This window comes from Hyla sarda, chromosome 8 (genome assembly GCF_029499605.1).
Source record: "Hyla sarda isolate aHylSar1 chromosome 8, aHylSar1.hap1, whole genome shotgun sequence".
NCBI lineage: Eukaryota > Metazoa > Chordata > Amphibia > Anura > Hylidae > Hyla > Hyla sarda.
Window position 1 is genome coordinate 171,275,193 of NC_079196.1, and position 144,179 is coordinate 171,419,371.

Consider the following 144,179-nt stretch of genomic DNA (forward strand, 5'->3'; position numbering starts at 1 on the left):
CAGGAGTGGGAAGAGGTGGCGAATCGCTATAACAAAAGAGAAGTCAGATAGGAAGCCAGAAGTCAAGTTGCCGGGTATACAAGGGAATAAGGAAATGCTAGCTACTCAGGTAATGACCAGTTTCACAGGCATCTTCCCAGTGTCTGATGCCTGGTAATATAGGGAGATGCACATGTGGTCAATCAGTAGCTAGCCACTCAGACAGCAGGGCGTAACCTGGCAACCTTGCAACAACACCTAGCCAGCACCTGTTAACCCTGCTGGCGCTGACAGCCAGATCTCCTATTGGTCACTATCCTGCTCAAAGCCACCAATCAAATGAATGAAGGTTCCCTCCACTTCACGATTGGTCGCCTTTAATCATGTGACCCATTTAAAATCTGACAGCTCCTTCACTCCATATGCCACTACGGAACTATGCGCCTGATGGCTGATTGGTCGCCCTAATACTACTCGGCTGAAGCAACCAATAGAATGATTGAAGCTCCCTCCTTCAGCGCCATTGGTCGCTCCACGTCACGTGACTTTTTTTAAAAACACTCTACAATGCCTCCTATCCACATTTGAAATCACTGGAACCCTACAAGCCTATTGGCCACAAACCTGCTCTGCTGATTGGCTGAAAATTACCATCTCTACGGTACTCCATTTGAATAATTATTTACATGAACTATGTATGTATTTCTCCTCTCCTTTATTGTATCCCACCCCAGCTGTTGAAGTTGACCTGTTAGTATACCTACCTATACTTACCTGCCCTTATGACATATTTTATGCTAATCATTATGTCAAGGCTCCATGCCTTTAACCACTGTTTTTGGCACCCTTTTCCTGTACTTATAGCTGGATTGCCAGCCTGCTAACATAGGACTCCTTCACCTTGCAATTGATAAAAGGAGATTACCCTCCCTAAACTCATCTTGTCTGACCTGTCATTATGTACTTTATTTTATTTTATTGTTTTTACCAAGTTTTCAATAAAGGGGCTATTGAAACCTACATACTCCTTGCATCCTGATATTTTTGGGCTGGAAGCTCAGCTGCAGTAATTTTCTACACTGTTTATTGCTTCTTTATGGAATGATACAGAGGTCTGCACTATTAAATCCAGCAGAAAAATGCATAGCCTCCTTTAAATCACCTGAATTAAAGCTAAAATGAGCCTTTTTGGCTTCTGTTTGGTGATTGGGATGTATGTGTACATTTGCTGTATTTGCTTGAAGAGTTCCTGATACATAAAGCAAATGGATACCAATGATGTAGTGTTAAAAGAGCCTCAGGCTATGTTCACATAGGGGAATGTCCGCAAAAAAAAATCTCTATGCGGACATTCCCTTGACAGCGAAGTGCCGGCAAAACATGCCAGCACCAGGACTGCTCTGAAATGTGCCGTCTCATAGACGGCAATGCATTTCCATGCTGTCCGCAGAAAGAATAGACATGTCTATTCTTTCTGCGGACACCGGAATTTGAATTTCCGTGTCAGATGTTTCCAATGCAGAAATTCTGCTATGTGAACAGCGCAGCAGAATCCCATTGAAATCAATGGGACTTTGCTGCTGCAGAATCTTTGTGCAGAATTCCAATGCAGATTTCTGCATGGAAATTCCCTTGTGTGAACATATCCTCAGACTACCACCTCCCTCTTGTAACAATATGGGGAAAGTAAAAACCTAAGACTGCATGGACACCTTCAATTACTTCAATTACTGTAGATTTAGCAATTGGTTCCTACCTGGGCTCAAAACTAATTTGGGTGTAGCAGTTTTGTAGTTATTGTGGCAAAATTGCTGCTTTTTTGCCACAATAACTCTAAAAACTGCTACAATAAAGTATCTTCTATCTACACCAAGAACAGTGAATATAAAGAGCTACTACTTGTTGGATAATAACCATAAATGTTTATATTTTAGGTATACTGTTATGTAAATTTATTTGTACTTTACTGGTGAGTGAATAGATCGCAAGGGCCATGCAATCTTTTGTTTACCAAGATTTTTATAATATTTTTAACAAATTTTAATATAAATATAAACATTTATTTCTTATAACTTAGAGGAATGCTGCCTGTTTATTTGGATGGTAATGTATTTATTTATTATTTTTACTTATTTTAAAGAAGACAATGATAAAGTTAAGGTTTAATGGTAATTCAGATTTTTATTGTAACATCAGTAGAATTCTGCCGATTTGTAATCAAGGTTTCTTGACTGATATTCATCTTCTTGTTCATCTGTACTTGGAGCACAGAGTGACAGAGACGGAACAAAGGAACTTATCCCATGCGGAATGGGCAGATGGAGTGAAATCCTTTGGGAAATGAACGGCCAGGACAACCAGGATGTTGTGACAGAGAAGCTAAAAGAGAAAAAGCAATATTATAATTTAATATAAGACGAAATGAGGAAACCCCTATTTATGTGCCAGATCCTACAAGATGATGCAATATAACATATATGCTAATAAGAGATAGACCTCTGAATGCTGCATCTGTGAAAGAAACATATATTAGAGGGGGCATACAAACCAGATGGCTGCTATGGCCCTTAAAGAGAAGAGGTCTATCCCTTGTTGGTCCTGTTCAATTTTCTACTATTTTGGGCTACTGCTTTTAGAAACTGTATTGTCAGCAGATAATCAGATGTGGGTTTTGACCCATGGGTTATAGGAAGCAAAACATGCCATTTTAACTTTGTATGGCATTGATACTTTACATATACCGTATATACTCGAGTATAAGCCGACTTGAATATAAGCAGAGGCTCCTAATTTCACCCCAAAAACCCAGGAAAAGTTATTGACTCGACTATAAGCCTAGGGTGGGAAATACACAATCCCCCCCCCATGTAATCATCCAGACCCCCGTCATCATCACCCCCCCTCCCCCCTTCATCATCACCGCCTGTCAATCCCTTCATCAGTGGTCTTCAACCTGCGGACCTCCAGATGTTGCAAAACTACAACTCCCAGCATGGTGGTGATTAGTTGATATATAGCTCTATGCATAGCTAAGTTCTGTACAATAAAAACCTCTATAGCAGTGGTCTTCAACCTGCGGACCTCCAGATGTTGCAAAACTACAACTCCCAGCATGCCCGGACAGCCGTTGGCTGTCTGGGCATGCTGGGAGTTGTAGTTTTGAAACCTCTGGAGGTCCGCAAGTTGAAAACCACTGCGCCCTTCGTCATCATCCAGACCCCCCTCTTGTTTTGTACTCATCTCCCCTCGGCTGGAAGTTAGGGGGAGCTGGTCCGGGCCATCTATGCTGCAGGGACCGTCCGGTGGGGAGGGTTAGTCATTGAGGGCTTTCCATTTTCACCGGGGGGCCCTCTTTTCCGGGCCTGCCCAGGACTAGTGACGTTGCCTTGACGACGACGCACAGGGATGTTGCGCATGAACGTCCCTGTGCGTCATCGTCAAGACAATGTCACTAGTCCGGGGCAGGCTCTCGAAGCGCGGAGAAGAGACCCCCCGGTGGAAATGGACAGCCTGCAACGACTAACCCTCCCCACCGGATGGTCCCTGCAGCATAGATGGCCCGGACCAGCTCACCCTTCCTTCCCGCCGAGGGGAGGTGAGTACAAAACAAAGGGGGGGGGGGCTGGATGATGGCTAAGGCTGCAGTGGTCTTCAACCTGCGGACCTCCAGAGGTTTCAAAACTACAACACCCGGCATGCTGGGAGTTGTAGTTTTGCAACATCTGGAGGTCCGCAGGTTGAAGACCACTGAGAAGGGATTGACAGGCGGATAGTTCCCTCGAGTATAAGCCGAGGGGGGGCGTTTTCAGCACGAAAAATCGGCTTATACTCGAGTATATACTGTATGTATATTTCGATAGTTTATCAATATTAAATGAATGGGGCTCTGATTCTTCACACCCCCTGTGATCTTTTAGTGTACTCGCTGGAGCACTGTGCCCTCTTTGTTTACCATTCACAGCTCAGCTATACTTTTAGTAGTGGTTGTGTCTGGTCCAGCAGTTCATTCTATCTCCTGGGATGCAATACAGACATGGCCACTACCAAAAATACACAGATGTTCCTGATATACGATGTAGCAGATGCAGCACATCCACCTTAACTGTCTAAGGCCAATGGACACACAATCCCAGTAGTAACACCACCTGAATGCTGTTCAACCAGAAGGTGGAGTGATATCTGCTATTGTGCAGGCCAACCAATGAGACTTGCAGTGGTTTCTTCTCCCCAGCACGGAACACATTGGGTGGATGGGACCTGAGCTTTGACAAAAATTACATTTCACACTGATATTAGTAAAGTAACATCTTACAGGAAAGTTTCCTGGATCCACTCTCAGTATGAATGCATGCAGGTCACTAAGCTGGCTGAGAGCTGAGGCCAAGTTATCCAGATGCTGGCTGGCTGCACCAATAGCATTAAGGATCTTGCCTCCCTGACGCTTCATATCAGCAGAACCAGGGTCCAGGTTAAACTTGCTGAAGTATGTCTTGGTGGCAGGGGAACTCTTGAAAAGTCTGTAAGACAGAATACAGTTTTTTTTCAACATATGTGCACATAATGGGGGAGATTTATCAAAACCTAGTCTAAGTCTACGTTTAAGCTCAAGAGAGAGCGAAACGCGTCAGATTATTCTATTCCATCCTGTAATGTGTGCTTGCTTGCTATGGCATGAATAAAGAAGCAATCTTAAACATACCTGGTGCCGGACAACTTCTGTACTTCCATTTATCAAAACCAGTGCAAAGGAAAACTTTCCCATAGCAACCAATCAGATCACTCCTTTCATTTTGCAGAGGCCTTGTTAAAAATTAAAGAAGTGATCTGATTGGTTGCTATGGGCAACTGGGCAACTTTTCCTCTGCACCCGTTTCGATAAATCTCCCCCAATATATCTAAGACTGATAATGAAAACGACAGATTATAGAAAATTACTTTATATGGTATCACATGTGGAAAGTATTATGGTCTCCATGTATGAGTTAGAGGATTTGACACCTGCCCTCCGTCTAGTAAAGACAAATGCAATACAATAGCAGGTGGCCCTGCATCGGATTCATCAGCTCAGTGCAAACACAATGGAAATTTTCGGATACAGATCTGGCTACAATGGAACAGCAGGAGAATCTGCAAATGTGTTGTCTGGATTTTAAAACCAATTTTTCTGCAGATTCACTGTGAATTTTATCAGATTTAGACACATAAATGGCCCAAAAGAAGTCCCTGGCACTAAAAATTCTGTCACTAGTGGCTAGAGATGCAGAAAAGAACAAAAAAGAACAAGGTATTAATTACATCTTTCTATTTACCGATCCCCTTTAATGTTGAAATAGTAACAACAATTATGGCTGTAAAATGAAAGCAAGCGGTAACTAAGAGCTGTTTCCCCATTGAATTCAATTAAATTAAATTGGGAAATAATAGCAGCATTTTGGGGCATTTAATAAGCTATATGCTATATTACAGTTTAATAGCTCTGTGAGAACATAGCCTGAGGGCACTAGAGATGAGCGAACTTACAGTAAATTCGATTCACGAACTTCTCGGCTCGGCAGTTGATGACTTATCCTGCATAAATTAGTTCAGCTTTCCGGTGCTCCGGTGGGCTGGAAAAGGTGGATACAGTCCTAGGAAAGAGTCTCCTAGGAATGTATCCACCTTTTCCAGCCCACGGGATCACCTGAAAACTGAACTAGTTTATGCAGGATAAGTCATCAACTGCCGAGCCGAGAAGTTCGTGACAAATCGAATTTACTGTAAGTTCGCTCATCTATAGAGGGCACATTCACACATGCAGATTTTTCTGTGGATTTTCTGTGCAGATTTCGCTACCCATTAATTTCAATGTGTCCAAAGCAAATCTACAAGTCCTCCACTACTGCAGATTTGCTGCGAACCCATTGAACGCAAAAGGTAGAAAAAATATGCATGTGATATGGGCATTATTTTACACATGACCAGTAAGTAATATTTGCAACCTGATGCCAATAAGGAAATAGCAACAGTGTGGATAAGGGTGATTTCACAGGCAGCTGATTTGGTGCAGAAATGTCCCATCTTTTAGTTGTTAAAAAAAATTTTTATAAAATAAAAAAGTGTCCTTTTTTGCAGCTGTCTTTTGCTAAAAAAAAAAAAAAAAAAAAAAGAACTGCAATATTCTTCTTAAAAAAATTAATAAAAAATTGCCCCTAAATACTACAATGTCTGCAAAAGAAATAATGAAAAATAATGGCTGCTTTATAGTACAAAAACGGCTGAACATGATGCGTGAGCTAACATATTGGCATAGATTGCATAGTACATCTGAAAGAGACCTATGTGCTTCATGTTCATCCAGGCAATGGAAGACAGTTAGTTATCTTTAGTGACAAAATCCAATGGGGTAAGTCTTTACACCATTGGCTGCAAATGTTATCATAGCTGCAGTATCCTGTTAGGGTAGGGTCACATTAAAGTCAAATGGCAACTAAATAAGCTACATATTTTGCTACTCATTGGGGGATATTTATCAAAGGATTTAGACTGTTTTTTCCTGTCTAAATTTGTCGCACAGAAAGTCGCAGTCTAAATATGTGCGACTTTTCTGCGACTTTTGCTGTAGAGGATTTTTAGAACATGATGCATGCAAGTCTATTTTAGACGGAAATGCATTGGAAAATGCATTGGTGCTGAATTTATCAAGTGCGACTTTTGTGCGACAAGTCGCATCTGCCCAAAATACGCTGAAATGTCAGACCATGTTGGAGCAGGTCTAAATGCAGTTTAAGCTGTAGGCCCTGAAGTCTGAGCACAGAATTTATCAAGGGCTGCGAGACCTTTGATAAATTAGGAGCACAATAGACCGGAGACTACCACATACGCTGGTCTATAAGCATACCCAGAATAGACTAGATTAGGAAATGTCCCCCATTGACTTCAATAGGTAAGATAATACAAATCAGCAAATACGCAGCAAAATACAGCACTTGTGACCCCACCCTTACAGAGGATTTCTACCCATAAAACTAAAATGCCCAAATACTGGTAGATAAGACCTTAGAACAGTAGCCAAGGAACGGCCACTATGGTTTACAATCTGAAGGAGCCCAAGCCTTATCCCCAACTATAGTTTTACTTTATGTATATTTATTAATTTTATATATTACTACTATAGATATAAAGTTTTCCAGAATATGCATATATGTTATAACATATAGCTCTAATGTAATATTAAGGGCTTGTTGTGTGTATTTTATGGCACTTGCAAAATTAAAAAAATTAAAAGCCCACCTGTCCAAGACCTCAGCTCCAAGTTCATCAGTATGGCCAGCAACTTTTGCCCAGATAGTGGCAATGTCTCCCCTCTCTTTAGCGGTTAAAGGCATCTTTCCTGGGTCCCTTGGGTGCAGTCACTATAAAACACTGAATGTTACTGATATTCAAGTTGCTTGGGGTTTAAATACGTAAAGGCAGGGCCCCCTCTCTGCCATCATGGGTCATTTAAGGTCTCCACCCAATTTATTAACATCTGCTTATCAAATGTCCTTAAAATAATCATTAGGGATCCAGACCTGTCATCATGAGGACATGTCAGCTACCGTTTCTAATGTGAAGTGAATCATTACATATATACATAGATATTCTATTAACCAGCAAAACATCTTCAGGTATATTAACAGACTTTAAACCCATATATTTGCTGCTACTTTTTTTTACTAATTTACACAAAAATGTTGTTAAAGGGGTACTTCGGTGAAAACCTTTTTTCTTTTAAATCAACTGGTGGCTGAAAGTTAAATTTGTACATTACTTCTATTAAAAAATCTTAATCCTTCCTGTACTTATTAGCTGCTGAATACTACAGAGGAAGTTCTTTTCTTTTTGGAATGCTCTCTGATGACATCAAGAGCACAGTGCTCTCTGCTGACATTATTATTATAATAATAACGCTTTATTTATTGTTGTCCTTAGTGGGATTTGAACTCAAGTCCCCAGCACTGCAAGGCAGCAGTGCTAACTGAGCCACCATGCTGCTCTTAGCATACATCTGATATGCATGGTTGCTAAAATGGGCAGAGATGTCAGCAGAGAGCACTGTGCTCGTGATGTCATCAGAGAGCATTCCAAAAAGAAAGGAATTTCCTCTGTAGCATTCAGCAGCTAATAAGTACTGGAAGGATTAAGATTTTTTAATAGTAGTAATTTACAAATATGTTTAACTTTCTGCCACCAGTTGATTTAAAAGAAAAAAGGTTTTCACCGGAGTACCCCTTTAAGCATTCTTTTTGGCAGTTATAGGCAGCCGCAAAAACAGCTGTGCAAAATCTGCAGTTTTTTGCAAAAATCTTCCAATTTTACTGTGCGGGCACACATACTAATAAGTTAATTGGTATACTGTGAAAGCAATGTGATTTTTTTTTAGAATCTATATGGTGAGCTGAATATGTTAGTGCTATATATAAAAATACAAAATAAAGGCCTATTGAAGGATTAAGTGATTTTAAGCTGGTTTTACACAACAATAATACAGCTATATTTTACTGCTTCTGAAGTGAATTTAGATCACCATAATATTCTATGGAAATATTACATCTGCTCACGAGTGATTCAGAAATAATATAAATGCCATATAAAACTGGCCTTCAGGGGGGTTTCAGATATGGTGTTTTCCATTAAAACACTGGAAAAAACACCAGGGGTGACGCATGTCTTTTTTTTTTATAGGTGGGAGTCAGTGGCAAAATATAAATTTTTTTGTTTATGCCACTCCTTAAGTGCTTTGAGTAGTGTTCACAAAGAAGGGTAACACGGCACTGCATGAAGCAATGGATATACGGGAATGTGTGCTGGATCTAGATGTAGCAAGATACGCTGATAGTGGTGTTCTGATGTATAAAGCAACAGTTCGTATATGTTCAGAAAGGAAAAGAAGACATCGGCGACTCACCGGTTCAGCTGACTGTATTCTTTATTGAAGTATACTCACATACACATATTGAAAGGAAGAGGGTAGTGGGGGGACAGTGATGAGCGACTGAGCTCCGTTTCGCACGACTGGTGTGCTTCCTCCGGCCATCATGGCCGGAGGAAGCACGCCAGTCGTGCGAAACGGAGCTCGATCGCTCATCACTGTCCCCCCACTACCCTCTTCCTTTCAATATGTGTATGTGAGTATACTTCAATAAAGAAGAATACAGACTGAACCGGTGAGTCGCCGATGTCTTCTTTTCCTTTCTGAACATATACGCCTTGAGTAGTGTGTTTTGATTTTTTTTTTACACGAAGTATGCTCTTGCATTTTTCAACCCAGTTTGTAGCAATTTTTCTCCGACAGACCTCTATTGGATGAAAAAAAATTGGCTGGTAAATACACATGTGTAAATGTGTGTGGTGTTTTTTTTTCCGGTGTTTTTTTTCCCCCCTTCCATTCTTCAATAGAAGTTCTTGAATCACATGGTCAACATCACGTGACTTGTAAAGAGAAAAACATAGGTGAAAGGTGACATGAAAATCGTATATACTAGTACACTAGTAGAAAACCGCATTATGGAGCAAAAAAAACATCATGCAAAATGTATGTGCCTTAGCATTGCATATTTTTGCAGGAAAGTTTTAATAACACTTCATAAAGATGGGAATGGGCGGAATGCAGCGGAATTTTTGAGCAGAATATTTCCGCAGAATTACGCTCAGAATCATGGCCTTAGGCTTCTTTTTATAAATTCTGCAGGAAACCAAGCTAAATGGAATTGGCATTAACAGAAAACTAAGCCCTAACTAAGCCCTAGCTTTTGGGGACAGTAGACTGAGGACTTTGTGAAGACTTTGGATGAATGATAACTTAGGGTCTTTTTTTGAGCATAGATCAACAACTTTTGTTTTTGCATGCATGGTAAGGTTAGATGGTGGAATTAACCAGTAGGGGGCGCATATAGCTATTTGCATAGAAGCATACAGTTAGGATGTCCAAAACAGTCATGAAAGGCTGGGTACATGTTGTGCCTGAGCCAAATATTTCTTGTGGACTGGGTGTACTTTTAAGTACTGACACAACTTCCAGTCGGAGATTAGTACACGTCACACCTGGTGTGTGCTGATTGCAGATGGGACGTATGGCTAATGGCAGACATTGCTGATCGTGCCAATGTCCTACATTAACGCTTTAGATGCCACAGTCAAAGTTGAACCCAGTGTCTAAATGCAATAAAAATCAATGCCAGCTAGCTCTGGTAGCTGATCAGGACCATCACAATGAAATTGTGGGGTCCCGATTAGCTAACACCACAAACGGAGGTCTTTTTCCCTTCCTTCTGTTTCGCCGATCGGCGCTCCTTTACTGTAGGCAGCCTCAACAGCCTGTACTAATAAAGCACTGATAATACTGATCAATTCTGCATTATCAGTGTATGAAATCGAAAGATTGTATGTGATAATCCCCTAAAAATAGTTAATAAAATGTAAAAAAAATATGTGTTAATAAATGTGAATTAGCCCATTCCCTAATAAAAGTTTGAATTACCCCCTTTTTCCCATATTAAAATTAAATAATGTAAACAAAAATGAACATTACATATATGGTATCACCGCATGTGGAAATGTCTGAACTATTGAAATATAACATTAATAAAACCACATGGTCAATGGCGTAAACTTAAAAAGTCCAGACTTGCAGATTTTTCATCACTTTATATACTAAAAAGAAATAAAAAGTAATCAAAAAGTCCCATAAAAAAAAAAATAGTACCGATAAAGACTACAGATCATGGGGTAAAAAAACATAGGCCATTATACAGCCCCATATATGGAAAAATAAAAGAGTTATAAAGGTCAGAAGAGGTTAATTTTAAGCAAACTAATTTTCAAAACAAAAAGTTTTTTTTTTTTTTAAAGCAGTAAAATAAAACAAAACCATGTATAAATTTGGCATTGTTGTAAATGTATTTACATACAAAATAAAGATAATCATTGTGTTATTTTTACCGAAAAGTGCACTGCGTAGAAACGGAAGCCCCCAATGTTTGCAAAATAGTGAGTGTTTTTCACATACCGTATTTATTGGGGTATACCACGCACCGGCCTATAACACGCACCCTCATTTTACCAAGGATATTTGGGTAAAAAAAGTTTTTTACCCAAATATCCATGGTAAAATGAGTGTGCGTGTGTGCGCGTGTATACCCCGAAACACCCCCAAGAAAGGCAGGGGGAGAGAGGCCGTCGCTGCCCGCTTCTCTCCCCCTGCCTTTCCTGGGGTCTAGAGCCCTGCTGCCGGCCCTTCTCTCCCGCTGGCTATCGGCGCCGCTGCCCGTTCTGTCCCCCTGACTATCGGTGCCGGGGGAGAGAAGGGGCAGCGGCACCCATTGCCGGCGCCGCTGCCCCGTTGCCTCCCCCCATCCCCGGTGGCATAATTACCTGTTGCCGGGGTCGGGTCCGCGCTGCTGCAGGCCTCCGGCGTGCGTCCCCTGCGTCGTTGCTATGCACGGTGCGGCGCACTGACGTCATGCGCCGCGCCGTGCAGCGCATAGCAACGACGCAGGGGAAGCACGCCGGAGGCCTGCAGCAGCGCGGACCCGACCCCGGCCAGGGAGAGAGAAGCGGCGCCGACAGCCAGGGGGAGAGAAGGGGCAGCGGCACCCATTGCCGGCGCCGCTGCCCCGTTGCCTCCCCCCATCCCTGGTGGCATAATTACCCTAGTCGGTTCCGCGCTGCTCCAGGCCTCCGTCGTGCGTCCCTGGCGTCATTGCTATGCGCTGAACGGCGCGGCGCTCTGACGTCATAGCAACGACGCTGGGGACGCACGACGGAGGCCTGGAGCAGCGCGGACCCGACTCAGGTAATTATGCCACCGGGGATGGGGGGAGGCAACGGGGCAGTGGCGCCGGCAATGGGTGCCGCTGCCCCTTCTCTCCCCCTGGCTGTCGGCGCCGCTTCTCTCCCCCTGGCTATCGGCGCCGGCAATGGGGCGCCGGCACCGATAGTCAGGGGGACAGAACGGGCAGCGGTGCCGATAGCCAGGGGGAGAGAAGGGCCAGCAGCAGGGCTCTAGACCCCAGGAAAGTGCGTGTTATACGACGATAAATACGGTAATTTATAAATTTTTTGTTTCACCATAGATTTTGTAATAAAATGAATGATTTCATTACAAAGTACACCAATATCTGTAGAAGTGATAAACACTGCACCACTCATGCCTCGGAGCAATCAGAGCCTATCCCAGGCTACACAGGTAAACTAGAGGCCTACTATTCAGACCTGCGGTGCTGCTCAAAACAAAAGTTCCATAATACCAAAATTGTTTTTTGGAAAATTCCACTGCAGTTTTTGAGCACAGTCAGAAGTAGATCTAGTCAGAAGTAGATCTAGTAGGAAGGAGAAGTATAAATCCTTCCCTTTATATTTCCCATTCCTTTTGAATCCACTTCAGGCTTTTTGCTCAAAAACCGCAGTGGCGGCAAAAAAAAAAAAAAACGGCAGAAAAAACCCTGTGTGGAAACTGAGCCTAAGGGTCTATTCACATGCCAAAATTTCGTAATTTTCATAAATTTACGTAGTTGACAGAAAGCCCATGGATAGTTTAAAAAAAAAAAAAAAGGAGAGAAAATACAATGCTACATCAGCTGGTCACTGGGCACAAATTTGCGCAAGGGATAAATTCACCGTACCAATCCATTTGCTAACCACTCACTTTGGAAGCATGATGAAAACTGATGAAGCCAGCAACATAAAAGTAAACACAAAATTAGATCATTTTGGTGCACTGCATCAATGCACAAAATCAAAACACATTGAACACACATTGAAATGTATTAAAGGAGAACTCCAGAATATAAAAATTGTCCCCCATACTGCCGGCAGTAAAAAAAATAAAGATGTACATACCTTCCTTCGCTCCTTTGGGGCCTGAGCTCCAGCTTCGGTCTCCGCCGCGATCCTCTTCCTGGTTTCTGGTGGTCGGCGAGTCATACTGCGCTCAGCCAATCACCAGCCGCAGTGAAGTCCCGGCTCGGCCGGCGCTAGGCTGAGCGGCAGTGTTACGTTTTCGGCCCTGGCAGCAGGTGCCGGTGTAGTGAAGAATTTTGTGTCCTGAAGCGTTCTCACACTGCCGCTCAGCCTATCGCCGGCCGAGTCAGGACTTTACTGCGGTCGGTGATTGGCTGCGGTCGGTGATTGGAGTGCAGTATGACTTGCCGACCACCAGCAACCAGCAAGAGGATCGTGGTGGAGACTGGAGCCGATTACCAGAGGCCCCGGGGGAGCGGAGGAAAGTATGTACATCTTTATTTTTTACTGCCGGCACTGTGGGGGACAATTTTTATATCCTGGAGTTTTCCTTTAACCCCTTAAGGACTCAGGGTTTTTCCGTTTTTGCACTTTCGTTTTTTCCTCCTTACCTTTTAAAAATCATAACCCTTTAAATTTTCCACCTAAAAATCCATATTATGGCTTATTTTTTGCGTCGCCAATTCTACTTTGCAGTGACATTAGTCATTTTACCCAAAAATGCACGGTGAAACAGAAAAAAAAATCATTGTGCGACAAAATCGGAAAAAAAAACGCCATTTTGTAACTTTTGGGGGCTTCCATTTCTACGCAGTGCATATTTCGGTAAAAATTACACCTTATCATTATTCTGTAGGTCCATACGGTTAAAATGATACCCTACTTATATAGGTTTGATTTTGTTGCACTTCTGGAAAAAATCATAACTACATGCAGGAAAATTTATAAGTTTAAAAATGTCATTTTCTGACCCCTATAACTTTTTTATTTTTCCACGTACAGGGCGGTATGAGGACTCATTTTTTGCGCCGTGATCTGAAGTTTTTATCAGTATGATTTTTGTTTTGATCAGACTTTTTGATCACTTTTTATTCATTTTTTAATGGTATAAAAAGTGACCAAAATACGCTTTTTTGGATTTGGAATTTTTTTGCGCATACGCCATTGACAGTGCGGTTTAATTAATGATATATTTTTATAGTTCGGACATTTACGCACGCGGCGATACCACATGTTTTTTTTTTTTTACACAGTTTTATTTTTTTTATGGGAAAAGGGGGGTGATTCAAACTTTTATTAGGGAAGGGGTTAAATGACCTTTATTAACCCTTTTTTTTTTACTTTTTTTTTGCAGTGTTATAGGTCCCATAGGGACCTATAACACTGCACACACTGATCTTTTACACAGATCATAGGCGTGTATTAACACGCCTGTGATCAGTGTTATCGGCGCTTGACTGCTCCTGCCTGGATCTCAGGCACAGAGCAGTCATTCGCTGATCGGACACCGAGGAGGCAGGTAGGGGCCCTCCCGGTGTCCGGTCAGCTGTTCGGGACGCTGCGATTTCACCGCGGCGGTCCCGAACAGCCCGACTGAGCAGCCGGGTCACTTTCACTTTCACTTTAGAAGCGGCGGTCAGCTTTGACCGCCGCTTCTAAAGGGTTAATACCGCACATCGCCGCGATCGGCGATGTGTGGTATTAGCCGTGGGTCCCGGCCGTTGATGAGCGCCGGGACCGAAGCGATATGATGCGGGATCGCAGCGCGATCCCGCTTCATATCGCGGGAGCCGGCGCAGGACGTAAATATATGTCCTGCGTCGTTAAGGGGTTAATTTTACCCTACGTATTAATACAATCTAAAATTGTGACATTTAGGGTCTATTCACATGTACAGTATTCTGCGCACAGATCTGATGCGCAGGATTTCAAGCTGTGTTCAGTCATTCCGTTTACATTGAAATCTGCAGCAGAAAATCCTGCGCATCAAATCTACAGCAGAATACTGTACATGTGAATAGACCATTAACCCCTTCCCGCTATAGGACGTATGCATATGTCCAATCATCCGACATGTTTGTGCATTTGGACGTATGCATACGTTCTAGCGATCTCCTGCACTGCCGTGGGCAGTGCAGGAGATTGGCGACGGGACCCGGCTGTTAATCACAGCCGGAGTCCCGCCGCAGCTGCCTGAGCCGCGATCGCGCCGGTCTCGGCAGCATTAACCCCCTAGATGCCGTGATCAATCCTGTTAACGGCATCTATGGTGTTGACAGGGGGAACGCTCTCCCCCTGTTCTCCAACGGCGGCGCCGCGATACAATCGCGGGTCGCTGTTAGTTGCTATGGTAGCAGGAGGTCAGATCATGACCTCCTGTATGCCTGCTACAGAAACCTTTGAGATCCAGTCAGAGTCTGGATCGCACAGGCTGTAGTGTCTGCAGCTCATCAGGTCATACTGTGATGCAGTACAAATGTATTGCAGCATAGTATAACTTGTAAAAAGTGTAAAAAATAAAATAAAAATTTCTTCAATAAAAGTATGAAGTGTAAAAAAATTTATCAAAAAAATGCCCCTTTCCCAATAAAAGCCCTGTATTATCACCAAAAAAGATCAAAAACACAAATCATATACATCATGGCCCTCATTTACTATTGCAAACCCAACATGTTTTGTGTGGTTGTGCACCACATTCTGTCGCATTGTGCCAGAAATTCTGTCTGCGCCAAATTTTGGCCAGAATTTGCGCCAGAATTGAAAAAACCCCAACTAACTCTCCATTTTGCGAAGAAAACTCGGAAAATGGGCGTGGCCGCCAGGGAAAGTGAGCGTGGTCTCTGAAAAGGGGCGTGTTTCCGACATTTTCACCAAAAGCCAACATATTTACTAAGGTTTCCACATAAAATGTGGTGGATTTCACCTGAGGAAAACCAGACAGATCAGATCATGTGTAAAAAAAAGCAAAGTGTAGGGAAAGTGGAAAATGTAGGGAAATCTTAGTAAATACCGTGGAAAATAAATTGTAGGGAATTAACACCCACAAAGAAACCTACACTCCACTCTTAGTAAATAAGGGCCAATAGGTATTGCCACGTGCTTAATGATGTATACTATAAAACTATAATGTAAATTATCCCGTACGGTGAACGCCATAAAAAAAACATAAAAAAGCGCAATATTCGCCAATTTTGGTACAAATAGCGGAATAAAAAAGAACAAAAGGTAGCACATAGCACAAAAATGATACCAATAAAAAGTAGAGCTCAAAAAATAAGCCCTTACTCAATGGCGTCGGACGAAAAATAAAAAAAAGTTACGACTGTTGGAAACTGTATGGCAGAAAAAGAATTTAGCTTAGAAAAGGAAAAAGAACATAGAAAGCTATATAAAATGGGTATCGCCATAATCGTACTGACCCACAGAATAAATATAACATCACTTTTACCGCACAGTGTAACCATAAAAAAATTAATTAAAAAAACGCCAGAAATTTTCCAGTTTTTTACAATATTTTGAAGTTTTTCACAAAAAATGCTTCATGCGTCAACAAAAATGCACAAGTTATATAAAGTACAATATGTCACAAAAAAACTTTCTCAGAATCGCTCTGCTCAGAAAAAGTGTTCTAAATTTATTACTATTTAAAGAGATACATGTTAAATTTTAAAAAAAGAGCCTGGTCATGGAGGTAAAAAAAAAAATTGGTCGGTCCTTAAGGGGTTAAGGAGCAAAAAGGTATTGAGAGAGACTTGGGTCAACAATAGGGACCGTCACCTCAAAAAAGGGGACACTTGAGTGGCATGTATGTATAATTTAGTTTTTGTGCTTTCTTTTTTTTTTTTCCAGGAATCCATTTTCCCGGAGTCCGACGTGTAGGACAAAACAGGTCTGTCACAATAGTCTCTTATGTTACCTCTAGTGCTGACCATAGTGGTGAAGCGCACGAGGTTTCTCTGGCTGCATCGGGAGCCAATCACGTGCCTCCTTTCAGTTTTGGCCTCATCTATGTGGGGAGTTGTGATTGGCTGGGAAGTGGAAGGTGGGCGTGGCTTTGTTCTGGCGAGTCTTCCGTGTGGCTCCGCTGCCCCTTATCTCACCGTACTCAGCCGGTACGGAGTTGGTGTAGGCGGGGCTGTATGGGCTGAAGGCCGGAAGGTATGAAGAGGCTCCGGTGCTGTCAGGGTGACGCACTTCTACAATAAAGTCGCCATAACTGACAGTCATTTCCTACCAGCCTGTGTTTCTGTTGTTTACATGTGTGGTCTGTTCTGCTGAGCTGTAAAATAAAGCTGGACAGTGTTCACACAATGCGACCGCATCTTACAGATTTGCATCTATTGTGAAAAAGCATGTTTTATCATTTTCCAGTAGTATTAAGTATATAAGTATATTATTATGGATAAAAAAAATATTGAGATTTACATATGATTCCCATTTAGGTTAGTGTTTCCTAACCAGTGTGCCTCCAGCTGTTGGAAAACTACAACTCCCAGCATGCCCGGACAGCCGTTGGCTGTCCGGGCATGCTGGGAGTTGTAGTTTTGCTACAGCTGGAGACACTGAGAAACCCTGATCCAGGGATAAACCACATAAATGGACAGCTTATATACAGAGATACAGTCCAGATCTGCAGTTATGTGTATTGTCGTTGCCATTGGAAACAGTCAGCAAGCTGGTCGACAGCCATATCCATAATAGCTTAGTGATAGTGTTGTCCATGGCAACCATTCGGGCTGTGATCAATTAAGTCAACAGTAAAGATATCACGTATTTCTAGACGCTCTTTTGAAAATCCGAAAAATGATGTCATTGGTTGCTATGGGTTACCCCTATTTTTTTTTTACCAATTTTAATAAGGGGGCTAAATAAGATGAGTAAATCTGCAGTAAGAATAACTGCACTCCAATCTAGTGACTTGGCCATCGATTACCGTAGTTTAGTCTTGTTGCATCCATTCCGCTCCGTGAGTGTTGTAAAGTCTGGTATGGCGCAGTCTCATGCCTAAACTGATCTGTGGCCCATTCATTCGATTTGGGATCGGAGGATCCTACTGTAGATTCGCTCAGCTCTGTCTGCCATCTTTTTTCACCAGTGTAAAAGGTCCAGGGCTGCTGCAGGTAAAATCTGTTTAAAAAAATAAATAAAACAGGCTGTGGCAAAATCTGCATCTTTACAGTGTGTGAACTTAGCCTAAGGGTACATTCCCACATGGCGTATTTGCTGCGTATTTGCTGCTGTGTATTTTATTTTCTCTGTTGAAGTCAATGGGTAGGAAAATACGCAGCACCAAATACGCAGCAAAATACGCCGTGTGGGAACGTACCCTAAGGGTGCGTTCACACGGAGTAATTCAAGAGGAATTTACTCGAGTAATTCCTCTTGAATTCTCCGCTCCAAATGAATGCACATCTCCTCAGCCCATTGACTTCATTGTTATTTCCACCGTCCTGTTCACACTGCGGAAATTCTGCTAGTGGAATTCCGACGCTGAATTCCGTTCCGCTTGAAGAAAGAACATGTTCATTCTTCAAGCGGAATCCGCTAGCAGAAATCAATTGAAGTCAATGGTAAAAAAAAAAAATGGCTGAAAAACCCTTCACTTTCTCCCCCATTTCCACGCGCAATTCCGTTTGCAAATTGCGCACTAAAATAACATTTATTTTTTCCCGTCCGTAAATTTTTCGTCGTGAATTACTCTTTATTTACTACGTGTGAATGCACCCTTATCCTCCTCCTCCTCTCTTAGTATTTCCTGTTGAGTTCATTGACCCTAAGAAGAGCCCAGAATGCTTGGCCATTACCCTACTGGCATTGCGACCCCTTCCCCGTCTTCTTTTGACACACACAGTGGTGCATGTTGGAGACATAGCCTTGCTGTGGGGTCTTGGTGGGTGTCAGCTGATGATCTAGGAAAGCTGTGTGTGTGTATTGAACCAGGTGACATTGTTGTCTTGTCTTAATGATTTTCCTCATTTTGCAGGCCCTGCAGAGGATGGGGGAAAACACCAGCCCGATCAGTGTTATCCTGGTGAGTTCTGGAAGCAGGGGAAATAAGCTGCTCTTTCGATACCCTTTCCAGAGAACTCCAGAGACACAATCCTTACAGACAAGTAAGTGAAGACCATCTCATACACACAGAGCCTGCTTACAACAACATACTACAAAGCTTAAAGGGGTACTCTGGTGAAAAACCTTTGTTTTGTTTTTTTTAAATCCACTGGTGTCAGAAAGTTAAACAGATTTGTAAATGACTTTGATTAAAAAATCTTAATCCTTCCAGTACTTATTAGCTGCTGAATATTACAGAAGAAATTATTTTCTTTTTGGAACACAGAGCTCTCTGCTGACATCACGAGCACAGTGCTCTCTGCTGACACCTCTGTCCATTTTAAGAACTGTCCAGAGTAGGAGAAAATCCCTATAGCAAACATATGCTGCTCTGGTCAGTTCCTAAAAAGGACAGAGATGTCAGCAGAGAGCACTGTGCTCGTGATTCAGCAGAGAGCTCTGTGTTCCAAAAAGAAAATAATTTCCTCTGTAGTATTCAGCAGCTAATAAGTACTGGAAGGATTAAGATTTTTTTAATAGAAGTAAGTTACAAATCTGTTAAACTTTCTGGCACCAGTTGAAAAAAAGTTTTCCACCAGAGTACCCCTTTAAAGGAGTAGTCTTCTGAAAAGTATTTCCAGTCTGTTGTGCCCGGGCTGCCAAAAAAAAGAAAACAAACTTTAACTCACCTTCCTGTGTTCCCACGTAACGCCACTACTGCTGTTCAGTCCTTTGGTCCGGTCTTCTTCCGTGTTCACGGATCGTCACACTGTGCTCAGCTTATTACCGGCTGAGGCGGGACATCACTGGTAGACTGAGCACAGTGTGACGATCCGTGCACACGGAAGAAGGAAGAAGACCGGACCGGAGGAAGCTGAGTTAAAGTTTGTTTTCTTTTTTCTTCTTTTTTGCAGCCCGGGCACAACGGGCTGGAAATGCTTTTCAGAAGACTACTCCTTTAAAGGGGTTTTAACATGAAGATAAATTAGTCTAAACTGATGCATTATGTGAAATAAAACATATTTGTAAATGCAAGTAATTATCAGAAATCAGTGGTTTTTAAAAGGCAGCCATGTTTTTTGCCATGGGATACGTTATGTAGGCAGTTTCCTCTTCTGGTCAGTTGCTCAGTTCTTCTCACACACAGTAAAGATACATCCAAATATACTGCGGCATAAAGGTGCTAGAATTCATAAAGTTCACTTAGGCTCCTTTCACACTCCCGTTATGACACGGCAGTGGGACGCCCATCGGTGGAGCTGGGGAGAATAGCTGGAGAGAAAAAATACCGCTTGCACCGTCTTTTTCTCCTGCTATTCCCGTCAAAAAGCAACGGACCCCATAACAGTAAATGGGAGCCGTTGGGACCCGTTGTGCCCCGTCATGAGAACGGCCGTTAAAGGCACCCAAAAAAAAGGCTTTAACGGCCATTCTTGATGGGGTGCAATGGCAGTGTGAAAGGGGCCTTACATGTATGATACGGTCTGTCTAAGTATTCACAGGCCATTATGAGGTAAATATACATGATGTACTGCTATAGCTTCTATATTACATTCTGTAATACTAAGGAGAGAGGGGATCTTATTCACTATACAAACACTCTATGCTGTGTGAGAATCTGTTAGGAAGAGAAAGACTGATACTGGCGCCTAGTGCATTACCCTTGGTAACAGGAGCAGTGGGGTCCAGAGATTGGCCCAAAACCATATAGATGGCCGCTCACCTTGGAGAAGAGTAATATGAGCCTATCAACCCAGTGATAATGGGGTACTTTAGATCCCGATTCGCTGCTGTGCCTTCTGGGTTACAGGAACCAGCTGCACTGCTGTCCTGGGTGCGGATGAGGAGAAGCTAGAATAGAAAACCCTTGTAGAATGGTGCTGCGGCTCCCTCAGAATGATGATAATGGACCAGAATATTGTTAAAAGGTTCGCAGTGGAACCGTTTTATTAAGTGTAAAATTGTAAGTGTTTTTTTATGTTTTAAACTTAATAAACCGGTTCCACTGCGAACCTTTTAACAATATCCTAGTCCATTCTCATCATTCTGAGGGAGCCGCAGCGCCATTCTACAAGGGTTTTCTTTTCAAGCTTCTATGCTGTGTGAGGAGTTGTAGAGAAGACATATCTTTACCATTATATAGATTAGATTCTCTTGATGGATGACTCTCACTATTTAGCACAGGAAAGAGCATCTGTACTAATGACTGCTGGGAAATAAAGTTCATAGCAAACCATGTGACAGTCAGAAGCTCTGCCCCCCACACTGATTTTTGTATGAAATGGTGAAAGGATAAAAAGAAGGAGGAGACAAGGAAATAAGGTCAGGTCTGCATCATTTATCAGAGGCAGAAATTTAATTTAATTTAACCTAACAAAATATAATTTTTGGGTGGAAAGTGGATCATGTTAAAGCCCCTTTAAGGCTCCATATGTGTTGTGTGAAGCCCCCGTACAGTGCTGTGTGTATTCTATTGTAAAGAGCCAAAACACACCCATGTAGCAAATTACCTAATACTAGTATATGTAGACACCTATCTTCCTTTATCACATAATGCAGGGTTTTCCAACCAGGGTGCCTCCAGCTGTTTCAAAGCTAAAACTCCTAGCATGCCCAGGCATGCTGGGGGTTGTATTTTTTTTTTGTAAAAGCTGGAGGCTCCTTGGTTGGGAAACACTGACGTAATGTATAGACTTACATCCTAGAGGAATCCACTGAAAGAATGTGCATGTGTTTTATTTCAGCAGAATCCTCTAGATCGATTGCCATCTATAGAGACAATGCATTTCCAAGGGGTCCTAGCATCAACTGATTTGCTGGCCCCTGCCGCATGCAGAATGTCCATCAAGAAGAATTCCATCTGTCCTAAAACGTTTGTTCAGGAAATTGCTAAACTTGTTTTTTAAATCAGATATTTTTATTACATTTTTGAAACATTTTTTAAAATACAAACAAATAAACAACCCGTAACCCACCCCTCACCCCGACAGTCCCCCCCCCCCCCCACACACACACACACAAAAAAAAAAAACAATTTGTCTCAGCACCACATCATCAGCAACCAGCATAACAAAGCAGGTAAGGAACTAAGCAATACAGAAAACTGAGTGTGTAAGCCAGAACCCCCCCCCCCACAGTGAAATAGAACCAATCAGGAAGACACATTAAGCCAAACCAGCCATTCCACAGGGATAAATCCATCACAGGCACAACACAGGGTACACAGAAACAAACAGCACACATTACTCGCCAACACAGCTCACAAGCCATATGGAAGGAAACAAGCATCTAAGATACATCCCCAGGAGGGTGAAACTTTCGCACCCAAGGACCCCAGACGCCATCAAACTTACATTCGACTTCACGCTTAAAGGGTAACTCTCATTGTAACTAATTTTTGCTATTTCACTTCTTATGGTAAATAATAAATATTTCTAATGTACGTTGTTGAAAAAAAACCAAGAGCACATTTCCCCCATCTTATACACAGACTTTGGACCGAAGCCCAAACACAAGAACTACAGCCTGGAGTGCTGAGGGGGGGGGGGGGGGGGGGGGGGGTGTCCAGCCTCATTTAATCATAGCTCCTCTCACACTTAACTGCCATATGCTGTTGATTGGACCCCCCCCCCCCCAGCACTCCAGGCTGCACTTTCTGTGTTTGGGCTTCGGTCCAAAGTCTGAGTATGAGATGGGGGGGAAATGTGCTCTTGAGCTTTTTTAAGCACAAATAAAACATAGAAGACTTCATTTTTTTTTTAAATAAAGTATATTAGAAATATTTTTTATTTACCATAAGGAGTGCAATAGCAAAAATTACTTTTAATGAGAGTGACCATTTAATGTAAATTCCTTTCTCCAACGGAACTATAAACTTCATCCGAGTGATTAGATCAGCCACTGCCGGAGGGGTGGGCCTAATCCAGTACTGCGCAATCATTTTCCAAGCCTAAGACAGAACTAGTAAAATACCTATTTCCACCATAGAGGGTTCCTGACCACAGCCTATAAGACCTAGCAGACACACTTTAGGGAGCCGAGACAACGTCACACCATAGACTGTCTGTATAAGATGTATCACATCTTGTCAATAGGTATCTAAAAGGGGGCAATCCCACATCATATGTACCAGATAGGCCTACCACACCAAGAACAGGCAGAATCAAACATAACCCCAATATTATGTAAGAACACCAGAGTTGTATACACCATGTGGAGGAGAAATAGCTGAGACAACCTGACAGAGAGTTAATGACAATTAGACTCTGACAGAGATAAAAACAGGGTAAGAGCTAACACAGTAGACCATTCCTCATCAATTAGATCTCTGAAGTCCCTCTCCCACTTACCACGGACAGTCAAAGGAAATTTATCATGATGGAAACTCAACAACTCCCCATGCAGCCACGAAGTAAACCCGGCCAACTCCCATTTTGTAACCACAGAGTCCAAGACCATATTGGAGTGAATGGCCAGTGATTGCGACCTACATTTTGTCTAGTACACATGGCGTAACTGCAAGTACCTATAAAACGAGGAGTGTGGCAAGCCAAACTCCTCCTGTAAATCCCCAAAAGAACGGACCATCCCCTGAGCAACCAGTTGTTCCAAGCTGCAGAGTCCTCTCCTCTCCCAAAAGCCAGTATCTACAAAAGAGTAAAAATCAGGCAAGCCAGGGTTATGCCACAACAGTGGGAATTTAGTGCAACCTGTAATACCCAAAAGTTTACATGTGTGACGCCAAAGCTTGCACAAGAGCAGAGTATTGGGAGAGGAGTCAGGAGGTATAGTAAGGGCACCAATCTCCAGCATGTGCAGCGGCACACGACCCCCATGTTTAGCCATAAAACCGATCCGTGAAACTGCTAAACTTGTAACCAATCCAGTTATCCTATAGGTGGAGAGTGTGCTTGTATATTGGGTACTCCAGAGGAATAGCATTTTACCATAAGCTATTAAAGATTAGCATCTTTATTTGAGAATATAAATAAGTGATTCTGGTATAGCCCTGTATACACTGACAGCTTCCATGTGTATGCTTTGCTTATCCACAGTCCTATGAATTGCAGCATGAAGGTACTTTTACACACATTGAACTACAGGTGATTCGCACAATACAGATGGGTTTGGTTTATGCTGGGTTTACACCTGTCTTTTCTGGGATTCTGCTTGGTCATTTTAGTAGAATAACAGACAAATCAACACCAGCAGATCAATTATAGACCAGACACTGACAGCACCCAATGGAACCCATGTACTTTAACAGGGTCTGTCAGTTTTCCAGTATGCTGTCCAGAAATAACAAATGCTCTGTTATTTTATCCAGTATTTTTTTTACATTTGACAGAACTTATGATGTAGGCTTCCAATGGAGCCATGAACCCAATTGTGAACACAACACAACAGAAGGTTTCAACAGGGTGCACCTAGCCCAGCACTATCTGTTGTACAGCAGTTCGATAGTTTAGTGGTCTGGACACCACATCTTGTCATAAAATATTGCCAGCTCCCCTGTAGTTTAGCAGACAGCTCATAGTGATTCTCATAAAGCTATGTTATGCTATTCTCTATTACCGTATATACTCGAGTATAAGCCGACCCGAATATAAGCTGAGGCCCCTAATTTTATTGACTCGACTATAAGCCTAGGGTGGGAAATACATCATCCCCCCATGTCATCATCCCCCCCCCTCTCATCATCCAGACCCCCGTCATTAACACCCCCGTCATCACCCCCCCCCTGCCATCATCCAGACCCCCGTCATCATCCCCCCTCCCCCCTTCATCATCACCGCCTGTCAATCCCTTCATCAGTGGTCTTCAACCTGCGGACCTCCAGATGTTGCAAAACTACAACTCCCAGCATGCCCGGACAGCCATCGGCTATCCGGGCATGCTGGGAGTTGTAGTTTTGAAACATCTGGAGGTCCGCAGGTTGAAGACCACTGCGGCTTTCATCATCATCCAGACCCCCCCTTTAGTTTTCTACTCCCCTCGGTAGGAAGGAAGGGTGAGCTGGTCCGGGCCATCTATGCTGCAGGGACCGTTCGGTGGGGAGGGTTAGTCGTTCCGGGCTGTCCATCTTCACCGGGAGGCCCTCTTCTCTGCTCCAGGCCGGCCCCGGACTAGTGACGTTGCCTTGACGATGACGCACAGGGACGTTCATGCGCAGGGACGTCCCTGTGCGTCGTCGTCAAGGCAACGTCATTATGCTGGGGCCGGAGCGGAGAAGAGGGCCTCCCGGTGAAAATGGACAGCCCGGAACGACTAACCCTCCTCACCGAACGGTCCCTGCAGCATAGATGGCCCGGACCAGCTCACCCTTCCTTCCCACCGAGGGGAGGTGAGTAGAAAACTGAAGGGGGGTCTGGATGATGACGAAGGCCACAGTGGTCTTCAACCTGCGGACCTACAGATGTTTCAAAACTACAACTCCCAGCATTCCCGGACAGCCGATGGCTGTCCGGGCATGCTGGGAGTTGTAGTTTTGCAACATCTAGAGGTCCGCAGGTTGAAAACCACTGAGAAGGGATTGTTTGACTGGCGGAGAGTTCACTCGAGTATAAGCAGAGGGGGGCGTTTTCAGCACGAAAAATCATGCTGAAAAACTCGGCTTATACTCGAGTATATACAGTATGTTAGTTTAGGTTGACTAGAGGTTACCACATACTGTATCTAAAGTTCCAGGTTATTGCACTTTCCAAAGTCTAATGAAAGGCTCTCATTGTTGTTTTAGATAATCCAAGAAGCTGCTATGCCTTAAATAACACAGGAGACAATGCAGAAGATCCTGATGGAGATTCTAAGTATGATGTTAATGTTACTTTTAGTATCTCTATATGTAGTGCTTATATGCTACCTGACATTTTACAGGTTTTGTAACATAGGCAACGTACAAAACATCCACAATATATTTGGTCAATCTACGATATCACAATTAGAATATTGTAACAGTGGCCTAAAGGGGCTTTCTATGACTTTAATATCGATGGCCTATATTTAGGAGGGGCTATCAATACCAGATCAGAGGGGGTCTGCAGCCTTTTCATTACCAGGCTCGGCGCCATAACCACAGCTCACAAATCACCCTAACACCAATAAATGGAGGGCTTCATTTTGTATACAATTCTATAAACCACCTGGGTTGGTCACTAAATCCCTATATTTTCCATTCACTTTTTTTTTTTAGAAAACCAAAACAAATATATATTGTCTAATAAACGAACTACACTACATTACAAACACCAGTGGCATGCCTCCTATGTAGATTAATTAATAGCCTTATTGCTGTATGATGTGCTAAGCTGGCTACAAAATGTCTGTAATACAAATTTATCAGGACGTGTCTGCAGTACATGCCTGACTCTAAGAGGAGGCAAACACCTTTAGAGGCGTACTCTGCCCTAGACATCTTATCCCCTATCCCCTGCACCCAGCATTCGTTTAGAGCATTGGGTGCAGCGCTGGAGGCTCGTGATGTCACAGCCGCCGCCAACTCGTGACTTCACGGTCACGCCCCCTCAATGCAAGTCTATGGAAGGGGGCGTGACGTCCGTCACGCCCCCTTCCATAGACTTGCATTGAGGGGGTGTGGCTGTGACATCACGAGCCTCCACCCTGCATCGCCAGTCATCCGTCAAGGCGCGAAGTTCGCTCCGTGCACCAGATGTCTGGGGTGCCGCAGCCGAGATCGAGGGGTTCCCCAACAGCGGGACCCCTGTGATCATACATTTTATCCCCTATCCTTTGGATAGGGGATAAGATGTCTAGGGGCAGAGTACCCTTTTGAAAAGTTCCTTGCGACATGTTTAACCACATGCAGTGGCTTTGTCAATAGGCAGCGGACATGTTACATAGTAACATAGGGGGAGATGCATCAAAACTTGTGCAGAGGAAAAGTCGACAAGTTGCCCATAGCAACCAATCAGATGGCTTTTTTAATTTTTGAATAGGCCTCTGAGAAATACAAGAAGGAATTGGTTGATATGGGCAACTGGTCAGCTTTTTCTCAGCACAGATCTTGATGAATCTCCCCCATAGTTTGTAAGGTTGAAAAAAGACAAGAGTCCATCAAGTGTTGACCAGACGTGCGGATATGCTTTCTCAACATACTGAATGCCTGAACAGTCTCTTGGTGATGCTGACCGCTGAGGGTATCTGTTCTACTCAGATGAGATGTTACTAGACTGCAGGATTGTTGTCCATCTCCCAGGTAGCAATATGATGGGACATTGGCTGATTATCAGCATCTTGCGGATGCTCTTCTTTATCAGCTTTGAGAGGTTAAAGGGGTACTCCGGTGAAAAACATTTTTTTCCCATATCAACTGGCTCCAGAAAGTTAAACAGATTTGTAAATTGCTTCAATTAAAAAATCTTAATCCTTCCAGTACTTATCAGCTGCTCCACATGAAGTTCTTTTCTTTTTGAATTTCCTTTCTGTCTGACCACAGTGCTCTCTGCTGACACCTCTGTCCATGTCAAGAACTATCCAGAGCAGGATAGGTTTTCTATGGGGATTTGCTTGTGTTCTGGACAGTTCCTGACATGGACAGAGGTGTCAGCAGAGAGCACTGTGGTCAGACAGAAAGGAAATTCAAAAAGAAAAGAACTTCCTTTGGATTTAAACAGCCGCTGATAAGTACTGGAAGGATTAATATTTTTTTTAATAGAAGTAATTTACATATCTGTTTAACTTTCTGGCACCAGTTGATTTAAAACATTTTTTTTCCAGTGCAGTAACCCTTTAAGGGTAGGGTCACACATGCTGTATTTTGCTACGTATTTTCTGCAGCTGATTCTGCTACCCATTGACTTCAGTGGCTAGGAAAATACTCAGAAGCAAATACACAGCAAAATATTGCACATGTGACTATACCTAAAAGCGTAAATGCCCACTCCACCTTTTAGCACGTCACACTGGTTAGTCAGAAGATGTTATCTGGGAGCTTGCATTCCCTTTCCTCTACCCCACCACCCAACATTTCATAAAATTTAGCTTTTTTTCTTCTATCTTTAATCTCTGTATATATAGTACAACACAAATGTTGTTTGGCCAGAAAAGAATAGAGAATTCAATGTAAAAAAAAACAGGATTCAGAGGCAAAAATGTATTTCTCTCACTGTGCTAAACAGCTAGTGAACTTACCAAAAAATTTCTGTCCATTGACTTCGGCACTGATCTCTGGAATCAGCAACAGATCATTTTGCCAGAAACAGACACCTGATGTATGACAACACATATAGACACTGGGTTGCCTCCAGCTGTTGCGAAACTACAACTCACAACATGCTGGGAGTTGTAGTTTTGTAACAGCTGGAGGCGCCCTGGTTGGGAAACCCTGGCCTAATGTGTGTGGGTGGCTTTATAATGCCAGTATGTATTTCATCTATGTAGGCGCATCCAAATGAATTGTCAGAGCATTACAAACTGTTGTGTATGAATAATAACTTGTTTTTCTGCTCATGGATCCTGTCTACATGGTCTACAAGGTGAGCCTGTGTGTGATAATCCATTACGTGTAATGCTGTGTAGGTTAGGCAAGTTCTACACACAGACTTTTGAGATCACATCCTCACTACATGGAAATTCAGCGCTGATTCTGACTTGCGCCGCACACCCATTGAGGTTAGTGGGTTTTGCAGTGCTGAGTACCGCAACACAATATCCAACAAGGATTTGGATTCTGACGGAATCCATCAGCACTCTTCGCGGATTCCTCGCTGAATTTCCCCAGTGTGAATGTACCCTTAGTTGTATGACTTCATGTCTTCTTGTTTGCATTTAAATTTGTATTTTACCTCATGACAGTAGCAGTTCACAACTCCATCAGCAAAAATGGTATGGAGATCAACTTATCAAGCTATTAATGTCAGTGCTAAATGTGTCAGTCACGTGATAAGGGTCTGTGTGTAGTCTTATCATACTAGTTATGTAATGTGCGTCAGTGATGTGTCATGTAGTGTGTAGTATTGCAGCGTGTACTGTTACGTTGTGTTCCTGTTTTTCTCTGTTGATGGCTCCCGTTCCTATTCCAGAGAGCCTTGTCCTCTAACAGATGAGCAGTTGGTTGCAGGGTAAGACTGGATATTCTAAACAATAGTGACTTGTTTAGAATGTGCCTCTTTCTTAAGAGTCTTCAGCTCTCTTCCTATCTGTGCTGTGTCTGTATCACACTGCAAATAACTGAACCTGGAATATCCACATATATTAATGGACTTGTAATTGTTTACTAACTCTTCTTGGCACAGATCTCTGCTTTACTGAATTCTGAGAAATGTTTAATTTTGTATTGCTCCTGTCATAAACTGTTCAAATGTTACATGAAACTGCACAGTGAATGTATAAACCAAGCATTGTGAGGACTGACGAAGATGATGATGGTAGCGCTGCAAGTAAACATTCTTAAACCAGTGTTTGCCAACCAATGGCTTGGGAGGCACATGTGGCTATTAGGACACCCGCATGTGTCTACTGACCTGCTGGCAACTTAGTTTGTATTCGTACCTGTAAATAAAAAGAAAAAAGAGACCGATGGAGGCGCCTCGTGTATTACCACTTAGACCTTTTAGGGAATAAGGGGAGAGAGAGAGGGCTTGGATGGCCGCTCACCTGAAGTGAATAGGAAATTTGCATATAACCCACCACAGAGGGTAACCAATAAGAGGAGGGACAGCTGCTATGCCCAAGGTCCCAGGAGAAGAAGTGAATAAATCCTGATGCAAGCGGATGAAGGTGGACAAAAAACGACCCTTGAAGTGGCGCCGCTGTGTTCAGTAAGAGATGGAGGCCAGACCAGAGATATTTAAAAATACTGGAGTGGTTTATTAAAAACATAAAATATATTAAAATATATTATTTTATTGTTTTATGTTTTAAATAAACCACTGCAGTGTTTTGAAATATCTCTGGTCTGGCCTCCATCTCTTACTGGACACAGCGGCGCCACTTCAAGGGTCGTTTTTTCTCTACCTTCATCCGTTTTGTATTAGTGGGAGAAGGTAGGTCAGACCATTGCTACAACTTAGCCCCCCAGCCAAGACCATTTCCCTGGTATTTGTTGGTAGGATAATGACCCAAAGATCTTGGTTATAGCTTTAAAGGGTTATTCCCATAGTCATGTCGAATCACTAGTTTATGCTATCACTTTAAGATCATTGGGAGTCCAATCTCTTAAACCTTCTTCAAACCTGAGAAAGATGGGGCCTCAGTGTTAATTCATTATTTTCCTGCACAGGGAAAATGTGCAGTGCAGTACTGAATCAGCTCTACATCCCCTCTCTTTCTCCCATGTGCTGGATGTGCTGGTCCCATGTGTTGGATTTTTACTAGTCATAAAGTGATGGCATATTTTAGTGATTCATGAGATAATACCCCTTTTTTAGACTTATTTTAATATCCAGTGTAGTTCCACACCGCCAGCCATATTTCAAAGTCTCTTGCTGTGTCCAAAGGATTGGGGACCTCTGTTCTAAGCCAATGTTGGGCTGCATTTTTTTATTTTATTTTTTTGCTTGGCATAAAGGATAACTATTTTAAAGGGGTATTGCCATTTTGGACTCACACATTTGTCAAGAAGGGTTTTCTATTTCTTGTCTTGTCTTATAAAGTGGCTGCATCCAGATGGAGACAAAATGGAGAAGTGCCAGTGCATGCCTTCTCTCTATTCTGTTCTGTGGGATTTAAAAAGGTACTCCACTGGGAAACATTTTCTTTTTAATCAACTGGTGCCAGAAAGTTAAACAGATTTGTAAATTTCTTCTATTTAAAAATATTAATCCTTCCAGTACTTATCACCTGCTGTATACTACAGAGGAAGTTCTTTTATTTTTGAATTTCCTTTCTGTCTGACCACAGTGCTCTCTGCCGACACCTTTGTCGGTGTCAGGAACTGTCCAGAGCAGGATAGGGGGGATTTGCTTCTACTCTGGACAGTTCCTGACATGGACAGAGGTGTCGGCAGAGAGCACTGTGGTCAGACAGAAAGGAAATTCAAAAAGAAAAGAACTTCCTCTGAAGTATACAGCAGCTGATAAGTACTGATAAACGCAGCTTTCCTGGATCTCCGGACGCGGTGATCGGAACGGCATGACTGCTGATAACTATCAGCAGCCAGCCCAGGACATCGCCTAGAGGGGTCCTGAGACCAGTCAATTCTGACCGGCGAATCACGGCTATTCCGGGCAGGGCGGGGGGGGGGGGGGGGGGGGTGGGGGAGTAAAGTTCTCTTCTGAGCATTGTAGTTTGCCAGCAGAGCACTTTACATCCACATATAGGGTATTTCCATACTCAGAAGAGATGGGGTTACAAATTTTGGGGGGCTTTTTCTCCTATTACCCCTTGTGAAAATGAAAAATTTGGGGTAACATCAGCATGTTAGTGAAAAAAATAAAAATTTTCATTTTCACGTTTCACTTTAGCGGTAATTTGGCATACACCTGTGGGGTGTAGAGGCTCACTGTACCCTTGTTATGTTCCTTGAGAGGTGTTGTTTCCCAAATGGTGTATTTTTTTTTGCTGTTCTGGCACCAAAGGGGCTTCCTTAATGTGACATGCCCCCCAAAAATCATTTCAGCAAAATTCACTATCCAAAATCCCATTGTTGCTCCTTCCCTTCTGAGCCCTCTAGTGCACCCACAGAACACTTCACATCCACATATGAGATATTTCCTTTCTCAAGAGAAAATAGGTTACGAATTTTGGGGGGATTTTTCTCCTTTTACCCCTTGTAAAAATTCAAAAACTGGGTCTACAAGAACATGCGAGTGTAAAAAAAATGAAGATTTTGAATTTGACATTGCCCTTTTTGATAAATGTGGGACCATGGCCTATTTAGGCAGAATACAGGCAGCCCTAAATAGAAGCCAGTTGCTTAGCAGGGCATTGACAGTGAATGAGCTTTCATTTATACAATGCAATACCAATCTCATTTAGCAAGTGCCTTGTATATGTAGCAGGGACCCATTGTCAGATGAAAACCTAATGTGTTTCTCTTGGGCCTTTGTCTGGCCTGTATAAGTACATCATAAAAAGTGAAGCATGGAATAGCATAGTTGACAAAAAAAACAACGAAAAACTGTATTCATAAAACAGATACTATATTAGACTACAGGGGATGGAGGCTGAAGTATGGCATCCATCACAGGAATCAATTTAAGGGGACACTCACACCGGCGGAGTACCCGCAAATTTCTCATTGAGGTCAATGTAATCTGCTGTAGATTTTCCACTGCAAAACACCTGACACCCACACAATCCACCTGTGCAAAAGGGGTTATTTAGGAAAACATAGCTCTTCCTTCCAGCTCTTCCAATCCAGTGGATTGACAAGGGAATATGTTCGCCCTATAGGATGCACCGGCATATAAGACGCACCCAATTTTAAAGGTGCAAAAAAAAGATTCTGCACCCGTTGGCTGTCCGGGCATGCTGGGAGTTGTAGTTTTACAACATCTGGAGGTCCGCAGGTTGAAGACCACTGGTATAGGAGGTAATACTCACCTGTCCCCGCCGCTCCGGACCCGTCACCGCTGCCCTGGATGTCGCTCCATCGCTGTCGCCGCGTCCCCGGGGTGTCCCCGACGCTCCGGACATCTTCTTCCTCGGGATCCACGCTCTCCGTCGCCGTCATCACGACGCTACGCACGCCGCTCCTATTGGATGACGGGACGGCGTGTGCGACAACGTGATGACGACGGAGAGCACCGGCCATGCAGGGGATCCCGGCAAGGAGCAGACACCGAGGAGGCAGGTAAGGTCCCTCCCCATGTCCTGTAAGCTGTTCAGGATGCCGCGATTTCACCGTGGCGGTCCCGAACAGCCCGACTGAGCAGCCGGGTTAGTGTCACTTTGCCTTCAGACGTGGCGGTCAGCTTTGATCGCCATGTCTGAAGGGTTAATACAGGGCATCACCGCGATCGGGGATGTCCTGTATTAGCCGCGGGTCCCGGCCGTTGATGGCCGCAGGGACTGGTGTATTCGCCATATAAGACGCACCAGCTTTTCCCCCCCAGAAAAAGTGCGTCTTATACGGCGAAAAATACGCTAAGTTGCTGGCAGACACCTCTGCAAAATGAATTGGATTGATCACTATTGCCGTGTGTGCCATCATGTATGATCATTTGTTGTATAACACAATAAATATACTAGGTGGGGATTTTATCTTAAAGAAAACCTTTCTCAGGGATATATATATATATATATATATATATATATATATATATATATACTCATCAGACATATTTTTATTGAACAAATGCAGACAGTAAGATATGTGACTTTGTCTCCGGAGATAAGTGGGCAGTGCAGGCTACACCCTCTGAGGAGTCCCTAGATATGCACCTTAAAGCGTTATCTCCCTGACAGCAGAGTGACTGTACTACTCTCTGACATCAGGCTATATGCCCTTGTACACATGCACACTGTATATTTATATCACATTGATGATATCAAACTTCTTTTTAGCATGTATCTAATGCAGCATTATAAAAAATAATAATAATAATAAAATTGGCCTGGACAAAAATTATGAACTTGAAGTTAATATTTTGTTACACAACCTTTTGAGGCAGTCACTGCTATCCAGCAATTTCTTTAACTCTGAATGAGACTTCTGCAGTTGTCTATAGGTATCTTGACCCACTCCAAGATACTGCTCCAGCTTTTTTGTTTCTTCTATCTGGATGTCACCAGCGCTGGAATGGAATAAGTGGAGTATATGTCTTTATCTGCTGCAATACCAAACCAGCACACGTCCCCGTATATTGTGCAGTGGGTGAAGATACAAAATGATTAATAGCATACCTGCTCTTGTAGGACAGAACAGTGTTTTAGTGCTGGCACTTTTCTATGATACAGGTGTGTAGCGTAGTACTGGAGATTAGACTGACGGCTTGATTAAGCTGAATCAAACACATAAAAATAGATCTAATTATATGTGCTCTTAGATATACTGCTGGCGTATTGCTCCTGTACCTTACACAGCTCTGCGGCAGCTGTGCGCGTTAGCACCGGTCATGTAGCTGGTTGCTATGGGTGATGTCCGTTCAAATAAATGGATTATTCCATACTGCACATAGTTCTAAAAAGCAACAACAAAGTTAAAGAAACATAAGTATTGTCTACAAATGCGCTCAGAGATCCAGCATCGGTCTTGCACTAATAGCTAGCGGAGCTTGCGAGTCTCAAGTAGAGAAGTGATACCTGAGTTCAAGCTTGACGTGAATGGTAAATAGTTATAGCACTGGTTACCGGTCACTGGCGGTGTGGAGGGTCCTCCAATTTTGGCGTGGTGATTCCGTCTCTGTGTCCGTGGAGTTTCCTCCTGAGATTGGTGGTTGATGTGGGAAACCCCAAATTTGGGAGGTATAAAGGGGAGGTTTTTATACTTTTTCAATAATATGTGAAGATATTGGTACTAATACCGTTTGTAAATATATGATGAAGTAATAACTATTGTAATACAGATAAAAAGGAATAATAAAATAAATAATAATAATAATTTTAAAAAAAGATACTGCTCCAGCTGTCTCAGGTGTGAAGGTGTCTTCTCCAGACTTTCTTTTGAATGTATATGACCAGCTATAGGCAGGTGTCTGATAGGGAAGGTGTGTGTGGCTCTCTCCATTGAAGTCTATAAGAGTTATAGAAACACCTTTTCACAGCTGCTTTAAATAACCCCTGTTCTCCTGATACATTAGGACCTCAGAGGTGGGACCCGCTCTTATTGATGGTTTCTACCATGGTTATCACCATTACACATCTTATCCCCTTTTGAAACGATAGGGGATAAGATGTATGATCGCGGGGCTCCTCCCGCTGGAGACCCCCGCAATCTGTCATTCCGCACCCACCTTTGTGAGCTCTCCGCAGTGCTGGAGGCTCCGAGTGTGAAACGTAACGACCACGGGGCCAGAGTATCGTGACTTCACAATACTCTGGCCCCGTGGTCGTCACGGTTCACAGTAGGAGCCTCCAGCACTGCGGAGAGCTCACAAAGGTGGGTGCGGAATGACAGATTGCAGAGGTCCCCAGTGGCGGGACCCACGCTATCATACATCTTATCCCCTATCCTTTGGATAGGAGATAAGATGTATTAGGGCCGTAGTACCCCTTTAAGTGAGAGTATAGGCTAGAAGCAGAAGTAGATGTTTTAGATATAATAAACTTTACCTTTATCCCCTGGTCCGTTGTACAGTATAAGAATTATCTGGTAAAACAGTTGCGTCCCAGGGATTTCATGTGGATAGTCACATGACTTTACTTTCCTCCTTTAATTCATGGATCTTTCCCATAGATCAGTATCTCTTGTGTATTGTGGTCCAGTATTGGCGTTGTGATTAACAGTCTCTCCTTTTATCTTCAGTCTATGTGACTCCCGCAGAGCATGGAATTAATTCGCATGAAGTCACTGTCTGTCATTTCTTCCTCTGTTTGATCACATGTAATTGCTTCTCATTTAATTAAATGGTATTTCTTGTAATGATGTTTATCACATGTTTCTGACCACTCAGCAGAAAAGAGCTGCTTCTGATACTTTGTATTGATTTTTTTATTGTACTTTTAAAGATTTTCAGACGTCATACTTGCCACAATTTTGGCTACAAAATCCGATATGTGCGGGAAGAAATTTGAGCTGAAGATTGACAATGTGCGTTTTGTTGGACATCCGACTCTGCTGCAACATGCACTGTACCAGGTAAACTTCCCATTCCTCATATGCTGGTATGTGTCCCACACTTGTGTACCATGCATGGAAAAGCCTCAGGCATACATTAGCAGGATGGATCTCTGTAGATACTTAGATACCATTGATCACAGAAGACATAGGACATTTTCCACCTCTTTCCATCATTTACTGTCTTATCTTTTGCTTTGTATTTGGTCATTCTACTTAGATTAGTGAAAAATACAGAATGACCAAAAGTGAGTTCCTGCACTTTTTCCACAGCAGGAACACAGTTCCCATAAGCAGGAGTCCTGCAGGACCAGCCCTCAAAGGGGTACTCCGCCCCTAGACATCTTATCCCCTAACCAAAGTATAGGGGATAAGATGTCAGATTGTGGGGATCCCGCTGCTGGGGACCCCTGCGATCTCTGCTGTGGTACCCCAGACATCCGGTGCACAGAGCGAGCGAGCTCCATGCCGGATGACTGGTGATGCGGGGCAGAGGCTCGTGACGTCACAGTAATGCCCCCTCAATGCAAGCCTAAGTCTCCCATAGACTTGCATTGAGGGGCCATGACCGTGACATCATGAGCCTCCAGCACTGCACCCAATGCTCTAATCGAATGCCGGGTGCAGCAGGTAGAACGTGGGGGTCCCTAGCGTCGGGACCCCCGGGATCAGACATCTTATCCTCTATCCTTTGGATAGGTTATAAGATGTCTAGTACCCCTTTAAGTGGAGATTTTGGGTGAGTTCCCACTCTTTTTTTTCCCAGGACTTGACCCCTGCAGACAAACATTTTAGGCTCCGCCCTTTTTCAACACCTATAGTGCTATATACAGTTATAATAGCCCCCTGGTGTCTCTTACAGTAAAGTGGCAAAATAAGTGGGTTGGGGAAGGAGTAAGTAGGTCCCCCCCATTAAGTAGATAGTTCACTCCAGAAGGTACCTTCACGTTGTTTCCCCATTATCGAGGTGCTCCGAGTAGGTAGATACCACCTGTAGATAAGTCCCCATGTAGATAGCTGCCCCCAGTAGGTAGTTACCCCCTGTAGGTAGTTGAAGCCGCCTATAAGTAGGGGTTACCCCCTGGAGGTTGTTCAAATTGTAGACAGAAGCCCCCCTTATATAGTTACAGCCCCTGTATATAGTTGCAGCCTCCTTTATTAGTAGTAGTAGCAACCCCCCCCCCAGGTAGTAGTAGAAGCCCCTTTTAAGTAGTAGTATCAGCAGCCCCCATTAGGCAGTCGTATAGGCAGCCCACTTTTGGCAGTAGTATCAGAACCTCCCCTTTAGGCAGTAGTTCCCTATAGGTAGTAATAGCGGCACCCGCCTTTAGGTAGTAATAGCAGCAGCATTTCCCTATAGGTAGTAATAGCGGCAGTCCCCTTTAGGTAATAATAGCAGCAGCCCTCTTTAGGTTATAATAGTGGCAGCCCCCTTTAAGTAGTAATAGCAGCAGCCCTCTTAAGGTAGCAGTAGTGGCAGCCTTCTTTAGGTAGTAGTAGCAGCGGCAGCCCCCTTTAGGTAATAGCTGTGGCACCCTCCTTTAGCTAATAGTAGTGGCATCCCCCTTTAGGCAGTAGTAGCAGCAGTAGTATCATAAACACATGATACAAACACACATATCATACATATATACACACACCATACATACATCATAAATACACACACATAATATATATATACACATCATACATACTTTACATACATCACACATGCAAATACACTTCTCTCATAGATACACACGTCTGTCGTACATACATCATACATACACACACATCTTTCATACATATATGTTATCTATAGAAACAAAGAATGTGTTTGCAGATAAGAACCATTTGGCCCATCTAGTCTGCCCAATATATCTGAATCCTATCAATAGTCCCTGGCCATTTCTTATTTGAAGGATAGCCTTATGCCTATCCCATGCATGCTTAAACTCCTTCACTGTATTTGCAGCTACCACTTCTGCAGGAAGGCTATTCCATGCATCCACTACTCTCTCATTAAAGTAATACTTCCTGATATTACTGGATAAACCTTTGCCCCTCTAATTTAAAACTATGTCCTCCTGTGGTAATTTTTCTTCTTTTAAATATGCTCTCCTCCTTTACCGTGTTGATTCCCTTTATGTATTTAAAAGTTTCTATCATATCCATTCCTATCATACATACGCACACATCTATTATAGATACATACACTCATACATCGAAAAATAGAACAGAACCGGACAATATTACCTGGGAGAAAAAAATTATAATAACAATGTGTAGGATCATGCCAACATAATGGCGAATTAGATCTCATATACCCTAGGCACAAGTGTAAGCTATAGATGTGTGAACTCCATGCATATTCCAAAAATTCCAAAGAGAGAAAACGGAGTCACTTATAAAACAAATTAAGTGCTAAGTTTATTAATTCCGTAAAATATACAATACAATAATAGTAAAAACTATGTGATACAAAAGAGGAATACAGCAACAAAACGGAGGTATCACCGGCTCTGCACATAAAACATAAGCTGTGGTATATATAGTAAATTGTTGACTGTATCAACTACAATGCAACTAGAAAAAGATAAAATGTAAGACAGCACACAAATTGCACATATATAAATGATTGCACATTGACATAGAAATATTGCATATATCTCAAGTGAGATCCAAGTGCTACATATAATAAAAAGTGCAAGGGGCATGTAAACACGAGAAGAGGTAGTATGTTGCAGGGATACAGACCAATATAAAGATGTACAGCAGTAATGGCAGAGACTGGGATAGCACCACTCCAACGTACGTTTTGGTACGCAACTTCGTCTGGGAGTGTTTTATGTGCAGAGCTGGTGATACCACCATTTTGTTGCTGTATTCCTCTTTTGTATCACATAGTTTTTACATCTCATACATACACACACATCTATCATACATATATTATACATACATACGCTATCATATATACACACATCTATCATACACTCATCTATCATACATACACACACATCTATCACTTATACAAATCCTATATACTTCCATCTATAATAAATACAATCCCATCCCCTAGCCACCAGATGCGCCACAGTCAGAGAAGAGACAAAGCGTCCGAAGCCGCAAACTTAAACAAAAGAAATGAAAAATAAAACGTGGTAGGCACAGTCCCCGACCCTGGGGGAATTAAATTGGGACCATGCATTGGGGCACAGCATGATGTAGGGCCATGGCCCCTCTGGGCCCCCCCCCCCCCCCCCTTGGTGACGCCACTGCTGAAGTAAAACATGACATTCCATATCACATTAAACCTAAGCTGCAGGGACCTTCATGTTATTTCTGGGCTTCATAGCGCACATAAGTGTTTGGATATAAGGACATTAGATATGGGATGACCCTTTTTTCTATAAGGCAGATCGGCCACCAAGTAAGATCAACTTTCACTCTGAAAGACAGCCAACCATGCATGTATATGGTCATGGACTGCAGGTAATACTAAATTCTCTGTGCAGGGGACATATATAAATGGACAAAACTTTAAGCTTTTCCTTTTAGTACATATGAAACATTGCAATGAGGGGAATCTGTGTTATAAACTGATCTAACTAATAGATGGAGAATCATCTTTAGGTGGTGATTATGGCTTGTCAAAGAAAGTTATCCAGCAATAGAAAAACAGAGCTAATGTCTTCCAAAAACAGCACCACACCACACACTTGGCTTCATTCAATGAAATAGATGGAGCTGTGAAACCACACCCAACCTGCTGACAAACGTGGTGCAGTTTTATGAAGAAATCAGTTTTTCTGGTGCTGGATAACCCCATTTACAATGGTTCTTTGGTAATAACTACACTTTCTACCATGTTTTCTATAGGGGTTTAGTCCTAAAAGCAGATCTTGAGGGTGTAGCGCCAGGAACTTATGCACTCAGGCTGTCCGTCAAGCCTGACGGGCAGAGGATGGTGTGGTGGACATGACTGGAAGATGCTGCACCCCCTTCCCCTATCTAGATAGCAGTCATGGCGGCCGGCTTTCAAAGTTATTTTCTAGCTCTATGCAGCGTCACAGAGAGCAGAGGAAAACTGCATCAGAACACTGGCCTTGGGGACCTGACAGTTATCTTTAAGGGTATGTTCACACAGCAACATTTCTGGGCGGACTTCCGCTGGAATTTGCTGCCCATTTACTTCAGTAGGATTCTGCTCTCCCATTTACACAGTGGAATTAAACTTTTTAATTTTGTGGAATTGCAGGCGGAATTCCATTGAACTCAAAGGGGCTTGAAATTCAGCAGAATTCTGTGTTTAGAGGACACAGAAATTTGATCGCAATTCCGTTCAGCAAGCTTTGCCGAAAGGAATTTGTGCAGAATTGTGAAAATTCCGCCATGTGAACATACCCTAATACATCAAAGGAGAAAAGCTCTATATTTTTGTTTGGCAGTCAGAAGTTTTTTTTTTATTCCCATCAAAAAAGAATGTATATGTATATCTATCTATCTATCTATCTATACAAATATATAATATAATATATGTGTGTATATATATATATATATATATATATATATACCAAAAAACAAAGAGAGCGGCACTCCAAGTACGTGTAACCCCGTGCGGGTGTATTTATTCACACATCTGTAGAAAAGCGCAACGTTTCGGCTCCTCAATAGAGCCTTTCTCAAGGCTCTATTGAGGAGCCAAAACGTTGCGCTTTTCTACAGATGTGTGAATAAATACACCCGCACGGGGTTACACGTACTTGGAGTGCCACTCTCTTTGTTTTTTCGTGAATTACTTGGGGCCTGAGTCGGACCCTGGAGCTGAGCACCCAACAGGATCTGGAATCCTTGGCAACAGCCACGCATGGTGCTTCTTCATTTGGATTGTTTCTTCTATATATATATATATATATATATGCATGTTTGGTGTTTTCCCTCTTTCCTTGGACTGTGATTGCTCCCCCTGGTGGTGATTAGTTGGTATATAGCTCTATGCATAGCTAAGTTCTGTACAATACAGCCGTTGGCTGTCCGGGCATGCTGGGAGTTGTAGTTTTGCAACATCTGGAGGTCCGCAGGTTGAAGACCACTGCTCTATAGGTATGCTAGTATGAAGTAAAACCGCACATTGTACAATATATTTATAATGTTTCTATTTGTGTTGTAGGTGTCAAAAACAGATCCTTCACCAAAAAGAGAAACACCCACAATGATTCTCTTTAATGTCGTCTTTGCCCTGAGGGTAAGACACTGCATTTTGTGGTTTTGTTAAATTCTTTTAAAAGGAATAAAACATTTTTTTATGTTCATTTCTAATTTAATTTGATACTTATTTGCCAAGTAATGCAGATTTGCTGCCTTCTGCACACAAAATATATTGGGGTACAGTCAGTAGAAAAAATAGGGTTTAAAATTTTCTGCATCCCCTTCAGGTGGATTTTATTATCTGGTTGAACACACAGAATAATAGGACTTTCTAAGACCTCCTTTACAAATGTATTCTTCATAGGATTTTTTGCGGGTGATTCACGATGCAGTTTTTGGGCCTTTTTTTCCAAGATTGTGTGATTTGGACCACATGTTTTTCGTTGTTATTACTTTTTTTTTCTGTTACAAGTCATGTGATTAATTAATTACTTCTATTGAAGAATGTGAAAAAAATGCACCAAATAAACAAAACACACATTTACACGTGTTTTTAACCCCTTCCCGACCCATGACCTACATGTACGTCATGGGTCGGGTGGGCGGCCATGACGGGGGCCCGCGGGTCGGGTCCGTATCATGACCGGGAGATGCCGCTGCTATCAGCAGCTGACTAATGACGGACTTCGGCGATTGCACCGAGGTCCGTCATTTAACTGGTTAAATACCGTGATCTATACAGATCACGGCATTTAAACACTAAATGCTGCTATTCCCTGGTGTCTAGTTGTCCCATAGCCCTCCGTGATGTAATCGTACTGACCCATAGAATACATTTGGAATGTCAGATTTACCGTATTTTGAACTCCGAAAAAATTATTGCCCTACAAAATTGTGCAATTCTATATTTTTTTTCAATTTTGCCGTGCCTATAATTTTATTCTGGCTTTGTAATACATTGTATGATAAAAAAAAAAAAGTGAATAATTGGAAAGTCCAACTCGTCACGCAGAAAATAAGCCCTAATACAACTTTGTCAGTCGAAAAACAAAAAAGTTATGGAATGTGAGGAGGAAAAAAACATGAGCTAGAAATCAAAATTTGCTGGGTCATGAAGGGGTTAAGCAGGAAAAATCTGGAGGTGATCTATGGAAGAAAAAATCACCACGAACAGGGCGAAAGGTTGCAAAACCTTGACTGATTCAAAAATATGTATCCCGAGTGAAAAAAGACAAGCAAAGTATTTACAAATAAGTCTGACTGCAGGGATTTTTGACCTATAAAATACTATGCATTAAGGGTTCAAAATAGTCGCATCGCACTCATGATGAAGCCGAAAATCATTGTGACTTGCAAGTGAGAGTATGCTTATGAATGAACTTCAGCTACCAGCAGTTTGTTTCACAGTTTGCTCCCCATATTATAGCTTATTACCTAGTGACAGCAAAGGGGACCGAGATCTTATCGATCACTGCTGGCACCCCCACTGATGAGAGAATGGGGGTCCCTTGTACCCCAAATGTATGGAGTGACAGGTGATAAATTATTTATTCATCGTGGCCACACCTAGGCCACAATTTGACCGCTATATAGGAATTTCTGCTATTCCGCTCAGAAAAGCAGGCTGCTGATTTCGCAGTTTTTCGGAATTTGAGCAGAATTTCTGTGCTTTCAAAACACAGATTCCGCTCGAGTCCCATTAACGTCAGTGGGGCTCTGAAAGGAATTTCACAAAATGTAAAGACCTGTCTAGTAATTTTGAGGAATGTCCACTGTGGAAATTGCTCTGTGTGAATAGGACAGTAGAATCCCCATTGAGGGTAATTTGCACTAAAATTTGCGTCATTTCTGAGCGGAATATTTCTTGTAGTAGTTGTAGTTTTGCAACAGCTGGAGGCTCCTTGCTTGGGAAACGCTAACATAGACAGTGATTTACAGCTCCCAGCAGATCTTTCTTTATTTTATATGTAAGGATTTGCTTTATCTGTATTAGTTATCTACTTATTTCTCTTTAATCCTCACTTTTTCCTGTTTTTGGATGACATTTTGGTGCCTTTAGAACCAATTACCAGGTTTCCATAGAGTTCTGGTCTCAACATACAAATGGTTTCAACATACAATGGTCGTCCTGGAACCAATTAATATTGTAACTTGAGGGACCACTATATATATAAATATATATATATATTTATATATATATATAAATATAAGCATATTCTACATATTAAAGCATAATATATCAGTGTAACAAGAAAGAAGAGGAAATGTTAATGGTAATATTATTACAGACACTGTACGGTGGATTAGTTAATATGGCTCCCCCCGTGTATCTGTTTGGTGAGATACGGTGATGTCCAGCAGACATTAGGCGTGTCCTCCTGAACTTGTAGATTAAATTTTCCTCTTTAATCTATACTGTTCCTCTGGTAAATATATTAGTCAGCAGTATAGCAGCTGAAGACACCCTATGGTGATAAAGCAGAATTAGGACTGTACATATCTTATCTGTATACCTCCTCCCTGCGTTCCTGTAATCCAGACACCATCCCTGCGAATCAGCCCCTACAGAATCGTGACACATCATTTCTGCAGGGTTCATAGAATGGCGAGTCATGTGTGCGCCCATCTGTGAGGAGCTCAAGAATTCACATCATCATTAATATCTTCTCTATAGAAATGATTATGACATATGTGACACATGTGACAATATAAAAGTGTTACACAGGCTGAGCACTGCTTGTAGGGTCCACCATGTTAAAGAATCATGCCAATAACCACTTTGTGCACTGTTGTTAAATCATACATATTTACCTGTGTCATCATCATCATCAGAGCATACAGCGATTTGTAATTATACATTGTGTGAATAAGATTATTAAGCCTCCACTGGGTGCCAGATTTCTGGGATTTAGGAAAATAGGACCCCCACCAATATGGAGAACTGGGGTCCCAGTCTTAATTGTAACTGTATACAGCTGAATTAGGGTGCGTTCACACGGCTGTCTGTCCCTGTTTTTTTTATCCCGTTTCGGTTCCGTTCTTTCAAGCTGTAAACGGATTAAAAACGGTTTTAAAAAAATCCCATTCATGTCAATGGGATTTTTTTACAATCCGTTTAAATCCATTTGTACCCGTCTGCACTCATTTCCGTTTTTTTGACGGCAGAAAAAACTGCTCATGCAGTATTTTTTCTTCCGTAAAAAAAAACCCAAATACAGTAAATTTAACATTGAAGTCTATGGACAGCGGATGAGCCTTTCATGTCATCCGTTTGCATCCGTTATTGTCCGTTTTTATTTTTGATGGGAGAAGAACGGGACAGGTCTAGACGGCCGTGTGAACGCAGCCTTACTGACAGCTGATTCTGTATTTATCATTGACTTTAATAGAGAGTGATCATATATGCACTGGAAATATGAACCAGATGCTTCTATTATCATGCACAGTGGGGATCCCTACATTTGGAGCCCTAACATCTACATTTGTATGGCTTATCCATTTAATATGCTATAAAAGCCCCTTTATGTAATAGGTAATGACTATGTGCACCAGAGCCCTGCATCAGGATTGGGATCCCACAGGTCCTGCAGGACCCAGTAAAAAAAAACTTTTAGGCAGTAATGTAATAAAGTTGTTACGGTCAGGAGTCCCAACTGAGCTCACCCAGGATCACACTGTGTGTGTGCACTGTGAACGCGCAAACTCTTATCCTGCGCTGCTGCCTCCTTCCCCCGCCATAAGTTATCTGGTGGTACTAGTGCAGCCCTGAGGTGATATGCTGTCAGTAGTAGGAGCCTACCTTGGATAACTTCACCAGTTGGTATATATCTATATATATATATATATATATATATATACACCGTATTTTTTGTCATATAAGACGCTCCGGCATATAAGACGCACCTAATTTTATAGGATCAAAATCTAGAAAATAAAGATTCTGAACCAAATACAATGTCAAGTATAGGACAGTGATCTTCAACCTGCGGACCTTCAGATTTAGCAAAACTACAACTCCCATGCTGGGAGTTGTAGTTTTGCAACATCTGGAGGTCCGCAGGTTGAAGACCACTGGTATAGGAGGTAGTACTCGCGTGTCCCCGCCACTCCGGACCCGTCACCGCTGCCCTGGATGTCGCCCTCCATCACTGTCGCCACGTCCCCTGTGTGTCCCCGTCGCTCCGGAACGTCTCTGCTGCTGGGTATCCTTGCTCTCTGTCGCCCCCATGACGTCGCTACGCACGCCGCTCCTATTGGATGACGGGACGGAGTGCGCAACAAGGGATCCCGACACGGAGCAGACACCGAGGAGGCACGTAAGGTCCCTTCCGGTGTCCTGTAAGCTGTTTGGGACGCCGCGATTTCACCGCGGCGGTCCCGAACAACCAGACTGAACAGCCGGGTTAGTGTTATTTTCGCTTCAGACGCGGTGGTCAGCTTTAATCGCCGCGTCTGAAGGGTTAATACAGGGCATCACCATGATTGGTGATGTCCTGTATTAGCTGCGGGTCCCGGCCGTTGATGGCCGCAGGGACTGCCGCGATAGGTGTGTATTCGCCTTATAAGACGCACCAACTTCCCCCCCCCCCCCCCAGTTTTGGGGAAGAAAAAGTGCGTCTTATACGGCAAAAAATACAGTATATATATATACATATATATATACAGGGATGTGGAATTTCTATCGCCCGACGCCCGGGACTAGCAGTTTTGGGCGCCGGGCAGGTGAATTTGTCGGGCCCTTATCCCGGCTTCCGGCTCCGGAACTGACAAGTGCGGCGGATCTGCAGTCTGTATGGAGCGGGCTGCCGACTCCTGCCCGCTCCATACTCTGCAGCCTGTGTCCCCGGAAGCAGAGCAGGGGAGATAGAAGCTGTGTATTTGTCTTCTCTCCCCTGCTCTGCAGATGTGCGGGGGGAGATGAGGGGGCGTGGCTTATTTCTCCCCATGCAGACCTGCGTCCTCTGCCTTCACTCCCCCCCCCCGCTGTAGCTTCGGAGAGCTGAGGGGAGGAGGCGCATCTGCACAGGGAGATGCTTGCGGTGCTCTACAGTATGTATGGAGCGGGCTCCGGACTCCTGCCCGCTACATACTCTGCAGCCCCCCGCTGTTCTCTGTAGCCGGGGGCCGCCGCTAATAGTCAGCATGTGGCGATCGCCGTGGCTGGCTATTAACCCTTTAGCTCGCCGCTGTCAAAGCTGACAGCGGCGTCTAAAGGGAGATGTGAATGCTCCCTGGTGGGCTAGTGGGGTGGATCCCCCCCCGCAGCGCGATCGCAGGGGGGCGATCCACTATAGAGGTAGCCGGAGGACTTACCTCTGCTTCCTCCTGTCCCTCTGTCATTGATAGATCCTGGCTGGACCAGGCTCTACCAATGGATCACAGAGCACACAGATTAATAGAGTTCAATAGAACTCTATTCATCTGTCTGAGGAATCTAATGATTCCTCATAAGTCTAATAAAGTGTAAAAAAATGAATAAATAAAATAAAAAAGTTTTAATAAAAGTTTGAAAGACACATTAACCTAGTGGTCTTCAAACTGTGCCCCTCCAGATGTTACAAAACTACAATTCCCAGCATGCCAGGACAACCGTTGGCTGTCCGGGCATGCTGGGAGTTGTAGTTTTGCAACATCTGGAGGGCCACAGTTTTGAAGCCCGCTGCATTAACCCCTTCCATGTTAAAAGTTCAAATCACCCCCTTTTCCTATATAAAAACATGTAAACATAATAAAAATAAACATATTTGGTATCGCTTCGTGCGTAATTGTACAACCTATTAAAATATAACATTATGTATCCCGTGCGGTAAATGTAAAAAAATACCAAACCACAGATTTGCAATTTTTATAATATCCCAGAAAAAAAAGTTAAAAAGCGATTAAAAAGTCAGATAAATACCAAAATGGTACCGATACAAAAAACTGATTATGGCGCAAAAAATTAGCCCTCATACAGCCTGGCATGGGGGAAAAAAAATAAAGCTACAGGGGTTAAAAAATGGCAATTAAAATTTTTTGAAAAAGTCCAGAATTAGTAAAACATGACGTAAATGATACAAATCTGGTATCGCTGTAATCAGGCGCCTAAAGTATAAAAATAACATGTTATCTCAACCACAATGTAAATGGCGCAGAAAAGAAAACCACCAAATCTGCAAAATTATCTTTTACTATTTCAATTTCACTTCCCTAAATATATATATATTTTTTGGTTCAGAGAATATGTTAATGAAAAATTAAAAGGTATCCTTATAGTAGGTAGTTATGGCTATTATAGGGCGAGGAGAAAAAAATTAGAGCGTAAGAGCGAAAATTGGCCGGGACAAGTGGATCGTCATGAGGGACAAGTAGATTTTGCTCCATTTTAGTCCCGTGGACAAGTATTTTTTTATATAATTTCCACACCCCTGTATATATATATATAGTAAGACAATACAAGTTTATTACATATACTTATAGTTTTTCACAGCCCCCTTAAGTGCCCACTTATACTGACTGCAATGACCATATTTAGCATAGCCCTAACATTTGCATTATTGTTAGTGGGAGCAGGGACACACACATTTTGCTGGAGCGGGCGGTAGAGGAACACACACATTGCGGGAGCGGGCGGTAATAGTCAGAAATTCATCGGGAGGGGATTAAGGAAACAGGGCACATAGGGCTCCAGTGTGCACCTACAAGTAAGTGAGGTAGCCAGAAGCACTCAGAACACTTGTATAACAGCTACTTAGACTTAGAATTTGGGGTCCACACAGTGAGGGCAATGTTTAATGACTTAAAAAGACTATATACCGGATGACTATATCCACATGCATCAATTCTGTCAAGGCAGAGCACTGTTTATCAAGTTTATGGAGGATCGTTTACTGAGTGGCGTAAAAGAGTAGAATTTCGAAGGACATTTTTTTTGTCATTTTTGGCAAGATGGCTGCTTTTTAGGCATTTATCCCCATTCACTTAAATTGAGAAACCATAATGATAAGCCACAATGGAAACTCAACTTGAATTTATTTTTTTTATGTGGTACAGCAATGTGGTTTTCTATAAAAACAGTATGAGGAACATATTCCTAGAAGGATTACACCACAGACTGCTAGCACCAGTGTTTGCGGCATCTTTTTGTGTTTTTCTTTGTTGTTGTCGCCCAGTAATGTTACCTCCATTAGAAGTCCCTGGAGCTAGATATGTCTGTATATAAAGCTCATATAGAATAATATATTGATAAGGTAATATATGTCATATTCTATGTCTAACAACTAGCACAGACCATTGACTTTATTTTAGTTTACATGGGTCTCCACAATATAATATCATGTTGTTATTTAGTGAGTAGTCAGAGGGGGTGCACTGGTATTTCGCTACCAGTGTGGCTTCAGCTGCTGCAAAACTACAACTCCCAGCATGCCCGGACAGCCGAAGGCCTATGCCGCTCAACACTAGTTGTGAACCATTTCTCTAACTCAAGGCTTAAAGGGGTACTCCGGTGGAATTTTTTTATTTTTTTTAAATCAACTGGTGCCAGAAGGTTAAACAGATTTGTAAATTACTTCTATTAAAAAAATCTTAATCCTTCCAGTACTTCTTAGCAGCTGTATGCTACAGAGGAAATTCTTTTCTTTTTGAATTTCTTTTTAGTTTTGTCCACAGTGCTCTCTGCTGACACCTCTGCCCGTATCAGGAACTGTCCAGAGCAGCATAAGTTTGCTATGGGGATTTTCTCCTGCTCTGGACAGTTCCTGATACGGAGAGAGGAGTCAGCAGAGAGCACAGTGGACAAGACAAAAAAGAAATTCAAAAAGAATTCCCTCTGTAGCATACAGCTGCTAAAAAGTACTGGAAGGGTAAAGATTTTTTAATAGAAGTGATTTGCAAATCTGTTTATCTTTCTGGCACCAGTTGATTAAAGGGGTATTCCATGAAAAAAAAATTTTTAATATATCAACAGGCTCCAGAAAGTTAAACAGATTTGTAAATTACTTCTATTAAAAAATCTTAATCCTTTCAGTACTTATGAGCTTCTGAAGTTAAGGTTGTTCTTTTCTGTCTAAGTGCTCTCTGATGACACCTGTCTCGGGAAACGCCCAGTTTAGAAGAGGTTTGCTATGGGGATTTGCTTCTAAACTGGGCGTTTCCCACGACACGTGTCATCAGAGAGAGCACTAAGACAGAAAAGAACAACCTTAACTTCAGAAGCTCATAAGTACTGAAAGGATTAGGATTTTTTAATAGAAGTAATTTACAAATCTGTTTAACTTTCTGGAGCTAGTTGATATATATATATAAAAAAAAGTTTTTTTCCTGGATAACCTCTTTAAAAAAAATAAAATAAAAAAAATACCCCTTTAATTCACACAGGGCAGAAATGCTGCAGATTTATACCTCTGGACTCAACCTAATAAAATCCACAGAAGACTACAGTACCAAACAAATGAATGAGACTTTATAAATCCATATGCTGCAGCAATATCCACACTAAAATAGAAGCGTGCAGTAGTTCTCAGCTCATACTATTGTGCATGTCACCCATGTCAACGTCTCTGCTCATCCTTCTCTCGGCATCAATATAATGTGACTGTTCAGGTGCATCCATAGAAAGGTGCAGAGACACACAGAAACTATAGTACATGTTTTTTTATTGTACGTGACAATGGGATTCTACTGGTTTCAAGTCGAATTTGCTAAAAAAAAAAAAAAGGTCCCACTGGATGTCAGTGGGTTATGGGTTTATTCCTGTCAAGGCCGGCAGTGGTATTCTTCATTGGGATACCAACCTGACACTCATAATATTCCCTGCCCCCATGATAACTATTACTGACAGATAAAACTAGATAACAATTTCAGTTTATTACAATTTCTAAAACCCTAAGGAATCCAAATGTCGAGGATGATAGATACGCACAGACTTAGGCTATGTTCACACAGCGGAATAATTCCGCACAAAGCTGGCTGAACGGAATTTCGTCCAAATTTCTGTGTTCAGAATTCTGCCGAAATTCAAAGCCCCATTGAGTTCATTGGGATTCCGTCCTTTAGTCTGCAAAATTTAAAGATGTCGCAGAATGGGACAACGGAATCCCATTAAACATGGGGGAGATTTTTTCAAAAACTGTCCAGAGGAAAAGTTGCTGAGTTGCCCATAGCAACCAATCAGATCGCTTCTTTCATTTCTCAGAGACCTTTTCAAAAATGAAAGAAGCGATCTGATTGAACTGCACCACTCTTCCTCTACATAGGTTTTGATAAATCCCCCCCCCCCCCACACACACACACCAAATGTCCCTATCATTGAGTGGAATCAATGGGGGAGATATATCAAAACCTATGTAGAGCAAGAGTGTTGCAGATCACTTCTTTCATTTTTGAAAAGGCCTCTGAGAAATCAAAGAAGCGATCTGATTGGTTGCTATGGGCAACTCAGCAACTTTTCCTCTGGACAGTTTTTGCTAAATCTCCCCCATGGTGCTTTAAATTTCGGCGTGTGAACATAGCCTAATAGTGCACTAGTAAATAATCAGATAACCTTCATAGAGTGACTTACATATCACATGACTCTGTCCTCCAGTATTTCATATGACCTCCGTCCTGGCTTGTAATTCCCACCTCATATGGGGTGACTTGTATCTGTATCTACACTGTATGCACAACTGACTCTAATCTTATGGGTACCCTTCTTTGTACCCTTCAATCACAAGGGACTTATTTACAGAAAAGTGGATAATTACAAAAGTGTGGTGGTCTCACAGCAACCAAACTTGTTTGAATTACGTACTGTCCTGACGGGTTTTCCAGTACAATAAGTACGGTTTATCAGGGGACTTTGTAAACTGTATGGTGGAGTAGTGTGTGGTGGCTGGAAGTCTAGCCCTGAACACATAAGAGTTATCCAGTGGCAAGATTACACCAGTTCCCTTTTTACTCCTCCAATTACACTTCGGACCTTGTACTTTTCTGTCATATCAGCATAGTGTCCCCACCGCTCCTATACTAAATTTCAAATGTTTCCCTATATGGGGCCCTCCATGTACAGTGGTCCCTCAAGTTACAATATTAATCGGTTCCAGGACGACCATTGTATGTTGAAACCATTGTCTGTTGAGACCATAACTCTATGGAAACCTGGTAATTGGTTCTAAAGCCACCAAAATGTCATCCAAAAATAGGAAAAAGTTGTAGTTTTGACACAGCTGGAGGCACCCTGTTGGGAAACGCTGGTCTATGTAGAGGACAGGAGCTTCTTCAGGGTCCTGTAAAGTACAGTGTCCTAAAAAGGTAAAATGGAGCTGCCCTGGTGTCCAAAGGAGCAGCTAACCCTGCACAGGTAGAGTACAGACCATGTAATACCTCCCTGTAGGGGGCGCTACCAGACACCAGTCAGTGCATGCACTTCAGTAATACAGGGGTTTTACCAGTGAAATGCCCATTCTGATTGGTCTGTTCTTTCAGCCATTGACACGTTTTGCAGATCTGGACTGTCCGTAGCATTGTATGTCGAGTCTGGTTTCAAGTTACAATGGTCCAGAAAAGACCATTGTATGTTGAAACTATTGTATGTTGAAGCCATTGTAAGTTGAGGGATCACTGTATATGTATGAGTGATATAATACACATTTTTATGTAGTGCCCCAGTGCATCAGATAACATTTACAGTTTTTTGCTGTCTCCTTCTAAATACATTCCCTGTATTTCCATGTGATTCAGCATAATGTTTGATATTGTAAAATACATTTATTGGTAGATCTTTAACATTAAAAATGCTCAAAAGTGGATGCCAGCAATCCACTCTGGTGTTAATAAAAAAAAGTTATAAATGGAGTAAAAGATAAAAGGTTAGTCAAATGCAATCATAGTCATAAATCCCCTTCCATGAACAACTGTAACTAGATGCAAAATGTTCAGAGTGATGTAAGTACAGAAGTGCTGGAGCCTCTGAATACCGTGGCCACTGGGGGGGACGTTCATCTTTATTTTCATTTCTGCCGACCGCCATGTGGCGCTACATAACTTTACAGGATGAACGTCCCACAGTGGGCACAGTATTCAGGGGCTCCAGCGCTTCTGTACTTACATCACTCTGAAGTCTGAACATTCCCGCATCTAGTTACAGTTGTGACTTTTATGACTATGATTATGATTGCATTTTACTAACCTTTTATCTATTACTCCATTTATAACTTTGTTACTAACACCAGAATGGATAGCCGGCATCCACTTTTGGGCATTTTTAATGTTAAAGATCTACCAATAAATGTATTTTACAACTCTACATGCAAGAAAGTAAAGGAAAGTCCAGCTCACCCTCATAGAATCGTGCGCGGATCCTCACCCAGGCTCTGTATGTCCAACAATGAAGAAAAACAAAATGATCCAGCACTGATGAAATTCACAGCTTTATTCAATCCTCTATAAAACCAGCATGGCGACACACAATTTACAAGGTCTGTGCAATCTTGACGCGCTTCGAGCGCATGTGCTCGAAACGCGCCAAGATAGCACAGACCTTGTACAGTTGTAAAATGAAGAAAAACAAAATGATCCAGCACTGACAAAATTCACAGCTTTATTCAATCCTCTATAAAACCAGCATGGTAACACACTATTTACAAGGTCTGTGCCATCTTGACGCGCTTCGAGCGCATGCTGTGCTGGATCATTTCGTTTTTCTTCATTTTAGTGTGCTTTTCTCCACACATTACCATTATTATTATTGCTCTCCGTTTCACACTCCTTGAGTGTTTCACACTTCTTTGTTCTTTCAAGCATTATTGCACATCGGATGTAGCTATTAGGGGTCTACAGCGTACTGGAATTCTCGGACGAACCGCAGATTGATTACACCCAAAAAACTTTGCATTATAATGTTTGATATTGCCTTGTGTTACAACAGCATTACACCTTTCTCTGAATCATGGTTGTCTCTTTCCTTGTTTTCCAGGCAAATGCAGACCATTCTGTGATAAACTGTTTGCACAATCTGTCTAGAAGGATTGCCATTGTATTGCAGCACGAGGAGCGCCGCTGCCAGTATCTAACCAGAGAGGCCAAGCTGATCCTGGCAATACAGGATGAAGTGTCTGCAATGTCTGAAAGTGAGTAATAGAAAGTTTACAAACCCTCAGCTTGCAGTCAGTGAATGGAGGCATTCATTGTTCAAATTAATGACTGTAAATCCCTCCTAGCCTAGTGCTGCTGACACAAGTAGTTTCATAACTTATGTATAGATACTGATTTCATGCACACTACACTGTAGTTTACAGGCTAGCCAAAGCACGACCAGTTGTGCAAAGCTGTATAATGTTCATTCAGCCAAAATCTTCTTGCTTGACTCATTATACTTCTTGACTCATTTCAGGGGCCAAGGTTTTGTTTAATAATAATTATAATAATGATAATAATTAATACCTCGGCACTTTGGCAAAACATCAGGGAGGTATAGTTGTGACTAGTTTTTAACTGGCATAGGCATGAGATGTGGTGTATAGAGGATGTAAATAGAGAGCCCGTGCTTTAGATGAGGATAAAGGATAGGAGTGTCCTATAACAGATAGTCACAAGACTATAGGTTACACACAAATAACAATTTAGAGAGGGCTACTCTATATATCCCTTGGTCTAATCAGTGATATAAAATTATCACATTGTGACCGGATCTCATCTCTTTGTGGTTAAAAATACCACTACTGTATATACTCGAGTATAAGCCGACCCGAATATAAGCCGAGGCCCCTAATTTCACCCCAAAAACCCAGGAAAAGTTATTGACTCGACTATAAGCCTAGGGTGGGAAATACATCATCCCCCCCCCCCCCTGTCATCATCCAGACCCTGTCATCACCCCCCCCCCCCCCCTTCATCATCACCGCCTGTCAATCCTTTCAGACATTGGCTGTCCGGGCATGCTGGGAGTTGTAGTTTTGAAAACTCTGAAGGTCCGTAGGTTGAAGACCACTGCGGCCTTCGTCATCATCCAGACCCCCCCCCCCCCTTTAGTTTTCTACTCCCCTCGGTGGGAAGGAAGGGTAAGCTGGTCCGGGCCATCTATGCTGCAGGGACCGTCCGGTGGGGAGGGTTAGTCGTTGCGGGCTGTCCATTTTCCCCAGGGGAGCCCTCTTCTCCACGCTCCGGGCCTGCCCCGGACTAGTGACGTTGCCTAGACGACGCACAGGGACGCTGCGCATGAACGTCCCTGTGTGTCGTCATCAAGGCAACGTCACTAGTCCGGGGCAGGCGCGGAGAAGTGGGCCCCCCCCGGGGAAAATGGACAGCCCGCAACGACTAACCCTCCCCACCTGCAGTCCAGTCTACGGTCCCTGCAGCATAGATGGCCCAGACCAGCTCACCCTTCCTTCCTACCGATGGGAGGTGAGTAGAAAACTAAAGGGGGGTCTGGATGATGATGAACGCCGCAGTGGTCTTCAACCTGCGTACCTCCAGAGGTTTCAAAACTGCAGCTTCCTGGCATGCCCGGACAGCCAATGGCAACATCTGGAGGTCCGCAAGTTGAAGACCACTGAGAAGGGATTGACAGACGGAGAGTTCACTCAAGTATAAGCCAAAGGGGGGCGTTTTCAGCACAAATAATCATGCTGAAAAACTCGGCTTATACTCGAGTATATACGATATATATGTTTGAGCACCAAAGGGATTATAAACAGATATTTGAAGGAGAAATAACAAAGTTATTAAGGGGGGATCCACTAGCAAAAGTGATTCAGCCCCTGAGGGACGTGAGCTCCAAAGGGTTTTTGTGATATAAATCTTTTTATTTTTTTTTTGCACATAAGTATTTACTAAGTCTTATATTATTACTCAAATAGCCAATAGATCATCATTGATTGCCTCCTCATCACTATTTGCGAACCTAACAAGTGGATGGGAGCTGCAAGTTAGATAAAACATTCCATGCAAAATGCTGTTGTCTGCGTGTATATAAGGTATATTCTTTTTGATCATATCCTGAAAGTTCAACATCATCAATAGTTTTGTCCACTGTATGTTCTTTTATGGGGCTGTCTGCTCCAGTGTGACTGCAGGTAGCTCCATATTGCTTTCACCAGTGGGATATTTGGGCTATCTGAAGTCACACCTGCATTATTTTACTTCACAGCGGTACTTTTTACTTTTGTAACACAAGATCAGCAAATAATGTTACTACCATATCTCCTGACAATAACACTCCATGTGAACATACCCAGGCATCTTTTACTTTTGGAAGCACAGTTATTATGTTTTTAGACCATTATTAATATATGTGTAATTTTACAGCAGATGAGGGTCCACAGTCACTATTCCACCATATTTTACCAAAGTGCAAACTTGCGAGAGACTTAAAGGAGGCTTATGACAGGTATGTTTTATGTCCGTGCCTTACACGTTTATTATTTTACTTTAGCAACCCATATGTTATCCATCATACTTTTTAAAGTACATTTCTACTTTTTTCCTTTTTGTGGGTAATGCCTTTTTTTAATTGTAGCTTTCTGGTATTTGCCAGTTAACATCGCCACCTAGTGGGGAAACAACTAAAGTTCACTTTAAAGTGTCGCTTAATGTTGTAGAGACATGTCAAAAGATTTAATTGTTGGGGTCTGTGTGTTTAGACCCTGACCAATTTTTGGTGGGACCAAGTTGGTGGGAGAAAAGTGGGGCTGGCCGAGACTTACCGTATTTTTCGCCGTATAAGACGCACTTTTTCTATCCCTAAAACTGGGGGGGAAAGTTGGTGCGTCTTATACGGCGAATACACACCTATCACCGCGGTCCCTGCGGCCATCGATGGCCGGGACCCTCGGCTAATACAGGACATCACCGATCGCGGTGATTCCCTGTATTAACCCTTCAGACGCGGCAATCAAAGCTGACCGCCGCGTCTGAAGGAAAAGTGACGCTCACCCGGCTGCTCAGTCGGGCTGTTCGGGACCGCCGCTGTGAAATCGCGGCGTCCCAAACAGCTTATAGGACACCGGGAGGGACCTTACCTGCCTCCTCGGTGTCTGCTCCGTGCCGGGATCCCCTGCATGGCCGGCGCTCTCCTTCGACATCATCACGTCGTCGTGCACGCCGTCCCGTCATCCAATAGGAGCAGCGTGCGTAGCGATGTGATGACGGAGAGCGAGGATCCCAGGAAAGAAGACGTCCGGAGCAACGGGGACACCCCGGGGGCACGGCAACAGCGATGGAGTGACATCCAGGGCAGCGGTGACGGGTCCGGAGCGGCTGGGACACGTGAGTATTACCTCCTATCCAGTGGTCTTCAACCTGCGGACCTCCATATGTTGCAAAACTACAACTCCCAGCATGCCTGGACAGCCGTTGGCTGTCCGGGCATGCTGGAAGTTGTAGTTTTGCAACATCTGGAGGTCCTCAGGTTGAAGATCACTGTTGGGTTCAGAACCTTTTTTTTCTAGGTTTTGCACCTTTAAAATTGGGTGCGTCTTATATGCCGGTGCGTCCTATACGGTACATTGAAAGTTTGTCTCGCTTAGCGTGCTCGTCTCCCAGCTAGTTCTAGCTATAGGTTGCGGTCTGAACACTCAGACTTCAACCGATCAAAATTTTTTACGTGTCTCTACAGAACGTCAAACATTTCTTACGTGGCAGTGCCCCTTTACATTACATGACATACTGCAGATGTAGTCTTATTTTCCAGTTAACATCACCACCTAGTGGCTGTTTGAAAGGTTTGTTTTTTTAATCCACTGATAAGGCATTAGAGCACCTAAACTGAGAGTAAAACAGTTGCTATGAACTGAGTAACACTAGATAATCAATGATAATTTTAAAAATTCTCAGTGCCAGAAGTACTGTACTATATTATATATGAATAAATTCACAGAATTTTAGGGTGTACTCAGACAATGACTGGTGTTTCTAGTTAATTTTTCTACATGCAAATTTTTGATGATCCAGGTCCAGTATACCACCTCAAAATACTAGAGGAGCGCCATATATACTTTGCTATTCATGAAGAACGTTCACCTTTTTTTAAATGTGAGGAAATACACAAACAGGCAAACGGGGGGATAAATTAATATACAGACAATGATAAATTTCCCCCCTGTGTTTAGTTGGAATGCTTAGATCACATTCACATGTTTAGGGTTTTGTTTGGACTTCTACATGGTTTCTGAACTCAATTGCGTGTGCGTTTGTTTGTTTTTTAACGATCCAATGAATGTGCCATAGATTTTGCAATCCATATCTTGTTTAGTCTAACAGTGTGGTTAGTACATGATGAGGAAACTATGCAAGTGTGCAGTGGCCAATGTACACACAATTGTGCCAGTAATTTGTCATGCAATGTTCACACCATTGAACTGTACCCTTTTCTTGTTGGCAATTCTGCATTAATAAGTTGTGGATTAGAACTTTAGCACTTAACATACACATAGGGGGAGATTTATCATTGCTTTTAGAGCATTTTTTTTGTCTATGTTTTGACGCATTGGCGCAGTTCAGGCGCCAGCAGCATATTTAGCGACTTTTATGCTTCTTTTGATATAGACCGTTTTACTCTTTTTGCCTACCCGTAGAACTTTTTGTTTTTGACCATGCAGTGGTCATGTATTTATCTTTTGCGACTTTTGTCAAAATTCGCTATTTTGTGCGCAGGTAGGTACTTTTTTAGGCGCAAAGCTATACCGCCTACCAGTAGGCGTGAGAATAATTTCTACCTTCCACAATTCAACCTTTAACCTCTTGCGGACGACAGTGTCCCACTCCCCTTCTAGAACATGCTCAGGAGCTGAGTGTGGGTCATAACTGGGTGGTCCTGGTGGCTATCTGCCACCAGGACCCATCTCTTATGCCAGAAAGACGGCTTTAACTCCTTAGACAACGCAATCAAATTTGATTGTAGCGTCTAAAATTCAAGTAAAAATGTCCCGGCAGCTCTGTGAAAGTAAGTAAAAACACCTAACCTGCCAAATTCAGGACCCGGGAAAGTGTCTACTTCCCTCCCTCACAAGTGTCTAGAAAAAGTGTATGTGGTAGAGCTTTTCCCACCACAGCAGAGATGCGCAAAATTCATCATCCTGCTGCACCTTCTTGATAAATAAGATGCACGCTAGTCAAATCACCACTCATATAAACGTGGGAAAATAGCTCTACCATAGACATTCTTTGATAAATCTGGCCCATAGGGTATGGTCCAGACTTACCTGAAGCATCTATTTCAACAAAATATTAATTGATATGTGCGTACCGTATTTAGATACTCTGTACAAATTGTCATTGACTTCTCAATACAGTAATGTATGTTTCTGTCATGGGTAGAAATTATTTTTTCTGTATTCTTCTATAGTGGATTAGATCTTTTTGATAGATGGGAATGCTTGAATGTTATGGGGTTTTAGTGTTACGGTGCATTGAGGATATGACATTGACAGTTGGCTCCTAGAGATCAGAATTTACAATGGGGCAAAAAAGTATTTCTTGGTCGCTCTTCATTGGGGGGACACCTTATTGATGGGTATATGCTCTTGCCACTAGGAGGCACTGACACTTGGAAAAATAGTCGTCTCCTCCCTGGCAGGATATACCCGCCCACCTTCAGTGAAGTAATCAGTTTTAGCTAATGTCAGCAGGAGGCAAGACACAGGTCTGCGAGCTCCCTAGACCTGGTCTTGTTTTTATAGCTTTCTAGTAAGGGCTGTTTAGTTAGATTTTGTACTCCCTTTTATTTCCTTTTTTCAGTTGGGGGTTCAGGAGCATGGCGCTATCTGTTCCCCCATATGTGGCTAAGGGGTATGGGACATAAAGCAAAATGCACCTTTAACCCCTTCCTGCCAACAGCCAGCACCTGGGGTTGCACCTAGGGTCCGAGTCCCCCTATTTTCCCTGCTCATCCTGTCTGTCACAGCATGATGTGATGCAGGTCACTAAAAAGCTGGCTGAAGACATCTTGAGGTGAGTATAAGAAGACAGGTGAGTATATATCCCCCCCCCCCCCCCCCGCTCTTCCTCCCTCCCTCTCACTGTGGGACTCTGTCCTTTATTGGGGGTTCATATTGGGGCTCCCTCATGTCCCCTGGGGGTTGCTGTGTTTTATGCATACTGGGTCCTGTGTAGGACAGCTTCCGGCATTTTGCAGCAGCTCCCTCCACAGAAGTTTTTGCCGCCTCACCGTTGAACAGCCTCGCTGTTCTTTCTCGCTGGTTATTTCTCTGTGCGAGTTGGCGACCGCACTGTGCCATGCCTGACAGCGGCATAGGTAGAACTTCAGCCGCCGGGAGTCCAGGGTCCGTGCGGCGCATGGCCGCCTCTCTTATTTCCCTGTCCCAGCTCCCCACTACGGCGGTATAGCTCCACCCTTCTTCCTTCCCCGATTCAGCGCGCGAGCCAGGAGATCAGAGCTCCTCCTCTCCGCTTCGCCCGCTGCTGGAGGTTCTTGTTCCGCCCTCCTTCCCCGTTGCTGGGGTCGGCGTGGGCAAAAGTACTTGGTTCCCGCAGCAGCAGCCCAGCGGGAGCTCGCTGTCCGGCCGCTATTGTCCCATCCCGTCGCTCCTCCAGGGACTTACTGTCTGCCGCTTATGGACAGCGCTTTGCGGGGTGCCCTGCACTCAATGTCCCCTTTCCATATTTTAATATATAATAACAGACATGTATTTTATATTTTAATGCATATAAAAAATAATAATAATTTACATATTTCTTGATCACTCAGACCATTTGTTGATGTTTGGCACCCTCTTGTGGCCAACACTTGTATTACAGTTTGATTTTTGTTGCTTACTTCATGGAGCACATGAAAACCGCCGTGGCGGGTTGTTACAGGGACTCAAGTCCCCTTGGAGTTGGGGGTCATATATCAGCAATATGTTCCCTTCTACCACTGAGTGGTATACAATGGGAAAGTTCTTTTGCATTCCTGGCAGACTCTTAAGGTTTCTTTTAAGATTCCTCATCTGTCAGGTCTGCTAGCCATCCATACTAGGGGTTTTATTGGCATGTCGTGCTATGGGATTTCCTTCTCCACAGGCTATCGCATCCGCAGTTAGCGCTACGGATCCCCTCATCCAGCGCATGGTCCTCAGGGGAATATTCCTGCGTGGCATTAGACCTGATATTATTATGCCAGACAGTAGTCTCACACTCGGTACCCCACTGCTGGTGCGAGGTGCACGATGAAGTGTCCCGTTGTCTACTGGGGACCCATACCAGTAGGCCAGACAGTGGTCTACATGGTTGCCTACACCACCTGTCATACATCATTCGGCTGATGTATCTGCGGCTGGAGTCCAAGTACCTCACTACTTTGGGAGGTATCCGACGGAGTGTCCCATTGTCTACTATGGACCCGTACCAGTAAGCCAAACAGTCATCTGCATGGTTGCCTACACCGCCTGTCATACACCAAACGGCTTATGTATCTGCGGCTGGAGTTCCGGTATCTCACTACTAGGCGAGGTGCTGACGGGATGACTTGTTGTCTGCTATGGACCCATACCAGTAAGCCAGACAGTGGTCTGCATGGTTGCCTACACCGCCTGTCATACATCAAACGGCTGATGTATCCGTGACTGGAGTACCGGTACCTCACTGCCGTGCGAGGTGCCGATGAAATGACTCGTTGTCTTCTATGGACCCATACCACTAAGCCAGACAGTGGCAAAGGGGCACAGTTATCGCCTGTCTGATTGTTTCCTTTTCGCCAAACGCCTGGGGGTGTTCTTGTTCAGTCAGACTGTTGTCTACACTGTTACCGCCGCCATCGGTCTCTGACCTGGGCTGCTGTGGACGTAGCCAGGTTTCCTGTACCTCACTGCTGGGTGAGGGATCTGAAGTAGGGTCCCTACAAGTATATGGGATTGATTCCAGTTGGACAATCTGTCATCTGTTGGTTTTTCTACACCACCGGGTCGCCCGTTGGTTAGGCCGCACTCCAGTACCCCGCTTTAGAGGGAGGTTTGCTAAAACATGCTGAGGTGGGGGTATAGAGATGCGGTCAGCATAAGCTGACTGACCGGCCGAGGCCTCAGTCAGCTTATGCTGACTGCATCTCTCTACCCCCACCTCAGCATGTTTTAGCAAGCATCCAATAAAGAAAATGTTTTTACCTCCGACGGGTGAGTGCAATCTTCTTCTTTCTACCATTGTTGCATACAAGACTTTCTGGACTTATGATTAGCCCCCCCAGGAGTCTCTTCACTCTCTGTGCCTTTCCACTCCACACATCGGCTAATTAACCCCCGCCTATCTGCATTGGTGCCTGCCCAGCTTTTCTCAGCCATAGTGTTAGAGGGAGGTTGATTGGAGTGACCATGGGTGCTCAGGAATCCTCTACCTGCCGGCCAGATGGTTTTCTGCATGGCTTACTATGTCGGGTCAACTACCATACACTTTCAGGTTACCCACTACCATGGTGTAGTTTCAAGTGAGTCTCCCCATGTTGCCCCATGGGCCTTATACAATTCACAACATACTGGTTTACAGAGTTACCTATTTGGTTAGGTCCCTCTCTGCTGCCTGCTACTCTGTCTACAGGCTGGTATCTCACTTCACTGTGTGTTTTCATATGCGGGACTCGGCGTAGCCACGGTCCCTTTGCCACATAGCCAGACTGTGTCTGCATGGTGTTCTAATCCACCTGGTCACCTCCCCAGTTTCTGCCGATGCCCCGGCTGCAGTCCAGTGTCTCTCTTCCAGGTGCAGTTCCACAGAGTGTGTACTGGTTGGTTCTTGGGACCCTTTCTACCTGTAAGTCACTCTGTCTGCATTTTTACTGCTCCACATTCATTCTTCAACTCCTGAGTCTGCGTCTGCAGCCTTGGTGTCTGGTGCCATTAGGAGATGGGGTGTGGGCTTTTTTTCTTCAGGTCCTAGGGACTTTCTTAGCAACAGCAGCATCACTCTGTTCTCCTTTCTTAGGTTGCACTGTTGGTCTGCTAGAGGCATACCTCTCTTCCTGCTGGTCCCTTGGATGTCTGCGGTTTCTTTTGTGTCCGCAGTCTTAGTACCCCACTGCTATTGTAGGGTACCCATGTCTGTGTTCCTACATATTCTTGGACCACCCTGTAGGTGTGGAGCCCACCTTTCCTGTTGTTCGGTGGGGTGTGCCCCGGGGTCTCCGGCGATTTTGTTTCTGCAGTTCTGCGGCGGTTGAGCACTTCTGTTCTGACATGGGGCCTGCTGGGGCGACAGTCAGTTCAGCTCCTCCCTATGCCTCCAGGTATGTTTTCCTTGGTTTCTGTCCGGGGTGGCTCAGGCACCTACTTGTCACTGTCTGGAATGGTTCTCAACACGTCTTGTAGTTTCTGCCCAGCTCCAGTGTACAGGATTCCGATCCCTCTTGGTACACAAGGTGGCTCCTCCGGACAGCGTTGGTTGCCATTGGGCCCAGTACTTGTCCCGTGGCTGTGGGGCAGCATTTCCCTGCTCCTACTGCGCCTGGTGCGCTTTGCCAAGCCCTTTTCCACAAGGGGTGCAGGGATCAGGGTGCTTGGCATGTGTCTGTACTTGAATTTTCATCTCGACCACCCTTGTCTTCCCTCCTCTGGATGGACTATTTTGCTGATTTTTTTTCTGCCTCCAAAATGATGCCATCTCGCTGTTCCCACTGTATAGGTGGAGTATCTGGCATTCATTGTTTTTGCTGAGAGCATTCAACACAGCCCTTTCCTGTCTAGGCTTGTGGGCTTGCTGTCCACTATCACAGCCTTTTGGTTATCTACTGCTACTCATGCATCTTGGCTGTCTCCTCTGTTGGAGAAGTTTGTACAATCTCCCTGAAAGGGTGTGTACTTCATTCCCTTTTGTCTGTGTCAGTTGTACTGCACTGACACCAAAGTCTTCTGGAGTCATCCTTCCTGTGCCCAGACCCTGAGAATCCCAGCTGGGTTCTCATTTGTTTCTCCCTCCGAGCCCATTGTTTAGAGTGCTCTGGTCCGCTCGGACCACTGGGGTCTAAGACTGGTTGGTCTCCTTGGCTTGGCCTCTGTCTTAGGAAGCTGTGGCATGCCTTGTTTTCAGGCGGCTCTTCTGGTTCCTTGGGCCTTGGTGATGGTTCAGGTCTTGGGCATGTGTAGTGATCCGGCCAAGACTCCTCCGCGATCCCATTAGTCGGGGCAGTCTTTCTGTTCTGCACTCCTTCACTTCTTCATGGAGGTTTGTCGTCCGGAGGGTTTTCGCGGACGTATGTTTTCCTTACTCTTCAGGAGTTCGTCTTCCAGGTGACTCTACATCTCCAGTTTACATGTCCGTCTCTCCGGTATCCAAGATGCCCTCCTTTTCAGGGTGTTTGCCGCTCCTTTCTTCCCTCAGGGTCCATGTCCTCCCGAGTTGGAGGGCGTTCAGGTTATCCGCATTACACCAGTATGGCTATTTGCCTTCTGGGTGCTCATGGCGGGCCCCTGGGATAGGGCTTTTCTCTGGTGGTTGTTTTTCCCATCCTAGGGGACTGCTTTGGTACGTCCCATCAGTAAGGTGTCCCCCAATGAAGAGCGACCGAGAAAAGGAGATTTTTTTTATACTCACCGTTAAATCTCTTTCTTGTAGCCTTCATTGGGGGACACTGCACCCACCCATTTCTTCATATTTTTTCCGGACAATTTTTTACGGTTCTTGGGTTGTTTATCCGGGATTCCTTTCTAGGGTCCTTCGGACATATGTCTTTGTTGGCTTCTCCTACTGCTTTGGGACAAAACTGATTACCTCACTGCAGGTGGGCGGGTATATCCTGCCAGGGAGGAGCCGACATTTTTTCCTAGTGTCAGCGCCTCCTAGTGGCAAGAGCATATACCCATCAGTAAGGTGTCCCCCCAATGAAGGCTGCGAGAATGAGATTTTACGGTGAGGACAAAAAAATCTCCTTTTAGTCAGCCACCAATTGTGCAAGTTCTCCCACTTAAAATTTCTCTGTAATTTTAATCATAGGTATACCTCAACTATGAGAGACATAATGAGAAAAAAAAACTATAAAATCACATTTTTAAAGAATTTATTTGCAAATTATGGAGGAAAATAAATATTTGGTCACCTACAAACAAGCAAGATTTCTGGCTCTCACAGACCTGTAACTTCTTCTTTAAGAGTCTCCTCTGTCCTCCACTCGTTACCTGTATTAATGGCACCTGTTTGGACTTGTTATCAGTATAAAAGACACCTGTCCACAACCTCACACAGTCACACTCCAAACTCCACTATGGCCAAAGAGCTGTCGAAGGACACCAGAAACAAAATTGTAGACCTGCACCAGGCTGGGAAGACTGAATCTGCAATAGGCAAGCAGCTTGGTGTGAAGAAATCAACTGTGGGAACGATTATTAGAAATGATCTCAAGAACAGTGAGCAAAAATCCCAGAACCACACGGGGGAACCTAGTCAATGCTCTGCAGAGAGCTGGGACCAAAGTAACAAAGGCTGCCATCAGTAATACACTATGCCACCAGGGACTCGAATCATGCAGTGCCAGACGTGTCCCCCTGCTTATGCCAGTACATGTCCGGGCCTGTCTTAAGTTTGCTAGAGAGCATTTGGATGATCCAGGAGAGGATTGGGAGAATATCATATGGTCAGATGAAACAAAAGTAGAACTTTTTGGTAAAAACTCAACTTGTCATGTTTGGAGGAGAAAGAATGCTGAGTTGCAGCCAAAGAACACCATACCTACTGTGAAGCATGGAGGTGGATACATCATGCTTTGGTGCTGTTTTTCTGCTAAGGGACCAGGACGACTGATCCATGTAAAGGAAAGAATGAATGGGGCTACGTATCCTGAAATTTTGAGTGAAAACCTCTTTCCATCAGTAAGGGCATTGAAGATGAAACGTGGCGGGGTCTTTCAGCATGACAGTGATCCCAAACACACCGCCCAGGCAATGAAGGAGTGGCTTTGTAAGAAGCATTTCAAGGTCCTGGAGTGGCCTAGCCTGTCTCCAGATCTCAACCCATAGAAAACCTTTGGAGGGAGTTGAAAGTCTGTGTTGCCCAGCAACAGCCCCAAAACATCACTGCTCTAGAGGAGATCTGCATGGAGGAATGGGCCAAAATACCAGCAACAGTGTGAGAAAACCTTGTGAAGACTTACAGAAAATGTTTGACCTCTGTCATTGTCAACAAAGGGTAAATAACAAAGTATTGAGATGAACTTTTTGATCAAATACTTATTTAATCAAATACTTATTTTACACCATAATTTGCTAATAAATTCTTTAAAAATCAGACAATGTGATTTTATGGATTTTTTTTTCTCATTATGTCTCTCATAGTTGAGGTATACCTATGATGAAAATCACAGGCCCCTCTCATCTGTTTAAGTTGGAGAACTTGCACAATTGCGTGACTAAATACTTTTTTGCCCTACTGTAGTAGGCAGTTATGCTGTACGAGACTATACCTCCTTATTTGAAAATCACATAAGATGTATAGCGCCATCTAGTTGGTGCGATGATTCATTTTAATTTCCATTTCATTAGGGCATAGTGCCTGTCCCCATCAAAACTTATATTTCTGTGGCACCAGACTTGGCAGCTAGTACATCAGTGCCTTTTACAGGACCTACATATACTCATGTGCATTATGTGTGTTGTTCTCTTCCAGCCTTTGTACTACAGGTGTGGTCCGTCTTCATATAAACAACTGGTTGGAAGTTAGTTTTTGCTTACCACATAAAATTCATTGTGTTGGAGCAAATTATTTAATTCCAGAGGCAATAGAAAGAAGTTTGAAGTCTATCAGGTGAGATAACACAACAACTTGTTTCAGTGTGTGATTCCATATAAAAGCTTGGGTAGCTAGTATGCAAAACAAGATGGTGCCTTCCCAGATGCCATGTACACATGCTTAATGGGGTTGTCCTGAATTTTTATTATTACTACTGTACTTGCCAATGCTTGGGGTTGTACTGAATTCATTATTTTAATAATGGTACTTGACAATGCTGTGTCCTGAATTTATAATTATTAATATACTTGCCAATGTTTGGGGTTGTCCTTAATGTATTATTATAATCATTTTACTTTCCAATGCTTGGGGATGTCCTGAATTTGACTATAATTATTATTTATTTATTTTAATAAGAATCAGACTGGTTGGGAAAAAAAAAAAAATTATCAAGCCTTACGTACCTCTGCGCTTCCCTGTTGCTTCCATTTGGATACTCTTTGGTGTTCCTATTCGTACCAGCTTCTTGGTCTCTGGTCTTAACGCACAATAAATGGCAGTTTCTGGTCTTAACGCACAATAAATTGCTGGAAATGCCCGCTCAATTAATCCCTGGCTGAGGCGGGTCACTGAATGGAATTGATTAGCCAAGGGGCAGTTGCTACCAAGTGCAGGGAGGAGAGATCTGTGGGAACCCAAGTGATATCCAAATAGCAGCATTGGGGGAGCAGAGACATACATAAGGTTGTTTTTGTAATACTTTTATAAAGTAACTAGCTGAGTACCCGGCGTTGCCTGGTTTTTCCTTCCTAATCCTTGTTGGGGAGGAAAATCAACAAAGGAGGAAGCTTTTGACTTCATATCCCGTCCTCATATATTGTTGTCATATCCCAACCCCATATCCCATCCTCATATCCCGACCTCATATCCCGACCTCCTATCCCATCCCCATATCCCGTCCCCATATCCCGACCCCATATCCCGACCCCATATCCCGTCCTCCTATCTCAACATCATATCCCATCCTCGTATCCCGACCTCATACCGTCCTCATATGCTTTCCTCATATCCCATCCTCATATCCTGTCCTCAGGTGGGACTGATTTGTGATGAAGATATTGTAAGCTGAAAATAGAAGGGGATGTGGCTTTGTGGGACTGGGCGTGATTTGCAAGCCAGACCGATGCACTAAAAGGGTAGAGAATAAAAGGGGTAGGGCTTAAACAGTGGGCGTGTCTTTGAGAGATGTGGTGGGGCTTGCAAGTCGGACTGACACATTCACCAGGAGCTTGTGGCGTAAGGTACTGGAAGTCCCATATACTCGCATGGGACTTGCAAGGGTGTAGGTAAGGGTTAATTTAACTATCATATATTTTTATTTGACATATAAGTAATATGTGTACCAGGTATTATTGAAATATCTCCAGCCGTATGAAAGTTATGTGGGAACATAAATTTCCCATTGATTTGCATGGGACTTTAAACAAAATTCTCGACCCTGACAGATGGGGGTAGTTAAAGGGGTACTCCGCCCCTAGACATCTTATCCCCTATCCAAAGGATAGGGGATAAGATGTCAGATCGCCACGGTCCTGCTGCTGGGGACCCCCGGGATTGCCGCTGCAGCACCCCACTGTCATAACTGCACAGAGCGAGTTCGCTCTGCACGTAATGACGGGCAATACAGGGGCCGGAGCATCATTACGTCACGGCTCCGCCCCTCGTGACATCGCAGCCCGCCCCCTCAAAACGAGTCTATGGGAGGGAGCGTGGCGGTCATCACGCCACTGCCATAGACTTGTATTAAGGGGGCGGGCCGTGATGTCACGAGGGGCGGAGCCATGACATCACACTGCTCCGTCCCCTGTACTGCCCATCATTACGTGCAGAGCGAACTCGCTCTGTGCAGTAATGACAGCGGGGTGCCGCAGCGGCAATCCCGGGGATCCCCAGCAGCGGGACCGCGGCGATCTGACATCTTATCCCCTATCCTTTGGATAGGGGATAAGATGTCTAGGGGCGGAGTACCCCTTTAAGGGTTAAATTAACTATCCTATATTTTAAGTGGACATATAAGTAACATGTGACTAATTATTATCCAAATATCTCCAGCCGTTTGGAAGCTATGCAGTAACATATATTTCCCTTAGACTTGTATAGGACTTTAAACAAAAACCCTGACCCTGACAAATGGGGGTGTGTAAGGGTTAAATGACTTATCCTATGTTTGTTGCTGACATATAAGTAACGTGTGCCAAGTTTCATGTTAATGTCTTTAGTCGTTTGGACGTGATGCTGGAACATACACACATACATATATACACACACACACACATTGAGTTTTATATATATATATATATATATATATATATATATATATATATATATATAAAGTAAAATTAAGGGAACCGGCACTGTACAATGGGACTTAAAGTCCAGATCGGGTGCTCAGCCTTCGCAGGTTCAAACTCCAAACCCTTCTTAAACAACTCCAAAAAAGGAAAGCGGCACTCCAATGGCAGAAAAAAGGTGTATTTATTCACCCATCAAGTCAAGTGCGACGTTTCAGCCTCACAATGAAGCTTGAGAAAGGCTTCATTGTGAGGCTGAAACGTCGCACTTGACTTGATGGGTGAATAAATACACCTTTTTTCTGCCATTGGAGTGCCGCTTTCCTTTTTTGGAGTTATATATATATATATATACACTATCTGAGTACCGGGCGTTGCCCGGTTTTTCCTTGTTGGGGAGGAAAATCAACAAAGGAGGAAGCTTTTGACTTCATATCCAATCCCCATATATTGTTGTCATATCCCAACCCCATATCCCGTCCTCATACCACGACCTCCTATCCCGACCTCCTATCCAGTCCTCCTATCCTGACCTCCTATCCCCTCCTCCTATCCCGACCTCCTATCCCCTCCTCCTATCCCGACCTCCTATCCAGTCCTCCTATCCCGACCTCCTATCCCCTCCTCCTATCCCGACCTCCTATCCCGACCTCCTATCCCCTCCTCCTATCGCGACCTCCTATCCCCTCCTCCTATCCCCTCCTCCTATCCCCTCCTCCTATCCCCTCCTCCTATCCCCTCCTCCTATCGCGAACTCCTATCCCGACCTCCTATCCCGACCTCTTATCCCGTCCTCCTATCCCCCCGACCTCCTATCCCGACCTCTTATCCCCCCGACCTCCTATCCCGACCTCCTATCCCGTCCTCCTCACAAAGAATTTTGTGAGATTTACACATTTGACGTTGTGATTTCATGGAAAAGTAGGACAAATCTAAACTGACCTTTCTGCTTGTAGGCCCTATCACGCTCTTCTGCTCCTCAAGGATGAGAAAAGTTTGCTGAATGAACTTCCACTGGATTGCTCTCCAGCTTTAGTAAGAATTATCAAATCTGCAAGTGCTGTTAAGAACCTACAACAACTAGCTCAGGATGCTGACCTCGCTTTACTACAGGTACAGCAAGCACATTTTTCTTCATATTGTTTTATGCCGCTTCTCTGTAGACATCAGCAGACACCAAATTCTGCAACATATGCAACAATTTCAGCAACAAATCCACAGCATGTGAATATAGCATTAGGGGGACTTGTTCGTGCCGCAGCAAGTTGTAATAGCCAAGCATGACTATAATGATTAAATGGCTCCATCTGGAGGTTTATAAGTGGTATTGCACTTTATAGACATAAAACTTTGTCCGTATTGATGGTATAAGTATTAGCAACTCGTATCACTTCTTGTTATTATATGTTTTTATAGGATACTTTTCTTCTAGGTGTTCCAACTTGCTGCACACTTGGTATACTGGGGTAAAGCAATTATCATTTATCCACTATGTGAAAACAATGTCTACATGTTATCTCCAAATGCAAATGTTGGTCTGTAAGTATTTCCACTTTTGTTTGGGTGCTGATTTGTGTATTTATATGATATTTCAATATAGACAAAATGATATGTAGAGGAGGTGCAATAAATACACTTTTTTTTTGCCTCTTCCTGTGTTTTCTTAAAGGGAACATGTCACTTTAAAATTGCAGTCCAATCTACAGGCATCATGGTACAGAAGAGTTGCTGAGCGGAATAATATTTAGTTTTGTGAGGATAAATGTGCCTAGCTTCTGTATTTGGCTTACAAATCCCTGTGCTCTGATGCGCACCCATTCTGGCATCCACTGCTCAGAAAGGGGTGTGTTGAAGGCAAGCACTGAGCCGCCCTCACTCACCATGCATTCACTTTCCTCCCTGAACCTGCTGTACTGTGCTGGGTCTCTTCATTCAATCACTCCAGGTTGCTCTGCAACCCCCTCCTCTCTGTTTTCATGCTGCAGTCTGATAGGATAGGAGTGAGCACAGAGAAGTGCTAGTCTAGCTCTCACTTACTGGACTTTGCTCCAGCCTGTGCTTTAGCTGGGACAAAGATGATGCTGCAGCCAGACAGGATTATGTTCTGGATGGTATGGGGACCCATAGTGGTCTTTTTTTATAAGCCATTATTTCTATAAAAAGGAAATAAAAAAATAAATGATGACATATATTAGGGTGCATTCACACCACATTTTTGCGACACAGTTCCCGTATCAGGTTTTTGATGAAAAACTGATTCCTCAAAACCTGACTCAACTGTATCAAAAGGTGTGTACAAATGTAACCTGTATACGGTTAAAAACTGTATACAGTTATAAAAAATGATGTCCGGTTGTATCAGTTTTTTACTTTCACTCCATTATGAATAAAGTTTTACTTGTTTGATTGAAATTCCAATAAAAAAACTGTGCAAAGTCAAAAACCGTATGGTGAAAACCAGATGGAACTGTATGCACATACAGTTCCCATTGACTCCCATGTTAAAAAAAAGTATACGTTTTAATACAGTTTTTCGCCCGGACCAAAAACTGTGGTAGACTACGTTTTTGGGTACAGGAAAAAAACGAACAAAACCGTACAGGATGCAAAACGGACAGAACCTGATGCATCTTTTGGCATACGGTTTTCAATGGAGAGTCTATGCATACAGTTTTCAATTCGGTTCCATACGGTTTTCACATTGAAAACGTATACGGGAACTGTATGGCAAAAACGTGGTGTGAATGCAGCCTTAGAAAGGTTACTGTTTTGCCAAGATGTACAGCATATAAAACGTTTTTGATTCTGACAGTGTCTATTTAACAATTCTGGGCTAAGTAGTCATGTGGGTTGTCCTACTAAGCGAGTGACAGCTATCGGTGTATGTGTTCATATAAAAAGAGCTGTCAATCACTGAACAGGACCGCCCATATGTTATGCTGAATCTAATATATCATTCTGCTCTATCCATCGATGTCGTCTTCTCATCTGTTTTTAAACTTGTAAGTATTCTCAAATTGGGACTTTTATCTCAAATTAGGGACATCTCTAATGTGCAGTTTTTTTTAGAACACAATACTGAGGGGTATGAAGTAGTTTTGTCAGATATCATCCTCATATCACCCACACTCTTCTTTTATGTCTTCCAGTTATTCTCCTCTGGCAGAGCAATTTTCACTTCAGTTTCCTGCACACGACCTCCCCTCAGTCTTGTCTAAATTCTCGCTGCCGGTTTCGTTATCAGAGTTTAAGAACCCATTATCACCACCAGGACAAGAGGTAAAGTGATATAAAATGTCCTTTATGGCGACTGCACCAAAAACGCACACTTTTACACTGAAACAACTCTATCATCTGATAATGTAACAAACAGGGCATTATATAAACCAATCAGCCGTAATGTTAAAACCACCTTTGTAATATATATAGTAGCTCTCCTTTAGGCCTCCAAAACGGCTCTGATCCATTATGTTTGTGCTACAAAGGCTCTTGTGTGAGATTGAACCACACAGGCTAGCCTTCCCTCCCCATGGACATCGGTTGGCATTGAAACCTGTGAGCGTTTCACCAGGCGTCCTTAACTGGATCCAATTTGTTAAGTACTAACTACCGCATTCTGGGAACACGCCATACGCTCTGCCATTTTGGATATTATCTGACCCAGTCATCTATGCGTCACAATTTGTCCCTTATCAAAGTCTCTCAGATCCCTATGCTTCCTCATGAACACATCAGCTTTAAAGGGGTACTCCGCTGCTCAGCGTTTGGAACAAACTGTTCCGAACGCTGGAGCCGGCGCCGGGAGCTCATGACGTCATAGCCCCACCCCCTCATGATGTTGGCAGCAAGTGAGCAGTCAGTTCTTAAAGGGGTACTCCGCTGCTCAGCGTTTGGAACAAACTGTTCCGAATGCTGAAGCCGGGAGCTTGTGATGTCATAGCTCCGCCCCCTCATGATATCACATCACGCCCCCTCAATGCAAGTCTATGGTAGGGGGCGTGACGGCTGCCACGCCCCCTTCCATAGACTTGCATTGAGGAGGCAGGGCCTGACAGCTGTCACGCCCCCTACCATAGACTTGCATTGAGAGGGCGTGGCATGATATCATGAGGGGGCGGGGCTATGATGTCACAAGCTCCTGGCTTCAGCATTCGGAACAGTTTGTTCCAAACGCTGCGCAGCGGAGTACCCCTTTAAGAACTGACTGCTCACTTGCTGCCTAAAATATCCCTCCCCGGATATTGACAAGATAATGTTATTCACTTCACTGGCCAGTGGTTTTAATATTATGGTTCATTGGTCTAAACTTATAGATAACCGTGAGCAGAATATACGTTTTAATAAGTTTTTTTTTTTTTTCTTAAATGCTTCCATTTGCTGTAAATTATTATGATGAATGATTCTATCTACAATCTTTATATTGTAACCTTAAAACACCTTTTAGGAAACATAAGCCTATATGAGGTTGCAGCGTATTACTCCATGTAAATCCATTATAGTAATTATCTCTCTACACAGCGGTGGATAATGGATGTACTTATATGTACTGGCAGGAGATAAATAGAACACGAACAGGAAAACGATGTCGTTTACACAGGTTTCGCCAGATGTCATCACCCTCCATGTCTTCATGAGAACATTCATTGCTTTGTTTGTCCTTGCACTTAGATACACCCACAATATGGGGTCACTGGTCCTTGCTAGACTGCAGAGGGGGCTGTCTTGTACATACAGCCGTCTTTATGTTTTTTGTCCTTGTAAAACACCTCTGCTTTTTATATGAAAGCCTTTTTTATAAGAAGAAAGAAAATAAATAAAAGATTATCTCTCTGATCTCCTTTATCAAAGAATAACTATTCCTATCACAAAGAGCAACAGTTGACAGTGACTTCTGATTAATGTGGTCCCATGTTCACCCTGTTGATCATTGTGAGCACTGTTATACATTAGTATGCAAAAGTTTAGACACCCCTGACAATTTCCATGATTTTTATTGATAAATAATTGGGTGTGTGGATCAGCAATTTAACCCCTTAAGGACTCAGCCCATTTTGGTCTTAAGGACTCAGACAATTTAATTTTTACGTTTTCATTTTTTCCTCCTCGCCTTCTAAAAATCATAACTCTTTTATATTTTCATCCACAGACTAGTATGAGGGCTTGTTTTTTGCGCGACCAGTTGTCCTTTGTAATGACATCACTCATTATATCATAAAATGTATGGCGCAACCAAAAAACACTATTTTTGTGGGGAAATTAAAACGAAAAACGCAATTTTGCTAATTTTGGAAGGTTTCGTTTTCACTCCGTACAATTTATGGTAAAAATGACATGTGTTCTTTATTCTGAGGGTCAATACGATTAAAATGATAACCATTATTACATACTTTTATATTATTGTTGCGCTTAAAAAAAATCACAAACTTTTTAACCAAATTAGTACGTTTATAATCCCTTTATTTTGATGACCTCTAACTTTTTGATTTTTCTGTATAAGCGGCGGTATGGGGGCTCCTTTTTTGCGCCATGATCTGTACTTTTTTTTGATACCACATTTGCATATAAAAACTTTTAATACATTTTTTATAATTTTTTTTAAATAAAATGTAATAAAAAAAGTAGGAATTTTTTACTTTTTTTTTTTCTCGTTCACACCGTTCACCGTACGGGATCATTAACATTTTATTTTAATTGTTCGGACATTTACGCACGCGGCGATACCAAATATGTCTATAAAAAAAATTTTTACGCTTTTTGGGGGTAAAATAGGAAAAACGGACGTTTTACTTTTTTATTGGGGGAGGGGATTTTTCACTTTTTTTTAACTTTTACTTTTAAATTTTTTTAAATTTTTTTTTACACTTGAATAGTCCCCATAGGGGACTATTCATAGCAATACCATGATTGCTAATACTGATCTGTTCTATGTATAGGACATAGAACAGATCAGTGTTATCGGTCATCTCCTGCTCTGGTCTGCTCGATCACAGACCAGAGCAGGAGACGCCGGGAGCCGGACGGAGGAAGGAGAGGGGACCTCCGTGCGGCGTTATGAATGATTCATTCAAATCGCACACTGCCGCAGATGCCGCGATCTGTATTGATCCCGGCACCTGAGGGGTTAATGGCGGACATTGCCGGCGGGTCCCTGGCTGCGATCATCAGCCGGGATCAGCCGCGCATGACACGGGCATCGCTCCGATGCCCGCGGTTATGCACAGGACGTAAATGTACGTCCTGGTGCGTTAAGTACCACCTCACCAGGACGTACATTTACGTCCTGCGTCCTTAAGGGGTTAAAGGCGTATTCCGGGCAAAAACATTTTATCCCCTATCCAAAGAATAAGGGGATAAGATGTCTGATATCGGGAGGTCCACCGCTGGGATCCCCCATGATCTCCCTGCAGCACCCGCATTCTATGCGGGAGCTGCGTCTCCAGTTTTGGTAACCTCCGGGTTTCCAGGACTGGGGACGTGACGTCATGCCAGGCACCCTCCATTCATGTCTATGGGAGGGGGCGTGATGGCTATCACGCCCCCTCCCATAGACATGAATGGAGGGGGGAATGGCGTGACGTCACGTCCCCAGTTCCCGCGATCAGACATCTTATCCCTTATCCTTTGGATAGGGGATAAAATGTTTTTGCTGAAATACCCCTTTAATTTTGACACCAAACTTCTAATAGACACCAAAATATTTCAGTAGTGAAATGAGGTTTATTGGATGGACAGAAATGTGCGGTCTGCATCAAAACAAAAGTAGACAGGTGCATAAATTTGGGCATCACAACAGAAATATCACATCAATGTTAAGTTGAGCCTCCTTTAGCAGAAATAATAGCCTCTAGACACTTCCTATAATGATTGTCTGGATGAAGGTATTCTGGACCATTCCTCCTTGCAAAACATCTCCAGTTCAGTTAGGTTTGATGGTTGCCGAACATGGACAGCCCGCTTCATATCACACCACAGATTTTCAATGATATTTAGGTCTGGGGACTGGGATGGCCATTCCAGAACATTGGATTTATGCAGAGGAACAAGTACAGAGTAGATTTTGAGCAGTGTTTTTGGGTCGTTGTCTTGTTGAATTATCCAGCCCTGGTGTAATTTCAACTTTGTGACTGATTCCTCTCCATTATTCTCAAGTATCTGCTGATATTTAGTGGAATCCATGCGACCCTCAACTTTCACAAGACTCCTAGTAGCGGCACTGACCCCACAGCCCTACAGCATGATGGAGCCTCCACCAAATTTACTGTGGGTAGCAAGTGTTTGTCTTGGAATCTGTGTTCTTTTACTCACCTTACCCATACACCATATTCTCTTCTGCTCATACACCTTTGCTGGACTGATACTGGATGTAATTTTCCCTGACGGCCTTGCTCTATTAATTTAAAGTCAGAGATTAGTGTTTTAACATTTATACTTCACAGTCATGGACGCTTTCATGAAAATTTTCTTTACAGCTTTAAAAGCCTAAAAATTCATGTTCGCGCCTACAAATCTGAACTAAGCAGTGACTGAAAAGAAAAGTCAGGATGTTCAGATACCTGTCACTTTGTCTGTTGCATATATCATCACATTTTCACCAGAACTACAAATACCAAAAATCTCTATGATGCAGATATTGGTAAAGTGATGGTGACATGTAGAAAAGTTCATTCATCCAGGGTCACTGAAGGCTGTACAGAGGGAGTGATGACAATAAAAAGCTTTGATCTTTCAGTGAAGCGCTACCTCTCCTTACAGACACAGAACCAGAAGGAAAAATGTTTATGCTCCTTCCAGGTTAAAACAAGTATTGCGCCCAAATATTGCACCTTGAATGGTATTATTTTATAGGTAGAATACTGGAATTAAATGTGACAAGTAATAAGCAGTAACCTTAAAGAGAAACTGACAGCTGGTTCACCCGCACTAGATCCAATACACAGGGTTATAGTGTGAGTAAACTAATGAAATTATGTATCACTTACTTGAGCCGTGGTTTCGTGCCAGAGTTATAGCCGCCATTGATAATATCCTAATGCCATCCTTTATGCAATGGAGACAGGAGGCGGCTTTCCAAGCTTCCCTTCCTCCTTCTTCTATGTTCAGATAAGCCCTCCCACCTCTTCAATATGCATAAGTCTTCACTGAATGTCCTAATGACGTGAGAATACATGCAGGCACTGCTCCCCTAAAACACATGACTTGAAGTGATGGAGCAGTGCCTGCGCTCTGCTAGGATAGCAGAGTAGTCGCATAGGCATGTACTCTCACGTTATTACGATGTGCGGTGAAGACTTATGCTTATTCAAGAGGTGGGAGGGCTTATCTCAACACGGAGAAAGGTGGCAAGGAAGCTCGGTAAGCCGTCTCCCGCCTCCATTGTGCAAAGGACAGCATTAGCATATTCGCAGTGGGGGCTTTAACTGTGCTTTTTTTTATCTTGTTTTTTATATTTCTGTGTTGTCTCATTCTTTATGACCTTGTTGGATTTTGCAGCCTCAACTTATTCAGATGGTCATTTGGATGCTTCAACGTCGACTTTTAATCCAGATCCACACATTTGTTTGCCTCTTGGTTCCACCCAAAGAAGATGCCACTTTGTCAAAAGATGAAGATACACCCTTTGCTGCCAGAGTTGGTGGCAGGAGTTTAAGCACGCCAAATGCACTAAGTTTTGGCTCACCAAGTAATGTGTATTATTATTATTATTATTGATAAGCTTTGAGTGTCTAATAGCACATTACCTAATAGCGTTTTTTCAAAGTCCCAAAAAGGTTGTAGATGAGACAAGTCCTTTAAAAAGCAAGCTTCTGAAGCTATTAGCTGATCTGGTTGGTGAAATTCCAAGTGAATTGCTGTTATCACCATTGGAACCTGCCGACAGTCACACATAATGGCCCTTATTTACTAACAGTGTTGTGTAGGTTTCTTTGTGGGTTTTAATTCCCTACAATTAATTTTCCACGGTATTTACTAAGGTTTCCCTACACTTTGCTTTTTTTACACATGCTTGGATTTTAGGGTTTTCATCAGCTCAAATCCACCACATTTTATGTGGAAACCTTAGTAAATATGTTGGGTTTTTGTGAAAATGTCTGGAACACACCCGGTTTCGAAGACCACGCCCCCTTTTCCCGACGGCCACGCCCCTTGTTCAGGTTTTCTTAGCAAAATGGAGAGTTAGTCGGGTTTTTTCAATTCTGACGCAGACAGATTTTATTCTGTAAAAGTCGTTGAAAAATAAAACTACACTACATTGTAAATGATACAAGGGAATACATTTCACTCATGAAGGCTTCTTCATAGTGTTGTCCACATGGTTTTCAGACCAGTCTCTGGCTCTTTCATGTCCTGGAAAGAAGTGGGACTCCTAATTAAGGATAGAATTCCATTCCAGCCTCCATTACTGTCTTGCTCTGCACCATGATAGCCTTTGAGAATAGTGGCAGTGATGTGCAAGGAAATTCTGATGGTTTGTTTAGACAATGTTTGACACCCTAGACTTGGTATGTAACATCCACTTTTACTCGCAGTACAGATTGAATCACTATGCGCCGTTCTTCTAATCTGACGATCCATCAGATTATTGGTTTGCCTCTGTGTATGTCTTGATGTCTTTCCAGTTTGTTTTTGGTCTACCAACCACTGACACACACAACAGTGCTGACATCTAGGCCTATGCAACTAGCAATCTGTTGGAACGATAAACCACAGTATTTCAGTTTAAGGATTCTATTTCACTCCATTTGCGACAAGTGGCAATAACTGGCAACTAACAGGAGGCATTACACAGTCATAATGTACTGACTAGATATGATTTTTGTGGTTAAAAATATTTGCTTTTCAGCTGTTTTTTATAATATCGAAGTCCCTTCCACATGTGAGGTAGCACCTGCTACATTCCTCAATTTACATAACATTTGGCTTGTCCTTGGTGGTGCAATTTCAATGTTGAGGCATGAGTATACAGTGCATTGAAAGTCTTCAGATGCTTTCACTTTTTTCACATTTTGTTATACTGCGGCTGTGTGCTACAAAGAAAATAAAAATACAAGTCAAGGTTTCCCTTATCAATCTGCGCTCAACACCCCATAATGAGAAAAGTGAAACAGCATTTTGAAAATACATGCAAATGGAAAAACTAAAATTTTGAATTCAGGCCTTTTGCTGTGACACTAGAAATTTAGCTCTGGCTCCTCCCATTTCTCTTTATCTCCTCTGAGATGTTTCTTGATTGGAGTTACCTGTGGTAAATTCAGGTGATTGGACAGCATTTGGAAAGACACAGCAAAAATCAAGTCATAGGGGGAGATTTATCAAAACCTGTCCAGAGGAAGCGTTGCTAAGTTGCCCATAGCAACCAATCAGATTGCTTCTTTCATTTTTGAAAATGCTTCTGAAGAATGAAGATCTGGACAAGTTTTGATAAATTTTCCCCATAAGGTGGAAGGAGCTGCCTGTAGAGCTCAGGATTGTGAGGAGGTACAGATCTGGAGATGAGTAAAAAAAAATTCCCAGTAGCCGCCCCATCAAACTAATAGTTTGGATGAGAAGGGCCTTGTAAAAGGAGGTGATCAAAATCTAAAGATCCTGTTTGCAGATATGAGAAACTTTCAGAAAGTCATCCATTACTGCAGCCTTCACAATCTGGGTCTTATTGCAGAGTGGCCTGATAGAAGTCTATCCTCAGTAAAAGACAAATAACAGCCACCTGGAGTTTGGAAAAAGCACCTAAAGGACTTACCTAAAGAAACAAGATTCTCTGGTCTCATGAAACCAAAATTTTACTTTTGGTCATCACCTGCCTAATACCAATCTCTACAGTGAAGCATGGTGGTGACAGCATCTTGTTGTGAGGGTGTTTTAGCAGCTGAGACAGGGAGGCTGGTCAGGGTTGAGGGAATGCTGGATGGACCAATGTACAGAGATATTCTTAATGAAAACATGATCCATAGTGCTCTGGACCTCAGGCTAGACTAAAGGTTCTCCTTCCAACAAGACAATGACCCTAAGCACACAGCCAAGACAACTCAGTAGTGGCTTAAGGACAACTCTGTGCCATTGAATGGCCCAACCAGAGCCCTTAAAAAGAACTGAAAATGGCTTCCGCTGAGGATCCCCATTCAACATCACAGAGCTTGAGAGTATCTGCCGAGATGAATGGAAGAAAATCCCTAAATCCAGGTGTGCAAACCTTGTGGCTTTATACCCGAGAAGACTGGGGGCTGTAAACTCTGCCCCAGGTGCTTCAACTAAGTACTGAGTAAAGGGTCTGAGTACTTCTGTAACATTTAGTTTTCACATCATTATGGAGTGCAGAATGATGAGAGGGAACTTGACTTTTATTTATATTGTTACATTACAAAATGTGAAAAAAAAGTAAAGAAAGTGGATAAATTCCACATCCATAATGGTGCCATAAAAAACACAAGCATTGCTCGCCTTACCAATCTTCTAAAGCTGCCCCATTCCATCCCTAGGGATCACCACTTTCTTATCATGCACGCTCACCCCAGTATTCCTGTAGTGTTATCTCTTTCGTCCTAGCTCCGCTGCATCTAAACAGTTCATTACCGCAGCTGGGTCATTTGACCACCAGTTTGACTACTAGAAAATTACAGGGTTTACAGCACTTCTTACATTTATATAAGCTTTTAACTTGTCAAAAGTTTAGATTGCACTGGGTCGCAGTCCTGAAAGACTATAATGGAGTACATGTTTATATAATTGACAGTAAAGCTTTAATGTGGCACAGGAAGTGATCTGTTTTGTGTCACCTTACTTCCTGTGAACTACTCGATTACATGATTACCTATCAGATTCCTCCCTTCTCAGCTCCACCATCCTTGTTCATCTTTATTTCTCTTCTCTACTACTGAAGATGTTATATCAACCCTAAGAGACAAAGAGCTCATTGACAATAGGCGAGTCCATGCACTGATCAGCTGTAGGTATACACATGATCACACAGACTGTATACCTTTTGTGCTGACTCTAGTGTCTCCTGTGTGTAAGAGCAAGACAGGTGTGACAGTATAATTCTCTATACCAGTGGTCTTCAACCTGCGGACCTCCAGATGTTGCAAAACTACAACTCCCAGCATGCCCGGACAGCCAACGGCTGTCCGGGCATGCTGGGAGTTGTAGTTTTGCAACATCTGGAGGTCCGCCGGTTGAAGACCACTGCTCTATACTGTAAGTGAGTGATCTGTCACTAAGATGTAACTCAAAGCAAAGAGATTCAACTCCCATTCTCTGCAAATCCAGATGCCTCGTGGGAAATGTAGGCAGCATTAAGAAACCATATCAGAGAGGAATGGCTGACAATCCATGCCTGCCACATCAACTAAAGCGGGTAAACACAAGACATGCACAGCATCTGCTTCTACTTTATAATTTTAATACTATAAAACATTTTTTTCCTGGACTGCTCCTATAAACAATTTATATATATATATATATATATATATATATATATATATATATATATATATGCCTATATAACATGACACATTTCCCTATTAAAATTATTTTTAAAGAAAAAAATATATATATATACTAAAAGTATTTCAGTTAAAAACAAGGTAAAGTGTACGACCACATGTTCTCCAGGTTAAAGGTTTGTTCTCTTCTACTCGACAGCAAGTAGCGATGATATGACCCTCACCAGTCCAAGCATGGACAATTCCAGTGCTGAGCTGCTCCCAGGAGGAGACTCTCCCGTTAATAAAAGAGCTACGGAGAACCTCCTTGCAAGTCTGTCACAGAATGAGAGGGAAGCCATTCTTAATGTTCCTGCCGCCCAAAATCAGGAGGACCTTAAAATGTTTGCAAGGTAATGATTATGTGTGGGGAGTTTGTGCCAAATGTGATTCTTGTGACCTTCTCAATTCCCATGTCCCCTCGTTGTATGGAGTGGAGTGGTGGTCTTAAAGGGGTTATCCCCCCTGATATAGCATTTATCCTCTATCCTTTGGATAAGGGATACATGTTTCTAAACTCAACTACTACTTTAAATCCTCACTGCCCCTAATGGACTGAGAGAGACAGCTGAGTACTGTGTCTGGCTATATCCATCAGTCTTATAGAGATTAAATGGAGCTGCAGTGCACTTTCTCCTATGCTGCTCAATTCAAACTGAAGACCTGGGATCCCTGTTGTCTTAAAGGGGTACTCTGGTGGAAAAAAAAAATCTTTTTTTTTAATCAACTGGTGCCAGAAAGTTAAACAGATTTTTAAATTACTTCTATTAAAAAATCTTAATCCTTCCAGTACTTATAAGCTGCTGTATGCTCCAGAGGAAGTTCTTTTCTTTTTTTGAATTTCTTTTCTGTCTGTTCACAGTGCTCTCTGCTGACACCTCTGTCCATGTCAGGAACTGTCCAGAGCGAGAACAATTCCCCATAGCAAACCTCTCCTGCTCTGGACAGTTCTTGGCATGGACAGAGGTGTCAGCAGAGAGCACTGTGGACAGACAGAAAAGAAATTGAAAAAGAAAAGAACTTCCTGTGTATTATACAGCAGCTGATAAGTACTGAAAGGATTAAGATTTTTAAATAGAATTAAATTACACATCTACAAAAGCAACAGAAAAAGGGAAGAGCACTCTTAAGAGCAATATCACCTTATGTAAGCAAAGCGGTCCTCGGCGACCTCTGTCAGAGTCTCCTGCGGGGTGCACATATGACAGTGGGGAGTATACAACGTAAATACAATAAAGAGCACATACGTGCACTCACCGCAAAGTAGAGACAATCAAGCCTGGAGGTCCTGTGGCGAAGACGGGGTGCCGGGCATCGGCGCTGGTATGTGGCGCTCGAAGGCTACGCCAGCTGTTGCGCAGATAGATGCGTGCTTCTTCCGGCCTTGGCATAAAAACACATCTATCTGCGAAACAGCTGGCGTAGCCTCCGAGCGCCACATACCAGCGCCGATGCCCGGCACCCCGTCTTCGCCACAGGACCTCCAGGCTTCATTGTCTCTACTTTGTGGTGAGTGCACGTATGTGCTCTTTATTGTATTTAATTTACACATCTGTTTAACTTTCTGGCACCAGTTGATTTAAAAAAAAAATGTTTTCCACCAGAGTACCCTTTTAATCAGTAGGAGGTCCCCCCCTGCCCCCCCCAGTGATCGGACAGTAAGACTCCTAACCCTCAGACCTCCACTTTTCTAACACTTCTAAAAGAAATCATGCCTATGGCATTGTAAAAGTCTATGTAAAAGCAGGTAACACAATACTGTATTAATAATAATACATCCGAAGTGGGGGGGGGGGGGGGATATTAAAGGGGTATTCCAGGAAAAAACTTTTTTATATATATCAACTGGCTCCAGAAAGTTAAACAGATTTGTAAATAACTTCTATTAAAAAATCTTAATCCTTTCAGTACTTATGAGCTTCTGAAGTTAAGGTTGTTCTTTTCTGTCTAAGGCCCCGTTCACGGTGGGAACTTTAACATTAGTGTGAACGGGTTTCTGCGAGACCTGTTCACACTGCGGAATTTCAGCGGCGGACATTTCCGCCGCTGAAAGTATTCCGCGCAAAGAAAGAACATGTTCATTCTTTGCGCGGATTCCGCGAGCACCGCATAGCCGTCAATGGTGACGGCTCAGTGCCCCGCGGCCCTAGCGCCGGAGTACTTTCTGCGGCGGCCACCAGGCGGAAGCTCCGTTCGCGGAATTCATCCGCGAGAATTCCGACATGTAAACGCACCCTTTATCCTCTCTGATGACACCTGTCTCGGGAACCGCCCAGTTTAGAAGCAAATCCCCATAGCAAACCTCTTCTAAACTGGGCGTTTCCCGAGACAGGTGTCATCAGAGAGGATTTAGACAGAAAAGAACAACCTTAACTTAAGAAGCTCATAAGTACTGAAAGGATTAAGATTTTTAAATAGAAGTAAATTTACAAATCTGTTTAACTTTCTGGAGCCAGTTGATATATATAAAAAAGTTTTTTCCCTGGAATACCCCTTTAAGAGTTTCGTATTTAACTTTTGTTATGCATGAAAAAGTGATAGAAAAAAATAATAATAATACTAAAACAACTGTAGGCAATATATAAACCCCGATGAGATGATAAAAAAAATATGTATAAAAAGATAAATAAAAGTATACTGTTATAAGATGTCATAGGGGAGATAGAATAGCAGGCACATGTCGCTGACTGGCAGCTCTCTACTGCACTGAAGTGCCTGGCAGTGGCACTTTAAAATGAAAGCAGAGCACTAATAGTATACAACTGTTCTGGAACTACACGAGAAAACAAGTATTAATATTACTAGTAGTATTAATGTGTGCCCCCTTATGACTTTTGTTATGAAGCTCTTCTGCCGGACAGAAAGTAAGTGATCCTTTTTCCAAGCAGTGGAATATTATTCTGATCACATTTTAGACGGTGGATCAGTTTTTCTCCCACCAGTGTGCCTCCAGCTGTTGCAAAACTACAACTCCCTGCATGCCCGGACAGCCTTTGGCTGTACGGGCATGCTGGGATTTGTAGTTTTGCAACAGCTGGAGGCACATGGATTGGAAAAACGCCATGGTACAGACTGTGTCAGCCTGCAGATAACATCTCTGGTAAGTCTTGTGTATGTTTGGGGGACTCTGCAGGCAGTGATGTTCTGGCTAGCGTCAATGTGTGACAGTGCATTGTGCTGCTGGTGGGTGGTGTCTGTCTCCCTCAATGGAAAGTAAATGGACAGGCAGGAGGAAAAATGATAATGAAAACAGGCCTGGCAGATAAAAGGTACTGTTAAAAACCAGCATCTGCTAAGTGGAAAGTATTTTCCATTGCAGCTGGTGGACAGCTAGATCATTGGATCTGTGTCATTTGTATAGCCCGGCAGTTATCCTAGGTTACTGCGCTGAAGTCTGATGCCATGGAAGCTCCAAATTGTCATTTTTATTATTAGAATTAAAAGCAAGGCCTCTGGAAATTCCCTGTCCTTTCCCTGCAGAAATGGCAGAAAATAGCCTGTGGTAAACTGTCTGCATAGCTTGTTCCCCGGCTCTATTGCTGCATTATTCGGTATTTCCCCATTGAAACTGGCAGCCTTACCAGTATCACACTTCTGCATTTACTGAAAATCGGCCCCACCAGCGCCAACAGAACCTGCTCCATAAAACATGCCGAGCTATAGGGCACATGCTATAGAGGATTGCTAAGAAGATTGACGTATAGTGTTGTGCAATTCAGCATTTAAAGGGGTATTCCAGGGAAAAACTTTTTTTATATCTCAACTGGCTCCAGAAAGTTAAACAGATTTGTAAATTCCTTATATTAGAAAAATCTTAATCCTTCCAATAATTATTAGCTGCTGAAGTTGAGTTGTTCTTTTCTGTCTGGCCATAGTGCTCTCTGCTGACATCTCTGCTTGTCTCGGGAACTACACAGAGTAGAAGAGGTTTGCTATGGGGATTTGCTTCTACTCTGGACAGTTCCCGAGACAGGTGTTTTCGGAGAGCACTTAGACAGAAAAGAACAACTCAACTTCAGCAGCTAAAAAGTACTAAGGGTTAAGATTTTTTTAATAGAACTAATTTACAAATCTGTTTAGTTTTCTAGAGCCAGTTATATATAAAAAGTTTTTCCCTGGGTAACCCCTTCATCGTGCAGTGTTTTTTGGGGGCCTTGCTTTCTTGTTTTCCAAAACTATAAAAATTAAAAAATTTATGACCTAGCCATATGAGGATTTGTTTTTTGCGGGACAAGCTATATTTTTAAATAATAGTAATAGTTCATATGCCATATAATTTATTGAGAAACAAAAAATATGATTTATGGGGTGGAATGGAAAAAAATGCAGTGGCAGCATTGTTTTTTGTTTGTTCATCTTGCCATATAAATGACACATCGACTTTGGGTCATTACCATCATGACAAAACCAAATGTACATCATTTAGTTATATTTTACGCCTTTATTTAATTTTTTCATTTGCTTTGCATCTCCCTATTTTGATACCTATCATTTTTTTATATTCTGTCAATGCTGCTATGTGAGGGCTTGTTTTTTGCAAGGTGAGCAGTCATTTTTATTTATTTTTCTCAACATCTTTTATTCAATTTTTATTTTTTTGTTTTTAAGACAAAAAGGCAACACGTGGGACACACAGGTCCTTATACAAAAAGAAATACAACAACTATAATAACCAACTAGGTTGTTACATACAAAAAGGCAATAGAGGATAACACTAGATAAATCCACTGTTCCGTAGTCCTCCAGATGGCCAGTCTGGATACCAAACATGCAACACAGTCCTAGACCCCAGCACCAAGGATGGAAAATTCTGAATATGTGCAAAGAGCTGAAGTTTATTGGTTTCCCAAAGGCAACATTTAGGCTAAATTTTTACCTTAATCAAGCATACGTGTATATGTATACATACTGAATGATGCATTATGGGAACCAATAAACTACAGCTCTTTTGCACATATCCAGAGTTTTCCATCCTTGGTGCTTTGGTCTTGGATTGATCTTTGAGCAACACTGGAGATGGGGTTCTATGAAACTAATCGGAGTCATGGTTCTGCAATTCCTCATGTAAGTAGTCCCAAGCCATATGGCGATACAATAAGGATTTGGATACGCCCAGCGATGAGAGGTTATTTTTAATAGTACCTTATTAAAGTGGATGGGATGTTATCATCACTTTTTTTAATCAGCAATTGGGTGCTGCTATTTCAGGTTTTTACGGACAGATCAATAGAAGAATTAAGAGAGAATTTTAACTGCTTGGCACCTCACAGTCATATTTGGGGTGCGGGGGTGCATGGGCAATCCCATAACAGATTGCTATGGCCGTGGTATCTATTTACCCCAATAGATGACCTCTGTGTTCATGGCTCCTCTACTTCCCAGTCCTGTCAGCTCCTAAGCCTACTTCATACTTCTTGACCCAATATCTTGCCGAACATTCTTGGCTGAGTCGAGTGGTTGTCAGACATTGAGTGAGACCGCCCACTGAACTCAAGCCCAGAATTAGATGAGGCAGGGTTTTATATGAGTACACCTGTAAATCCAACTTGTCACCTCCTATTATCCAACATCATCATATATATACTTTGTGTCTGTCATGATTATAAATAACATTATCTGGGGAACTCCACCATAGAATTGTACACAGCAAAAGAAAACTGAGTGCACAACAAACCACTTCTTAATAAAAATGACACTTCATTATTAAGTTACTTTACAGCATTTCATAAACTGGACAAGTAAAATACAAAGAGAATCTTTACGCTGCAGAGGAACTACAGTCATGGCCGTAAATGTTGGCACCCCTGAAATTTTTTTAGTAAATGAAGTATTTCTCACAGAAAAGGATTGCCGTAACACATGCTTTGCTATACACATGTTTATTCCCTTTGTGTGTATTGGAACTAAACAAAAAATGGGAGGAAAATAAGCAAATTGGATATAATGTCACACCAAACCCCAAAAATGGTCTGGACAAAATTATTGGCACCCTTAACTTATTTGGTTGCACACCCTTTGGGGGGAAAAAAAACTGAAATCATTTGCTCCCTATAACCATCTATAAGCTTCTAATACCTCTCAGCCGGAATGTTGGACCACTCTTCCTTTGCAAACTGCTCCAGGTCTCTCTTATTGGAAGGCGCCTTTTCCCAACAGTAATTTTAAGATCTCTCCACAGGTGTTCAATGGGATTTAGATCTGGACTCATTGCTGGCCACTCCAGAACTCTCCAGCACTTTGTTACCGTTCATTTCTGGGTGCTTTTTGATGTATGTACAGTGCGACACAAAATCCATTGGTAATTCTCAGATTTCATGATGCCTTGCACACATTCAAGTCACCCAGTGCTAGAGGCAGCAAAACAACCCCAAAACGTAATTGAACCTCCACCATATTTCACTGTAGGTACTGTGTTCTTTTCTTTGTAGGCCTCTTTTACGTTTTCGGTAAACAGTAGAATGATGTGCTTTACCAAAAAGCTCTATAATGGTCTCATCTCTCCACAAGACGTTTTCCCAGAAGGATTTTGGCTCACTCAAGTTCATTTTGGCAAAATGTAGTCTTGCTTTTTTACGTCTGTGTCAGCAGTGGGGTCCTCCTGGGTCTCCTGCCATAATGTTTCATTTTATTTAAATGTCGACGGATAGTTTGCGCTTACATTGATGCTCCCTGAGCCTGCAGAACAGCTTTAATATCTTTGGAACTTGTTTGGGGCTGCTTATCCGTCATCTGGACTATCCTGCGTTGACACCTTTCATAAATTTTTCTCTTTCGTCCACGCCCAGGGAGATTAGCGACAGTGCCATGGGTTGCAAACTTCTTGATAATGTTGCGCACTGTGGACAAAGGCAAATCTAGATCTCTGGAGATGGACTTGTAACCTTGAGATTGTTGATTTTTTTCTGCAATTTTGGATCTCAAGTCCTCAGACAGTTCTCTTCTCCTCTTTCTGTTGTCCATGCTTAGTGTGGCACACACAGACACACAATGCAAAGACTGAGTGAACTTCTCTCCTTTTTATCTGCTTTCAGGTGTGATTTTTATATTGCCCAAACCTGCTACCTGCCCCAGGTGAGTTTAAAGGAGCATCACGTGCTTGAAACAATCTTATTTATCCACAATTTTGAAAGGGTGGCAATTATTTTGTCCAGCCCATTTTTAAAGTTTGGTGACATTATGTCCAATTTGCTTTTTTTTGGTTTAGTTCCAATACACACAAACGGAATAAACGTGTATAGCAAAACATGTGTTACTGCAATCCTTTTCTATGAGAAATACTTAATTTTCTTGAAATATTTCAGGGGTGCCAACATTTACGGCCATGACTGTATATATATATATATACATATATATATATATATATATAATTATATTAGCACAATACAACACTCAGATGTTCAATAGCCATTACCTATATGCAGGTCTAACTCCTATTATCCAAGCCTATGATCTGGGATATGCATAATATATAGAACTATGTCAAGAACTGATCTATCTCCAATGTAATGCAGAACTCAACCAGACTCATACACTGCCTAATGTGCAAACATGTTATATCGTAATGACCAGGGAAAAAGACCTCTAAGGTGCAGATGGAGGGTTAGATCATAAGGTGTCTCAGTTCTTACCCATTCTAGCCACGTTCCTCTGCTCCCCTACGCCGTCTCATGTTGCCACTTTCTCAAAGGGCTGCTATTTATCCCTTCTCTTAGCCACTATAAATACCCCTTCTCTACCGGATGTAGCAAGTCACATGATAGATCCTATCTTGGCGCCCGCGCCTCCACTCGCTATTCACTGCTCCACTTCCGTCGTCCGCAGCCGAACATGCAGGACCAGGGAATGAATCCCGAGTGTGCACGCAGGTGCTTCTTGCACAAAATGAAATATTCAGCTCCCTTCTGCTCTTTAACGTGATGTCTGAAGCTCAGTTAGGCTGCATTCACATCACGACTTCTCCATCCGACCTGAGTACACGATTTTTATAACTTAAAATCGTATGAAATCGTATATAAAGTCTGATCCATTGACCTCCATAAAAAAATCGGATCCATTACACACATCCGATTTGATCCGCATCCGATTTCACACGATTTTTGTTCGGGTCTGAAATCGGGTTGACCACGATTTCAGACCTGAACAAAAATCGTGTGAAATCGGATGCGGATCAAATCGGATGTGTGTAATGGATCCGATTTTTTTATGGAGGTCAATGGATCAGACTTTATATACGATTTCATACGATTTTAAGTTATAAAAATTGTGTACTCAGGTCGGATGGAGAAATTGGAGAAATCGTGATGTGAATGCAGCCTTATCATGTTCACTATGACAGGTTCTCCATAAAGAATAGGGACATGGGGTGCATGGGAGAACATCTTTTTGGTTACATGCCTAGGACATGCTCTTCTTTATTTCCACTAGTGTACCTCCAGGGTTTTTAGAATTTTGAAGCCCCTTTCCAAAATCAATTTTTTGCCATAATAGTGGGCAGGTTAGCTTTTGATAGTTACCCTCGGTGGGAGATTCATGTGTAATTTAGAGAATGTGGTGGCATGGAATTCCCTGAGCTAAACCCTTGATTTGCTTTTCTTACAGCAGTGTTTGCTAACCAGGGTGCCTCCAGCTGTTGCAAAACTACAGCTCCCAGCATGCCCGGACAGCCGAAGGCTGTCCGGGCATGCTGGGAGTTGTAGTTTTGCAACAGCTGGAGGCACCTTGGTTGGGAAACACTGACATACAGGCTTGTTAGACCATACCATACGTCACCATAAGGTTTATCTTTAAAGGGGTACTCCCGTGGAAAACTTTTTTTTTTTTAAATCAACTGGTGCCAGAAAGTTAAACAGATTTGTAAATCTCTTCTATTAAAAAAATCTTAATCCTTCTAGTACTTTTTAGGGGCTGTATACTAAAGAGAAATCCAAAAAAGAAATGCATTTCCTCTGATGTCATGACCACAGTGCTCTCTGCTGACCTCTGCTGACCATTTTAGGAACTGTCCAGAGCAGCATATGTTTGCTATGGGGATTTTCTCCTGCTCTGGACAGTTCCTAAAATGGACAGCAGAGGTCAGCAGAGAGCACTGAGGTCATGACATCAGAGGAAATGCATTTCTTTTTTGGATTTCTCTTTAATATACAGCCCCTAAAAAGTACTGGAAGGATTAAGATTTTTTAATAGAAGTGATTTACAAATCTGTTTAACTTTCTGGCACCAGTTGATTTAAAAAAAAAAAAAAAGTTTTCCACAGGAGTACCCCTTTAACCAGAAGCCTTTACAGATCACTGATAATACTGGGAGTAGTATGAATATACGAGCACTCTTTCCTCCAGTAATGGGGGAAATAAACCCAAACTGTCTGGATATTTTTAGCTGCAGGATATAACTGTGTACTGTCAGTTGTGTTAACCATCTGTTACATCCTAGGGCTATGGAAAATCCCATAAACTAAAATCTCAATTTGTTTATTATTTAAACAAGCGTATTCTCCAGAGGACGAGCGCTGGCAGATGATCCGAAGGGAAAAGCAAAGCAGATATTACTTTTCCCACAACAATGTTTCCACCCAGCAATTACGAAAGTACAATGGTTTGGCTGCTGGAAGTGCTGTAGTAAGCGCAGAAGAGTGTTTGCAGCTGCAGAAGACACGGGGAGGGTCACACATCATAAATGAGTGCCAGGGAAAGCCGGAGGCAGACACTCAGATTTATAGATATTTGATAGGTCATCGGAAGCAACACTACTGTATTTAAACCAATCCGCCGACAAATGATCACATTCATATAAAAATGACATAAACCTCAAATATATGTATGTTTGCTGTGCAGCGGAATCTGTTGTCTCCTCTTATTGCACATTTTCTGTCTCTGAGAACCTCCAGAAACATTTATATGCATCTATCTCTAAATATGTCTTCAAGCTCTCCTATTCATTCATTTCAGCCATTTCTTAGTCGCACATATTGATGGAAAGCTGAGTGGCATAGCAGAGGGGTTGGCACTTCAGCATCAGCCTAAGTAGGTGGCATATAACCTAGTATTTCTAGGCAGATATCAGGACTCTACTTAAGTTGTGTCACACACTTAAAGGGGTGTTCCAGTTAAAAGCATTCATCACCTGCCCACTAGACCAGTGGTCTCCAAACTGTGGACATCCAGCTGTTGCAAAACTATAACTTCCAGCCTGCCCGGACAGCCAACGGCTGTCCGGGCAGGCTGGTAGTTGTAGTTTTGCAACAACTGGAGGTCCACAGTTTGGAGACCACTTCAGTAGACAGATACTAAATCAGTGGGGATCCACTTGGATTCCTACTTTATGCCAGAATAAGGTATCTTCTTCCTCTGCTCCCACCAGCCACAATAGTGTTTGGTTACTTCTGCCAGTGCCATAGGCTTTGAATGGAGCATTAAAGGGGTACTCCGGTGGAAAACTTTTTTTTTTTTAAATGAACTGGTGCCAGAAAGTTGAACAGATTTGTAAATTACTCCTAGTAAAAAATCTTAATCCTTCCAGTACTTATTAGCTGCTGAATACTACAGATTAAATTCTTTTCTTTTTGGAACACAGAGCTCTCTGCTAAATCACGAGCACAGATTTTTTTTTTTAAATGAACTGGTGCCAGAAAGTTGAACAGATTTGTAAATTACTTCTAGTAAAAAATCTTAATCCTTCCAGTACTTATTAGCTGCTGAATACTACAGATGAAATTCTTTTATTTTTGGAACACGAGCTCTCTGCTGACATCTGTGTCTATTTTAAGAACTGTCCAGAGTAGGAGAAAATCCCCATAGCAAACATATGCTGCTCTGGACAGTTCCTAAAATGTCAGCAGAGAGCACTGTGTTCCAAAAAGGAAAGAATTTCCTCTGTAGTATTCAGCAGCTAATAAGTACTGGAAGGATTAAGATTTTTTTAATAGAAGTAATTTACAAATCTGTTTAACTTTCTGGCACCAGTTGATTTAAAAAAAAAAAAAGAAAGAAAAGTTTTCCACCGGAGTACCCATTCAAGGTGCATGTTCAAGCATCCCTCCATTTAAACTCTTCCTAGGGTTTGCACTGTGAAGGACCAGGATTCTTTGTTTTTGTTAGTGTGGGGTCCCAGTGGTTGAATGACCACCTGGATAGATAATTGCTTTTAACCAAAATACCCCTTTGGGGTAAGGTCACATATTTCACGCTGCGGATGCGCAGACAGCAGTCACAAAAGCGAGCTCACAGTGGACACACAAAGCTACACAGCTGCAGCAGGGAGGTCATACTTGTCACTTTCGTCGGTGTATCCGCAGTGTGAAATACGCTGCTGATGCACTTCATGCAATCCTACTCTTAGGGTCTAATTACACATATTTACATATTTGATTCACAGGAAGCTGCTGATTTGAAGCGGTTTCAGTCCTTTAGTTTACGTTGAAGTATGCAGCATAAAATCTGCAGTGTAGGGATTTCACTCTGAGGTTTGCTCTGGGATAGTCCCTGACACAACCACAGGACACATTTCTACTTCATTCAGCAGCAAACAACAGTTCTTTATGCAAGTCTGGCTCATCAACAGCTTTATTAGACAGGATGCAGGATAAACAAAAAACCATAACACAGGAACAAACAAAATCCTAGGCCGTCAAGCCACTGACTACACATTAATCACTTCCCTCTCTATCCACTGGTAAGCTAGTCTCCACCAGCTCAAAACATAAGTTTCCTGCCACCTTTACTCACTGTTCACACACAGCATTCCCAGCCTCTTGCTGTGTGTACTAAGACCCCTTGTTATTTCTACTACACTGTTGTGGGTCACTCACAGCGCCTGGCTGTGTGCTCCTTGCAAAGACCCCTGCCTCTCCCACACAGCCAGCCTGCTGTTTCCTTTCCTTATATGCAGACTTCCAACAGTTCTGCTGGCCTTATTAAGAGGCACCTGATGAGCATCTCTGCTAGCTCAACTAGGCTAGAGGACTGGGAAAAACACCCTTTCATTGCCCTCAAACCTGCCTCAATGCCACAGCAGCTTCAAATCCTGTGCATCAAATATGCACAGGATACTGTATGTGTAAATACAACCTGAAGGCGTATTCACACATACAGTATCCTGCACATATGTGATGCTGCAGATTCAAAGCTTTGTTCAGTCATTTAGTTTATATTGAAATATCAAATATGCAGTAGATTCTGTAGGTGTAAATTGACCCTTAAAAGGCTTTTCCAGGCAGACAAAGTAGAACAATAAATGCAGCCTAAAAACAAAAATAGTAAGTAATATATCCTACTATTTCTCATTCCAGCATTTTTCTATTTTTATACATTCACCAGTGGTTAGAATTTCAGTCGTTTTTTTTTTTATCCTATGGCTACATGTTGTCCAGCCACTCGCCTTCCCCGGTATCAGTGGGCTTCAGTTCCAGGTTTGGAAGGGCACGGTCAATCTGCATTGTAGTTTTATTGACCATGCATTGATGTTTTTGGTTTCTTTTGAGCAGTGGTGGACAGTCTCTGTCTGTAGCAGTGAGCTCACCATTACCTGTTGACACATCATAAGTATATGTGGCATCTTATTGAGACCCTAGACTTGAATTATCTTGTCAAGGATGGGGACATGAAGAGCGTAGTGTTGCTTTTAGTGGATTCCCCTTAGCACTTTGTTTATGTTACAATTGTTGTTATTATAGGCCTGATCTAATCTGATGGACCCTACCAATATGGAAACAAAAGTCAGTGGTATGCAAAAATAATCCTGTATTATTATTTTGCATATTTCCTCCCGTGTATGAATGAAGACAGTAAACTCATTTCCTGTCTAGGGCAATGACTGTCTGGAGCCAGGCAATGAATTATTTAGTATTTAGGCAATCAATGTATTCATACCTCGTTTTTTTTCTCCTCTTAGGCTTCTGCACTATTTCCGAGGCCGACATCATCTTGAAGAGATCATATACAATGAAAATATGCGCCGATCACAGCTATTAATGCTGTTTGATAAATTCCGGAGTGTACTAGTAGTGACCAACCATGAGGATCCGGTTATATCTATCTTTCAGTCTGTATTTCCGTGACTGATTTGCCAAATGCTGCTAATGGTTTACTTTTGTACATACATATTTTATTTATTAAAGCACTGAAAAAATACATCTTGTCTATGCATATTGTCTGCTTGATGTTATTGGCATCCTTGAATATTAAGTTCACCACGTAAATAACTAAGTTAAAACTTAAAATGAATCTGACACCTTGTTCATCAGCACTAAACCCAATGTGTGGGTGAACCCGATTTAAAAAAGGTATAACCCTGATTGGTTGTCCAGTCCTGGAGATTCGGGCTGTATACATTCACAATTGCTGTTATTACTTGTGCAACGTAGGCAGAACTTCTCTGCCTCCTTCCCCTTTGCTCCCATATACCCACCTCGTAAATTCCATCAACCTTTCATTCGTGGGTGCCAAAGTTGGCAGGCATGTGAAAGCAGAGAGGATGGAGGCAGGGAAGCCCTGATATCCAGAATCGGACCACCGATTGGGGGGGGGAGGAATTATACCTCTTTTTATTCAGGTTCACCAGCACTATAACTTTTTAGTGCAGGTGAACAAGGTGTCAGATTCGCTTTAACAAGAAAAAGATGCAAAAATAAACAATGCCAGGACACCTCTCTGTGTCATCGAGTATAAATGTACAACTGGTACATACTTGGCACCTTTCAGAACCTGATATCCACGGTCAGAAATCAGTATCCAATGGCTGTCATTTAACCACATGAATGCCACTGTCAATGGGGACCTTCGCATCTAGGTGGTGAAAAGCCAGATCCTGGTCACTTTCACAAGCACAGGGTGCCAAACAGTTGTCATGGTAGCCAGGAATTATTTTAAATTATTTTTAAGGTAGCCTAATCCCAGTGATCAGCCTCATAATTCTATACCTACCCTCATATAGGTAACTATATGAAATTAAAATAGAACATCCCAATGGGTGGTCACACATGGGTGCACTTTACTCCCTTGGGTAAAACTTGTAAATTTTATGTCACTTGTTTAAAGGATTGCCAAACCGAAAAGTGGTGGAAAACTGCTGTAATGGGTTGGGCGGAGGAGTGAGATCTTGGAGCAAGCAGTGCATGAACAATAAGTATACAGTACAAGTAATATGGAATTAATGAATTATGTGTGAGGCATCCAAAAACAGTGAAAAATGAGAGGTCTGGGAAGAATTCCTACAACAGCACGGCCTGTTACTGCCAGAATGTTTTCTTATGTTGTGAGCAAGAATAGCGCTTCATGCTATAGTTCTCCTGTTAATGTTTTAGTGTAGGTCACAATATGGACGCTGGCCGGTCCTATGTACTGTCCACTACATTCAGTTTTATAATGTATGATTCTATATTCCATAAACATTACATCTTCCATCTACTTAGTTAAGTGCATGGTTAATAAAAATAACAGCTGCACAGAAAACCCTCCATGATGCCAAATATGCAACTGTGTCATCTATCCCCCTCCCGGATTCTCTGCCAGTGTGTTCATGTCAAAACATTTGGGTGTGGAGTAAGTGACATCATACTATAACAATCAATAAGAGTCGGAGGGAGAATAGCAGGTTGATGTGTCCAAGTAATAGTACAACATACATACAACACATTTGTAGGACAATAGCTCTAAGGCTCATTTTCCACTTTTTTTTCTATTAAACAATGCCACAACTGCTTAAAACCACTACGGCCAGATGTTTGCACGGAGTTAATAGGAATTTATAAATTGTCAAACTTGGGGGTTAGGGCTAGCTGTTTTTGGTGCTAACCACGACTTACTAATGGACTCCTATGAGACAACTTCCGCTACTAAGCCTGTAAAGTAAATAAAAAAACACAACACACGTTAAAACATTTTGGACAAAAAATACTCCCACAAAGCCCTTGTTAACCATTTTATTTTTAAAAAAAATTGATGTTTATCGTCGTAGTCCTTCACATTCATGGATCTGGAACAAGAAGAATAGAAAAACAGAAAAAATGGGTTAGTACATTTTGGGCCCTCTTCCATGCGGAGAGTGCTCATAAAATAGTGTGTTCTCATACAGGGGGCCTACAGCTGTTGCTAAACTACAACCCCCAGCTGGAGGCTCTCTGTTTGGGAAACACTGCACTAATGGGTCTGTTCACAAAAAGACATGCTATAAACGCACAATGTGAGCACAGCCTGATTTACCATCCCCATTCCTGTCTGTCATCTTCCTATCTAGCTCTGTCTCTAATGACATCATCACTAGAGGCGGGGCTACATAGGACTAGAAAAAGAGGTGGTTAAGTGAACTTCTGCTCACTATACAGTCATCTATATAGATGACTATATATACCCTCCAGGGAGTTAACTAGCACTGCTTAGTAGTCCTAGTTAACTTTTTCCTTGCTGGGCCTGTGCATAGCACTCAGCCCAGCAAGGGATTACAGTAAGCCAGCAATCACTGGTTTACTGTATGTTCTTGCTGGGCAGGAGGTATTCAATATTTATCTCCTGCTGAGCCTGAGCTGTACCCCAGGCTGTATAGCTGCTGGCACAGCTTAGCCTTGCAGTATGCAGCGCTGTATACTGAACAGCCAGTGGAGATAATTAGCAATGCTATCCATCATTACCTCCTTACACTCCGTGGTCTGGGTGCTGTGCATCTGACCCACAAAGTGGTACCTTGATGGCAGTAAAAAACTGACAGGATAAACGCCATTGGCAGCTTTTCTGGTGATTTTTTATCTGTAAAAAAAAAAAACGCCAGAAAATGAGTTGTGTGGAAACTTAGCCTAAAGGTTGCAATAGGTCAGAAATGTCTGTGTCATTCAATATCACACACCCTTTATAGCAAGCTTTGGACTGCATGAAACGGGAGAACATGGAATTAGGGTGTGGTAAGAAAATATGTCTAAAATAGACCAGGATTAGGGGTGTGACCCTCAAAGGGGCCAAGAGTTTTAAAGATTTGAGTAGGAAGTTGTGGAAGATCTCTGGCAATCACTAATAGTTATTAATGTTTTAAGGCTGGGAATGAAGCGAAGATAAAAATGAGATAAATAGTGAAAGGCCAAAAGAAGCAGTAATACAATGAAAACAGCAATAGTCTACAGATGTTTTCCACCCACATACCAATGTTTTACATACCAATGTCGTGCTTTAAGGAGCCATGTTTCTAGAGCAGTGGGCTCCAAACTGTGGAACTCCAGACGTTGCAAAACTCTCAGCATGTCTGGACAGCTAACGGAGTTCCACAGTTTGGTGACCACTGTTCTATAGCATAGGATTGTATGGATACACAATGCAGTTTTGTGTATTTGACGCTGCGGATTCCCGCTGAAGTACCGCTAAGTGGTGATTTAAGATGTGCCTGCTCGGAGCGGCTTTCCGCCGCTACGAGCAGACACACTGCGCAGTGTGCTCGCACATGGCGGCCGCTCTCGGCCTAGCTCATGGAGTATGGGGAGCGGCCGCGATGTGTGCAAGTACACCGCCCATGTGAGCTGTGACTCGCACATTGGTTCAGTGTGTGCTCGTAGCGGCGTATTGCCGCTCCGAGCAAGCACATCTAAAGGCAGCATACAGAGGTCCTTCAGCAGCGGATCCGCAGTGTAAAATATGCTGTGGATCCGCTCGTTTGTTTACACTGCAGAATCTCCACCCGAAAACATTTCGGGTTGGAGATTCCATTTGAGCCACCACAGCAGAAATCATTTGGTGCTAGGAAAGTACAGACCTGCGATGTCACCATTGACAACAATGCAGACAGTGCCTTATTTCGCACCACTGAGTGAACAGTTCAGCAATCGACCCATTTACACCAATGCTAGATTAGTGCAGCAGAATATCTGAGCAGAATCCCTGATAGGAATTCTGTGCAGAGATTCCATAGATCAGGGGTCTCAAACTCAAATTATCTTGGGGCCACTGGAGGTAGAGGCTGGGCCGCATGCGCCCCTCACATATAATGCCCCCATCATGCGCCCCTCACATATAATGCCCCCATCATGCGCCCCTCACATATAATGCCCCCATCATCCGCCCCTCACATATAATGCCCCCATAATGGGCCCCTCACATATAATGCCCCCATCATGCGCCCCTCACCTATAATGCCCTCATAATGTGCCCCTCACATATAATGCCCCTATCAAGGGCCCCTCACATATAATGTCCCCATCATGCGCCCCTCACCTATAATGTCCCCATCATGCGCCCCTCAGATATAATGTCCCCATCATGCACCCCTCACATATAATGTCCCCATCATTTGCACCTTACATATAATGCCCCATCATGCGCCCCTCACATATAATGCACCCAGACAGACCCCCAGATATGACCCCCATCAGGTAGGGCTCCCCAGTAGGCACACAGGCCCCCATATAGATGTGACCACCATCAGGTAGGGCTCCCCAGTAGGTACACAGGCCCCCATATAGATGTGACCCCCATCAGGTAGGGCTCCCCAGTAGGTACACAGGCCCCCATATAGATGTGACCCCCATCAGGTAGGGCTCCCCAGTAGGTACACAGGCCCCCATATAGATGTGACCCCCATCAGGTAGGGCTCCCCAGTAGGTACACAGGCCCCCATATAGATGTGACCCCCATCAGGTAGGGCTCCCCAGTAGGTACACAGGCCCCCATATAGTTGTGACCCCCATCAGGTAGGGCTCCCCAGTAGGTACACAGGCCCCCATATAGATATGACCCCCATCAGGTAGGGCTCCCAATTGGGTATAGAGGCCCCTGATAGATATGATCCCCATCACTGATCTGTCTACTTACTGGGGAGCCCTACCTGATGATCAGGTAGGGGTTCCCATTAGGCGTTCAGGCCCCCTGATAGGAGCCCTACCTGCTAGGGGTAATATCTATTTAAACAATTATGCCCCCTAAGAAGATAGGTTAGCCCCTGTGATAAGCAGGTCCTCCCTTATTAGGTAAGTAATTAGGCAAGTTAAGTTTCACAACTACAGTATTTTGATCTCGCTGCTGCAGCCTAAAATGAGCCTTCTTTGTGGGGATGCGCGTGTTAGGTGACGTCATCACATGCGCCGTGCAGGATGTCAGCATCCTGCGCTGCGGATGATGTCACCAATCGCGCGTATCCCTCCAGGAAGGCTCGTTATAGGCTGCAGCAAGAAGATATCGGTACAGTAGCAGTGTGTGCCGACGTGTGTGAAGTCTTCCAGCATTTAGCGCTGCTTGGGCTAAATGCCTGAAGAAATCACCTGCCCGGCGCCCGGGCCACAAATGGCCCGCGGGCCGGGAGTTTGAGACCCCTGCCGTAGAGTAAACATACCCTAAGGCTGAAAGTACTGTCATTTTTCAGGGCAGCCTAGGATATATATATATATATCCACCGATGCAGTTAAAAGGCGATATACTATAACTTATTAATGCCATATTTGCAAGGTAATATCAGGCAGTGTAGCTGTTGTCAATCCTTTAAGTTGGCTACCTCCATTTTGGTTGTGCACAAATATTTTAAGCTACGTTTTGACACCAATTATTTCTGGCACAGAAATCCCGATTTCGGCATCCGCAGAGACAATGAACATGTTTATTGTTTCTGCGGATGCTTCTCAGATATGCATTGCCTTCTATGAAGATGGCACATTTCGAAACGGAACATGCAGATTTGCAGAATTTTGCGGACATTCCACAAATTTTCCACCGTGTGAATATATCCTTAGGGTACACGTGTGTATTGTGCTGCACATTGCTGCTCCTCCAACCACATCGCTTTTATTTCCTTGCTGCGATTCTTTTTAGGTCCTCAGATTTTTCCACCTGACCACATTTTTTTTTTTTTTAGACAACAATTTATTATTTTTCAATGTACAAAATGATATCAATGGTACAATGAGAAGTCAGAGAAACAATACAGTAAAATAATACTTCACAAAAGCATAAAATCATAATCATATACGATGCCCACCACCCCAACCATAAGTATCCCCAATTAAAGATGTTAAAAGCCTGATTCGCAAGGATAGGGGAAGAACAATAACTCATGGAACCAGAAAAGAAACTAGGTTCAGATCGGTGAGCCAGGAAAGCGCGCAATAAAGTCAGTAACAGATTGGAAACCTCGCAAAAGGGATAAACTTAACTACAATAAGAATACATAGCCTAGAGTAAAACAAAAACTCAGACTAGCAGGAACTAGCAAGAAAGTAAACACTATGACAGATGGAACAAATACACACACAGTTGCCACGTGGAGAAGATCAGGATATTACAACTCCAGGATTCAAGAAACTCTTAGAGCGCCCAAAAGAGTCATCGAGCCCAGCCAGTAGGCAGCATTGTGTATAAAAAAAAATTTGGCCATACGTTCCTTATGTTGAAGCACCTCATTTTTAACGTAAATAGGTGTTTCAGTGACTCTATAAGATGGGGCATAGAGGGTAAAGAGGGTGAAAGCCATTCCCTCAGTAGTCCCAATTTCGCTAAAACAATCACCGAGTGAGCTATAGGTGGTAGGTGTGAATAAGAAAAGGCAACCGGTGACCCCGAAACCGAAATATGAAAGTGTGCCTCGGTAGCTGAGATCCCCCACAAAGGAACAAATCCTATTCACTAAGGCAGAAACCCTCTTCCAATACTGAGTCACCATTGGGCACAGCCACATACAATGATAAAGGTCAGTCCTATAAGCCTCTATGGGGGGGGGGGGGGGACAAGAGACCAGAGGAGGCGCCTCGAGTGATACCGTTTGGATGGTATAGGGAAGGGGAAGATGAGAGAGGTGCGGGGCTTGCGGGCCCCGCAAAGCAATAATAAATAAATAAATAAATAAATAAAAGCAATAAAAAGCGATACAAGACAGGATTACGCGTTTCGGGGGAGCCACCTCCTTCTTCAGATCAGTACTGGCATAGAGAGCAGTTAGCAGAGTCCAGAAAGCCCCTTGTATTCCTAGCATCCAACACCGAGTCCAGTCAATACCAGCTCACATTATCAAAGGCCTTTTTGGCATCTATAGTTCGTAAAGTTGGCCATCCGGATTGGCTAGATCAGTGATGGACGCCATCAAGAACCGAAAGAACAGTGTGGAGAATCAAAACCGCCGACCTGTTCCTAATAAAACCAGTCTGAACCGGAGAAATAAGAGAAGGTAAAAGTAGGGAATGCCTATTTGCCATAATTTTAAAGAGAAGTTTTAGAGTCTACATTGATTAACGTGATGGGTCTATAAGATCCAGGGTCTAGTGGGTCTTTATTAGGTTTAGGTAATAGACATAGGACATGGAGGTGGAATCCCGTAAGCCCCTCCCCCCTGTAGCACCACATTAAAAAGCTGAAAGAGTATCAGCAACCTGATCCTGAAGAAGTTTGTAGAAGTCCCCAATCAGGCCATCCGGACCCTGCGCTTTCAGGTTGGGAAGGAGCTTAATGGAATCCCTGACCACTTCAGGGGTGATTGGGGCATTTAAAGTGTCTAATTGTGCAGGGGACAATTTTGGAAGGGAGACCTTGGTAAGCAGATTATCCAGTGGTCGTTGTGACGGGGGTGCGAGCATAAAAATCTGCATAATACCGGCCCATATAGGGGGAGATTTATCAAAGCATTTAGCAGATTTTTTTTTGCAACTTTTTTCTGCGACTTTTTGGTTGTGCAGTGTCCTAAGCAAAGAATAAAAATCTTGCTTACCAAAGCAAAAAGTGATTTTTGACTTGCAGTGGTCAGAGAGAAGTGCGAAAGTTGCAAAAAAGTCGCATCACATGAAAAAACCTACTAAATTTACTCCAGCTCAGACATGGAGCAGAAAAAGCCCCTACCAAAGCAAAAAAAGAAAATTGCTTACGTGAAAGAAATTTATCAATAGGCTGAAAGCAGTTGATAAATAAGTCGCACATAAGCAAAAAAAAATTGTAAGAAAAAAATAAATAAAAAAAAAAGAATTATATACTCGAGTATAAGCCGAGTTTTTCAGCACGATTTTTCGTGCTGAAAACACCCCCCTCGGCTTATACTCGAGTGAACTCCCCCACCCGCAGTGGTCTTCAAGCTGCGGACTTCCAGAGGTTTCAAAACTACAACTCCCAGCAAGCCAGGGCAGCCATCGGCTGTCCGGGCTTGCTGGGAGTTGTAGTTTTGAAACCTCCGGAGGTCCGCAGGTTGAAGACCACTGCGGCCTTCAACATCATCCAGCCCCCTCTCACCCCCTTTAGTTCTGAGTACTCACCTCCGCTCGGCGCTGGTCCGGTCCTGCAGGGCTGTCCGGTAAGGAGGTGGTCCGGTGAGGAGGTGGTCCGGGCTGCTATCTTCACCGGGGAGGCCTCTTCTAAGCGCTTCGGGCCCGGCCTCAGAATAGTCACGTTGCCTTGACAACGACGCAGATGCGTCGTTGTCAAGGCAACGGCTCTATTCCGGGCCGGAAGCGCGGAGAAGAGGCGCCCCCGGTGAAGATAGCAGCCCGGACCACCTCCTCACCGGACCACCTCCTTACCGGACAGCCCTGCAGGACCGGACCAGCGCCGAGCGGAGGTGAGTACTCAGAACTAAAGGGGGTGAGAGGGGGCTGGATGATGTTGAAGGCCGCAGTGGTCTTCAACCTGCGGACCTCCGGAGGTTTCAAAACTACAACTCCCAGCAAGCCCGGACAGCCGATGGCTGCCCGGGCTTGCTGGGAGTTGTAGTTTTGAAACCTCTGGAGGTCCGCATGTTGAAGGCCGCAGTGGTCTTCAACCTGCGGACCTCCGGAGGTTTCAAAACTACAACTCCCAGCAAGCCCGGACAGCCGATGGCTGCCCGGGCTTGCTGGGAGTTGTAGTTTTGAAACCTCTGGAGGTCCGCAGGTTGAAGACCACTGAGGGCGAATGATGAGAAGAGGATGATGAAGGGGGGGGGGGGGTGTGGGGATGATGAAGGGGGTGGGGATGATGAAGGGGGGGGGTGTGGGATGATTACAAGGGGATGATGAAGGGGGGATGTGTGGGATGATGACAAGGGGATGATGAAGGGGGATGTGTGGGATGATAAGGGGATGTGTGGGATGATGACAAGGGGATGATGAAGGGGGGATGTGTGGGATGATGACAAGGGGATGATGAAGGGGGGATGTGTGGGATAAGGGGATGTGTGGGATGATGACAAGGGGATGATGAAGGGGGGATGTGTGGGATAAGGGGATGTGTGGGATGATGACAAGGGGATGATGAAGGGGGGATGTGTGGGATGATGACAAGGGGATGATGAAGGGGGGATGTGTGGGATGATGACAAGGGGATGATGAAGGGGGGATGTGTGGGATGATAAGGGGATGTGTGGGATGATGACAAGGGGATGATGAAGGGGGGATGTGTGGGATGATGACAAGGGGATGATGAAGGGGGGATGTGTGGGATGATGACAAGGGGATGATGAGGATGTTAATGACGGGTCTGGATGATGACAGGGGGGGATGAGGTATTTCCCACCCTAGGCTTATATTCGAGTCAATAACTTTTCCTGGGATTTTGGGTTGAAATTAGGGGTCTCGGCTTATACTCAGGTCGGCTTATACTCGAGTATATACGGTACATAAGCAAACACTGATAAATGTCCCCCATAATCTACAAAATGAAGGGGATTTGAAAGAAAACGCCATGTGGAGCTGACCACATTTTTCACAATATTGAAATCCTATAGATACTTCTGTGTGGACTGGAATTGACTTTACCAATGCTTCGCTATGAGAGGCTCGATGAGACGTATATACAAGGCAGTACATTTGAATCCACACAGCAGAAGCTGCGGCTGCAGACGGTCACATGGATAGTCAGCCGGACAACAGAAGATAACGCCATGAAAGGTGGATGTACTGTATATTGGTATACAGTGCGGCAAAAAAGTATTTAGTCAGCCACCAATTGTGCAAGTTCTCCCACTTAAAAAGATGAGAGGGGCCTGTAATTTTCATCATAGGTATACCTCAAAAATCCATAAAATCACATTATCTGATTTTTAACCACGTGGGGACGAAGACCATTTTGATCTTAAAGCGTATCTGTCAGATCACCCTAAAAAAAACAAAAAATGTTATATGTTACTTAGTGTCTAATCCTGATCATGTATATATCATTTTTATGTGTCTATGACCTATATTTCTCTCAGAATTAGCTTTATTTCTGAATTACCTTAAAGGGGTACTCCGGTGGTTAGATTTTTGGCTATATTGCATCTTCTTTTAATGTTCATGTTTTTTGCAATTGACATGTATTATATATTTGTGTAGCATGTGTCTTCTTTTCTTACCTGTTTGTGGGCCAGGAAGTTCTGTAGTTCTGTGTTGGATCTCTGACTGTTGTCCACAGGTTAGGATTAGGCTGTGGACAAGATGTCATGGCTTTTTTTTTTCTCTGTTCTTTCAAAACTGCATTAGAGAGATAGGCCACACCCCCTCCAGGTGGTCACAGGTGGGCATGAGAGCAAGAAGCTCCTACACAGCTCCTCATCTCCCCCCCCCCCTGCTTTGTCTTGTGAGGATGCAGGTCTGCACTGAAAGAAGACAGAGAAGATGTATGTGAAGGGATAACAAGGTGCACGGGCTGGGGATGTATAGACTGCAGGGGAATACATCTCATACTGAGGATGATTTCTATGTGTGAAGGAAGGGGGGGGGGACTCCTGAATGACACATGCTGGGAGTTGTAGTCCCTGTTATGTGTGTGTATGCTAGTGTTTACAAACCAGTCTGCCTCCAGGTGTATCAAAACTACAACTCCCAGCATGCCTGGACAGACTTTGGGCATGCTGGGAGTTGTAGTTTTGCAACAGCTGAAGACACACTGGTTGGGAAACACTGTCCTTCCCTATTCAGCATACACATCATGTTACACCAGTGTTTCCAAACCAGTGTGCCTCCAGCTGTTGTAAAACTACAACTCCCAGCATTCCCTGACAGCCTTTGAGCATACTGGGAGTTGTAGTTTTGCAACAGCTGGAGGCACACCGATTAGGAAACACTGGCCTAGCCTATTCAGTATATTACAAACAAAGTGCATTGTTTCCCAACCAGGGTGTCTTCAGCTGTATCAAAACTACAACTCCCAGCATGCCCAGACAGCTTTTGGCTGTCTGGGCATGCTGGTAGTAGTAGTCTTGCAACACCTGGAGGCACCCTGGTTGGGAAACACTGGTGTATGCCCTATAGAGGTGTATATACAACCCCCAGGAGACTACAGAGGCAGCATGCTGGTGTTATACCACAGACTGAAGACTCCTGAATGACACATGCTGGGAGTTGTAGTCCCTTTGTGTGTGTGTATGACAGTGTATCCCAACCAAGGCTGATTATATTAGTGTGCTGTGTATAAGGGGGCCGACCTGGGAAAATAGTAGGGTGGGTAAAGGGCCAGAAAAATAAAATAAAATAAGGAGCCGCCCCAAACCAGCAAGGCATGTGGCATGCTGGGATTTGTAGTTTTCAGCACAGCAAGAAACAGGAAATGGAAGCAAAGATAGGAAAACAAAGTGGGGGATAAAAAGACAACAAAGAACGGAAATAGAGTAGGCTAAACAACAAGAATAGAAATGAAACAAAATAAATAGGGTAAGTCAAAAACGGAAAAACACATTGACCACCGGAGTACCCCTTTAATGTTGTTGACCAGAAGCAGGGGGCAGGTCCCTTTCTTCTCCTCAGGTGATAACCACTCCCCCTAACTCACTCTCCTCAGTCACTGGTCTCGGCATCTGTAACCCTTTCCTTTCTGGTTTTGTAAAAACTACAGCTCCCTGCATGCCCACACATCCTTTGAGTTGTAATTTTGCAACAGCTGGGGCATATGATTGGTAAAACTCAGATTTACAGCAGTGTTGCTGCAGGTTGTGTTCCTCCTACTGTTGCGAGACTACAACTCCCAGCATGCCCACACCTCATTTGGCTGTGCAGGCATGCTGGGAGTTGTGTACTCCCGCCCCTTCTCCTCACACATGAAGTAAACACAGGCAGTGAGGGAGCCGATCACAGCAGTTTTAGATCTGCAGACCTGTCAATCATGAAGTGGGTCCATGACGGTGATGACGAGTGGACACAGCCAGGCTGGTGTGTATCCCAGGAGGCAGTTTTTTGACTGGCTTTTTCAGTATGAAATACAGAAAAAAAAAATTTGAAAGCAATTGCAAAACCTATTGGTTTGCATGCTTTACAACATATAAAAAGTTTTTATATCTGACAGTGCCCATTTAAGGACCAGGCAATTTTTTTGCAAATTTGACCACTGTCACTTTAAGCATGAATAACTCTGGAATGCTTTAACTTTAGAATTTGATTCAGAGATAATTTTTTTCGTGACATATTCTACTTTGTTAGTGGTAAATTTTTGTCGATACTTGCATCATTTCTTGGTGACAAATTCCAAACTTTCATGAAAAAATTGAAAATATAGCATTTTTCGAAATTTGAACCTCTCTGCTTATAAGGAAAATGGACATTCCAAATAAATTATATATTGATTCACATATACAATAGGTCTTCCTTATGTTGGCATCATAAGGTTGACATGTTTTTACTTTTTGAAGACATTAGAGGGCTTTAAAGTTTAGCAGCAATTATCCAATTTTTCATGAAAATTTCAAAATCAAAATTTTTCAGGGACCAGTTCAGTTTTTAAGTGAATTTGAGGGTCTTTATGTTTGAAGTACTCCATAATGGACCCCAATATGAAAACTGTACCCCCCAATGTATTCAAAATGATATTCAGTAAGTTTGTTAACCCTTTAGGTGTTTCACAGGAATAGCAGCAAAGTGGAGGAAAAAATGTAAGATCTTCATTTTTTACATTAACATGTTCTTGTAGACCCATTTATTTTAATTTTTACAAAGGGGTAAAGAAGAAAAAGCCACCAAAATGTGTAACCTAATTTCTCTCTGCTAGCACACTACAGGGCCCAGAAGGGAAGGAGCAACAATGGGATTTTGGAGAGCGAATTTTGCTGAAATGGTTTTTGGGTGGCATGTCACATTTAGGAAGCCCCATGGTGCCAGAACAGCAAAAGAAAAAAAAAACACATGGCATACTATTTGGGAAACTACACCGCTCAAGGAACGTAACAAGGGGTACAGTGAGCCTAAACACTCCACAGGTGATTGACAAACTTTTGTTGAAGTGGGACATGAAAATGAAAAATTTCATTTTTTCACTAAAATGCTGGTGTTACCCCAAATTTTTCATTTTCACAAGGGGTAACAGGAGAAACTGCCCCACAAAATTTGTAACCCCTTTTCTTCTAAGTATAAAAATACCTCATATTTGTATGTAAAGCACTCTGCTGGTGCACTTCAGGGCTCAGAAGAAAAGGAGCGCCATTGGGCTTTTGGAGAGTGAATTTGGTTGGAATAGAAGTCAGGAGCCATGTGCGTTCACAAAGCTCCGATGCTGCCAGAACATGTGACCCTATTTTGGAAACTACACCCCTCACAGAATGGAACAAAGGGTGCAGTGAGCATTTAAACCCCACTGTTTTTTTACAGATCTTTGGAACAGTTGGCTGTGCAAATTAAAAATAAAATTTTTTCAATTTCATGGACCACTGATCAAAATATCTGTCAGACACCCGTGGGGTGTAAATGCTCACTGTACCCCTTATTACATTACGTGAGGGGTGCAGTTTCCAAAATGGGGTCACATGTGGGGGGTCCACTGTTCTGGCACCATGGGGGCTTTGAAAACCTTCAATTCCAGCCAAATTCTCTCACCAAAAAACAAATGTGAACCCTGTAGTGCACCCACAGAGCACTTTACATCCACATATGGGGTAATTCCTTACCAAAGCCAAAGGCTGTCTGGGCATGCTGGGAGTTGTAGTTTTGCAACTTCTAGTGGGCCAGGTCGGATCACTTACCAGCCACATCCGCATGCATGGATCATTTCACAGGCAGGATGCCGACTGGTAAGCTGTCCACCACTGCCCACTGCTGACGACCCCTCCCCCTGCCATGTTTCCCAATGCCCCCTGCCATGTTTTCCTACGATCGGCTGGAAAAAGCTGTGATTCGCCGGTCAGAATTGACCATCAAATCACGGCGATCAGCGGTCTTAGAACCTCCCTAGGCGATGTCCTGGGATGGCTGCTGATAGATATCAGCAGTCATCCCATTCTGATCACCGGAATGGCGGTGAACGGAAACACCAAGGACGTACAGGTATGCCCTTGGTCCTTAAATACCAGGGAGCAAGGGCGTCCCCAACAGGTTAAAGAATTTTTTCGTAAATTATGGTGGAAAATAAGTATTTGGTCAATAACAAAAGTTAATCTCAATACTTTGTTATATACCCTTTGTTGGCAATGACAGAGGTCAAACGTTTTCTGTAAGTCTTCACAAGGTTTTCACACACTGTTGCTGGTATTTTGGCCCTTTCCTCCATGCAGGTTTCCTCTAGAGCAGTGATGTTTTGGGGATGTCGCTGGGCAACAAGGACTTTCAACTCCCTCAAAAGGTTTTCTATGGGGTTAAGATCTGAAGACTGGCTAGGCCACTCCAGGACCTTGAAATGCTTCTTATGGAGCCACACCTTCGTTACCCGGGCGGTGTGTTTGGGATCATTGTCATGCTGAAAGACCCAGCCACATTTCATCTTCAATGCCCTTGCTGATGTGAGAGTTTGAGTGAAAACCTCCCAATACATGGCCCCATTTATTCTTTCCTTTACACGGATCCATCGTCCTGGTCCCTTAGCAGAAAAACAGCCCCAAAGCATGATGTTTCCACCCCCATTCTTCACAGTAAGTATGGTGTTCTTTGGATGAAACTCAGCATTCTTTCTCCTTCAAACACGAGTTGAGTTTTGACCAAAAAGTTCTACTTTGGTTTCATATGACTATATGACATTCTCCCAATACTCTTCTGGATCATCCAAATGCTCTCTAGCAAACTTCAGACGGGCCCGGACATGTACTGGCTTAAGCAGGGGAACACGTCTGGCACTGCATGATTTGAGTCCCTGGTGGAGTAGTGTGTTACTGATCGTAGCCTTTGTTACTTTGGTCCCAGCTCTCTGCAGGTCATTCACTAGGTCCCCCAGTGTGGTTCTGGGATTTTTGCTCACCGCTCTAGTGATCATTTTGACACCACGGGGTGAGATCTTGCGTGGAGCCCCAGATCGAGGGAGATTATGATTGGTCTTGTATGTCTTCCATTTTTCTAATAATTGCTCTCACAGTTGATTCTTCAAACCAAGCTGCTTGCCTATCGCAGATTCAGTCTTCACAGCCTGGTGCAGGTCTACGATTTTGTTTCTGGTGTCCTTCGACAGCTCTTTGGTCTTGGCTATAGCAGAGTTTGGAGTGTGACTGTTTGGGGTTGTGGACAAGTGTCTTTTATACTGATAAGTTCAAACAGGTGCCATTAGTACAGGTTACAAGTGGAGGACAGAGGAGACTCTTAAATAAGAAGGTACAGGTCTGTGAGCCAGAAATCTTACTTTTTTTGTAGGTGACCAAATATTTATTTTCTACCATAATTTGCAAATAAATTCTTTAAAAATCAGACAATGTGATTTTATGGATTTTTTTTTTACATTTTTTCTCATTATGTCTCTCATAGTTGAGGTATACCTATGATGAAAATTAAAGGCTTCAATTGGTGGCTGACTAAATACTTTTTTGCCCCACTGTATTACTGCCAGGCAGACAAAGAAAAGTTATACCCAGAGTGGCTCTTTAAGAAGAGCAGAGTACACCTGGATTCTAAATGGCGAGCACATCCGCAGACATATTGCAATTAGCGGGCACCGGCAGAACATGCTGGCGCTAGGACCACTCAGATGTCGCCACAGACGGCATTGCACTTCCGAGAGGATTCTGCAAATTGAATTGACATGTCAATTCTTTTGCCGGGGGCCACAATTGGGATTTCCACAGAAGGAGTTTTTGCCATGAAAATTCCGCGGTGTGCAGCAGGACCCTAATTAAATTTTTTGGCTGGATTCCGCTTGGAAATTCATGTGTGAACATAGCCTAAGGCCCAACAAAAGTAAGTATACCCAATGTTATAGTTTCATCCCATCATGACGTAGTAGGTGGGCTCACACAATTTTATAAAAATGTGCGCTAAGAAACTTAATTTTACATATGAAGCAGTAACAGGGTTCAAAATAATCCATAAATTCATCGTTTCAGTCTTCGTCTGTAACGTTTGTATTTTTTGTTTGCAAAACAATTGTTTTTATCTTCAACAGCTATTGATATGGCCATGATTCTGCAATTCAGATATGTAGCATCAGTTTTGTTGCTACATTCTCTCTGGCCATTGAGATTATACACATCTTTTTTTAAATCTGTAGTTACAACTGAATCCGATAAGGGATATAAAGAACCTAGAGTGCGATCATTGACAGATCCTGTGAAAAGGTCTGGAGCAGAGGCTAGTATTCTGAGCAAGTAACAAAAAGTAAAGGCTGCGTCCATATCTGTTTTTACTAGTATAGTGACTTGCCACCAGAAAAACGTGTATGTTACCTATTACATAAGTTTTTTTTACACCACAGAAAACATGGCTAGAAAATATTCCTTAACTCTATTAAGAACTTCTACAATACCACATGAACACTTTTTACCTTTATTCCACTGGATTAGAAGGTTCTTCGATCCTTTAGAGAACAAGGTAGTGAGAACAACATAATGAGAACAACAAGGCCCCATCATTTCATCAGTCCTGCTATATACTAGTTTCACATGTAATACAGGTACAGTACTTATCACTATTTGTGTATACAAAGACGCCTGACAGTAAAGTTTAGCTAGGCAGAAAGGTATTAGGAGAACCACCCAGATGGCACTTACCATATTTTTCGCCGTATAAGACGCACTTTTTCTTCCCCAAAACTGGGGGGAAAAAGTCGCTGCGTCTTATACGGCGAATACACACCTATCGCGGCGGTCCCTGCGGCCATCAACGGCCGGGACCGGCGGCTAATACAGGACATCACCGATCGCGGTGATGCCCTGCATTAACCCTTCAGGCGCGGCGATCAAAGCTGACCGCCGTGTCTGAAGGGAAAGTGACACTAACCCGGCTGTTCAGTCGGGCTGTTCGGGACCGCCGCGATTTCACCGCCGCGGTCCCGAACAGCCCGACTGAATAGCCGGGTTAGTGCTTACAGGACACAGGGAGGGACCTTACCTGCCTCCTCGGTGTCTTCTCCGTTCAGGGATCCCCTGTATGGCCGGCGCTCTCCTTCCTCGTCATCACGTCGTCGCGTACGTGCGTCGGCGTGCGTAACAACGTGATGATGGTGACGCAGAGCGCGGATACCCGGCCGGCAGCAGAGACGGTCCGGTGCGACGGGGACACGGCGACAGCGATGGAGCGACATCCAGGGCAGCGGTGACGGGTCCGGAGCGTCGGGGACACGTGACTATTACCTCCTATGCAGTGGTCTTCAATCTGCAGACCTCCAGATGTTGCAAAACTACAACTCCCAGCATGCCCGGACAGACAACGGCTGTCCGGGCATGCTGGGAGTTGTAGTTTTGCAACATCTGGGGGTCTGCAGGTTGAAGACCACTATTGGGTTCAAAATCTAAATTTTTTTAGATTTTGCACCTATAAATTGGGTGCGTCTTATACGCCGGTGCGTCCTATAGGGCGAAAAATACGGTAAGTTAGTGCCACAGCTTAGTTTTAAACAATGTTTTCTCTGAAATACAGCAGCTGTTGTTTGTAACAAAGATGCATGTAAGAATTTTTATAATGCTGTGGTTCAGGGTTCAGTCACCAAAAGGCTGGGGCTAAAATACAACTTCATGACATTGTAACGCCATAGTTAGAATCAATCTTGTAGCGTTAAAGGGAGCACTGGCCTAAATCTACTGACGGGCTCACTTTAAAAGGGGTACTCTGCCCCTACACATGTTATCTCCTATCCAAAGGATAGGGATAACATGTCTGATTGTGGGGGGGGTCCAGCCGCTGGGACACCCTGCGATCTCCGGGCCGGCGTTACGGTCACAGAAGCCAGGGCTTTGTTATGTCATGCCATGTCCATGAACACAGTGACTATGGGTATTTACATGGTTATTAAGAGCTCTTGGTGTGAAAGGTGTAAAATGGGAAGGCTGCAGAGATGAGAAGAGCACATAAATTTATAAAGTCATAAATAACTTTTTTTTTTACTAATTAATTCCAGACACTAAAACAAATTCTTTTCTAATCTGTTTTATTATGTGATTGTCAATTTTGTTTTCTATTTTCTGTACATGACTATGGTGAAAACCGTCTAAACTACTAGATTTAAGTTGTAGTGGGATAGCAAATAAAAAAAATCTAATATTCTTAAAAAAAACATATATTTAACATTAAGTCCTGAATTAAACACTAGGTCAGTTTCTAATATATATTTCCTTTCAGGTGCAGTCTACTTAATGAGAGTAAAAGACCAGACAGAAGATTTATCAAAACCTAAGCAGAGGAAAATTTGGCCAGTTGCCCATAGCAACCAATCTTCATTTTTCAAAAAGACCTCTTAAAGAGGCAATCTGATTGCTATGGGCTACGTTTTAATAAATCTCCACCTATATGTTCCTGAGATGTGAATCTGGTACTGCATATAGCCCCTGTCTAACAATTCTTCTACATGGAGCACTTAAAGGGGTACTCCACCCCTAGATATCTTATCCCCTATCCAAAGATGTCTGATCGTGATGTCCCGCAGCTGGGAACCCACGCAATCTCTCCTGCAGCACCCCGGGTTATCTGGTGCACAGAGCGAGCTTCGCTTCGTGCCTGATGACTGGCGATGCAGAGGCCGGAGGATCAAGACGTCACGCCCCACCCATTCAATGCTAGTCTATGGGAGGGGGCGTAATGGCACGGGGCGTGAAGTCACGATCCCCCGGCCCCTGCATTGCCAGTCATCAGGCACAGAACGAAACTCGCTCTGTGCACCAGATGACAGGTGGTGCCGCAGAAGAGATCGCGAGGGTTCTCAGCAGCAGGACCCCGCGATCAGACATCTTATCCCCTATCCTTTGGATAGGGGATAAGATGTCTAGGGGCGGAGTACCCCTTTAATATGTTTATAAAGTGAATTCATATCTAAAACATAAAATATACAGTATATACATAGAACATGAATATCATAGAATATCGGTTTTACCTTTAGTTACTATGCTATCGTTTTACTAATGTTTACACAGCAGAAAATCTCTGACTGTTCTATGATTTATTTCACCAGGTTTTATGTTACTTTTCATTCAGTTAAATTAATGTTCCTATGCATTTACACTACTAGTCTCTGCAGCTTTGTCTCGCACACTTACAAACTCGTTGTCTTTAATATAAAATCGCAGAGGTTTACGAGTCCAATCTCCGGCATTACTAATCCCTATCCGTGGACAAGATACAATGTCCTCCTCCAGAATTTCTGGCCCAGCTTCTAGCCACGTGTTCTGGTCGTCTGTAAGATCGTGGCGGTCAAAACTCTTTTCAATAGCAAATGCCTGGCAAAGCTTTGAGGGTCCATTACAAAGTTCTTTATCTTTTAGTGGCTTCTGTACATTTCTTTTGACATTTCTGAACACTCTCATTGTATCAAGACCTTCCATTGGCTCCAATGAGCGCAGAAGGACTGCAGCTCCATCTCCTGAAGATAGAAAAAAGCAGAGCAGAGAATTACAATTTTTATGAAGACAAATCCATATAATGTCATCTACACAGCTTGTACATGAACGCTATAAAATGTAATGACATGGATGGAGTCATATGAGGTAGAGATAAGGAGAGCATGTGAGCTATCGATGAGCTTTTGTCAAGAGACTTGGCTTGCAGAATAACTATTTAGCTATGCATCTAATAACTAATAATAACTATTTAAAGCATTACTGTCATTAGTAAGAAATAAATCGGTGTAGTAATGTGACCTAAGACCTGTATGCATAATAATATGCATGTGTTAATATGTAAAATACCTTTTGATTTATGTATATCTGTGATCAGTCTTCTGAATTTCTCTTGGAGGCTGGGGGTGTTTCCCCTGGAGCATGATGAGCTCCTCTGCTCCCCTAGCATGAGGTCTGCATAGACATTTCCACATTTGCAAAGCATATTGGCTGAAAGCATGCTCTTTATAACTCTAATACAGCCATGCATGCTCTATAAAAACTCTAATGCAGCCATTCGAAACTATATGGTGCAAGGACAGAATAAGAACCTGCCAAAAACAAATATTTTTACATTTTCACAGCTTAGTAACCAAAGTGCATTCTTTTTATACCCTAAAGCAGCCACGTGGAACCTATACGGTGCACATACACAAGAAATAAGTTCATAAAATGAACAAAGAGAAACCATTTTGCATATAAATAATAGTTTTAGCACCTTGTATTGCTGGTAACTGTGCATGTGAATGCTTCTCCTAAAGAGGCTGCAAGCTGTCTGTCTGTGCTCAGAGGAACAGCATGGAAATAACCCTCCCTTCAGAGATTTTGGTCCGTTTTAAAAAAAGGGCCATAAAGGCTGAATTTTCTGGGTTCGTTTGCAAAATTTAAAAGACAGAGACCCCTAGTGGCCATTTTTTAAGCCTGTTTCACATCTTTAGCAATCAACATTTTTTAATGAAGTATATTAGGAAAATGCTTAGTTTTTAAGGAAGCATTAAATGGAAAAAAGTTGTTTCTAACGACAGTAACGCTTTAAACACTGAGAATGTGTTTGCTCTAATGTTTAAAAAGCTAAATAAAATAAACTCTGAATTTACTTCTTATTCACACTTAACTGTCTACATAAAGACAAGAATTGGTAGAGAAAATTATACACACTAAAAAAATTAATTAATGGGAAGTTAATGGCAAATAACTGGTAAATGTTTGTTTCAGCCAATAATATTATCAAGCAAATGGCCAGCTAGTGCAGAACCTAAGGGGTCAGCACATGACGCATGAATTCTCTCTTTAATGTTCTAATAATCTTTGTGTCATGCACCACCTTCTTAGCTCCACTCTGCAACATAACAGCTGTGGCCGAGGCTATTGCGCATGTGGAGGAGAGTTGCTATGCTGCAGAGTGGAGCTCCAATCTGCAGCAAAGCAGGCTCAGCACAGGGGGGGGGGGGGGGCGCCATGACAATGAAGAAGCCAGCAAATGGATCTTCAGGACACTGTAAGTCACCTTGCGCAGGTAGCTTGGGACCGCTCTCCGAGCTTCATGCACCTTATTACCATGTCCAGAAGACCAGGCATTACAGAAAAATGTGGCTACAGACGGAAGATCGGCAGGGTTTTCATCAGTCTCATCCGCTCTATAATCCTGTACCAACAAGTAAGTGCGGGTGATACTGATGACAATTTAAGGAAAGGCAGCCAGCAATTCATTGTAAGTAGCTCGTCACACAACTCCCTGTATCTCAGGTTCTAGAAAAATATGGAAAGTAAAGAGGCAGGATAATAAGGTTTAATTCAAGGACCTCCTACTGTTTTATGAGTTTAAGTGGAGTTAGCATTCAATAGACAACATCAAGTCATACAGTTTACTTTTGTACATGGTTTTTCTTTTACTATGAAAAGGCTAAAATATAAAAAAAAAAATCTCATATGACGAAGTTCTTTCCTGAGTTTAGGAGTTAGTAAAAGAAATAGTGGAATGCCACAGTAATACTGCACTTGATATTACAGGGATGTGGAAATTGTATCGCCTGACACCCGGGACATGCAGTTCTGGGCACCAGGCAGGTGAATTTTTCAGGCCCTTAGCCCTGCTTCGGGCCTGAAAGCAAAAATATAGAACTCCCACAGGGAAAAAGGTGCTTATAAAACGTAACTTTTACTATTGCAGTTAAAAGAGCACCAAGAAAATAGTGGATACCAAAAATATAATATAATCAAGACCTATACATAAAAGGACAATATATCAGTCCACCTATATAATGGTGACTGCAGGTGGCCCGCGTTTGACAGCCAACCTGTCACCACTACATCAAGTTGCGGGGGTCAACCATGTACACATTCAATGGTTAAATTATAAATGTTCTCCGGTTGCATAACTCAATATTATGTGCATACAGCAATGACAAAATTCACACATTAATCCCACTCCTGACGCATTTCTGCAGGCATGTAAATAAGGATGCACATTATGCCTGCTTCCTCACGGGAAACACTCAGGGACCTGTGTCAGAATAGCACAGCTTTCATAAAAATATCTGCATTCACCAAGAGTAACTTAATTATAAAATGGACTCCTAGTTTTATGCCCAGAAATAGACCCCAATGTTAGAAGAACAATAAATGTGAAGGTAGCGTCACCATGTTATCTCCAAAATGGTATATGTGTCATACTCCTGGGGTTCCAGTGACTGGTTCTCTGTAAAGGAAATGAGAAAGAAAAACATGCAGCGTATCAATCAAACATGCTTACCCCTCTAGTAAAAACGATCCTACAGACATACCAGTTAGAAGATCAGTTTTCAGACGCTGCAATGGCAGCATTCCCGCTGTGTTGCCGGGATTGCATGCTAGTGAGCACACCGGTGTGCGGTATATCATGAGGGCGCTACAGTACCCGCCTACCACTACGCCACCAATGACGCTATGCAGGGGCGGAGTCTACTCATGGAATTTACTAGCTTCTGACAGTTAACTCATTGTAGCCGTGAGCGCTCCTCTTGACTGTAAAATACTATAGTACTACACAGATTTTCGGCCAATTCATCAGGGTTAACAAGTAGCTTGGAGAAGAATGGAAATCCTCTATGGAATTAGAAATATGTACATATATTCCTGCTCACAGTATCAACATCCCCTATCGTATCGGCATATATCCACAGATGCGCAGCACGGACCTGAAAGCCCCCAACAAGCACGTCGGCAATCAGAGGGGTGTATGAAGCGGGCTTGGGACTCAAGCGCGCTCCATACTCTGCAGCCTCCAGCCGTTTTCAGTAGCTAGGGGCTGCCGCTAATAGCAAGCATGCAGCAAATCACTGTGGCTGGTTATTAACCCTTTAGATCACCACTGTCAAAGCTGACAGGCTGACAGCAGCGTCTAAAGAGACATGTGAATGCTCCCTGGTGGGTTAGCAGCACGATCGCAGGGGGTGGGGAGGTGTGGCGATCCATATAAAGGTAGCTGGAGGGCTTACCTCTGCTTCCTAGGTGTCCGTGGCTCTGTCATCGATAGAGCCTAGTCCAGCCAGGCTCTATCAATGGATCGCGGAGCACACAAATCAATAGAGTTCAATAGAACTCTATTGATCTGTATGAGGAATCTAATGATAAAGTGTAAAAAAAGAAAGTTTTAATAAAAGTTTAAAAGATACACAGTAACCTCTTCCATATTAAAAGTTCAAATCACCCCCTTTTCCTATATAAAAACATGTAAACATAATAAAAATAAACATATTTGGTATCGCCACATGCGTAATTGTACAAACTATTAAAATATAACTTTATGTATCCCGTACGATAAAATAAAAATAAATGTAAAATAAAATACCAAACCACAGAACATCAAATTTTTATAATATCCCAGAAAAAAAGTTAAAAGCTATTAAAAAGTCAGGTCAATACCAAAATGGTACCGATACACAAAACAGATTATGGTGCAAAAAAATGAACCCTCATACAGCCTCGTATGCAGGAAAGCAAAAACAAAAAAAAACTACAGGGGTCAGAAAATGGCAATTAAAAAAAATTTGAAAAAGCTCAGAATTTTTTTTTTATTGATAAAACATGATGGAAACTATACAAATCTGGTATCACTGTAATCAGGCCGACCTAAAGTATCAAACAACATGTTATCTCAACCACAAGGTAAATGGCGTAGAAAAAAAACCCACCAAATTAGCAAAATTATCTTTTACTATTTCAATTTGACTTCGCCAATATATATATTTTTGTTTCAGAGCATATGTTATGGAAAAATTAAAAGGTATCATTATATTAGGTAGTTATGGCTATTATGGGGCGAGGAGGGGAAAAACGAGAGGGCAAAAGCAAAAATTGGCCCGGACAAGTGGATTTTGCTCCGTTTTAGTCCCGTGGACAAGTAGGTTTTTTATTAAATTTCCACACCCCTGTATCACGCTTGTCCAATAACACATCACAAAGAGCTTTTCCCCCCCAAAAGAATGATCCATCTGATTTGCAAGTTACATGTCACATGGTAAGTAGAGAACCTCAATGAGCCCATCTACAGTATATTGTCTGTAAGTAAAAAAGCCATAAACTCACCCTGACTGGAAACATTCATACAGAAATACATGCCATATATCTGATAGACGTATATGGTCCCAGGCTTCATGAACATTGCTACATTTCTTTCTGTCCTTTTTCCTCCTCTGGAATGTGAAGCTTCATCTTCCCCTCCTAAATAAGATTCTGTTTCTACAATCCTCCCACGAAGTTCTGTCCCATCTGGGAGCCTCCGGACCAAAACCTTAAGAGACAAACCACACAATCATTCCATTTATACTTAATTCTTTACAGACAGAAAAATTTAGAGAAAAAAGGATCAATGTAGAATTCTGACCACTTAGATGTGGGGGGTATTGTTTTTTCTTACACATATCCAGCTGATGTAAGAAATCTTCCTGGGCAAAACTTATACAACCTTACTCTCCACCAAAAGGAAAAAAAAAGGTGCTACCTATAGCCTGTAGCTGCTAACCCCTTCCCGCATTGGAGTATGGAGAGAGTTCAGGAGCTGATCCTGCTCTACACTTTGCAAGTGCCGTCTGCATCTTTAACCCATCTATAAAAAGTACCTGTCACCAAATAAACTTTTCTAAACTAACTCAGGATATGTTCCCTAACTACTCCTAACAATCCTCCCACCCTTCAGATTTTTTTTAGAGCTTTAAAAAGCTCTGTATCATACCTTTCTTCTTGCTCACATAGTGCAATCTCCCAGCAGGAGAAAGTGGGCATTTCTCAGCAGGCATGACATCACTGAAGCCTGCTGGGGGACCACTTCCGCCCTCACATGGTTGCAGTGCTGTGATGAATAGAAGACCTCAGGCTCTGTGCAGCTTTCAGTGAAGCTCTGTGCAGCTTTCAGAGAGGCTCTATGCATGTCTCAGTAAGGCTTTGTGCAGCTGTCAATCAAGCTCAGGGCAAAGAAACATTTCCTGAGTTTGGTCTCCTGCCAGGCTGGGAGGAGACCAAACTCACTGTATTAATTGTGGCAGGAAACAAAACAGAGCCACCTAGTGGCCGTTTTTTCTATTACATTTTAAACATATTTATGTTGCTAACTTTAAAAGCAAGTGAATGGGAAAGTGTCTGCTAATTACACAAGGAACAGTATATTAAGTTTAATTTGGTGACAGGTACTCTTTTTACCCTCTTTATGCTGTGATCAATAATGAATGTGGTATCTTAGGAGTTATTTGACAGGTGCTAGTCCTGTCTACATTCCAATCGACAACTCCATGAAACAATCGCGAGTTGCTGATCTGTGGCTACTATGTTAGAGGTCTGTTGTTTCCTCGATCACATGAGACAGAATTACCTGTGGTTGAACATCAAAGCTTTATGTGAGGAACAGAAAAACACGTTCACAAAATGTAGCCAAGAAACACATAACAATTTACTGTAGAGTTGAATCCAAGTTTAAGGGCACCTGTAGCAGTAAAGTGGAACAAGTAGCAGTGAAGGGGCACCAATAGCAGTGGGGTTTTTTGTTTAGTTTTTTAGACAATTCAACAAAGTGCTTTTCTGTCCTTACATCAAGGTTTGACTTTTGACCACAGATACTTCTGTCTAACTGTCTTTGCTTACTGAGTGATAAAATAGATCACGACATATCCATCAACTTGGCAACATGGGTCACAGACAGCCCTACCAGAAGTGCTTCAACATTCATTCCTCTGTGGAACTCTGTCAGGTCTGACATGGCACAGCCCTTAAAACAAACAGACTTTTAGGACAAGTAATAAAGTTTAGAAAAAGTAATATAAGCTGTGAGGCTGAGAAAAAAATTGGAGTTACTGCTGATGGTCAGAAAGACCTCAACCTATGTAAAAATAAGGGGTGTTCTAGTTACACTTCATTGAAGTTGAAACACCAAGAAAGAAAAGTCTAAAAAGGTGGAATTATGGAAATTACAGGATTGTTAACATGTTAATGGTAAGCAAATGATAAAAAATGGACACAAAATATTAAAAACATCTCAGTTTATTTAGTATGAGGGCCATATTTAGAAATACATGCACAAACTTGTCTTGGGATGCTATGAATGAGATTATTAATGGTTGTCTGAGGAATATTCTACCACGCTAAATGCACTTGGACATGCAAATCATTAAGATCCACTGCTGGCAGTAAACTTTGCAATTGCCAACCAATAATGTCCCAGATGTGCTTGATGGGTGACAAGTCCAGAGACGCTGCAGCACATTTAGTCCATGCAGGCTGCTCACAGTAGCACGAGCTGAGCTGTATTTGTACTTGGAATAAAGACAAGAGAAGTCCGACTACCGTACAATATGCCACCCTACACCATAATCCCAGGCCTCTTCATGGTACTGCCCAGGTGGTCTCTAGACAATCTCTGGTTATCCTTGTGTTCAAGACAAAAGCAGGACTCATATTATCTCCTTTGGATAGGGGATAATATGTTTGCAGTGGAGTACCCCATTAAGGAGTGTATTTTGTCCAACTTCTGTAAGACTTGGCTCTGCGTTGTTTCCGGAACTCAGGTAGTCTACCACGGAGTTTAAATATCCTTTGAGGTCTAATTCTGGCACTTGACCCCTGTGCAACCGCTAATATAAATAAAGAATTGCTGGCGGCAGAGATATTCCACTCTTCTTCCTGGTGCCGGGGTTCAATACGTCCGGTTGCCACCCAGCCAATCAGGGGCCGAGGCGGGACATCGCTGCGGCCAGTGATTGCTGAGCTGCAGCATGACCTGTTGACCACAGAGAACCTGGAAGAGGAGGGCATCGAGGACCACAGTGGGACAATAAAGGCACCAGGCTAGCGGCGGAACTGGATTTGTGTTCGTTTTTTTTAAACCTGACAGAATGGTTCATTTGCTAAATAAAAACCCTATCCCAAAGTACTCCTTCAGCATCGGTTATTTCCATATGTAAGACTGTGGCATGTTTTCCTGAGTGGCAACAAAGTGGTCGCAACAAAGTGGTAGAAGAAAAACTACACCAGCAATACATGTGAAATACACATATGAATAAATGCAGTATTACCTGTCCCAGGAAAGATTTTGCCAGCTCAATGCAGGGCTTATTGTAGAAGTCAGATAAAAGGCGCATTTTCTTGCTCTGGAAGTATTTGCTAGAGACTGAATCATTTTCATTCAGAATTCTAGACACCTTCTTCTCGACAGTCTCTTCTTGATCCGTGGCTTGGACACGTCTTCTTTTTGTAGGCATTCTGAAAATGGTCGAGGTAAATTATCATATAAACATTTTGTCATTTTACACTCAGGGCCACAGTATGCAGTTTATTAAAAACTATATTATATTCCTAAACGAATATATAAAATCTTCTGTAATACAGCGCACAAAACAAAGCAGTATTGCGCATTGTAATTGTAAATGTACGGTATTTTTACAGATTGAGTTCTCGAGTGGAATTCCATTTTTGTGTGGATTCTGCATGCTTTAAAGGAGTGTCTAGTAATGATTTAAAAATCCCTCAGAATAGTGTAAAATAATAAAAGAAACCATGTTTTACCAACTCCCCATTGCTCCAAATCTGGTGCTTCCTGGATCACACCAGTCACTGTACCAGTCACTAGCCACAATGGTGACCTGCTCCAACCAGTGATCAACTGCAGTGGTCATGTGCCCGTGACAACAAGAAGCAGGAAGTGGCAGGGGATCAGTAAGGAGTGATAATAATAATAATAATAATTTTACACCATTTTATGTAAATTTCATCAAAACATGTACTTAGTGCAAACTATATAACAAAGTGTACAAGTGTGTGTAACTTGACCCAAATCCCTATGTACAGGGATATTAGAAGTAGAGCAGGAAAAAACCCTCAGGTATGGCGCTGCAGACTCTTGTAGACAGATGAGGCGGATGCCAAAGGTAATAGGAAAGTCCTCAGCAGGACATTTTATTAAAAAAACAATAAAATGGACAGGATTACGCGTTTCGGGAGGATCCCTCCTTTCCTCAGATCAGGATAAGGACAGTACAACAATAGCAGGTTTATATAGCCCAAAAATGTCCTGCTGAGGACTTTCCTATTACCTTTGGCATCCGCCTCATCTGTCTACAAGAGTCTGCAGCGCCATACCTGAGGGTTTTTTCCTGCTCTACTTCTAATATTGACTCCCAGGACGACTTGTTTCCTCCTGCAACCCATCAGCATAGCAGCGACTCGTACTACAGTACCCCGATTATATCGTGGGTGATATGCTTTTTTGCATAGATCTCAAGGTGAGCGGCCATCTATAAGCCCCGTGGGGTTGCCCCCCCCCACCCACCACCCGATCTATTGAGGGTAAATACACGAGGCGACTTCCGTCGGTCCTTTCTTTTCTTTTCTCTACAGATATGTACAGGGATGGGTGATCTTATTACTGTAAATATCTGAAATAACTAAATTATGGTACAATCACACTAAGCCAATAGAGGTGCCACTGTGTACTGTTGGATATCCTACCTTAGGTATTTAATTTTGAGAAGCAATGGTGTAGTTATCCTTTCAAGGACTACCACACAGGTGGCTAGTTATATCAATACACGGCACCAGCTATGGGGGAACCAATGCTTCTTAACCCCTTAAGGACCAATACAAATAAACCTGAACGCCCCTGAAAGACCAGGCCTGTTTTTTCAAATCGGGGATGTCTGTCTTTATTAGAGAATAACTCTGGTAACGTTTTGCCAATCACGATAATTCTGACATTGTTTTTTTGTCACAAGTTGTCCTTCATGTACATAGTAAAAGTACGCTGATATCATTTGTAGTTTTTTTTTTACAATGTAAAAAATCATGACATTTTTACAAAAAATTACGACTTTTTGCTATTTTAACACTAATAAGTCGCATATATTTATACACGCTGACCAAATAGTTTATGAAACTTATACTTTCAGATGTCTACTTTATTTTGACGTCATTTTTTTGTTTTTCATTAACATTTTAAATTAGTTAGAAGCCTAACAATTTAACTTGAAATTTTGAAAATTTGAAAAGTACATCTTTTTTTGTGTGCTATGCAAGGTTTGCAGAAATTAAAAGGTAGTAGAACATAGGAACACCCCCCCCCCCAAATGACCCCATTTTAAAAACTAGACCCCTCAAGGTATTCGCTAGGGGGTACAGTGAGTATTTTAACACCATCGTTTTTTGGCAGGAATTATTGCAAAGTCAGTGTTAAAAATTCAAAATTTGCAATTTTTCACAAATGCATCATTTGGGGGGCATATTTTTTGTACATCACTTCTGATATTGAAAGAAATGCACCCTATATTTTATTTAGCTGCTTGTCCCATGTTCGGAAATACCCCCGCTTTGGCCATATATGGTTCCTTGGCCGCGTGGTAGGACTCAGAAGGAGAGGAGCGCCATTTGGCTTTGAGGGCAGAACAGTACCCCCACCCCCACAAGTTACCCCATTTATATAACGCACCCCTACAAGTTATTGGCTGGACCAGGGACCTCTCTGATTGGTCCTTGGTCGGCTGGCAGTATAACGCGTCTGTCTGTGACAGTTAAGGCTCCTGATGGATATATCCGCCATGTTGTGGGAATAAGCATCCGCTCATGGCAAATATATCCATCACTGCTGCTGCTGGGTAGCTCAGTGTGTCCGCTCATGACTGCTGGCGGGAAATCCGCCGCTATGAGTGGACACACAAAGCTACCCAGCCGCAGCAGGGAGCTCATTACCGTGTCTGCTGCATAATGTGTAGGATCACATGGTGGACATCCGCAGCATATTACATGCTGCGGATGTCCGCCAATGCGATCCTACACATTATGCATTTTTTTTTTATTAGATTCATTTAATAAATGTATTTTTAATATATATAATTATATATATTTTTTTTACACTTTTATTAAATTTTATTTTTATTTTTACACTTTTATTTTATTTTATTTATTTATTTTTACACTTTTTAATGCTTTGGAATACTTAGTATTCCAAAGCATTGCAGTTATATGCTGCCTGCCAGTTTTCACTAGCAGGCAGCATATCAGGACGTGCCTCTGGCACGTCCTACAGGCAATACCCAGGGCAGACCTGGGGGTCTTTGTAGGACCCCCGGCTGCCCAGGTATGCAGCAGCACCCCGCGATGCTCCGGGGTGCTGCAGGAGAGACAGAGGGAGCTCCCTCCCTCTGTCAGAACTCCTTACAGCGCGCGGTCACTTCTGACCGCGGCTGTAAGGGTTAAACTGTCGGGAATGAAGAGAACTTCACTCCCGGCAGTGCGGCCACACACAGCACCCCGCGATCGCGCTGCGGGGTGCTGCAGGAGAGACATAGGGAGCCCCCTCCCTCTGTCAGAACTCCTTACAGCGCGCGGTCACTTCTGACCGCGGCTGTAAGGGTTAAACTGTCGGGAGTGAAGTGAACTTCACTCCAGGCAGTGCGGCAGGTCCCGGCCAGCCGCGGCCACACACAGCACCCCACGATCGCGATGCGGGGTGCTGCAGAGGAGACAGAGGGAGCTCCCTCCCTCTGTCATAACACTTACAGCCCGCGGTCACTTCCAACCACTGCTGTAAGGGTTAAAACTCCCGGGACCGAAGTTTACTTCGGTCCTGGCAGTGCAGCAGGGTCCCAGCTGTGTGATACTGGACGAGTATAATGGACGAGTATAGACGTCCAGGTGCGGGAACGGCCGCCAACCTGGACGTCTATACTCGTCCGTGGTCGTTATCGGGTTAAAAAGAAAAGTACTGAATTATCTTGGATTAAAAATGAGCAGACACACAGAGCTACCCGGCAGCAGTAATGTGTGTGCAGTGAGGTTTGGAGGCGAGCCTGTACGTTACAGTCATGTTTGTGATGGGCCCCACGCACACACAGGACTGCTGCAGGGTAGCTCTGTGTGTCTGCTCATAGGAGAATATTCAGCGTATTTCCTGCTGTGGAGCGGATTTTGCGCAGTGAAATACACTGTGTATACGCTATGTGCGACCCTAACCTTAAACTACTGTTAAAAATATGCCATATACTTCTTATAGGTTTCTATGGACCAAACACATCTGGATGAATTCCTGGTATTTACTGGGGCTGCAGAACAGCATATTCCATATGTAAAAAAAAAAAAAAAAGTATATAATTATTATGTTAGAGGACCTTTAAAGCACTATTCCCATTCCAACTTAGGCTGGGTTCACACTAGGTTTTCTCCCATACGGGAGCGCATACGGCAGGGGTTGACCACAGTTTTAGGTCCGGTTGTAAAAGCGCATACGGCGCAAAAATGAGCCGACCGGACCGAGCGTTTCACTCCGGCCGGCTCATTGAAATGAATTACATACGGGAGCGCATACGAAGGCATACGGGAGCGCAAGGTTTTAGCTCCCCCCTGCCGTATGCGCTCCCGTATGGGAGAAAACGTAGTGTGAACCCAGCCTTACATGGTTAAACTTGCAGGACATGTCAAGCTAAATATTCTAGTTTAATACTCTAGAACAGTGGTTCTTAACCTGGGTTCGATCGAACCCCGAGGGTTCGGCGAGGGAGGTCGCAACAGGACAGGCAAACCAAGCAATTGCTTGGGGTCCCGAGCAGAGCTGGTGTTTGCCCATCCTGTAGCGACGGGGCAATTCCCCCAATCACTATCAACTCCCTGCGGCCGTCGCATTTAGTTTAAAAACGCATGGCCGCCAGGACACTGACACTGACGTCCCGTGCGTGCGCCCATGGAAACAAAGGCGCCGACGACCGGAGGATAGAGAAGGAGGAAGACGCTCGCTGGCCAGCTTGGTAAGTGACCAGCGGCACGTCATCTTCGGTGCTCCAACCACCAGTCGCGAGACCTACTGCTATAGCCGGAGCAGTGGTCGGATCACTGAAGTGGGCAGTACACAGGCATACAGCCTCCAGCCATACACTGTATATGGCTGGAGGCTGTATGTCTGTGGGGAAACACTGCCTATATCAGTGGTCTTCAACCTGTGGACCTTCAGATGTTGCAAAACAACAACTCCCAGCATGCCCGGACATGCTGGGAGTTGTAGTTTTGCAATATCTGGAGGTCCGCATGTTGAAGACCACTGGCCTGCCTAATGTGGGGGAACACTGCCTGCCTAATGTGGGGGAACACTGTCTGCCTAATGAGGGGGAACACTGTCTGCCTAATGAGGGGGAACACTGTCTGCCTAATGAGGGGGAACACTGTCTGCCTAATGAGGGGGAACACTGTCTGCCTAATGTGGGGGAACACTGTCTGCCTAATGTGGGGGAACACTGCCTGCCTAATGTGGGGGAACACTGCCTGCCTAATGTGGGGGAACACTGTCTGCCTAATGTGGGGGAACACTGTCTGCCTAATGTGGGGGAACACTGCCTGCCTAATGTGGGGGAACACTGCCTGCCTAATGTGGGGGAACACTGCCTGCCTAATGTGGGGGAACACTGCCATTGTTGCGGAAATGACACGAGAGTGGCACTTGACAAGGTAAAGCCGCGCATTTCTGAACTGGTCTCTGAAAGACAACAGCAGAAGTCACACTGATTTGCAGTAAATATTCATTATGTTTTGTTATTGTGTGAAAATCATGTTTTCATGGTTTTGTTCTTAATGGTTTTGTTCATTTTGTGCACCTATGTATAAATATATACTTAAATATATACCTCCTATGTTTTGAATTTGAAAAAATCATATATTATTTTTCACATTAAGAGGGGTTCGGTGAATGCGCATATGAAACTGGTGGGGTTCAGTACCTCCAACAAGGTTAAGAACCACTGCTCTAGAAGCCGTGGTCTGGCTGATGTGTGTGTACACATGTATATATACACATGTGGTCTGTAACCTAGGCAAGGAGCAAGAGCATCAGGAGAAGGAGGCACATTTTTACCTGATGTGAATTTGAACCCCTTAAGGACCAAGCCCATTTTGACCTTAAAGTGGTACTCCGCTGCTCATCTTTTGGGATAAACTGTTCCGAATGCTGGAGCCGGGAGCTCGTGATGTCATAGCCCTGCCCCCTCATGACATCACGCCCCGCCCCCTTAATGCAAGTCTTCTGTGCACTAAGGCTCTGTCCCAAACTTCTTTAACCCCTTCCCGCAGAATGGCATATATAAACGCCGGGTTGTGCAGTGCGTTCGCGCATCCCGGCGTTTATAAATGACATTTAGTTAACCCGGCGATGCGCAGCATCGCACGGGTGAACTGGCAGAAGTCCCGCTGTTTCCAGCAGGGGACAACTTCTGCTTCACCCCCAGGACCATCCATTGATGGTCCTGGTCAGCGATCACTGTGATTGGTCCCTGTGGACCAATCACAGTGATCTGGGGTGAAAGTTCAGATCCCCCGCACTGCCCGCCCCTGGAAGTCGGGCAGAACGGGGGACGATGGCTGCGGGGGGTCGCTCGGGACCTGCAGCATAGGGGGGGAACATCAGGGGACCGGCGGACTTACCAGATCCAGCGGCGGGACCGAGGAGCAGCGCGGGACCGGCCACGAGGACGAGGAGCGACGGGACCAGCAGGTGAGTATATGGTCCTCAGAAGCAGCAGTGAAGATCTTCACTGCTGCTTCTAGGAGTCTGAAAACTACAACTCCCAGCATGCCTAGACAGCCTTTGGCTGTCTGGGCATGCTGGGAGTTGTAGTTTTGCAACATCTAGAGGGCCCCAGTTTGGAGACCATTGTATAATGGTCTCCAATCTGTGCTCTTCCAGCTGTTGCAAAACTACAACTCCCAGTATGCACTGACTGTCCAGGCATGCTGGGAGTTTTAGTTCAGCAACATCTGGCCCTTCAGATGTTGCCGAACTACAACTCCCAGCATGCCCTTCAGCTGTCTGGGCATGCTGGGAGTTGTAGTTTTGCAACAACTGGAGACACACTGGTTGGGAAACATTGCCTGTTTCTAACTCAGTGTTCCCTAACCTGTGTGCCTCCAGCTGTTGCAAAACTATAACTCCCAGCATGCACTAACAGACCATGCATGCTGGGAGTTGTGGTTTTGCAACAGCTGGTGCACCCCCCCCCCCCCCCTGTGAATGTACAGGGTACATTCACATGGGCAAGGCTTTTACAGTGGGTTTCTCGCATCTTGAGATGCAGCAAATTTTGCGCCGGAAAACTCGCTGTAATCCCCCGCCCATGTGACTGTACCCTAAAAACACTACACTACACTAACACAAAATAAAATAAAAAGTTAAAAACACTACATATACACATACCCTTACACAGCCCCCCTCCCCCAATAAGAACGTCCGGTACGCCACTGTTTCCAAAGCAGAGCCTCCAGCTGTTGAAAAACAACAACTCCCAGTATTGCCGGACAGCCGTTGACTGTCCACGCATGCTGGGAGTTTTGCAACAGCTGGAGGCACCCTGTTTGGGAATCACTGGCGTAGAATACCCCTATGTCCACCCCTATGCAAATCCCTAATTTAGGCCTCAAATGCGCACAGCGCTCTCACTTTGGAGCCCTGTCGTATTTCAAGGCAACAGTTTAGGGTCACATATGGGGTATCGCTGTACTCGGGAGAAATTGCGTTACAAGGTTTGGGGGGCTTTTTCTTCTTTAACCCTTCATGAAAAGGAAATGTTGGGGTCTACACCAGAATGTTAGTGTAAAAAAATTAAATTTTTTACACTAACATGCTGATGTTGCCCTATACTTTACATTTTCACAAGAGGTAAAAGGGAAAAAAGCCCCCCAAAATTTTTTACGCAATTTCTCCCGACTACGGAGATACCCCATATGTGGGCGTAAAGTCCTCTGGGGGCGCACAACAAGGCCCAGAAGGGAGAGTGCACCATGTACATTTGAGGTGATTTGCACAGGGGTGGCTGATTGTTACAGCGGTTTTGACAAACGCAAAAAAAAAAAAAAAAACACATGTGACCCCATTTCGGAAACTACACCCCTCACGGAATGTAATGAGGGGTGCAGTGAGAATTTATCCCCCACAGGTGTCTGACGGATCTTTGGAACAGTGGTCCGTGAAAATGAAAACTTGTACAGCCCACTGTTCCAAAGATCTGTCAGACACCAGTGGGGGGCAAATGCTCACTGTATCCCTTGTTACGTTCCTCAAGGGGTCTCGTTTCCAAAATGGTATGCCATGTGTTTTTTTTTTGCTGTTCTGGCACCATAGGGGCTTCCTAAATGCGATATGCCCCCCGAGCAAAATTTGCTCTCAAAAAGCCAAATATGACTCCTTCTCTTCTGAGCATTGTAGTTCGCCCATAGTGCACTTCAGGTCAACTTATGGGGTACCTCCATACTCAGAAGAGAAGGGGTTACAAATATTGGGGGGTATTTCCTGCTATTAACCCTTGCAAAAATTAGAAATTTGGGGGGAAACACACATTTTAGTGGAATTTTTTTTTTTTTTTTACATATGCAAAAGTCGTGAAACACCTGTGGGGTAATAAGGCTCACTTTATTCCTTGTTACATTCCTCAAGGGGTCTAGTTTCCAAAATGGTATGCCATGTGTTTTTTTTTGTTGCTGTTCTGGCACCATAGGGGCTTCCTAAATGCGACATGCCCCCCGAGCAAAATTTGCTCTCAAAAAGCCAAATATGACTCCTTCTCTTCTGAGCATTGTAGTTCGCCCATAGTGCACTTCAGGTCAACTTATGGGGTACCTCCATACTCAGAAGAGAAGGGGTTACAAATATTGGGGGGTATTTCCTGCTATTAACCCTTGGAAAAATGTGAAATTTGGGGGGAAACACACATTTTAGTGAAAAAAAATATTTTTTTTTTTACATATGCAAAAGTCGTGAAACACCTGTGGGGTATTAAGGCTCACTTTATTCCTTGTTATGTTCCTCAAGGGGTCTAGTTTCCAAAATGGTATGCCATGTGAGGGTTTTTTGCTGTTCTGGCACCATAGGGGCTTCCTAAATGCAACATGCCCCCCAAAAACCATTTCAGAAAAACGTACTCTCCAAAATCCCCTTGTCGCTCTTTCCCTTCTGAGCCCTCTACTGCGCCCGCCGAACAATTTACATAGACATATGAGGTATGTGCTTACTCAAGAGAAATTGGGCTACAAATAGAAGTATACATTTTCTCCTTTTACCCCTTGTAAAAATTCAAAAATTGGGTCTACAAGAACATGGGAGTGTAAAAAATGAAGATTGTGAATTTTCTCCTTCACTTTGCTTCTATTCCTGTGAAACACCTAAAGGGTTAAAATGATGACTGAATGTCATTTTGAATACTTTGGGGGGTGCAGTTTTTATAATGGGGTCTTTTGTGGGGTATTTCTAATATGAAGACCCTTCAAATCCACTTCAAACCTGAACTGGTCCCTGAAAAATAGTGAGTTTGAAAATTTTGTGAAAAATTGGAAAATTGCTGCTGAACTTTGAAGCCCTCTGGTGTCTTCCAAAAGTAAAAACTCGTCACTTTTATGATGCAGACATAAAGTAGACATATTGTATATGTGAATAAAATTTTTTTTTATTTGTAATATACATTTTCCTTACAAGCAGAGAGCTTCAAAGTTAGAAAAATGCAAAATTTTCACATTTTTCATCAAATTTTAGGATTTTTCACATGGAAAGGATGCAAGTTACCACAAAAACTTACCACCATGTTAAATTAGAATATGTCACGAAAAAACAATCTCGGAATCAGAATGATAACTAAAAGCATTCCAGAGTTATTAATGTTTAAAGTGACAGTGGTCAGATGTGCAAAAAACGCTCTGGTCCTTAAGGCCAAAATGGGCTTGGTCCTGAAGGGGTTAAGGACCAGGCCAATTTTATTTTTGCGTTTTATTTTTTTTCCTACTCGCCTACTAAAATCCATAACTTTTATATTTCCATCTACAGACCCATATAAGGGCTTGTTTTTTGCGTGACCAATTGTACTTTGTAATGACACCTTTTAAATTTAAAGGAAAACCACAATTTTGCTCATTTTGGAGGGTTTCGTTTTCACACTGTACACTTTACGGTAAAAATGACGTGTTCTTTATTCAGTGGGTTAATATGATTAAAATGATACCCCTGGCTACATACTTTTCTAATACTATACCGCTAAAAAAAAAATATCTCAAACTTTTTGTACAAAATCAGTATGTTTTGACCACCTATTACTTCTTCATTTTTCCGTATATGGGGCAGTATGAGGGCTAATTTTTTGCGCCGTGATCTGTACTTTTTATCGATACCACATTTGTGTATATGAAACTTTTAAATCACTTTTGATAAAAAAAAAATTGGAATACAATGGGACAAAAAAGCAGCAATTTGTTTTTTTTTTTAAACACTTTTTTTATGTCCCCATAGGGGACTATTTATAGCAATCATTTGATTGCTAATACTGTTCAGTGCTCGATCTCAGACCAAAGCAGAAGACCCCCGAAGACGGCCGGCAGTTGAGGGGTCCTCCGGGTGCCATTTTAGATGATCGGATCCTGCAGCAGCGCCGCGGGTGATTCTATCATCTGTTTAAACATGCGCATTGCCGCAGATGCTGTGATCTGTATTGATCACGTCATCTGAGGGGTTGATGGCAGACATCAGCGCAATCGCTAATGTCCGCCATTATCGGCGGGTCCCCGGCTGCAAGCACCGCTCCGATGCTCCCAGTCATACACAGGACGTAAATATATGTATTGGTGCGTGAAGTATCTCCCCACCAGGACGTACATTTACGTCCGTGTTTGTTAAGAGGTTAAAGTACCCGTCGTCAACAAAAAACTTTTAATATAATGTAGATAATACCGCTATATCTATATTTTTGTCCCTGTAGCTATTGTCTGTGTCTCTATGAGGAGTCCAAATACAGGAAGTTAGGGTGGACAAGCAGGGCTCTGCGCACCGAGGACAAGCAGGGCTCTGCGCAGCGAGGACAAGCAGGGCTCTGCGCACCGAGGACAAGCAGGGCTCTGCGCACCGAGGACAAGCAGGGCTCTGCGCACCGAGGACAAGCAGGGCTCTGCGCACCGAGGACAAGCTGGGCTCTGCGCACCGAGGACAAGCAGGGCTCTGCGCACCGAGGACAAGCAGGGCTCTGTGCAGTGAGGCTCTGTGACATGCTCCTGGCTTTCACATCAGGATGATTGACAAGCCAGGAGCCTGCACAGAGCCACACTGCACAGAGCCCTGCTTGTCCTCACTGCACACAGCCCTGCTTGTCCTGCCCTCACTTCCTGTATTTGGACTCTTCAGAGAGACAAACATGCAATAGCTGTAGAGACAGCATTTTTTCACCCAAAAAATATACAAAAAATGTTAACCAATTACAAATATACATATAATGTTATTATCTACATTATATAAAAAGTTTTGGTTGACGACAGGTCCACTTTAACTACATTAGTTGAGATAGGAATACCCCTTAAGAGAACAGATGTACGTAGATATTCTTAAAACATATCTTTTGTTAGCAGATTGATTATCTTTATATTTAGAAATACAAATCTCTATGCGGCCTAAATGTGATCACAGTGAAATGTCTTGGTGAGTGCGGCCAGCTTTCTGCTTATAGGGTACCTCTAAAGGCTTGTGGGCCCAACTACAGCACATGGAAGCCACAAGTTTAATGCCGGACATGACCCTGATCAGTGATGTCCAACATTAGCCAGAATGCTTTCAGCAGCCGGGACCAAACGGGTATAAAGTGAGCTCAGCTCCTGAACTCATAGACTGGCCGCACAGGAGAAAGTAGGGTGGTCCCAAAATTGCGGACTCTGGCCTCTGCCTGAAGACGACCATGGGGACCCTAGTATTAACCCCTGCATGACTGACAAAGGGGGGGACCCCAGAAACTTCTGACTTCTGCCACAAAATCACAGCAAGACTTGCCGACTTCAAGGGAGCGAATCGCAGTTTCTACATCAGGTCACGTTTATTAATAACATAAAAAATGTAGAAACATAAAGTGTCGGCAGATAAGAACCATTCGGCCGATCTAGTCTGCCCTTTTTCATGACACAGATTTTACACTCACAAACAAATCTTCCTCATGTGAATACTGGCTTTTTTAGTCTTTTTATGCAGAGGTGTGATCATAACCCTTTACTATGTGAATAAGCCCCTACAGCAGTGTTCCCCAGCTCCCAGCATGCCTAACGGTGTAGTTTTGCTGCAGCTACTGAGCCATGAGCTGGGGATCATAGCCCTGCAGTGTAGCTTGAAGTAAGGCCTCATTCACATCAGCATTGTGCTCCGGTGTAAGGAGTCCCTCTAAATTACGGGACATTAGCGGAGAAAAAAATACTTTAAAGGGGTTATCCACCATAAGGTGATTTTAGTACATACCTGGCAGACAGTAATGGACATGCTTAGGAAGGATCTGCGCTTGTCTTGGGGCTAAATGTCTATGTTGTGAGATTACCATAATACTGTGGCTAGCTTTTTGTGAACTGGAATTTCCTGTTTGACTTTTCTTTTTTTGCCTACAAATCCCACAATTCCATTTTCCTCCCTCCCACACATCAGCCACCCCACCCATTGAAACATAAATGAGCTGCATCCATTCAAAAGACCTTTGGTTTTCAATCAGGGTGCCTACAGCTGTTGCATTAGTTGCAGATTGATCTCTCTCCCACCAAGTGATCGCTCCACCCATTGAAGCAGACAGGCTCCCTGTCATCAGCCGACTAGTGAGTCAGGTCTCGGCCGCATTGCAACCTGGGAAAAATCTGAGACAACAGTCATTTTGTATGCTGGTAAAAATAAATATTGGGGTGAAAGTCACATAAGAATTGTGAGAAAACCGTTACACACAGGTACAGACACTATATAATGAACTACACTAACTTTACAGCCCCTGTAGCGTAGTCAAATAAAAATAAAAATCCTGGAATACCCCTTTAAGTGCTAAAAACTGACACCTTGCAGAAACCCGATGGACCCCATTCAAAGTAAATGGGACCTGTTGGAATGTCCTTTGTGCCTTAAAGGGGTACTCCGGTGCTTAGACAACTTATCCCCTATCCAAAGGATAGGGGATAAGATGCCTGATCGCGGGAGTCCCGCCGCTGGCGACCCCTGTGATCATGCACGCGGCACCCCGTTTGTAATCAGTCCTCGGGTCTGATTACCGACGACCACAAGGCTGGTGGCGTATGACATCACTCCTCCGCCCCCATGTGACGTCACGCTCCGCCCCTCAATGCAAGCCTATGGGAGGGGGCGTGATAGCTGTCACGCCCCCTCCCGTAGGCTTGCATTGAGCGGGGCGGAGCGGTCGTCAGTAATCAGACCCGGCGCAAACACGCTCCAGGGACTGATTACAAACGGGGTGCCGCGTGCAAGTTCACGGGGGTCCCCAGAGGCGGGACTCCCACGATCAGGCATCTTATCCCCTTTAAAAATGTGAATATGAACTTAGCCTAAGCCATAGACATCATATTCATATAAGTGCAATGGGCAGCATGTATATAAGGATGTTTTCCTGCCGGGTTGCCTTTAGCTGTTGCAAAACTACAACTCCCAGCATGCCTGGACAGCCTTAGGCTGTCCAGGCATGCTGGGAGTTGTAGTTTTAAACAGCAAAAGGCACCCTGCTTGGGAAAAACTGATATAAGGTATACTGGAGCAGGTACAGGCTGCATTCATGCATAATACTACGCAGGGATCTCCTCAGTACTAACATACCCCTGTCAGTGACCATCGTGCTCAGCAGCGCCCCTATAGTCCAGTGTAATACTATACAGCATGAAGTCTTTAGGCATTATACCTGTACACACGCGTAGTGTCCCGGAAGAAGCCGGCCGGACGCGCCCATTCAGAGGGGGAGAGGTAGCTGGCCGCATTTGCTGCATATACACGTCTCTTTCCGTGTTCCCCCTACTGTAATGGGTTCGTCCACAGCGTTTTGTCTTCCCGGGTAGCGCAGTACTCAAAGCTGTACTTATGGTTTTTACCTGACTATATGCTATAGCGGCTATTACTGTCCATAATGTGCGGCAACTGACTGCCCCCAGTGTGAGTGAGGCCATAGAGAGATGTGTTTCTCAATAGAGTTGCCCTCAACCAAGGTGGACGGCCCTTCCTGTGGTACAGTGAGGGAGAAAGCAAAAAAGGCCTGAGGGATAAAAACAAGACTATCTTCCACAAGGATATACTATTATGGTGTTTTTTTTCTTGTGATGTGTTATAAAAGGTAGAAATAAACAGATGGCTCAGTGACTGGAGGTGTATGACCATGTTCACACAATGGAATTTCCAAGCAGAAGTTGGCAGAAAGATTCCACTCGAAAATTCCGTTGCAGCAGAGTCCCATTGTTTTCTATGGGATTCTGCTGCACTGAGTAGAATTTACGTGGCAGAATTTCCGATTCCAATGTCAATACTTTTGATGGAAATGCCCGGAAATGCATTGTCGTCTATGAAGCGTACTTCCGATCGCTCCTAGCGCTGGCGAACCACGCTATTTACTGAATGTTCGACTGTGTTTTCCACTGGGCCATCTGTTTATTTCTACCTGTTATAACACATCATTAGAAAAGAACACCATTATAATAGTATATCCTTGTGGAAGATAGCCTTGTTTTTATCCCTCAGGTCTTTTTTGCTTTCTCCCTCACTGTACCACAGGAAGGGCCGTCCACCTTGGTTGGGGGCCACTCTGTTAAGAAACACATTATTATATGGCCTCAATCACACTGGGGGCAGTCAGTTCAGGTGGACGGTCCTTCCAAGTGGGGGACAAAAAAAGTATTCCCTATTCTGCGGATTCGGGATAACTGTCTGATCAACAAGGGGGTCCGACCTCTAGGACACCTCTTTGTCTTCCGTACAGGGCCTGGATTTGGCCCCGGCACCTCTAATGTGCGTGTCGTACCCAGCACAGAAGTTGGTTGAAACGCCCCCCCTCCATTCATCTCTGGGAGAGGCGGAGGCAGTTTCCTACAGTTCGCTAAAGTTTTTTAGTTTGGTGTTATTTTTATCCTTTTTCTAATCCCGTTTTTTCATTCTTTTTTGGCGGTTTTCAGCTCGTTGGCGGTTTTGCAAAGTCACAGCATGTTGAGCCTATGGTGTTTTTTTCCCAGAAATCGTGGCGTTTTTCTCCCATAGAAGTCTATGTGAGTAAAAGAAACACCATGAAAAATGTCATGTGGGTTTTAACTTTGGTGTTTTTGCAGGTGGTTTTCATTCTTCTTTGGACTTTAGCGATCCAAAAAAGTGATGGAGATACCTTTTTTAACCCCTTAAGGACCGGGGGTTTTTCCGTTTTTGCATTTTCGTTTTTTGCTCCTTGCCTTTAAAAAATCATAACTCTTTCAATTTTGCACCTAAAAATCCATATGATGGCTTATTTTTTGCACCACCAATTCTACTTTGTAATGACGTCAGTCATTGTGCCCAAAAATCTACGGTGAAACGGGAAAAAAAATCATTGTGAGACAAAATTGAAAAAAAAAACGCCATTTTGTAACTTTTGGGGGCTTCCGTTTCCACGTAGTACATTTTTCGGTAAAAATGACACCTTACCTTTATTCTGTAGGTCCATATGATTAAAATGATACCCTACTTATACAGGTTTGAATTTGTCGCACTTCTGGAAAAAATCATAACTTCATGCAGAAAAATTTATACATTTAAAATTGTCATCTTCTGACCCCTATAACTTTTTTATTTTTCCGTGTATGGGGCGGTATGAGGGCTCATTTTTTGCGCCGTGATCTGAAGTTTTTAACGGTATCATTTTTGCATTGATTGGACTTATTGATCGCTTTTTATTCATTTTTTCATGATATAGAAAGTGACCAAAAATGCACTATTTTGGACTTTGGAATTTTTTTGCGCGCACGCCATTGACCGTGCGGTTTAATTAACGATATATTTTTATAATTCGGACATTTCCGCACGCGGCGATACCATTTATGTTTATTTTTATTTTTATTTACACTGTGTTTTTTCTTTTATGGGAAAAGGGGGGTGATTCAAACTTTTAATAGGGAAGGGGTTAAATGATGTTTATTCACTTTTTTTTTGCACTTTTTTTTTGCAGTGTTATAGGTCCCATAGGGACCTATAACACTGCACACACTGATCTTTTACATTGATCACTGGTTTCTCATAAGAAACCAGTGATCGATGATTCTGCCGCATGACTGCTCATGCCTGGATCTCAGGCACTGAGCAGTCATTCGGCGATTCGGCTGTCCTGTCAGCTGTTCGGGATGCCGCGATTTCACCGCGGCTATCCCGAACAGCCCACTGAGCTAGCCGGCATGGTTTCGGTTTCACTTTAGACGCGGCGTTCAACTTTGAACGCCGCGTCTAAAGGGTTAATAGCGCGCGGCACAGCGATCAATGCCGCGCGCTATTAGCCACGGGTCCCGGCCGTTGTTAGAGGCCGGGCCCGAACCGCTATGACGCGGGGCCACGCCGTGGCCCCGCGTTATAGATCGGGAGTGGACACATGACGTTCCAGTACGTCATGTGTCCTTAAGGGGTTAATAAAATTTCGTAGGGTACCATCAAAAAATAATAATAAAAAAGATACAGTAGTGTTGGAAAATATGAATGAGTGATCTGAATTTCTATTCACATCACTGGCCGGCCCGGAGTATAGGCCAGAGATGCAAGCGCTGTACATCTCTGCTATACTATGGACAATCGCTTCGGGTGTCAGGAGTGACACCCGGGGTGATCTGTCTATTAGTACAGGAACTACTACTCCCATCATGGAACAGTGTGTTCCATGCTGGAAGTAGTAGTACTACCTAAAAAATATTTTAAAAAAAGTGAAAAACACACACACTACATTTTCATTATTGTCAGCTACAATTTTAGTGCCCTTCTCGCCCACATAAATTGATCCCTTTTTAAAAAAAGAATTAAAATTTCATTAAATACATAATTTTCCATCACTACTGCAAAGGGGCCAAAAATGCAGTTTTCACTCAAATGTAATAATGCCAGAAAAAAAACGTCAGATGCAAGAAATTGCTCCAAGTGGAAACATAGTCTCTGGGAGATGTGTGGCTGACAGAGGATAATTTTTCAGCAGGTCAGAAAGGACCTTCTAGCCATCAGCTGATTGCTAGCCATATTTCACAGGGCGTCCCTCCTGACGCTCTTTCTTCACCTCCTGTACAATATACAATACAATATACAATCGTATACATCGCAAGGCAGATTCCTGCTGCAATGATGGCCTAGTTGGTAGCGTCATGTTACTTAGTAATCAGGTGATGCATCAGATTATCGCTGCTATGGCTCACACGCTTTTTATACTGGAGCCGTGTGCAGAGCCAGAGTAGCCTTGCCGCTACCGTTGGACCCACAAGCTCCACAAAGCTCATTTCCCTCATCTTCCCCGCTATTGCACCATGCACCAAGAACTTTGAAATAAAGCCACTGCATTGCAGTGTACTTGATCTTCTTTAGAAACACCCACACTGACCCATAGCATTTTACTGTTGGAAGAACGCAGCAGCCAAATATGGAGTCAATATGGAGCTGCAAAACACCAAACCCACTTTTTGGGTTTGTTTGTTTTTTCCCTGACCCCGGCGTTTTGCTATGATTTGGTTTCAGTTTGCATCTTACATAGCCAGCAGCAATAACCAGGGAATCTGCGCCAGTCGGGTGAGCAGTACATAGTACCATTTATTCCTGTACACATGAAACTGTGTTTAACCCCTTAGGGACTCAGCCTATTTTCACCTTAAGGACCCAAGCCGTACAGGTATGCCCTGACGCCCTGGTACTTAAGGACCCAGGGCATACCTGTATGCCCTTGGGAATTCCTGTCCCCACCGCTCGCCGAGCGGGGACCGGACCGGGATGCTTACTGGGTCCTCAGCAGCGTCCCCAGTGACAGCGGCAGGATACAGCAGGAGGTGAGTTGTTTGCCTCCTGCTGTTGCTAAGCAACAACTCCCAGCATGCACAGCCAAAGGGCATGCTGGGAGTTGTAGTTTTGCAACAGCTGGTGGCAAAACTACAACTCACAGCATGCCCTTTGACTGTGCATGCTGGGGCTTGTAGTTATGCAACAGCTGGAGGCACTTTTTTCTATGAAAAAGTGTGCCTCCAGTTGTTGCATAACTGCAACAACCAGCATGCACAAACAGCCAAAGGGCATGCTGGGCGATGTAGTAGTGTGCCTCCAGCTGTTGCATAACTGCAGCTCCCAGCATGTCCTTCGGCTGTCAATGCATGCTGAGAGTTGTAGTTTTGCAACAGCTGAAGACACACTGGTTGCGAAACACTTAGTTAAGTAACAAACTGTGTTTTGCAATCAGTGTGCCTCAAGCTGTTGCATAACTGCGACCCCCAGCATGCACGGACAGCCAAGGGGCTTGCTGAGAGTTGGAACAGCTGGAACGTTGCCCCCCCCCCCCCCATGTGAGTGTACAGGGTACATTCACACAGGCGGGTTTTACAGGGAGTTTCCTGAGTTTGAGCTGTGGCAAATTTTCCGCCGCAGCTCAAACTCCCAAGGGAAACTCACTGTAAACCTCCGCCAGCGTGAATGAACATTACACTACACTACACTGCACCTACACAAAATAATAAGTAAAGCACTACATATACACATACCCCTACACAGTTCCCCCCCCCCCCCCAATAAAAAAGAAAAACATCTTGTACAGCACTGTTTCCAAAACGGAGCCTCCAGCTGTTTAAAATCAACAACTCCCAGTATTGCCAGACAGCGACTGACTGTCAAGGCATGCTGGGAGTTTTGCAACAGCTGGAGACAACACTGCCGTAGGATATTTTGGTGGCGAATGCAAATCCCCAATTTAAACAGCATTTTTGTGAAAAAAAAAACATTCATTTACACATCTAACTTTAACAAAAAGTCATCAAACACCTGTGAGGTGTAAAGGCTCACTGTACCCTTTGTTACATTCCTTGAGGGGTGCATGTGACATGCCCCCCAAAAACCATTTCAGAAAAACTCACTCTCCAAAATTCCATTGTTGCTACTTCCCTTTTGAGCCCTCTAGTGCACCCACAGAGCACTTAAAGGGGTTCTCCAGGGCTTAAACATCTTATCCCCTATCCAAAGGATAGGGGATAAGATGCCTGATCATGGGAGTCCCGCAGCTGGGGACGCCCGTGATCATGCACGCGGCACCCCCTTTAAAATCAGCCCCCGGAGCGTGTTCGCTCCGGGTCTGATTACGGGCGACTACAGGGCGGGCGGCGTGTGCCATCACGCCTGTGCCTGCGTGTGACGTCACGCTCCACCCCGCAATGCAAGCCTACGTGAGCCTCCCGTATGCTTGCATTGAGGGGCGGAGCGTGACGTTGCACCGGGGCGCAGGCGTGACATCACACGCCGCCCGCCCTGTAGTTGCCCGTAATCAGACCCGGAGCGAACATGCCCTGGGGACTGATTATAAACGGGGTGCCACGTGCATGATCACGGGCGTCCCCAGCTGCGGGACTCCCGCGATCAGGCTTCTTATCCCCTATCCTTTGGATAGGGGATAAGATGTTTAAGCACCAGAGAACCCCTTTAACATCCACATATTAGGTATTTCCTTACTCAAGAGAAATTAGGTTACAAATTTTAGGGTGATTTCTCTCCTTTTACCCCTTGTAGCAATTCAAAAACTGGGTCTACAAGAACATGCGAGTGTAGAAAAGGAAGATTTTGAATTTTCTCCTTCACTTTGCTGCTATTCCTGTGAAACACCTAAAGGGTTAACACACTTTCTGAATGTCATTTTGAATATTTTAAGGGGTGCAATTTTTATAATGGGGCCATTTATGGTTTATTTCTAATATGGTGGCCCTTAAAATCCACTTCAAAACTGCACTGGTCCCTGAAAAATTCCGATTTTGAAAATTTTGTGAAAAATTGGAGTAAAAACATGTCAACTTTATGATACTAACATAAAGTAGACCTATTGTATATGTAAATCAATATATAATTTATTTGGAATGTCCATATTCCTTATAAGTAGAGAGTTTCAAAGTAAAAAAAAAAAAAAAGCAAAATTTTTCATAACATTTTGGAACTTTTCAACAAGAAATTATGCAAATATCGACAAAAATTTACCACTAATATAAAGTAGAATATGTCAATTAAAAACATGTGCCGAAAATGCTCGGGTCCTTAAAGGGGTACTCTGGTGGAAAACATTTTTTTTTAAATCAACAGAAAGTTTAACAGATTTGTAAATTACTTCTATTAAAAAATCTTTACCCTTCCAGTACTTTTTAGCAGCTGTATGCTACAGAGGAAATTCTTTTCTTTTTGAATTTCTTTTTTGTCTTGTCCACAGTGCTCTCTGCTGACACCTCTGTCCGTGTCAGGAACTGTCCAGAGCAGCATAAGTTTGTAATGGGGATTTTCTCCTACCCTGGACAGTTCCTGATACGGGCATCAGGTGTCAGCAGAGAGCATTGTAGACAAGACAAAAAAATAAAAAATAAAACTTTTTATCAATATCTACTTTTAATAACTGTATGTGTCCAATTAGTTGCACATATGTCTTATTAGTTGCATTTTATCTCATAAGAGTAGGTAAAATTCTACTCTAACAGCAAGGGCCCTGCTGACGGAGACTTTTACTTTGAATAAATTACATTTTATACATCTAGATCAATTGTATCGTGCCAATTGTCATAGACCTTGAGTGCTAGTTGCTTTTGTTGTTTCTATTGGTTTAAGTTCTGCCAAATCATATCAAGCTAAGACTATTGCGTTTTTCTTTGCAAAAATTCCATAGTTTGGGCATTCTCAGAGTGAAATAGTGATGCATAACATCCCTACTTCCTTCTGCCACTGCACAATTTCCAACGCCGACAGGAGATTTAAGGGCCAGTGCACTCATTAGTGTAATTCACCTGTGGCTCATTGAAAAATTCCTCCACCCTCCTCACTTCCCTGCCGGTAGAGCCTGAGAGAAAGCATTCCTGTTATTTCCTTGCTGTGTATCTGATCCTTTGCTCCGTGACCTGACCTTGCTCCTTGCCGCCTGCCTACTGACCATTTGCTACTTTCCTGACGCTACTGTGCCACCTGCCCTGATCTTCTGCTATCCTGACTATGAGCTGCCTTATCCCTCCTGTGCCTCGCATCTCCCCAGCCGCCTGTATGGTCGAGCCGTGCCAGGGGTAGCGACCTGGGTGCCGCCTGCTGCAGCAAGACCATCCCGCTTTGCAGCGGGCTCTGGTGAAAACTAGCGGCACTTTAGACTCCGCTCCCTGGTATGGTCCGAGTCATCTGCCACACAGGTCCAGCGGATCCACACCCACCGGGGTTCCTGTTTTCTGAAACGTGAGTGTTACACACTGCATTATGGGTGCTTTCTCTCAGGGAGAGCCATAATGTGATAACGAATTTTTTTTTAGGTATTCTTATTACAGATCCGTATATCCTACAGACGTTGTTGGACTACTTCAAAGACTAGCCTTTTTTTTTAAATGTCAATAAAATGGTTAATGAGGGCTCGTGGGGGAGTGTTTGTAGCAATAAAATATTTTTTTCAAAGTGTTTTGTTTTTCTAACTTTCGAGCTTAGCCTTAGCCCCAAAATCAGCCAGCCCTGATGCCAAATTATTACCTTGATACCACCGCCACAAGTGTACTGAGGAGAGGCCGTACCAACAAGCCCAGGGAATCAAAAATGGCGCTCTTGATTACAGTCTAATGTTATTTATTTTAAGTTGGTGAGGGCCAATTACAATGGTCCTCGCCCACCCTGGTAAAGTCATGCTGTTGCTGCTTGGTTGGTATTTGGAGTATGAAAATATGGGAAACCACACACATTTTTATTTATTTATCTATAGATGGCTAGATATACAAAGAGTTAACTAGCTCTGCCATGCAGTGTGAATAAACTCTTTACTTGCTGGGCTGGTAGATAGAGCTCAGTCCAGTAAGGGCTTACAGTAAAGCAGCTATGTATACACATTGCAGTTTTTACTGTAAATTCTTGATAGGCAAGAGATATCTGATGTATATATCCTGCTCAGCATGAGATGGGCTCTCGGCTATATAGTTGCAGGCACAGCTTAGCCCCCCTAGCAGCAGGAACTCCCGACTCCTGTATACTATACATTGGTGCGCTATACATCGATGTAAACTATACAGCCAGTAGAAGTACTTACCTCCTTACACTCCATGTGCTGGGTACCCTGCTTCCAACCCATGAAGTGGTACTCTGAAGGCAGTGAAAGACTACCACAGGGCACAAAATTGGTTTTCACATATCAACAAAAATGCCTGAAAAACTACCAAAACGCAGGAAAAAGCAGTGTCCGTTTCTCTGGTTGTTTTACTGGTGGGAAAAAAAAATGGAAACCTAACCTAATTGGGCCCCCATAGTCTTAAAAACATCAGGATTTGCAATATATTTTATACTTACCAAAAAAAAATTCCTATGCTGATCATACCGACTTGGCTATTCCCATGCAATGTTGTGACTATAGGGTCCAATCACCATGACATGGTTCACCACGGTTATCAAACTGCAAAAATCTGTCTTGTGGTGATGTCTGGTAGACGCTCTTTAGCTCTTCTGATCAGTGGAGTACCAGTACGCGATCACTCTACAGTACCTTTGTGAACGTTTAGGCCAGGGCTACACCGTGGCCGACATTTTTCATTGTCTTTAGACTGTTTTATACAGAGATGTCAGCAGAGAGCACTGTGCTCGTGATGTCAGCAGAGAGCTCTGTGATACAAAAAGAAAATAATTTCCTCTGTAATATTCATCAGCTAATAAGTACTGGAAGGATTAAGATTTTTTGTTAATAGAAGTAATTTACAAATCTGTTTAACTTTCTGGCACCAATTGATTTAAAAAAAAAGTTTTCCACTGGAATACCCCTTTAATGTGACTGGTTACGTCTATCTTTTTCCACATTTCTTCCCCACCTTATATTTTCATATATTCTTTCACGTATTAGTTTGATATTTATCTCCATACTGGTTAACTTTTTTTCATCACATCTTTATTACACCATACACCCATAGAAAATACAGGACAGTAATAGTTTGTCTCTTGAATATTTTGTCTAAGCTGCATAGAATACACCCCTTTTTTTTTACCAGTCCTCTTCAGGTCTTAACCCCTTAAGGACTCGTTTTTGCACATTCGTTTCTTCCTTCTCCCCTTCTAAAAATCATGATGCGTAATGATTTCACTTATTTTATAATCTAATCTGCGGCGAACCAAAAAAAATATCTGTGGGGTGAAATAAAATTAAAAAATAACCCACCATTTTGCAACTTTTTAGGGCTTCCGTTTCTAGATTTATCAAAACCTGTCCAAAAGAAAAGTTGCCCAGTTGCCCATAGCAACCAATCCGCAAAATGAAAGAAGCAATCTGATTGGTTGCTATGGGCAGCTGGGCAAGTTTTCCTTTGCACAGGTTTTGGTAAATCTCCCCCCCCCCCCCCCCCCTTTATTTTATTTTACTACTTTAAAAAATTATAACTACATGCAACAAAATTAGAATGTTTAAAATTGTCATCTTCTGACCCCTATAATTTTTTTATTTTTCAGAATATGAAGGATCATTTGTATGAAGATTTTTTGCGCTTTGGTCTATAGTTTTTATGGTATCATTTTTAATTTGATTGCACTTTTTTTGATCGCTTTTTATTAATGGTATATGAAGTGACCAAAAATGCACAATTTTTGACTTTTTTATGCATGCGGTGGTACCACACATCGTTTTTTACTTTTTTTTTTGCACTTTTCTTTCACCCCCCATAGGGGGCTATACCATGAACTATTTTAATTGCATATACTTCTCAATGCTATGCCATAGCATAGCATTGATCAGTGTTATTGGTGCTCTGCTGCTCCAGCCTGTATGGCAGGTTTGGAGCAATAGAGCACCGATTGGACGGCGAGGTAGGCCGGTAAGGACCCTCCACCCCGCTGAGCTGCCAGGATGTGCACATGTTAAGCCCCTCCATATTGTTGAGCTACCTGTTTCTCTATAACTATACATCTATAATACACACATCTATCACACATACATCTATCCCATCTATGTTACATACGCACATCTATCATACATGCATCTATCATACACGCACACACACAACATACATATGCACACACATCATACATACATACAAACACACATCATACTACACACAGGCACATTCCCCCTCATCTCCCCCCCCCCCCCATTCTTGGTTTCCCTCCCTCCC

At 43.2% G+C, this 144,179-nt stretch overlaps 3 protein-coding genes across 8 annotated transcripts; 1 reads left to right on the top strand and 2 right to left on the bottom strand.

Moving 5' to 3' along the window:
• Window positions 1-2,134: 2,134 nt before the first annotated feature.
• On the bottom strand, window positions 2,135-7,405 carry LOC130284296 (hemoglobin subunit alpha-B-like). Its single transcript, XM_056534520.1, has 3 exons — window positions 7,249-7,405; window positions 4,292-4,496; window positions 2,135-2,358 (listed from the first exon to the last, which is right to left on the bottom strand). Exons 1-3 carry the CDS (start codon window positions 7,341-7,343, stop codon window positions 2,230-2,232), a joined length of 429 nt encoding a protein of 142 aa, XP_056390495.1. The 5' UTR covers window positions 7,344-7,405; the 3' UTR covers window positions 2,135-2,229.
• A 9,307-nt stretch (window positions 7,406-16,712) lies between these two features.
• Window positions 16,713-93,143, top strand: NPRL3 (NPR3 like, GATOR1 complex subunit). Of its 6 annotated transcripts, none has more exons than XR_008846972.1 (15): window positions 16,713-16,896; window positions 18,722-18,851; window positions 25,526-25,595; window positions 28,827-28,865; window positions 35,356-35,485; window positions 40,614-40,688; window positions 52,527-52,680; window positions 54,857-54,938; window positions 65,129-65,266; window positions 68,499-68,655; window positions 68,975-69,081; window positions 70,692-70,821; window positions 76,033-76,222; window positions 79,804-79,891; window positions 80,179-80,303. XR_008846972.1 is itself a non-coding variant. In XM_056534515.1 (15 exons), the coding sequence occupies exons 2-15, from the start codon at window positions 18,734-18,736 to the stop codon at window positions 93,067-93,069; spliced, it is 1,749 nt and encodes a 582-aa protein (XP_056390490.1). In that variant the 5' UTR covers window positions 16,718-17,002; window positions 18,722-18,733; the 3' UTR covers window positions 93,070-93,143. The 6 variants fall into 6 exon arrangements, 5 of the variants coding, with proteins under 5 accessions (XP_056390490.1, XP_056390488.1, XP_056390486.1 ...); XM_056534515.1 differs by lacking the exon at window positions 79,804-79,891 and adding an exon at window positions 92,904-93,143 and having other exon boundaries at window positions 16,718-17,002; window positions 80,179-80,371; XM_056534513.1 differs by lacking the exon at window positions 79,804-79,891 and adding an exon at window positions 92,904-93,143 and having other exon boundaries at window positions 16,718-16,896; window positions 54,860-54,938; window positions 80,179-80,371.
• Window positions 93,144-110,817: 17,674 nt separating this feature from the next.
• MPG (N-methylpurine DNA glycosylase) lies at window positions 110,818-133,865 on the bottom strand. Its single transcript, XM_056535342.1, has 4 exons — window positions 133,772-133,865; window positions 120,149-120,335; window positions 117,174-117,378; window positions 110,818-112,591 (listed from the first exon to the last, which is right to left on the bottom strand). Exons 2-4 carry the CDS (start codon window positions 120,332-120,334, stop codon window positions 112,221-112,223), a joined length of 762 nt encoding a protein of 253 aa, XP_056391317.1. The 5' UTR covers window position 120,335; window positions 133,772-133,865; the 3' UTR covers window positions 110,818-112,220.
• Window positions 133,866-144,179: the final 10,314 nt, after the last annotated feature.

What these genes read in the sequence shown, in the direction of transcription:
- MPG (XM_056535342.1), bottom strand. Translation starts at nt 120,334, where the DNA reads ATGCCTACAAAAAGAAGACGTGTCCAAGCCACGGATCAAGAAGAGACT. An exon ending in CAAAATCTTTCCTGGGACAG is followed by an intron (nt 117,379 to 120,148) that starts GTAATACTGCAT and finishes TTGTCTCTTAAG; the next exon opens with GTTTTGGTCCGGAGGCTCCC. An exon ending in TATGAATGTTTCCAGTCAGG is followed by an intron (nt 112,592 to 117,173) that starts GTGAGTTTATGG and finishes TTCTATCTTCAG; the next exon opens with GAGATGGAGCTGCAGTCCTT.
- NPRL3 (XM_056534511.1), top strand. Translation starts at nt 16,747, where the DNA reads ATGTGGGGAGTTGTGATTGGCTGGGAAGTGGAAGGTGGGCGTGGCTTT. An exon ending in GACACAATCCTTACAGACAA is followed by an intron (nt 18,852 to 25,525) that starts GTAAGTGAAGAC and finishes TTGTTGTTTTAG; the next exon opens with ATAATCCAAGAAGCTGCTAT. An exon ending in ACTAAGTTTTGGCTCACCAA is followed by an intron (nt 76,223 to 80,178) that starts GTAATGTGTATT and finishes TCTACTCGACAG; the next exon opens with CAAGTAGCGATGATATGACC.
- LOC130284296 (XM_056534520.1), bottom strand. Translation starts at nt 7,343, where the DNA reads ATGCCTTTAACCGCTAAAGAGAGGGGAGACATTGCCACTATCTGGGCA. An exon ending in GGAGCTGAGGTCTTGGACAG is followed by an intron (nt 4,497 to 7,248) that starts GTGGGCTTTTAA and finishes TCTGTCTTACAG; the next exon opens with ACTTTTCAAGAGTTCCCCTG. An exon ending in TGGATCCAGGAAACTTTCCT is followed by an intron (nt 2,359 to 4,291) that starts GTAAGATGTTAC and finishes TTTCTCTTTTAG; the next exon opens with CTTCTCTGTCACAACATCCT.